At 50.2% G+C, this 144,179-nt stretch overlaps 1 long non-coding RNA gene across 1 annotated transcript; it reads right to left on the bottom strand.

The window, feature by feature from the left end:
* Positions 1-125,744: 125,744 nt before the first annotated feature.
* LOC147965221 (uncharacterized) lies at positions 125,745-128,600 on the bottom strand. The gene is made up of 3 exons (XR_015607389.1): positions 128,490-128,600; positions 128,069-128,397; positions 125,745-125,963 (listed from the first exon to the last, which is right to left on the bottom strand). It is a non-coding gene; the product is annotated as an uncharacterized LOC147965221 (long non-coding RNA).
* Positions 128,601-144,179: the final 15,579 nt, after the last annotated feature.

The raw sequence follows: 144,179 nt of genomic DNA, 5'->3' as shown, positions 1-144,179 counted from the left end.
CTCCGACCCTTTCCTTTTTTCTGGAGATGTGTTGTGAGTTTCCCTTCATGGTTGGGTTTTGCCTTTGTTTTGCTTTTTTCCATGTCATGCATTTCATATCACGTCATCATGTGCATCTCATTTGCATACGTGTTCGTCTCATGCATTTGAGCATTTTCCCCGTTGTCCATTTTGCATTCCGACACTCCTGCGTCCTACGGCGCCCCCTTTTGCCTCTTCTCGTGAGTGGGTGCTAAACGTTCTCAGAATGGACCGAGATTTGCCAAGCGGCCTTGATACACCACCGGTAGACCGCCTATCAAGTTTCGTGCCATTTGGTGTCCGTTTGATACTCCAACGGTTAACCGGGGAACTGTAAAGGCCTCGTGTGTGTTGCAGCCCAACAACCCTCCAAAACGGCCCAATAACCCTTCCAAACCCCCTCCATCCTCTCGGTCGTTCGATCACGATCGCGTGACCGAAAACCGCTCACCATTTAGATACTCCAAACTCCTCCTACCTATAAGTAGGTGCCCCCCTCCGGATTTTTCGTGCAGTACAAACCCTAGCGTCTTCCTCCTCGCGCCGCCGGACATGTCCAACCACGCCGGACATGTCCATCGGACACGTCCCTTCGGCCAATCCAAAGCCGCCACCTCAGCCTCCGCGGCCCCATGCCCAATCCCCCGCCGCCACATCAGCCCACCACTACCCTCTCTCTCCTCCGCGCCCGCCGCCGGCCTGCGGGGCCCGCGCGTCGCCCGCAGCCGCCCGAACCACCCGCGCCTCCCGCGCCGGTCACCCGTGCACCCCGCTGCCGACTCGAGCTCGCCGCCCCGCCTTGGCTCTGCCCCTCGCTGGCGCGCGTGCCGCGCCCCGCCGCCTCGTCCGGCGCCGCCCCTCGCCGGCCCCTGCTCCTCCAGCCCTGCGTGCCCAGATCCGGTCGTATCCGGAGGCCCCACGACCGGATCCGCCCTCGCCGCAACTCCGACGAACTCCTCATCCTCGTCTTCGGCGAGTTCGCCGACGTTGACCCCGCGTCGGGACCCCTCCATCCCGATCTGGCCTCGTCCCTCGATCCAAATGGCACGCCCGTCCCGCTCCGCTCTGTCCAGTAACCTCTTCATCCACTTTCCACGAGGTTGATTTTTTCCACCAAGTCCCCAGGATTCTCATCTCATATTGCCATGTTTTCCATGCCATAACTTCATGCATATAGCTTCGTTTTGCATGTATAATATATCAAAATGTTCATCATGATGTGCTCTTCATTTTGTTCCATTGTGCCATGCTTGTTTGAGTTCATCTTGATGCCTATATGACTGATGCAAGAGTGCTACAAAATGTTAGGTGCTGATTCTTAACAGTTTATGAGCATTTGTCATTTTTGCCACATTTATTGTGTGATGCATATGGACTTGAGATCTACATGTGTTTAGGGCTATGCCATGCCATCTTTACAGGGGTATATTCCATGTATTTTTGTGATCAATGTGGTGACTAGCACAAGCATAGAAAGTAGCTCTCGTGATATTGCTGATTTCAGAGACTTAGAATTTTACTAAGTCATTTCCCTGCTGTTATTTTTATGCCATGTATTCATGTTGCTACAGTGATATCCATGCCTTATTTGAGTATGTTCAGTAAGGATGTTTTGTACATATGGTTATGCTCTATCCATCCATGCCCCTATTTGCATTTACGGAGTACCCTAGCATGACTCAATATTGCTCTACGTTTGCTATAAAATGTTCCTAGCAGATTGTTTACGTGTTAATCAATTTTGCCAAGGTTGTTGTAGTTGATCCATGCATTCTATAAACTTGTTTTTGCCTTAGTTAGCTTCATGATCATGTCTTCTTGTTGGTAGTATGCTTGTCTTGTCATACAATGCCTTGTGTTGAGTGCACTGAGCTCACAAACATGTCTTCATAACTCTATTTTTGCCATGTCCAGTTTCCTGCAAAGTCTGAATCTGTTAACGAAACTTGCTATGTTTACATGGGCGCCATAATATCTTCTGATCCTTTTTGGGTTATGGTCAGTAAGGGACTTTTGTGCTATGCTTTGAGTATATTCATGCCATGCCTTTGTTTGTTATGTTCTATTCATGTAGCATGTTGTTTACTTGCTCTAAACATGTCTTCCTGATGTTAATTCCCGGCACGTTATTTTCACAAAGTCTGTGATGCTGATATCTTTTGCACTTTTGCCATGCTTGTTTGAATCTGCTCTTGTGTGATTTAGCCGTAGCTCAGTTTTCATCTTTTGTCAAGCATCGTGAGTATATCACTACCATGTGCTTTGTTGTTATGTTGGAGTGCCGTAGCTTAGTTTCTTGTTGCATTCTAGATGGCATCATGCTGCTAATCGCAGAATTGTGCCATTCTTGTTTTTCTTGCCATTTGGAAACCGTGCATCCGATTCCGGTGATCTTTATATCGATTTCGACCGAAATCAACTTATCTTTCTAGCGGAGTACTTGGTTTGCCAAGTTGAGGCCTGGTTCAATCTTTTCCTTCCGGAGCATGCATATGCATTGCATATCACATCTCGCATATCATGCCATGTTTTGCATCATGTTGCTTGCACTGTGGTTGATTGTTGTTTCCTTTGCTTGTGTTCTTGATTTGGGTAGAGCCGGGAGATGATTGCATGATCGAGGAATCTGTTGAGTGCACTTACAAGGATCAAGCTTACGTCAACTCAGAGAACTTTGCAGGCAAGATGACCATACCCTCGAAATCACTTCTACCTTTGCTTGCTAGTTGTTCGCTCTATTACTATGCCGCGATACCTACCACATGCTTATCATGCCTCCCATATTTCCATGCCAAGCCTCAAACTCACCTTTCCTAGCAAACCGTTGTTTGACTATGTTACCGCTTTGCTCAGCCCCTCTTATAGCGTTGCTAGTTGCAGGTGAAGATGTAGTTTGTTCCATGTTGGTACATGTTTCTGTTCGGATATCACAATATCTCTTATTTAATTAATGCATCTATATACTTGGTAAAGGGTGGAAGGCTCGGCCTTATGCCTGATGTTTTGTTCCACTCTTGCTGCCCTAGTTTCCGTCATACCGATGTTATGTTCCTTGATTTTGCGTTCCTTACGCGGTTGGGCTATAATGGGAACCCCTTGACAGTTCGCCTTGAATAATACTCCTCCAGCAAGGCCCAACCTTGGTTTTACCATTTTCCACCTAAGCCTTTTTCCCTTGACTTCTGCAGACTCAAGGGTCATCTTTATTTTAAACCCCCGGGCCAGTGCTCCTATGAGATTTGGTCCAAACCTGTCAGCAGCCGGTGGCCACCAGGGGAAACTCTAGTTTGGCCTACCAGAATCTTGGACAATCCGGTGTGCCCTGAGAATGAGATATGTGCAGCTCCTATCGGGATTTGTCGGCACATTCGGGCGGCTTTGCTGGTCTTGTTTTACCATTGTCGAAATGTCTTGTAATCAGGATTCTGAGTCTGATCGGGTCTTCCTGGGAGAAGGAATATCCTTCGTTGACCGTGAGAGCTTGTGATGGGCTCAGTTGGGACACCCCTGTAGGGTTTTGAACTTTCGAAACCCGTGCCCACGGTTATGGGAAGATGGGAATTTGTTAATGTCTGGTTGTAGAGAACTTGACACTTAACTTAATTAAAATGAATCAACCGCGTGTGTAGCCGTGATGGTCTCTTTCCGGCGGAGACCGGGAAGTGAACATGGTTCTTGTGTTATGCTTGAACGTAAGTAGATTCAAGATCACTTCTTGATCACTTCTAGTTCACGACCGTGCATTGCTTCTCTTCTCGCTCTCATTTGCGTAAGTTAGCCACCATATATGCTAGTGCTTGCTGCAGCTCCACCTCACTACCCTGTCCTACCTTTAAGCTTAAATAGTCTTGATCGCGAGGGTGTGAGATTGATGAGTCCTCATGACTCACAGATACTTCCAAACAGTTGTAGGTGCCGATGATACCAGTGCAAGTGACGCAACCCAGATCAGGTGGGAGATCGATGAAGATCGTGTTTGTTATGTTGTTTCGTTTCTAGTAGATCAGTAGTGGAGCCCATTCGGGGCGATCGGGGATCTAGAAATATGGGTGGTCTTTCTTTATTTTGGTTTTGTAGTCGGACCTTGATTGTATTCTGGATGATGTATGCTACATTTAAGTATTGTGTGAAGTGGTGATTGTAAGCCAACTCTTTATCCCTTCCTTATTCAGTACATGGGATGTGTAAAGATTACCCCTCTTGCGACATGCCTACTATGCGGTTATGCCTCTAAGTTGTGCTCCGACACGTGGGAGATGTAGCCGCATCATGGGTGTTACACAACCGTTCCGCGCCTTCCATAACCTGCATAGCCACAACACCAACGACTGTCAAAAGCTCAGAGCCATTCGAGAAGGATGTTTCGGTCGATGCCCTAAGCACAATGACCAGGGCTCCGGCCGAGGAGGAGGACGTGGTGGCGGACGCTGGGATGACCGTGGCCTGCGCCAGGAGTGGCGCGACCAGCCTCGTGAGGACCACTGGCAGGATCAGCCTTGCGAGGGCTCCTGAAGGGATCAGCCTCGTGAGGATCATCCTCAGGGCAATGCCGGTCTCCCTCCACTACTGCCACCACCAAGACGAGGGGTTGGTGCTTCTAGGAACCACGTGCTATTGCCTGCATCTTGGGCAGAGCTCAAGCCCCAGCCTCACAGTGTATCTTCAAGTAGTTTGCTCACGAGGTGAATGCAGTCCTCCCCAAGCTCGAGGCCACACGCCCGCTCAGGTGGTCCCAGTGAGCCATCACATTCAGCTCGGCAGATCAGCTCAAGTGCGCGACTACCGCCGGCTTCCTCCCGATGCTCTGTTCACCCATCATCAGTAACATGCAAGTCACCAAGACCCTCATCGACGGTGGCGCAGGGCTCAACATCCTGTCCGTCGAGACGTTCGACAACATTCAAGTGCCATATGATCAGCTTCAGCCCACCAAGCCTTTCTCTGGAGTGACCGACGGCTCCACCACACCGATCGGTCAGGTCCGCCTCCTGGTCACCTTCAGACAACGCAACAACTAGAGTACCGAGCTCATCGACTTTGACGTCGCCCACATTCGTCTACCGTACAATGCCATCCTCGGGTATCCGGCCCTGGCCAAGTTCATGGCTGTGACGCACCATGGCTACAACGTCCTCAAGATGCCAGGAAGCAGCGGGATCATCACAGTCCCCTTCGAAGAAAGAGATGCGGTGTGCTCCCTCGAGCGCGCCTTCCAAGCAGCGTCAATCGAAGACCCCGGCCACAATGCATCTCGGTACCCTCCGGGGGTCATCCCCAAGAAGAAGAAGCAACAACTCCATGCCGGACCTCAGGAGGGCGGCATCGCAAGTGACACCTCATCGGGATCAGCTCCCGCACCTGGGGCGTCTCCCTCTATCGCATAGGAAGGTGTGCCCAGTGCCCTCCTCGGGCAGGGCTCGGGGGCTCTCTTATGGAGGGCCTCAGACCTCGTCAACATCACGAGGGGGGCCCCCGGGCACCACTTGGAGGTGTGTTTCATGGCATGTCTCCCTCAGGAGGACACTGCGCAAGGAGCACCTGGCGCTCAGGAGTTCATCACCAAGGTATCTCAGGAGCTTCAGGAAGCAAGAGCAATACGTGGCGCCCGCCGCCCACCTGGCGCTGCTCCCCACCTAGGCGAGGGTGGTGAGCTGCGTGTCTGCATCGATATACCAGGGCTCAACCGAGCCACATCTCAGAAGCACTTCTGGCCTTCACGTGTTGGGCGCTGCGAAGGTCCACCTCATAGCTATGTTCGCATTCCGTTTGGCCTACCGAGCGTGGCTACTGCCTTCCAGCGCAACCGGTAGAGCGTCATGGCGGGTCAGGATGCCAGGCACCATGGAGTCCTGGCGGAGATGGAGACGACCCTCAAGGAACCGCCTGGACCCCCAAAGCCTCTTGAGGCTCAGGGCCCCGGTGGCTCGTGAGGAGCAACCCCTTCGCCCCGTACCTTTAGCTGTCTCGACACCCCTTCAACAATAGAACCAGGTGACATTTTCCAAGTTCGTTTAGCTGGGAGCGCCCCCAGGGCTGCATCATTCCAAAGCCGCGTTGGTCCGTACTTGTAGCATGTATCCCTTCCTTTTCATGTCTTTATCTTACCTCGCTGGGGGCGCCCCTCGGGCTACATTATCCCCAAGCCGCTCGGGCCAGACCCAGTGGTGCGTATCGTTTATGCATTTACCTGAGCTAGTTTGCCTTTGATGCTTAATCTATCTATAACTATCACCTGGTTGATTGTCTCCCATCGCGGGAGCTGCGCGCCAGTCATCTTTCTTTAGGACCCATCGCATGAGAGGGTTAGGCACGGAGTCTGTGCTCAGGCCCGTCCCTGCAGCGTCGATAAATCTAATGGACGAGCTCTGTCTGGCAGGACTGCCCCATTTATGTCACCTCCTGTGGCTGTTGGTGCTTGGCTTTCTCACGTGATAACCTCAGGAGATTCGTTCAGCGCAGGGTGTCTCTGACCACCTCGCAGGACCAAGACAACAAACAAGAATCAAGACCAAGCGTAACCCGCCTTGAGGTAGGGCCTCGTGAGTCCCGCGCTGGCTCACAAGTGCCTAGACACACCTCGTCTAGCCCAGCCGTGCAAGCCACGTGTCAAGGCAGGGCTATACACGCCCCGAGGGCTCTCCGCAGCAGGGAGCCCCCTCCCACGTACTGGAGGCGAATCGGGAATGACCACAGCGATCGGTGCCCTTCCTCGCGCTAACTTACAGGAACTCCCTGAAGGCTACAGCAGGCAGTACCGCAGACTCTCCCTCTTCTCTCATGTGATTTACTTGCGTGTTAAAAGGGGGGATCTTGAGCATCGCGACTCAGGAGCTCTTACTGGCTCTGCAGCCCTCACCCCCTGGCCCTGACCATGGCACGCGACCTGGCATACCAGCGGCAGCTGAGCTCGCTCGAGGGCCGGGACCTGAGGACGTAGAGCACCAAGAAGAACATGGAAAGGAGTGGGAGGCCCGCACAGGCCTAACCTAGCTACCTAGCAGCAGCCGACACCCAAGCCTGGTGTCTCGCGAGGGATCAACCCAGATTGCCAAGATAAGTTTCATGCTCAATCAACCGCTAGAGCGTAGAGTTCTCATTTGTGTAGCCCCGCTGCGGCGACGTAGTCTCCGTCTCCTACCTCTCGGCGGTCGCTTGCGCGCCAAAGGGGACCTCCTGAGCATCGCGTCTCAGGGGCTCTTACTGGACCTCGGGCCGCTCACCTCCTGGCTTTGACCACGGCACGCGACCTGGCATACCAGCGACGGTTGAAGCCTGCCTGGGGACCGGGACCTGTCAGCGTAGAGCACCATGCCATCACGAGGTTTGAAAGGGGAAACCAAGCCGGAATGGAGCACGCACATGCACAATTTCCTAATAAGGATAATGTCAACAAAGGAAACTACATACGCCTTACACGCCCCAGCGGGGTCCATTTCTTTATTCCTCGCAGGGAACAAAAGACAAGAACTTAGGGAGCCCTAACTATGCGTGCCCCTGTGGACGACACCATCATCAATTGTGGGCCACCATACGCCGGCGCCAACCTCATCCAGATCAGCGGCGGCCTGACGATGCAGCTCTGCTCCGGGCTCGGCGGGAGCTCGGGGGCACATAGCTATCGTCGCTTGTCTCTGGAGATTCCACGAGATCGGGAGAGTCGCTGGACCACCAGGAGTCGCCGCTGTCGCTGGAGGAGCTGCAGGCGATGCTTGCGGCAGGCCCAGCACCCGTCGCTGTGCCATCCGGGCGACCTCCTTCAGGGCAGCTCTCTAGGCGGTGTCCTTCCTCATCGAAAACCTTGAAGAATAGCATGGAGGCGTCGTCGTACTCGAAGTGGATCGTGAGGGCGCCCTCCGCGCGGCAGACTCGGGCAACCTCGCCCCATCCTCGGGTCATGAAAATCCTCCCGGAGGCAACGACTTCAATCTCCGCTCCAGTCGCCGGGGCGTCACACTCGGCATGCTGCAGCCAGAGCTCGAGAGATCCCCTTAGCGACATCTCTGAGGAGAAGAAGGAAGGGAAGCGGATCCAAGTGCTCGGGGGCATCGCTGCCCACAGCACAAACTCGCGTGAGGAGTCCGCGGCGTGGACCCCTGGGCGACGGCGTGCGCCTCCGCAGCACGGCGGCCAGCCCTGGCGCGGGTGGTGACGCTCGTTGCTCCTCTCTCCGGAACCATCGTCGCATGCATACAAGGGCAGCGGGTACCCAGGAGGTGGCCTTTCGTACCAAGGCCGTGACACCACCGGCCTCACTACCACCACGCGGCGATGAGACCTCCTCTTCTTCGGCGGGAGCAACTCAGGCTCATTGAGAGGAGCCTTGCTCTTCTCTGTGGCCGAGAACCTCCGAATCAGGGCCATTACTTCACCAGCAAGGAGTGGAGCGAGGAAGGAGAAGAAGCGGGAGAGGCAGAGGAGAGACTGGTGATGGGGCTCCAACCCCCACCTCCCATTTATAGCCAAAGGGAGTCTAACTGCCGGCCTCCACAATCTAAGGTAATAATGATGGATTTTCCTTGCATGCAGCAGGGACTTGACAAGTCGGGCAGTTGCTGAGGCACCATGGGGAAGCGGGGACGCCCACGTCCAATCAACCGCCATGCGTCGACCAAGGCCGCAGGCTATTGGGGCCCCGCGGCTGTAACGCCCCGAGACCGATGCTCCAGATGCCTTCCTTTATTTTAGTTGTTATTGTGTTTGTTGCCATGATCATGATGAGTGTCATTGTCATATTTTGCTTCTTGCTTCATGTGCATCATTGTTATTATTGCATTGTCGTTCTTATCGTGGATCATAATGCATAGGCATACTGTTGGCGGTTTTGGTTGTGTGCTTGAGTGTGTGATCAACCCCTGCTTTGTCTCTTTCTCAACTTCATCTTCTTCTACACCCACAACCTTGCTTGATCATCTTCTCCTCCTTCTTTGTTAATCCATTTAAATTGTGGTATTCTATTTCCTGCACCAATTTAATGTTCATTCTTTTCCTATAAATTCTCAACCATGCCTTCAACCTCTTTGCCAAAAATTCAGCTCCTTTGAACTTGTTTTGGTAGGGTTCAAAAATGGCTCAAGTTTGAATTTAATTCAAACTTGAATTATTTTTATATCCTTAAAAATGTCGAAACCAGTTTATTCAAATTGTGCATGTTTTTCAGGACTCCATTAATATCTTCATCCCTGCCAAATTCTGTATCTTCGCTTGCCTTTCTTTTCCTCTAAGATTTATGTCTGAAGAAAAAGGAAGGAAAAGAAATGTAGCAAGAGAGAGAGCCCAGCTCCAGCAGCAGTAGCCCATCTCCCCAGCGCACCTACAACAAGCCACCTCACTTACCCCTTAGAATCGAGCCCACCAGCACCGCTCCTATGTTCATCGTCTTCTCCCTGTACGGCAGGACATACAGAGCCTCTACGTCGGCAGTCCGGTCGATTTGATGGCCACAGCTGCTCCCTTCCTCCTATAAAATCCTGCCCCAACCCTAGGGTTTCCTCCTCGCTCTGTTTTCCCATCTTCTGCCTCCACCCGCCGCCGAGGTAAGCTCCCCACATCCCTGCCGTCGCCATCGCCATGTCCAGCTGAGCTGAGCTCGAGTCTGGCATAGCCAGCATTGCCCGGTCATCGTATTCCCCCGTGGCAAGTATCGTGACTCCCGAAATGTCTCCAAGCGGCTCCCCGAGACCCGATCATCTTCTTCCACGACGTCCCCTTCTTCCTCTTCTTCGTCTTCTTCACGTATCAGAGGAACACCAAGTTCAGCGAGCTCCTTCATCGCCTTCCGTCGTGTCACGACCGGTTTTCCGGGTATAATTTTCCAGAAAAAGACCGTCGTGCTCATCAGCCCCAGGATTACTGTTAGCTAATGAGGCTTCAACTTGATACAGAAATTCCAAGCAAAATACAAAATATGTAGTACAAGACCATTCTGGCCTGTGAGTACAACAAATGGTTCCTAGTGGTTGAGGGCGGAAGCGGTTTGAGGATCAACAGGGTCTATGGGACTCCATTTCCCAACAGGAACAGCTGACCAGGTTAACTCCTATATTCGCGAGGCTGCTACCACCGTTGCTTAGGTCCCGAGGCTGTCATCGCCACGCTCCTCTCCAAGCAAGCAATCTGGCCAAGACAATAGCCAGGGACAAGCCAGTGAGTACTTTGAATGTACTCGCAAGCATTAAGAACACAGGTATAATATAATTGATCAACATACACTGAAATATTCTATGATCACATCGTCAGTCATAAATAAAATCTTGATGCATGCAAGCAGGTTATTTATATGCAACCGGAATATGCAATGACAGAATAGAAATAAAATGCACCGATCGGATGTCTGAAGCGACATCTCGAAAGGATAGTAAAAGTGAGCATGCCTCAGTCGGGCGTCTTAGCGACACCACGTAAGGGGCTTATAAAGTAAATAAAATAACAAGCATGCCACAGTCGGGCGTCTGAGCGACGCCACATAAAGGGCTTATGAGAAAATGAGATAACAAACATGCCTCAGTCGGGTGTCTGAGCGACGCCACATAAAGGGCTTATGAGAAAATGGAATAACAAACATGCCACAGTCAGGCGTCTGAGCGACGCCACATAAAGGGCTTATGAGAAAATGGAATAACAAACATGCCACAGTCGGGCGTCTGAGCGACGCCACATAAAGGGCTTATGAGAAAATGGAATAACAAACATGCCACAGTCGGGCGTCTGAGCGACGCCACATAAAGGGCTTATGAGAAAATGGAATAACAAACATGCCACAGTCGGGCGTCTGAGCAACGCCACATAAAGGGCTTATGAGAAAATGGAATAACAAACATGCCACAGTCGGGCGTCTGAGCAACGCCACAAAGAGGGCTTATAATCATAGTGAATATCCAGGAGGTGGTACCGTCCCAGGGATATTCATTATTTCAAACAATGCAAACGGTTAGTCCATAATGATAACAATCATAACCATCATATATCACATGTCATCATCAATATTCGAGTTCAGTGGTTCCTCCTCCGAAGACCGACACTAAGACCGACACTTGACCCATCCCAGACTGTAATCCTTAACCATGGACATGGCTATTCGAATAGGTTTAATCTCTGCAGAGAGTGTACTCTTTACCCACGAGTAACGGATTCCTTTAGTCCCTCGGACTAATTCCGTCTATGGTCTTTTAATTGAAACACACCTGACTTGCACACACCAGCTTTTACTCGTGTCTGGAATCACCCATGACACCTGTTAAGCAAAACTCTAAGTGGGGAGGCTACAACCTCGCGTAGCATGGGATCAAATTTCTATCGCGCGCTCTAAGGGGTGCCCCCCTCTCGGTCCCAACCGGATACACCCATGCCCCCGGACCAGGTGGCATGCCTACCGGCTACAACCGGTATCTTCCACCATGTCCTCTCTGTACGGTGTGTGCCAAGACAAGGGTTAACAACTTACTGAACCATACCCCACCTACGGTAGGGACCAGTGGCAGTACGAAACAAGTATGGGGGTTACCGGAACAAGACTCGATCTATGGCCGACTCAGGAGGCTTATGAGTTCCGTGCATGACATGTATATCAAATATATTTCAACCGACGAAATCACCACCCATTATACCTTACTATGCCATACCGGACATAACCGTCCCGACGGGGACCGGCGACAAGATCACTCCTACCCAAGGTAGAGGCTTTCCCAGATTCCTTTCCGGCATGCATGCAAGGCACATGAGGATGCTTACCATCACAAGTATATTCATTTCCAACAGCGAGGAAATCACTAATATGCATTCATGCAAATGATCGCATCATCACATAAAATAACGAGTTCTCCGAAATAAGGTGGTGTCATAATCGTGTCAACCAACACATCAAAAATATTATGCCGGGGTTCAAGATGCTTGCCTTCAAGGTGTGGAGAGGTGGGGGTTCTCTCCAAAACTTTTGAAAGTTTTCTCCTCTCTCCAAAAATCATATTCAAAGTATTTTTGAATCAATATGCAGTTTCAAAAACAGTACCAAAAAGTTGTCTGAAATTTTTTGAAATAAATCTTAAAATAAACTAGACAAAATTTGAGGAAGGTAGGAAAAAGAATCAACTCATTTGGAGTTATAATTAAAAAGTTATAGCCAGTCAAAGATTTGGTCAAAATCTGTTTTGAATAAAATCAGAAAAAGAAAACGGTTCAAACGAGATTACGCTTTCGGGCAGAGAAAACATACTATGGGTTTTACGCCTCCACTTATCCAGCGTGGACCGCCCGGGGAGTCACTGACAGTGGGCCCGGGGGACCCACTGGTCAGGTTTGACCAGTCCACGCGCGCGCCGTTTCCTTCGACCGAACAGAGACGGAGCTCCGGCGATCGCCGCCGGCGAGCAGAGGCATCTCACGGGGGTCCAAGGACAGGGATGGATCCGCAAGGTCAAGGCGGTCCTTCCGGTGGTCTACTTGCCGGCAGGGACGGAGTGAGTCGTCGGCGGCGAGCTCCGCGGCGGCCGGTGGCTTCGGGAGTGTTGGGGGTTTGAACTCCGGTGGCTATCGATCGTGTTAGAGGTGCTGGACGGCTTCGCAAGGGTGAGAGGAGGAGGTTGGTGGCACTGGTTGGACTGGAGGGGCTCGGCTCGCGACGAATCGGCTGAAACATGGCGGCGGTCGAACCGGCCGGAGTCGGGGAAGACGACTTCCCTCCGACGATTGCGGGCTGAGGGGGTGCCATGGGGGTGGCCTGAGGTTGCCTGCGTGCTTGAATGAGCTCGGGGGCCTCCTTATATAGCGCGACGAGGTCGGTTTGTGGCGGCCGGATAAGAACGACGGCGGACCGCCTTCCTGTAGTGGCAGGGCGTCGTGGCGGCGACGAGCGCTAGGGGACACGCTTGCGGATGAGCACGCACTGTTCCAGGAGGCAGGTGGAAAGCGCTGGCGGCTTGGGCAGCGCTGGCTAGCGCAGGAGCGGTCGGGCGGCGGTGGCGGCTAGCGGCTGGCCTGCCGGAGACGTGGCGAGAGCTGCGGGGCTGGTGGGTGCAGGAGGGGACACTGCGTGCTGGCTGCGGTCGGTCACGGACCGGATTGGGTGCGGGGGTGGGACGCGGCGACTCGGGCGCACGTGCGTGCCAAACGCACGCTCTGGGCGCGCCCAGTGCACGCCCGGGACATGCCCGACGAAATGCCAGGGCAGCCTAGAGGGTTCCAAACCACAAGAGAGTTAGCAGAAAGGGGTTATAGGCTAGTGCAAATCCATGAGACATGCTGGATAGGTCAGGGGCTCAAGTTCACAATGTAAACTTGAAATCATGCCAAAACTGGCTATGCAACCAGGGTGTTTTACAAAATGCCAAAGGCACCTAGGAAGTTCTTGGAGTGGCCAAAATTTCCAGAGTGGGGTCTCTTTAGATGAATAAGAGGGTGGTGAGGTTACTTTGTGAAAAGCACAAACTTGCTAGTGCAAGTTTTGCAGAACTTCAAATCTGGACAGGATGTGAATGGCATTATTTCATGAACCAAAAATATGCCAATGGTTGCATTCTCCTGGACTTAGGGGTTTGGTAGGGCTGTCTACAAGTAGGAGAAGGCACAAGATTACTGGAGCAAAAATAAATAGGGTTGCAGTAGAAATCACAAGGCTGGACCAGAATGGAAAAGAGGTTGATTCACTCAAAATTTTCAAATAACATCACTGGGTTTTTGCATAAAGTTGAATCATATGCTACTACCAACATCCCATAATTTTGGTGGAGGCCAGAAGGAAATATTTAAATGGGTTGCAGTGCAAAATTGCACTCTAGACCAGAGAAGAAAAATTGATGCAGAGCTCAAAATATTACATGAATGAAAGATGTTTTTGCATAAAAGTGATTTAAAAACATCACATGACATCTCCAAATTTTGGTTGGAATTTTAAGTGAATTTATCAAATGGTTGTAGTTCAAATATGGCCATATAACCTTGGAAAGCCATTTTTCAAGAAAATACAAATTAAGCAAATTAATTATGTAATTAGTTCTACTAATAAAAGAAAAGTTTTTCTTGAGAGGTTAAACAAGTCCAATAACATATTTGAAAAGTTTTCACTTTGGGGAAAAACTCCATAAATCAAGGGAGAAAAAGGTTCAAAAATAAAAAGGGAGCCCAGAAAATAAAAGTTTTAATTTCCTGGCAAAAATTTTAATTAATAAAACAAGGTCAAAAATTTGGGGTGTCACACGTCGTCACCTCCGTTCGTCCCCGAGCACGATCGACTACACCATCCTACCTACCGTCAGCTCTTCACTCTCCTGGCCTTACCTAGCGCTCGTTTTCGTCCTCTTGGTCCTGATCCACACGAGCAGGAGTTCGATCTCCATGAGCCATGGTAGCAGTTTCATTAGGTTCTCTGCTCGGCCCCTTGCACAAGCACACCCTCGCATCGTTGCTCCACCACACGCGCCCGTAGCCCCTGCATGCATTTGCACCCGAACGCACACCCTGCCTGCTTGCTGATCGCTTGCTGTGCCATGCTCGTCCATGCATCGCTGTGCGCCGCAGCCGAGACGAGCTCCAGCTCGACGCTCGAGCTCCGGCCTCTTTCTTATGCCCCCCACATGCACGCGCACATCCTGTAGCTGCACTCCCCTCCTTTTTCCGCACCCCTGCCGCCGAACTCCAGCCTAAGCCGCGCTGCATCCGGCAGTTAAGGCTTGCCAGAGACCTGCTGTCACCATGCCTTCATGGTAGAGCAAGGCTACGCATTTGCTTTTCTCTTTAAGTAGTTGTACTCCTTTCTCAACACAATTACAGAAGCACCCTAGTAGTCAGTCACACAGGCACACTACCAGGAGATCCTGGGTTCGAGTCCCAGTCGCCCCCATTATTTTGCACCGTTTTCCTATTATTTTGCACACTCAGCGCACACTCGAGCCAAGTCCTCCTGGGCCGCTGTAGGTTGCTGCAATCCAGCCCGTGCATTTTTTTCCAGTCTGTGTATTTTAGCATTTTCCAGTTTCTTCTTATTTACAGAAATACCATCATTTTGAATTGTGAACAATTAAATAACCATGCATCGGAATTAATTAAACTTTATATGTAAAATGCTTAGAATTTTGTGTAGTTTCACAATATCCAACTTTTATCCATGTCTGAAATGTTTAAAATGCTGTTTGTTTAAATTCACTTAAATGGCATGCTAAAATGTTTTATTTCATAACAAAATAACCGTAGCTCCATTTTAAATAATCTTTATATGTAAATGGGGTAGAAAAATGCATAGATTAACATGGTAGCATTACATTGCATGTGTAATAACCCTAAAATTGTGTATAGGGAAAAACTGTACCAACCTTTAAATACGCACATGGGGATTTTTTGGAATTGTTGTTTGTTGTTCTGGCCGCATTTAAATTGCTTAGATAGTATAGTTTTCATATGCTTCACCTCTTTCCATGTTTAACGACATTTAATATTGTTGGGTACATAACCGAGAGAGAACTAAATAAGTCATGTGGTGTTTCGTCAATATGCAACTCATTGCATATTGAGCTCCACTTAACTTGTAGTATTGTTTGTTGCACTTTGCCGTATTGTCATGCCTCTTTAAACCGGACATGCATCATACTTGATTGTGCATCATGCCATGTTTATGCTTGTGTGTTTACCATGTTGTTTTCTCCTTTCCGGTGTTGCTTCTTCTTGTTAGTTCCGGTAACGTCGCGTTTGTGAGGATCTGGTCGACTACGTCCGTTTGTCTTCTTCATGGACTCGTTCTTCTTCCTTGTGGGATCTCAGGCAAGATGAACATACCCTTGAAATCACTTCTATCTTTGCTTGCTAGTTGTTCGCTCTATCGCTATGTCGCACTACCAACCACTTGTTATATCATGCCTCTCATATTGTCATGTCAAGCCTCTAACCCACCTTCCTATTAAACCGTTGTTTGGCTATGTTACCGCTTTTGCTCTGCCCCTCTTATAGCATTGCTAGTTGCTGGTGAAGATAAAGTTTGTTCCATGTTTGAAAATGGATATTGTTGGGATATCATTATTATATCTTATTTACTTTAATGCATCTATATACTTGGCAAAGGGTGGAAGGCTCGGCCTTATGCCTGGTGTTTTGTTCCACTCTTGCCACCCTAGTTTCTGTCATACTGGTGTTATGTTCCTTGATTTTGTGTTCCTAACGCGGTTAGGTTCTATGGGAACCCCTTGACAGTTTGCTTCGAATAAAACTCCTCCAGCAAGGCCCAACCTTGGTTTTACATTTGCCTAACAACCTAAGCCTTTTTCCCTTGGGTTTCCGGAGCCTGAGGGTCATCTTTATTTTAACCCCCCCGGGCCAGTGCTCCTCTGAGTGTTGGTCCAAACTGGGCGATGTCCGGCGCCCCCTGGGCAACCAGGGTCTATGCCAACCCGAAGTCCTGCCCATCCGGTGTGCCCTAGGAACGTGATATGTGCAGCTCCTATCGGGATTTGTCAGCATGTTCGGTTGGCTTTGCTGGACTTGTTTTACCATTGTCGAAATGTCTTGTAACCGGGATTCCGAGACTGGTCGGGTCTTCTAGGGAGAAGGAATATCCTTCGTTGACCATGAGAGCTTGTGATGGGCTAAGTTGGGACACCCATGCAGGGTATAAACTTTCGAGAGTCGTGCCCGCGGTTGTGTGGCAGATGGGAATTTGTTAATGTCCGGTTGTAGCGAACTTAACACTTGACTTAATTAAAATGCACCAACCACATGTGTAGCCATGATGGTCTCTTTTCGGCAGAGTCTGAGAAGTGAACACGGTTCTTGTGTTATGTTTGAACGTAAGTAGTTTCAGGATCACTTCTTGATCATTTCTAGCTTCTCGACCGTTGCGTTGCTTCTCTTCTCACTCCTATTTGCGTATGTTAGCCACCATATTTTCTTAGTGCTTGCTGCAGCACCACCTCATTACCCCTTTCCTACCCATAAGCATAGATAGTCTTGATCTCGCGAGTGTGAGATTGCTGAGTCCTCGTGGCTCATAGATACTTCAAAACATTTGCAGGTGCCAATGATACCAGTGCAGGTGACGCAACCGAGCTCAAGTGGGAGCTCGATGAAGATCTCCGTCGTTGTTTTGTGTTGTTTCCGGTTGATCAGTAGTGGAGCCCAGTTGGGACAATCGGGATCTAGCATTTGGGGTTGTCTTCTTTTAATTTGGTTCCGTAATCGGACCTTGATTGTATTCTAGATGATGTATGTTTAACTTTTTATTTGTGTGATGTGGCGATTGTAAGCCAACTCTTTATCCCTTTCTTATTCAGTACATGGGATTGTGTGAAGATTACCCCCCTTGCGACAAACCTACCATGCGCCTATGCCTCTAAGTCATGCCCCGACACATGGGAGATATAGTCGCATTGAGGCGTTAAGCAAAGGTTTCCCTATTGGTGCAACGAGACCAAGACCAGCAGGACGGCAAGATGGAGGTCACCGTGGAGCCCAAGACGGCGTCACCACTAGAGCCTTTTGTAGGCGGAGACTGCTTTTGCCAGGATAAGCTGTACTAGCTCTCCCCTTTCGAATTGGCCGTTGTTGGCTCCCTTCCCACTCAATATTTGCGGAGAGGACCAGGGCCTCTACAAATAGGACTGGCCACCACCATAGCTAGGGGAGGAGACAGATAGAGAGATCATGGGATCGATCAGAAGGACTGAGAGAGACCAGAGCTACCACAAGTCCACCAAGCACAAGAACACCTCTCCTCAGGAGGCTGTTCTTCCCCTTGTACTATTCATCCTCAGCCCAAGAGGCAATCCACCACCACCACACTGGAGTAGGGTATTACACCACAACAGTGGCCCGAACCAGTATAAATCTTGTGTCCTTTGTGTTGCGAGTTAATTGAGTTAGCCCGTAAGATCTTAGCAAAGCTAGGATGTGGATCGGTAGGGGGAGATCTTCACGCGCACCCTAGTGTTCAAACCTTGAGGGTTTTGTCGGAACCCGTGATCCGACAGTCGTGCCGAGACACCACGTGATGATCAAGTGTGATAAGCTCTACGTTCACATACAACAGGTGCAAGCCAGTTTTGCACAAGCAGAATGCTCAGTTTAAACTTGACGATCCTAGCATATCCAGATATGGCATCGGAACACCGAGACCGAAAGGTCGAGAATCATATAGTAGATATGATCAACATAGTGATGTTCACCATTGAAAACTACTCCATCTCACGTGATGATCGAACATGGTTTAGTTGATATGGATCACATGATCACTTAGATGATTAGAGGAATGTCTATCTAAGTGCGAGTTCTTAAGTACCGCTGGGTGACAAGCCTTCTGCAGAAGCTGCTGACGACGTTTAGACCGCCTGGCAAAGCAAAGCTGATGACTACTCGATTGTTCAGTGTGCCATGCTTTACAGCTTAGAACCGGGACTTCCATGATGTTTTCAACGTCATGGAGCATATGAGATGTTCCAGGAGTTGAAGTTAGTATTTCAAGCAAATGCCTGGATTGAGAGATATGAAGTCTCCAATAAGTTCTATAGCTGCAAAATGGAGGAAAATAGTTCTGTCAGTGAACATATACTCAGAATGTCTGGGTACCACAACCACTTGACTCAGCTGGGAGTTAATCTTCCTAATGATAGTGTCATTGACAGAGTTCTTCAATCACTGCCACCAAGCTACAAGAGCTTCTTGATGAACTATAATATGCAAGGGATGGATAAGACAATTCCCAAGATCTTCGCAATGCTAAAGGCCGCGGAGGTAGAAATCAAGAAGGAGCATCAAGTGTTGATGGTCAACAAGATCACCAGTTTCAAGAAGAAGGGCAAAGGAAGGAAGGGGAACTTCAGAAGAATAGCAAGCAAGTTGCTGCTCAAGTGAAGAAGCCCAAGTCTGGACCTAAGCCTGAGACTGAGTTCTTCTACTGCAAAGGGACTGGTCACTAGAAGCGGAACTGCCCCAAGTATTTGGCGGATAAGAAGGATGGCAAAGTGAAAGGTATATTTGATATACATGTTATTTATGTGTACCTTACTAATGCTCGCAGTAGAGCCTGGGTATTTGATACTGGTTCTATTGCTAATATTTGCAACTTGAAACAGGGGCTATGGATTAACGAAGATTGGCTAAGGACGAGGTGACGATGCGCGTGGGAAATGGTTCCAAAGTCGATGTGATCACCATCGACACACTACCTCTAAATCTACCATCGGGATTAGTTTTAGACCTAAATAATTGTTATTTGGTGCTAGCCTTAAGCATGAACATTATATCTGGATCTTGTTTGATGCGAGATGGTTATTCATTTAAATAAGAGAATAATGGTTGTTCTATTTATATGAGTAATATCTTTTATGGTCATGCACCCTTGATAAGTGGTCTATTTTTACTAAATCTTGATAGTAGTGATACACACATTCATAGTATTGAAGCCAAAAGATATAAGTTTAATAATGATAGTGCAGCTTATTTGTGGCACTGCTGTTTGGGTCATATTAGTGTAAAGCGCATGAAGAAACTCCATGCTGATGGACTTTTGGAATCACTTGATTATGAATCACTTGATGCTTGCGAACCATGTCTCATGGGCAAGATGACTAAGAATCCGTTCTCGGGAACAATGGAACGAGCAACAGACTTATTGGAAATAATACATACTGATGTATGCCGTCCGATGAGTGTTGATGCCCGTGGCGGGTATCATTATTTTCTGACCTTCACAGATGATTTGAGCAGATATGGGTATATCTACTTGATGAAACATAAGTCTAAAACATTTGAAAAGTTCAAAGAATTTCAGAGTGAAGTAGAAAATCATAGTAACAAGAAAATAAAGTTTCTACGATCTGATTGTGGAGGGGAATAGTTGAGTTACGAGTTTGGTCTTCCTTTGAAACAATGCGGAATAGTTTCGCAACTCACGCCACCTGGAACACCATAGCATAATGGTGTGTCCGAACATCGTAACCGCATTTTATTAGATATGGTGCGATCTATGATGTCTCTTACTGATTTACCGCTATCGTTTTGGGGTTATGCTTTAGAGACGGCTGGATTCACGTTAAATAGGGCACCATCAAAATCCGTTGAGCTGACACCTTATGAACTGCGGTTTGGCAAGAAACCCAAGTTGTCATTTCTTAAAGTTTGGGGCTATGATGCTTATGTGAAAAAGCTTCAACCTGATAAGCTCGAACACAAATCAGAGAAATGTGTCTTCATAGGATACCCAAAAGAGTCTATTGGGCACACCTTCTATCACAGATCCAATGCAAGATATTCATTGCTAAGAATGGATCCTTTCTAGAGAAGGAGTTTCTCTCTAAAGAAGTGAGTGGGAGGAAAGTAGAACTTGATGAGGTAATTGTACCTGCTCCCTTATTGGAAAGTAGTTCATCAGAGAAATCAGTTCCATTCATTCCTACACCAATTAGTGAGGAAGCTAATGATGATGGTCATCAAACTTCCGATCAAGTTACTACCGTACCTCGTAGGTTAACCAGAGTAAGATCCGCACCAGAGTGGTATGGTAATCCTATTCCGGAAGTCATGTTACTTGACCATGACGAACCTACGAACTATGAGAAAGCGATGATGAGCCCAGATTCCGCAAAATGGCTTGAGGCCATGAAATCTGAGATGGGATCCATGTATGTGAACAAAGTATGGACTTTGTTTGACTTGCCCAATGATCGGCAAGCCATAGAGAATAAATGGATCTTCAAGAAGAATACTGACGCTGACGGAAATGTTATTGTCTACAAAGCTCGACTTGTTGCGAAAGGTTTTCGACAAGTTCAAGGAGTTTACTATGATGAGACCTTCTCACCCGTAGCGATGCTTAAGTCCCTCCGAATCATGTTAGCAATTTCCGCATTTTATGATTATGAAATTTGGCAAAAGGATGTCAAAATTGCATTCCTTAATGGATATCTTAAAGAAGAGTTGTATATGATGCAACCAGAACGTTTTGTCGATCCAAAAGGTGCTAACAAGGTGTGTAAGCTCCAGTGATCCATTTCTGGACTGGTGCAAGCATCTCTGAGTTGGAATATACGCTTTGATAGTGTGATCAAAGCATATGGTTTTATACAGACTTTTAGAGAAGCCTGTATTTACAAGATAGTGAGCGGGAGCTCTGTAGCATTTCTGATATTATATGTGGATGACATATTGTTAATCGGAAATGATACTAAATTTTTGAATAGCATAAAAGGATACTTGAATAAGAATTTTTCAATGAAATACCTCGGTGAAGCTGCTTATATATTGGGCATCAAGATCTATAGAGATAGATCAAGACGCTTAATTGGACTTTCACAAAGCACATACCTTGATAATGTTTTGAAGAAGTTCAAAATGGGCCAAGCAAAGAAAGGTTTCTTGCATGTGTTACAAGGTGTGAAGTTGAGTCAGACTCAATGCCCGACCACTTCAGAAGATAGAGAGAAAATGAAAGTCATTCCCTATGCTTCAGCCATAGGTTCTATCATGTATGCAATGCTGTGTACCACACCTAATGTGTGCCTTGCTATTAGTTTAGCAGGGAGGTACCAACGTAATCCAGGAGTGCATCACTGGACAGCAGTCAAGAACATCCTGAAATACCTGAAAAGGACTAAGGATATGTTTCTCGTTTATGGAGGTGACAAAGAGCTCGTCGTAAATGGTTACATCGATGCAAGCTTTGACACTGATCCAGATGACTCTTAGTCACAAACCGGATACGTATTTTTATTGAATGGTGGAACTGTCAGTTGGTGCAGTTCCAAGCAGAGCGTCGTGGCGGGATCTACGTGCGAAGCGGAGTACATAGCTGCTTCCGAAGCAGCAAATGAAGGAGTCTGGATGAACGAGTTCATATCCGATCTAGGTGTCATACCTAGTGCATCGGGTCCAATAAAAATCTTTTGTGACAATACTGGTGCAATTGCCTTGGCAAAGGAATCCAGATTTCACAAGAGAACCAAGCAAATCAAGAGACACTTCAATTCCATCCGCGATCAAGTCAAGAAGGGAGACACATAGATTTGCAAGATACATACGGATCCGAATGTTGCAGACCCGTTGACTAAGCCTCTATCATGAGCAAAACATGATTAGCACCAAGACTCCATGGGTGTTAGAATCATTACTATGTAATCTCGATTATTGACTCTAGTGCAAGTGGGAGACTGAAGGAAATATTCCCTAGAGGCAATAATAACGTTGTTATTTATATTTCCTTATATCATGATAAATTTTTATTATTCATGCTAGAATTGTATTAACCGGAAACTTAGTACATGTGTGAATACATAGAAAAACAGATTGTCACTAGTATGCCTCTACTTGACTAGCTCGCTAATCAAAAGATGGTTAAGTTTCCTAACCATAGACATGATTTTTTATTTGATGAATGGGATCACATCATTAGAGAATGATGTGATTAACTTGACCCATCCATTGGCTTAGCACTATGATCGTTTAGTTTATTGCTATTGCTTTCTTCATGACTTATACATGTTCCTATGACTATGAGATTATGCAACTCCCAAATACTGGAGGAACACTTAGTGTGCTATCAAACATCACAACGTAACTGGGTGACTATAAAGATGCTCTACAGATGTGCCAATAGTGTTTGTTGAGTTGGCATAGATTGAGATTAGGATTTGTCACTCCGTGTATCAGAGAGGTATCTATAGGCCCTCTCGGTAATGCACATCACTATAAGCCTTGCAAGCAATGTGACTAATGAGTTAGTTGCAGGATGTTGCATTACGAAATGAGTAAAGAGACTTGTCGGTAACGAGATTGAACTAGGTATTGAGATACCGACGATCGAATCTCGGGCAAGTAACATACCGAGGACAAAGGGAACAACGTATGTTGTTATGTGGTTTGAACGATAAAGATCTTCGTAGAATATGTAGGAACCAATATGAGCATCCAGGTTCCGCTATTGGTTATTAACCAGAAGTGAGTCTCGGTCATGTCTACATAGTTCTGGAACCCGTAGGGTCCGCACGCTTAACGTTCGATGACGACCGGTATTATGAGTTTATGTGTTTTGATGTACCGAAGGTAGTTCAGAGTCCCGGATGTGATCATGGACATGGCGATGAGTCTCGAAATGGTCGAGACATAAAGATTGATATATTGGAAGGCTATGTTTTGACACCGGAATGGTTTCGGATAAGTTCGGGTAATTACCGGAGTGCCGGGGGGTTACTGGAACCGCCCGGGGAGTCAATGGGCCTTAATGGGCCATGGTGGGAGAGAGAAGGAGGCGGCCAAGTAGGGGGCACACCCCCCAAGCCCAATCCGAATTGGGGAGGGGGCCTACCCCCCTTTCCTTCTCTCCTTCTCCTTTTTCCTTCTTCTCCTACTCCAACTAGGGAAGGGGGGATGTCGGCGTCCTGGGAATGGCGGTCCTCAAACTTGCCTGCCTGTAGCCCATGGCGTGGCTCCACCAGCGGCCCTGTACGACCCATCTTCACCAGCAAACACTCAAGACCCTCGCGAGGGGCCAAGCCTCGCAAGGCAGACGATGCAAGACCTCCTCGGGGGAGGCCTCACCAGGCTGGCTCGCGAGGGGCGAAGAGATCAAGGCAAGGGACACCTCGGAAGGTTCCTGTGAAGCAAGCCACGACGACCAAGGCCAGGCGGGCACCAGGCGGGCGCCAGCAGGCGTAGTGTCCTTGTTTCCTCTTTGGTGCTAAAGGGGCAAGCACGGGCGAGGAGTCCTAAGGCAGCAGGCAAACGTTACCATATCGGTGCAATGAGACCAAGACTGGCAGGACGGCAGGACGGAGGTCACCGTGGAGCCCTGGACAGCGACATGACCAGATCCTTTGGCAGGCGAAGACCATCTTTTGTCAGGATAGCTTGTACTAGCTTTTCCCCTTCAAATTGGCCGTTGTGGGATCCCTTCCCGCCTAATATTTTGGAAGAGGACCCGGGTCTCTATATATAGCACTAGCCACCACCGTAGAAGGGGGATCCCATCTTGGATCGGATCCATTCCACCAAGGAAACCACACAAACTCGCCAAGCACTAGAGACCCTCTCCTCAGGAGGCTGTTCTTCCCTTGTAAATGTTCATCCTCAGCCCAAGAGGCAATCCACCATACCACACTAGAGTAGGGTATTACACCACCTCGGTGGCCCGAACCGGTATAAATCTTGTGTCCCTTTGTTCTGCGAGTTTGACGCGCTGAGCCTTGAGATAGTTTCGTGTGCACCCCATTGTTCGGACCTCAAGGGTTTTGCCGGAACCCGAAGTTTGACAGGGGAAACCTACTCCTACTAGGAGTAGGAATCCCCCTTGGGTCGTGCCATAGAGAGGGCTGGCCCTCCCCCCTCCATTCCTTTATATACGGGGGAGGGGGCACCCCATAGACACACAAGTTGACAGTTGTGTTAGCCGTGTGAGGTGCCCCCCTCCATAGATTTCCACCTTGGTCATATTGTTGTAGTGCTTAGGCGAAGCCCTACATCGGTAACTTCATAATCACCATCATTACGACGTCGTGCTGACGAAACTCTCCCTCGGCCTCAGCTGGATCAAGAGTACGAGGGAGGTCACCGAGCTGAACGTGTGCAGATCATGGAGGTGTCGTGCGTTCGGTACTTGATCGGTTGGATCGCGAAGACGTATGACTACATCAAGCATGTTACTTAATGCTTCCGCTTTCGATCTACGAGGGTGCGTGGACACACTCTCCCGTCTCGTTGCTATGCATCACCTAGATGGATCTTGCGTATGCGTAGTAAATTTTTTGACGTATTGCGTTCCCCAACAAGGCCCTAGCTCCGGGACAGCTCCTCCAGCTCGGCGGTTTCACCATAGGCGCCCGTGCAGCCTTTAAGCCAAAGGCAGCCCTCGAGATCGCTAAACATTGTCTTCGCGTCGGTCTTGAACACTCCGAAAAGATGGATCCAGCAGATGTCTCGTCCTTAAACGAGCTACTTGATCGCATCGCTGCCGTGGGAGTTGCAACGGAATACGATCGGATTGGGCTTAAACCCGATCAAACGGAAATCAGGTCCTCGCCGATCACCCATCTGGTAGCGGTCGTAGAGGAGCAAGCCGAAAATACTTCTCCCCCTAATTTAGGAACAGCCTGTGTTCGGTTTTCTGAGTCCTGCGAGCCGGATACCCATCTTTAGGAAGAGACCTCGTGTCCTCCGAACATAAAATCAGGCATTGAGCCCGAACACCGCCAGGACACTCCGGACCCTGGGTCGGTGACCTCAATAATTCTTCAAACTCCGGATGCAATAATGGTCAGGGTTCGGATTTTAACCCTCCCACCCTCCACAAGCAATGTTCCCCAAGCAATTCAGGTCCTCTCGACATATGCGACCTAATGTATGTACGATAGCAACCTAAGGAAACGGTCCACCACTTTTGGGCCAGATTCGTCCTTGTCAAAAACAAGATCAAGGATTGCTGCGACGGCGACGCGGTTTCAGTATTTTGCCGCAACTGTACGGACGAGGGAATCCTTAACGCCCTCAACCGCCGCCGCATACTGCACTTTGCAGATTTGGCACACATCATACAGAAGTACATCGCAATGGAAAGCACCTGGAAGGCCCAAACAGCTCGGTGGGAACCTCCTGCCTTCAAGCAGCCCACTGGTCGGACAAAAAGGATGCACCCTTACGGGGCACCTGATCATCATCCCATGGAAAAAAAATTCAAGCCCTTTACGGGACACAGAACCAACCCATAACCTTCGGGCATGTTGTGTACTCCGGCAGGTGGCTAAGAGCGGTGCGGCCATCCTCACCAGCATTACTCTAGAGGGGCACTCTTTGGAGGATGCCAATCTCAACGTTTTTACGATCTTCGAGACCTTTTCTTCCAACAACCGGCGAAAAACGGCATTACGTGACCTTGCCGAAGTCAACAAGGTAGCCGCAATAAATCCTTGGAACGACATGGCGATATCCTTCACCGCCGATGATGAGCCAAAGATCAGATCAGTCCGAGCACCAGCTACTTTGGTCTTAAACCCAATAGTAGATGGCTTTCGGCTCACCAAAGTGCTCATGGATGGTGGCAGCAGATTGAACCTCATCTACAAATATACGCTCCAGAAAATGCAGACGGACAAAAGTCGCATTGAGCAAAGCGGCACCACCTTTCGAGGCATGATCCCCAGTCGAGAAGCACGAAGCTCGGGGAAGATCAAACTCGAAGTCGTATTTGGCACGCCGGAGAACTATAGGTCCGAAGAGTTGCTCTTACACGTGGCACCTTTCCACAGTGGATATCACGCCCTATTAGGGAGAGAAGCATTCGTATGCTTTCAAGCCATACCCCATTATGGGTACATGAAGCTCAAAATGCCAGGGCCCAATGGAGTTATCACTATCACTAGTGATCCGGATATAGGACTCCGCGCTGAAAAGAAAACCGCATCCCTAGCCCTTGAGGCGCTATCCGAGGCCTTTGTGGCCGAGGAATTAACCACTCTACACTCTAAGTGGACAAGGACGATGTAATCCTCGACAAGAGGCCCAAATCCACTTCCTTTAAGCCAGCAGACGAAATAGTCAAATTTCAGGTACACCCAACGGATCCTAATTAAACAGCAGCCATTGGAGCACAGCTGGATCCAACGATGGACGCCGCTTTAAGAGCATTTCTCCGCGAAAATTGGGACATCCTTGCCTGGCATCCTTCAGATATGCCAGGAATGCCACACAGACTAGCCGAACACTGCCTCAATATAATAAAAGGGTTTAAACCAGTCAAGCAAACGCTGCGGCGATTTTCCGAACCCAAGCGACAAGCTATGGGTGAGGAGCTAGCCAAACTACTTGAAGTCGGGTTCATTAGAGAGATTAAACACCCGGACTGGCTAGCAAACCTGGTCATGGTGCCAAAGAAGGACAAATCCTGCTGCCTTTGTGTCGATTTCAAAGACCTCAACAAGGCCTGCTATCGGTGTCAAAACCGGCGGATCTCGGGTAGGGGGTCTCGAACTGTGCGTCTAAGGCAGATGGTAGCAGGAGGCAGGGGACACGATGTTTTACCCAGGTTCGGGCCCTCTTGATGGAGGTAAAACCCTACGTCCTGTTTGATTTATTCTTGACAATATGAGTAGTACAAGAGTTGATCTACCACGAGATCGAAGAGGCTAAACCCTAGAAGCTAGCCTATGGTATGATTGTATGTTGTCCTACGGACTAAAACCCTCCGGTTTATATAGACACCGGAGGGGGCTAGGGTTACACAAGGTCGGTTACAAAGGAGGAGATATACATATCTGTATTGCCTAGCTTGCCTTCCACGCCAAGTAGAGTCCCATCCGGACATGGGATGAAGTCTTCAATCTCGTATCTTCATAGTCCAACAGTCCGACCAAAGGATATAGTCCGGCTGTCTGGAGACCCCCTAATCCAGGACTCCCTCACCTGCCCTAAGGACCCCTTCCCACTGCCCCGCATAGACCAAATCATTGATGCAACTGCAGGACACGATTCATTGTGCTTCCTCGATGCATACTCCAACATTCATTACTCCGTATGGGCCTTTATCCTTCAACACTATGCCTTTCGGACTCAAAAAACGCCAGCGCCACCTACCAATGCATGATTCAAACATGCCTAGAAAAATAGATTGACAAGACGGTGGAGGTATATGTAGATGATGTAGTCATCAAAACTAAACATGTCGAATCATTGGGGGACGACTTGCGCCTCACACTCAACAACCTCCGAACATATGACATACGGCTCAATCCAGAAAAATGCGTTTTCGGCGTCCCAGGCGGAAAGCTGCTCGGGTTCATTGTTTCCAATAGAGTAATTGAAGCAAATCCAGCCAAACTCCGAGCCTTTTCACAACTGGAACACCAAGAGACCTAAAGCAGGTCCAAAAACTAGCTGGGTGCGAGGGAGCCTTGAGTCGCTTTATCTCCAGATTGGGAGAAAAGGCACTCCCGCTTTATGGCCTGCTCTGACGTGTCGATCATGTTGAGTGGATGGATGCAGCAACGACCTGGTTGGAAGAAATAAAAACTTTGTTAGCAAACAAGCCAATCCTGCCGCACCAAATGTCAGTGAACCTATGCTACTATACATATGAGCAACTCACCAGGTAGTGAGCGCTATGCTTGTTGTCCAACGAGAGGAAGAGGGATAGAAATTCTCACTCCAGAACTAGTATACTATGTATCGGTGGTCCTTACACCATGCAAGTCCCGATACCCGCACTATCAAAAGATAGCATAAGCGGTCTTCATGGCATCTCGAAAGCTGCAGCACTACTTTCAAGAGTGCTCGATCATGGTGGCCTCCGAAGTGCCACTCAACGACATCATAAATAACCGAGACGCCACCGGCCGCATTGCCAAATGGGCTATCGAGCTCTTACCATTTGAAATAACATACAAGCCGCGCCGAGCTATTAAATCTCAGGTGTTGCCTGACTTTGTCGCTGAATGGACAGAAACCGAACTCCCCAAAGAGTACAGTACATACTCCAATTGGGTGATGTACTTTGACGGCTCCAAAATGTTAGCCAGATTGGGGGCTGGTTGTGACGCCCCAAGACCGGAGCTTCAGGTGCCTTCCATGATTTTCAGGATTCGTCGTGTGATTTGTTTGGTTCTTTGCATTGATCATTGCATCATGTGCATTGCATCATGTCATCATGCAACCCATTTTAATACTCAACTAAATAAAATGCATAGATCTTTGATCTATTTAAATTGAGGGAACTCACATGGTGATTTCTCTATATAACATATCCTCTCAATATATTAGGGAGCTATAGTAAATATTCTAACACACTTGCAAAATATCCCAATGCCTTGCCATCTTAATTCTTGGTCTCCAACCTTTGCCCTAAATTCTTTCTTCACTTTCTGGAGTTCCACCAAAAAACCTCAACATTTTCGGACCCCCCCATCACCTACTTCCTATGCAAAACCATTTGAATTAAATTCAAATGAGTTCGATTCAACCTTCACCCATGTGTTCGTTTCCATTTTTCTTGGATCAGGCTCATTTTTGCGAGTCTGGGAAAATTTACTTCCTGACCAAACTCCACTGCTATCCCTCTCGGCATTTCTTCCAAGTTCGGGTTTTCTTTGAAATAGTTAAAAGAAAGAGAGTTTGTGGCAGAGGAGAGTCTAGCCTAGCTGGGCCTCTCATCGGCCCACCAAACCCCTTGAGGCCCATCCCTTTCTAACCCTAGCGAGTTTTTGCCCGATCCTCATCTCCTCTCGATCCCCTGGCATCTCCCTCGTCGCGCTCCAGCGCCGCCTCTCCCGCACGCACATCGAGCGCCGGAGGACCACGCTCGATCCCTCTCACCACCCACAGGAGCCACTGCACCTCCTCCTCCCTCTCGCTCCTCTGCACGACCCTTTCCCCTGCTCTCTTCCACCACCGCGACTGCCTTCGACCACCAGGAGGCCGCCATGTCACCAGGAGATCGTCGCATCGCCGGGGACGCCGAGCGCCACCTCGCAACACCGCCGGCAACAACGGGCCCCTCCACTCCGTCCAGCGACGCCCCGAACCTCGACCCCGCCACCACGTCCTCGCCCCTCGCCGGATCCTGCAGGCCGCCGCCCGGCTCCCTCGCGCCCCAGCCGGGCTCCTCTTCCTCCACGCCCGCCTCGCACCAGGAGCTCAATCTCGTGCCCCTCCATGCGCGCCCACGCCCGCCTCACGCCCGAGGTCCTCCTCCTTGCCACCGCTGCTCCGGCGAGCACCACCGAAACGCCGTTGCCCTGCCATCTCTCTTCCCTGCTCTCGTTATCTCTCTGCTTCACTAACCCGCAGCTGTCGATGCCGTCATTTCCCTCTTTAGACAGGAGTCCGTCCATGGCGCCGCCCTTTCCCTGCGCCCGAGCTGCTCCAGCCGCCGTCGGTTTATTCACTGCTGTTGTGTTTGTTTCTGTTGCTGCATCTCTGGCCATCCCCGTCGTCCACACGCGACCGCGCCCGTAGACTCCTGTGATGCCTGCTGCTGCCTCTGTTTTCCTCTGTCAAATGAATGAACACCTCCTCCGGAGACCGCCAAGACCGTCCAAGATTCGCCAAATACCGGTTCGAGTATGACTACCGCCGATGCCCCAAGGACACCAAGTGTACGACTACGCCCAGCGATGCGACAACTACCTCTACCGTCAACCCTCGAAGGCATCATGGACGTCAAGTTTCTCGCCATGTATCACTACCGTCGATGTGTACGACTACTATGTGAACATGTACACGACGACCTCAGGGACCGATGTTGCGCCAAGTACCACGATGGCTGGAGCCCTCGGACCCGTCAAGTCCGTCTATGAACGGTGAACAACTACCGTTGCCCCGAACACGTTGGATTCGTTAAGTACCTCTCCGAAAAAGAAACATGTACCTCTACCGTCGCAAGAATTGAGACCGACAAGTCCGAAGATGCAAGTACCACTCCGAACCATGTACGACGACCGTCACCGAACGCCCGTGTAACGCAAGCATCAAGTTCAACTACCGTTGCGTGAACCGCTACTTCCACGACGGTCGTGAACGACTACTTCCCTCGATGAACTCGATACGCTTCGAAAAACGGACGCTTCGACGGTATAACCACCGGAACGATGCCCGTGAACGAATGAATGCATGTTGTATGAGATGCACCCTTGTTCGCCTCGAGTCCGAACTGTCGGTGCACGTTGCCCCTCTTTTTCCTTGTCACCAACATGTGGGAACCCGGTATCCGGGAGCACCCCATCATCTTGCATGGCGCATTCACACCCACTTCCTTTTGCACCGGTATCCTTGTGAGTTACCGGATCGTCGGAATGTTGCCGTGGCATCATTTTCGGATTCGTTGCCGTGGCACCCCTTTCGTTTCTGCCACGATGACAAATGCCTCATATCTTATCATGTCAACATTTTCATAAAACTGCATAAAACTTGCACATGTCATTCGCATCATGATAATAACATTTAAATGTTTAAAATTGTTGTTGCACCAAGTTGATAAATGCATATGGGGATTTACCGGAATTGTCGTTTGTTATTTCCGGCTTCATTTAAACTTGCCTAATGTTTAGTTTACTTATGCTCCACCTCTTGCCATGCTTAACAACATTTAATATTGTTGGGTACATAAACGGGAGAGAACTAAATAAGCCATGTGGTGTTTCGTCTATATGCAACCCGTTGCATATTGAGCTCCACTTAATTTGTAGTTTTGTTTGTTGCACTTTGCCATGTCATGCATATTTAAACCGGACATGCATCATACTTGGTTGTGCATCATGCCATGTTATGTGATGGTTGTTTACTTTGATGCTTGCTTCTTTCCGGGTTGCTTCTCGCATTAGCTTCAGTTTCGTTCCAGAGTTGTGAGGATTCGTTCGACTATGTCCGCTTGTCTTCTTCGTGGACTCGTTCTTCTTCCTTGCGGGATCTCAGGCAAGATGACCATACCCTCGAAATCACTTCTATCTTTGATTTCTAGTTGCTCGCTCTTTTTCTATGCCACGATCCCTACCACTTGCTATATCATGCCTCCCATTATTGCCATGTCAGCCTCTAACCCACCTTTCCTAGCAAACCGTTGTTTGGCTATGTTACCGCTTTGCTCAGCCCCTCTTATAGCGTTGCTAGTTGCAGGTGAAGATGGAGTTTGTTCCTTGTAGGAACATGGATATTTGTTGGGATAACACAATATCTCTTATTTAATTAATGCATCTATATACTTGGTAAAGGGTGGAAGGATCGGCCTTATGTCTGGTGTTTTGTTCCAGTCTTGCCGCCCTAGTTTCCGTCATACCGGTGTTATGTTCCTTAATTTTGCGTTCCTTACGCGGTTGGGTTATAATGGGAACCCCTTGACAGTTCGTCTTGAATAAACTCCTCTAGCAAGGCCCAACCTTGGTTTTACCATTTGTCACCTAAGCCTTTTTCCCTTGGGTTCTGCAGAGTCAAGGGTCATCTTTACTTTAAACCCCCGGGCCAGTGCTCCTCTGAGTGTTGGTCCAAAACAGTGCCACTTGCAGCGCCACCTCGGGGAAACTTGACGGTTAGTTTTAGTTGTACGTAGTGTTCATCCGGTGTGCCATGAGAACGAGATATGTGTAGCTCCTATCGGTATTTGTCGGCACATCGGGCGGCTTTGCTGGTCTTGTTTTACCATTGTCGAAATGTCTTGTAACCGGGATTCCGAGTCTGATCGGGTCTTCCTGGGAGAAGGAATATCCTTCGTTGACTGTGAGAGCTTGTGATGGGCTAAGTTGGGACACCCCTGCAGGGTTTTGAACTTTTGAAAGTCGTGCCCGCGGGTATGGGAAGATGGGAATTTGTTAATGTCCGGTTGTAGAAAACTTGACAATTAACTTAATTAAAATGAATCAATTGCATGTGTAGCCGTGATGATTTCTTCTCGGCGGGGTCCGGGAAGTGAACACGGCTTTGGAGTTATGTTTGAACATAAGTAGTTTCAGGGTCACTTCTTGATCACTTCTAGTTCACGACCGTGCTTTGCTTATCTTCTCGCTCTCATTTGCGTAAGTTAGCCACCATATATGCTAGTGCTTGCTGCAGCTCCACCTCACTACCTTTTCCTACCCAAAATCTTAAATAGTCTTGATCACAAGGGTGTGAGATTGTTGAGTCCCCGTGACTCACAGATTACTGCCAAAACAGTTGCAGGTGCCGATGATACCAGTGCAGGTGACGCAACCCAGCTCAGATGGGAGCTCGAGGAAGATCTTGTTCATTGTGTTGTTTTGTTTTCCAGTTGATCAGTAGTGGAGCCCAGTTGGGGCGATCGGGGACCTAGCAGTAGTGGTTGTCGACCTTGATTGTTTTTTGGATGATGTAATGATATATTTATGTATTGTGTGAGGTGGCGATTGTAAGCCAACTCTGTATCCCTCTCTTATTCAGTACATGGGATGTGTAAAGATGACCCCTCTTGCTACATGCCTACTATGCGGTTATGCCTCTAAGTAGTGCTCCAACACGTGGGAGATATAGCCGCATCGTGGGTGTTACAAGTTGGTAATCAGAGCCATCCCCGACTTAGGAGCCCCCTGCTTGATCGAATCGCTGACGTTGTTGAGTCTAGAAATTTTTTTTGAGTCTTATAGGATTATATATATCGGAGAGCAGGATTCTTTTTACTCCCCAGTCCCTTCGTCGCTCTGGTGAGGCCTCCTGACGTAGAGTTTTGACTCTTCTCTCCTCAAATTTCACTAAAAAAATTTAGGATCACGCGGGTATCTTGGAATCGTTCCGATGGTTTTGTGATGAGAACATTGTTATTGGTGCCTCCTGACATTTAGGGGTTGTGGCAGTGTCCCGGGGAGTTGAGCTCCGAGGTGTTGTCATCGCAATTTTATCGTTGCAGTTCTGGAATACCTGAGTTCGCCGACATTGAAAATATCTTTTATGCAGTTGTTGGTGAGATAACCTCGACGCCACCCAGTACTGGGGCGGGAGTTCGGGAGTATTGCCATAACTCGTATAACGGATGCTTTTCGAAGGTTGAGGTAAATGATTTCCGAAGGTTTCTTGGTTATGTGTTGAAGTATGGATATAGCTGGATGTAGGATTTGTTAGTTTTGGGTGAGATATTATGCTTCCCCTGTATCCCCAACACCTGATTGCATAACCAGAAAGTTTGGGAGTTTATAAGTGGGAATTCAAGTATCACATAGGAATTCATTCCAACAGACACATGATACGATATGGGATCTATCATATGTTTGTTTCCGGCTTATTTTACAACCCAAACCTTTGTTTTGTTTTTCAGTTGTGGTATTAGAGTTGCTTCAATGTCAAGTGTTGATTCCATACCTTGCCTAAGCGGTATTCTCATATTTCTATGTGAATACTAATCCTTCATGATAATCAAGATTGTCATGTCAATTCTTTCCTACCGGTGTAATTCTCTTCAAGATGATCCTATCATTTGTCTCATCCGCAAGATCAACTCCAAGTCTTCTCAACGTTGTTTGTTTCATCCGTCCCAAGTTGCCTTTGTTTTTCCCGCCCTCCCACCCTTTTTCTTCAAGGACTTAGATTTCTTAATCAAGTATCCATCTTATTGATGTGAAGTCTCTCCATTCTTTTCTGTCAATGTCCTTATCCGGTGATTCTCATGAAGATTCTAATGGAGCTTCAAGTTTATCATTCTTCGTTCTCTTTTCTTCTCCGGTGGATTCAAGTCAAGATTTTTTGATCATATCCTTTCCTCGTTTCAAATGTTTTCTCACGTTGGTCCACCTCTTTATCATTCACTTCTCACTATTCATTTGTTTCGGGGTGCGAAGATAACTCAGAAGATTCGTTTCCATTCTCAATACGTTCAAGCTATTTCGAGATTGCTATCTCATTCAAGCCATTTAATTCAACCGGTGCAATCTCTCTTTTCAAGCAATCGTTCAACGGTGTATCTTTTGAGTGGGCCCTAACCCACATGTCTTTTCCCAGGATCTTACATGACTCTTCAAATTTTTTCTAGAGCTATCCTCAAATCCTTTCAGAATTGACGTAAGAATGAATTATCATCAGTCATTTGTATTTCTCCAAGATCTTTCAAATTCTTTTCATCATGGGTTCAACCTTTCTAATTTTCATTCCCGAGTGCCTCAACAAGTCTTGGTGGTGTTTCTCGTCGTCATTTTCAAATTTTTGAAGACCGAAGAGGAGTTCCTCTTAAATCCTTACCCGTTCTTCCAAAGATTCATGGTGCTAGCTTTATGCCATCCTCTCATCATTGTTTTCGATTGTGAGAATTCTTTTCACCCATCCGGAGTATTTCAGGTGTCTTTTTAGTTTGATTCTCTGGAGCCCATCATCTCAGAATTATTCATTCTCAGCGTGTAGCTATCGTTCTCCAAATCTTACCGGTACATCATTCAAGTTTTCTCTAATCAGCTTGGGATCTCTTCGTTCACTTGCATCTAAATTCTCTCAAGTTCGTTCATTTCATAATTCTTCCTGGTGTTCCTTTATCTTTTCTTCGGTCATTTTAATTCTTACGGTGGTTCTTCCAAGATTCTTCTTCCTTCATTTATCATATCAATTTATTCGTTATTTCAATTCTACCAGTAGTTCGTTGAAGACCTTCTCAAGTTTGCGCTATATCTCTCTTAATCCTTTCTACGAGAGTAAGTAGTATGCCAAATCCGTTGCTTGTCATCCATTTAAATTGGTGAAGGATACGCATAACATAATTCTTATTCTTGTTTCATCCAAGTGATCAATTCCTTCCTTCGGAGTTTGTTCATGATGAATAAATTCTTGATTTCTTTTGTTCATCTTTTCTTTTCCGGAGTTCCAAGTTTTTCCGCATTATCTCATTGCGAAGCTCCATCTTAATCATCGCAAGGATTCAACTTGTGTTTCCAATTCTCTTTCTTTTTATCATCCTTTTATTACCAGAGTTCTTCATGGAGGTTCTACATGATGGTTCACCAAGGATTTAATTCCTTCTCGAAGTTCTCATCAAGATTCTTTTCAGAGGAGCTCAAGTATTCTTCATCTTGCATTCCGAAGTGCTATTCTTTCTATCTTATCTTTTCAGGTGGTGTTATGCCATTCTTAACAATTTCCCTTCATGTTTCATGATTCGCAAGTTGTTAAGAATGAGATAATTAAACCCATAAATCTTTTCATTGAAATTATCTTGGGTTATACTTCACCTAAAACTTTTCCTAAGGATTGTTGCTAATTATGGTGCTTATAAATGATCCAAGTTCTTCATTTATCCTCCCGACGAAATAAGCTTCTCGTCTTCTTGTTGATATCAATCCAATCTTTTGTTTTCGTTAGTGGCTGAATTTCACCTCAATTTTGGGATGCTTTTCATAAGCCCACTATAAGCTTATTCATTTCGTTGTTGGTTTTTTCAACAATTATGTTATAACCTTCTTGGAAGGGTGCTCTCTAAGCTCATTTCTGGAAGAAGTTGGCATTTTTTCTACATTCTTTTATTCCAATGAGCTATCTTCTATTCTTTCTTCCAGAGGCATTGTGATGTTGCTATCTTCACTCATCATCTCGGGTTGTGAGGACCATGTTCTTATCCATTTTCAACCGGAGTGTCGTGTTCTTCATTCAAGCTCTCTCATCTTATCAAGTCTTGCATCTCTTCTTAATCGGAGTGATGTCTGAAATCTTTCTTACAGCCCGTGCCATTCTTTCAATAGTTCCGGAGGCAGTGTGTTGTTGATCTCTTCAAGTTTCCTCTCATCTTGTCAAGTGCATGTTCAATTCCTTTCATTTATGGTCGGAGTGCTGCCCAAATTATATCATTCTTATTCCTTCTCTACCTTGTTTTAACCGGAGTGTTGTCGTAATTGATCCTTATCGTTCCTTGTACATCTCGTCTCAACCGGAGTGTTGTCTGAATTTGTTCTTCCTCGTTCCTCTTTTTCTAACGGAGTGTTTTCAACTTTGTTCATCTATGTTGTATTCTTTCTTTCAATTCGTTCAACCTTGCAAGGTTTGTTGGTTTCACTCATTTGTCAAAGAAGCAACTTTGTCTTACCTCCCCTCTTCCGTTTCATCCCAGTACCATCCTAGATCTCGGGACGAGATCCTCTTGTAGTGGTGGAGTGTTGTGACGCCCCAAGACCGGAGCTTCAGGTGCCTTCCATGATTTCCGGGTTTCGTCGTGTGATTTGTTTGGTTCGTTGTATTCATCATTGCATCATGTGCATTGCATCATGTCATCATGCAACCAGTTTGAATACTCAACTAAATAAAATGCATAGATCTTTGATCTACTTAAATTGAGGGAACTCACATGGTGATTTCTCTATATAACATATCCCCTCAATATATTGGGGAGCTATAGTAAATATTCTAACACACTCGCAAAATATCCCAATTCCTTGCCATCTTAATTTTTGGTCTCCAACCTTTGCCCTAAATTCTTTCTTCACTTTCCGGAGTTCCACCAAAAAACCTCAACATTTTCGGACCCCCCCTATCACCTACTTCCTATGCAAAACCATTTGAACTAAATTCAAATGAGTTCGATTCAACCTTCACTCATGTGTTCGTTTCCATTTTTCTTGGATCAGGCTCATTTTTGCGAGTCTGAGAAAATTTACTTCCTGCCCAAACTCCACTGCCATCCCTCTCGGCATTTCTTCCAAGTTTTGGTTTTCTTTGAAATAGTTAAAAGAAAGAGAGTTTGTGGCAGAGGAGAGTCCAGCCCAGCTGGGCCTCTCATCGGCCCACCAAACCCCTTGAGGCCCATACCTTTCTAACCCTAGCGAGCTTTTGCCCGATCCTCATCTCCTCTCGATCCCCTGGCATCTCCCTCGTCTCACTCAAGCGCCCCCTCTCTCGCACGCACATCGAGCGCCAGGAGGACCGCGCTCGATCCCTCTCGCCACCCACAGGAGCCACTGCACCTCCTCCTCCCTCTCGCTCCTCTGCACGACCCTTTCCCCTACTCTCTTCCACCACCGCCACTGCCTTCGACCACCAGGAGGCCGCCGCGTCGCCAGGAGATCGCCGCATCGCCGGGGACACTGAGCGCCACCTCGCAACCCCGCCGGCGACCATGAGCCCCTCCACTCCTTCCATCGAGGCCCCAAACCTCGACCCCGCCACCACGTCCTCACCCCTCGCCGGATCTTGCAGGGTGCCGCCCGGCTCCCTCGCGCGCCTGCCGGGCTCCTCTTCCTCCACGCCCGCCTCGCACCAGGAGCTCAACCTCGTGCCCATCCACGCACACCCACGCCCGCTTCACGCCCGAGGTCCTCCTCCTCGCCACTGCTGCTCCAGCGACCACCACCCAAACGCCGTCGCCCTGCCATCTCTCTTCCCTGCTCTCACTATCTCTTTGCTTCTCTAACCCGCAGTTGTCGATGTCGTCATTTCCCTCTTTAGATAGGAGTCCGTCCATGGCGCCGCCCTTTCCCCGCGCCCGAGCTGCTCCAGCCGCCGTCGGTTTATTCACTACTGCTGTTTTGTTTCTGTTGCTGCATCTCTGGCCATCCCCGTCGTCTGTAGGCGACCGCTCCCATAGACTCCTGCGATGCCTGCTACTGCTGTTGTTTTCCTCTGTCAAATGAATGATCACCTCCTCTGAAGACCGCCAAGACTATCCAGGATTCACCAAATACCGGTTCGAGTACGACTACCGCCGATGCCCCGAGGACACCAAGTGTACGACTACGCCCGGCGATGCGACAACTACCTCTACCGTCAACCCTCCAAGGCATCATGGACGTCAAGTTCCTCGCCATGTACCACTACCGCAGATGTGTACGACTACTATGTGAACATCTACACGACGACCTCGGGGACCGATGTTGCGCCAAGTACCACGATGGCCGGAGCCCTCAGACCCGTCAAGTTCGTCTACGAATGGTGAACAACTACCGTTGCCCCGAACACGTTGGATTCGTTAAGTACCTCTCCGAAAACGAAACGTGTGCCACTACCATCGCAAGAATTGAGACCGACAAGTCCGAAGATGCAAGTACCACTCTGAACCATGTACGACGATCGTCGCCGAAGACCCGTGTAACGCAAGCGTCAAGTTCAACTACCATCACGTGAACCGCTACTTCCACGACGGCCATGAATGACTACTTCCCTCGACGAACTCGATACGCTTCGAAAAATGCATGCTTCAAAGGTATAACCGCCGGAACGATGCCCGTGAACAAATGAATGCATGTTGTATAGGATGCACCCTTGTTTGCATCGAGTCCGAACTGTCGGTGCATGTTGCCCCTCTTTTGCCTTGTCACCGACATGTGCGAACACGGTATCTGGGAGCACCCCATCATCTTGCATGGCGCACTCACAGCCACTTCCTTTTGCACCGGTATCCCTGTGAGCTACCGGATCATCGGAATATTACCGTGGCATCATTTTAGTATTCGTTGTCGTGGCCACCATTTCGTTTCTGGCACGATGACAAATGCCTCATATCTTATCATGTCAACATTTTCATAAAACTGCATAAAACTTGCACGTCATTCGCATCATGATAATAACATTTAAATGTATAAAATTGTTGTTGGACCAAATTGATAAATGCATATGGGGATTTACCGGAATTGTCATTTGTTATTTCCGTCCTCATTTAAACTTGCCTAAATGTTTAGTTTACTTATGCTCCACCTCTTGCCATGCTTAACAACATTTAATATTGTTGGGTACATAAATTGGAGAGAACTAAATAAGCCATGTGGTGTTTCGTCTATATGCAACCCGTTGCATATTGAGCTCCACTTAATTTGTAGTTTTGGTTGTTGGACTTTGCCATGTCATGCATATTTAAACCGGACATGCATCATACTTGGTTGTGCATCATGCCATGTTATGTGATGGTTGTTTACTTTGTTGCTTGCTTCTTTCCAGGTTGCTTCTCGCGTTAGCTTTCGTTCTGGAGTTGTGAGGATTCGTTCGACTACGTCCACTTGTCTTCTTCGTGGACTCGTTCTTCTTCCTTGCGGGATCTCATGCAAGATGACCATACCCTCGAAATCACTTCTATCTTTGCTTGCTAGTTGCTCGCTCTTTTGCTATGTCGTGATACCTACCACTTGCTATACCATGCCTCCCATTATTGCTATGTCAGCCTCTAACCCACCTTTCCTAGCAAACCGTTGTTTGGCTATGTTACCACTTTGCTCAGCCCCTCTTATAGCGTTGCTAGTGGTAGGTGAAGATGGAGTTTGTTGCGTGCTGGAACATGGATATTTGTTGGGATATCACAATATCTCTTATTTAATTAATGCACCTATATACTTGGTAAAAGGTGGAAGGCTCGGCCTTATACCTGGTGTTTTGTTCCACTCTTGCCGCCCTAGTTTCCGTCATACCGGTGTTATGTTCCTTGATTTTGCGTTCCTTACGCGGTTGGGTTATAATGGGAACCCCTTGACAGTTCGCCTTGAATAAAACTCCTCTAGCAAGGCCCAACCTTGGTTTTACCATTTGCCACCTAAGCCTTTTTCCCTTGAGTTCTGCAGACTCAAGGGTCATCTTTATTTTAAATGCCCGGGCCAGTGCTCCTCTGAGTGTTGGTCCAAAACAGAGCCACTTGCAGGGCCACCTCGGGGAAACTTGAGGGTTGGTTTTAGTTGTACGTAGGGTTCATCCGGCGTGCCATGTGAACGAGATATGTGCAGCTCCTATCAGGATTTGTCGGCACATCGGGCGGCTTTGCTGGTCTTGTTTTACCATTGTCGAAATGTCTTGTAACCGGGATTCCGAGTCTGATCGGGTCTTCCTGGGAGAAGGAATATCCTTCATTGACCGTGAGAGCTTGTGATGGGCTAAGTTGGGACACCCCTGCAGGGTTTTGAACTTTCGAAAGCCGTGCCCGCGGTTATGGGCAGATGGGAATTTGTTAATGTCCGGTTGTAGAAAACTTGACACTTAACTTAATTAAAATGAATCAACCGCGTGTGTAGCCATGATGGTCTCTTCTCGGCAAGGTCCGGGAAGTGAACATGGCTTTGGAGTTATGTTTGAACATAAGTAGTTTCAGGATCACTTCTTGATCACTTCTAGTTCATGACCGTGCTTTGCTTCACTTCTCGCTCTCATTTGCGTAAGTTAGCCACCATATATGCTAGTGCTTGCTGCAGCTCCACCTCACTACCTTTTCCTACCCATAAGCCTAAATAGTCTTGATCGCGAGGGTGTGAGATTGCTGAGTCCCCGTGACTCACAGATTACTTCCAAAACAGTTGCAGGTGCTGATGATACCAGTGCAGGTGACGCAACCCAGCTCAATTGGGAGCTTGAGGAAGATCTTGTTCATTGTGTTGTTTTGTTTTCCAGTTGATCAGTAGTGGAGCCCAGTTGGGGCGATCAGGGACCTAGCATTAGGGTTGTCTTTCTTTATTTGGTTTCGTAGTCGGACCTTGATTTTTTTCTGGATGATGTACTGCTATATTTATGTATTGTGTGAAGTGGCGATTGTAAGCCAACTCTATATCCCTCTCTTATTCAGTACATGGGATGTGTAAAGATTACCCCTCTTGTGACATACCTACTATGTGATTATGCCTCTAAGTCGTGCTCCGACACATGGGAGATATAGCCGCATCATGGGTGTTACATTAGTGCTATCCTAACATCCCCTACAGGGGGCACAGTCCGTTATGTATTACAAAGCATGTATACGGACTCCAATAACGTGGCCGAATATGAAGCACTACCGCATGGACTTCGTATGGCTGCTTTTATGGGCATACAATGCCTTGAGGTGCGTGGGGATTCGAAACTCGCAATGTTTCAAATAAACGGAGAATTTGAGGCAAAAGATCCAAAGATGGCAGCCTACCGCAATGCCGTACTCAAAATATGAGCTCGGTTTGAGGGGCTCGAGTTTCATCATGTGGCTCAAGACAGTAATCACGCAGCGGGCATCCTTGCTCGAATGGGTGCTAAACGCGACCCCGTCCCGCCTAACACCTTTTTGGAAAGGCTTTTCAAGCCATCGGTGGTATGACAGGACGAGAGCAGAAATACCAGTCCGGCGCCAATCACACCCTCGGAGGCCGAACACGATTCCGATATCATCGGCGGCTTGGGCACTGAACCAATGCCTTCCACCATGTAATCATGGCAGTTATTGCTCCATGGACCGAACCCTTCTTAGCCTGCCTTAATAGGAAGGAGCTCCCTAATGACCAGAACAAGGCCCGTCGCATAGTTCGACGCTCCAAAGCCTACAAAGTTCACGAAGGAGAAGTCTACAAGAAAAGCACTATTGGAGTTCTGCAAAGATGTATCTCCGAAGAGGAGGGGCGGCAGCTTTTGGCCGAAATACATGCTGGCCTTGGCGGCCATCACGCCGCAACTTGGGCCCTCGTAAGCAAGGCCTTCCGTATAGGCTTCTTCTGGCCCATGACCCGAGCAGATGCACAGGCCCTTGTACATTGCTGTGTCGGATGCCAGCTCTTTGCCAAACAAAGCCATATGCCGCCCACTTCCCTAAGAACTATCCCCATTACCCGGCCTTTTGCGGTCTAGGGGCTAGACACAGTCGGACCCCTTAAAGGGGAAGCCATTAGAAGAAATATTTACTAGTCATGATGGATAAATTCACTAAGTGGATAGAGGCCAAATTAGTAAAAACAGCTGAAGACGGACCGATGGTAGATTTTATATCCGGTGTCATACACCGTTATGGTGTCCAGCACAACATTATTACTGACAATGGATCTATCTTTATAGCCGATGAGGTAAAAAATTGGTGTGCTAACCTGGGCATCAAGCTCGATTACGCCTCCCTATATCACCCTCAAACAAACGGTCAAGTCAAACGGGCTAATTGCCTGATAATGAGCAGCTTAAAACTCACACTAGTGCGATCCCTAAAGGACTCGGATAAACACTGGGTCGAGGAACTCGATTTCGTACTCTGGGGGCTGTGGACCATGCCTAACCGCACGACCGGACACTAATTGGTCAGCACTAAAATGACAGATTATTGTCGTATTGCGACCATTTTAAAGCACTTCGAGACAGTTTTCCTTATTACGGACCACATCCTCTGGCACGTGAAATCATAATATGCCGACCCAAGGAAAGAAACCTTTAACAGAACTATTTTCCTTGGAAGATGTTTCTCACATACGTAATATGACATACATCCCGAACTCGAATTTTTTGTCTGTTTGAGAACAACGACTGGGTTGCCTGGTTTCTGGAAAGATACTTCCTTTTGTCTTAAGTATCCAGAAACACTCCAGCATTCTGGTCTGGTCGTTGAAGCCGAAAGCCTGCGATGACAAAATCATTTCACATGTTCGGATCTAACTAAAGGTTGATCATAAATTTACATTGATACATTAAATCAAAAACATATTCCTTCTCTATTCTGTCTATAAGCCTATCTAATCTACAGTCTTCCTGCGAATATTTCGCAGCGACCATTACTTGATCATAGACCAAATTTAAAGAGATTTCTTCCCATCTCGTCCCTGCGGTCCTACTCAGGCCATATAATTCGGGTCCAGTTTCGTGAAGCGTGTCTTCACCATGGCCCAGGATTCTCGTGCGCCTTCACGGCAGGAAGACATCTTCCATAGCTCGAACCGGCACCAGGCACCTTTGAACAGGTTTGCCAGGCCCTCCATACTTTCTGGAGGGGTATCAGATGGCCATAACGCCTTCACCATACTATTCATGGCTTTCCGGGACCGAGCATGCATGATGGACAACTCCTTTAGCAGGTCGCCTTGAAACCCGGACACTTCCTCCTTTGGTCGGCCAGTTAACAAACCTGCCGCAACAAATTCATGATATTCCACATTGTGGACTAAACATGAGTGCCTATGGTGGTTCTGAATAAGAGAGGAAGACATACCGAACATGCCGCCCTTCAGCTTTTCATTTTCCTTCTGAGCGGCTAATAGCTGAGCCTTCAAGCTCTTTATCTCTTCGGATTGTTTGTCCATTTCCTCCTCAAGTTTTTTCTCCCTAGACGCGCTCGTCACATTCTCTTTCAATTCCGCTAGTTTGGTGGTGACCGCATTCAGTTGTGTCTGGTTTGTGTTTAGCTCCTGGGCTAGCATAATGTTCTTTTCTTGTGGTATCTATAAAATTTATCGATCCTTAAATCGGTTTGCTTCACCGTTTCAAGTCTCGGGGGCTACTAGCATATGAACATGCAAAATTGCATCAAATTTTACCTGATATTCTTCGAGAACAGCTGAATGACTCCGGCAAGGCCGTCTCGAGCAGCTCGGATATATGCATATGTCAAACTCAGTGCGGAGAATTCTTGTTTGGACAAGGCTAGAGCACACATAGCTTCCTTTAATCAACGGTGATTCATCGCGCTCTCTGTGACGCCCTCGATTCAATCGTACACTAATCATACATGCAAATGTGTACGATCAAGATCTAGGACTCACGAGAAGATATCACAACACAACTCGAGACACAAATTAAAATAATACAAGCTTTATATTACAAGCCAGGGGCCTCGAGGGCTTGAATACACAAGAGTCAGCGGAAGCAACAATATCTGAGTACAGACATGAGTTAAACAAGTCTACCTTACGAAGGCTAGCACACAAGCAAAAATGATCAAAAAGGCAAGGCCTCCTACCTGGGAGCTTCCTAACTACTCCAGGTCGTCAGCGGCCGTCATGTAGTAGTAGGCACCATTGGGGTAGTAGTAGTCATCAGTGGTGTCGTATGACTCCTAGGATCCGTCATCTGGTCGCAACAATCGGGTATGGGGGAAAAAGAGGTAGCAAAGCAGCCATTAGTACTCATCCAAAGTACTCGCAAGACTTACATCAGATCTAAACTAAGTATGCATCTGTATTAGAGGAATGGGCTATATTTGTGGACTAAACTACAGAATGCCAGAAGAGAAGGGGAAAGCCTAGCCTATTGAAGACTAGCATCTTCAAGCAGCTCCAAGCATCTTGCAGCATTCAGAAGAGTATAGAATAGCAGTTTATATTTAGCAAACATGTTGTAACATTAGCGCCGAGAGATTACTTCCTCGACTCCCTGCGAGGAAACAATCCCGGAGCCATCATATTCATTACATGCCTCAGCATCCAGTATCCAGTTCTCGCTGTATCGATCGGGATACAACTCCGAGCGTCTGTTACCGTAGGATAGGCTATCGATAGATGTTTTCTTCGCTGCAGGGGTGCACCAACTTACCCAACATGGTCGATCAACTCCGGCCGGACACACCAACAGGTCATGACCGGCCTCGGCCAATCAACACACCGCGGTCCTACCTAGGCTCAATAGAGAGGCCAGAACGCCGGTCTACATCCTAAATGCAAAGGGGTCATGGGCCATCGCCCTTTGCAATCCTGCACATTACGTACGCGGTCGATGAGCAGACCTAGCCTCCCTTATACAAGGCGAGGCGTTCCAGTCCAACCCGGAACACGCTGCTCAATCGCTGACATCCGTTGAGCTTTCGGTTGATACATACGACGTAGAGTGCCCATACTTATTCCCACATGGTGGTTAGTGCGAAGAGGCCAGAGGCCTACTCGGATCAAATATCCAAACTGTTAGTGTCTTCATAGTGCGGTAACATCAATGATACACGATATGTGGTCCTTGTCAGATGTGGGGTTCCAGCAAACCCTTAAGGTTCGAACACTGGGGTGCGCTTGAAGTCTTTCCTTCCCACCAATCTACGCCCTAGCTCGCTAAGATCTCATGGACGAACTCGACGAACTCGCAACACAGAAAGACACAAGATTTATACTGGTTCGGGCCACCGTTGTGGTGTAATACCCTACTCCAGTGTGGTAGTGGTGGACTCCCTCAAGGGCTAATGATGAATAGTACAAGGGAAGAACAGCCTCCTGAGGCTGAGGTGTTCTTGAGCTCGGTGAGCTTGTGTGTGCGAGGATGGTCTGAATGATCCCTCCCTTACCAAGGTGGTGGCTAGTCCTATTTATATTGGCCCTGGTCCTCTTCCCAAATATCAAGCGGGAAGGGAGCCAACAATGGCGGGCTAATTCGAAGGGGGACAGCTAGTACAAGCTATCCTGACAAAAGTGGTCCTCGCCTGCCAAAGGCTCTGGTGGTGACGCCATCTTGGGCTCCACGATGACCTTTGTCTTGCCGTCCTCCTGGTCTTGGTCTCATTGCAACAATATAGCAACCTTTGCCTGATGCCTCGGCACTCTTCGCCTACGCAGGTCTCCTTAGCACCAAAGAGGAAACAAGGACGCTACCCGCGCTGGCGCCCGCCTGGTGCTGTGCGTCATGGCTCACGTCACGAGGGCCTCGTGAGGTTTGCCCCGCCTTGATATCTCCGCTCCTCGTGAGGTTGCCTGGCTGGGCTACTCCAGAGGAGGTCTTGCGTCGTCCGCCTCGCGAGGCTTGGACCCTCACGAGGGTCTTGGATTCATCGTTGGTGAAGATGGGCCGTACAGCCTGCTGGCTTAGCCACGCCACGGGCGGCAGGCAGGCAAGTCTGGGGACCCCCGTTCCAAGAACACCGACAGTAGCCCCCGGGCCCAAGGTGCACTCGGGCTTGGCTAAGTACGGAGCGCTGCGGGCCCCAAAAGCCTGCGGCCTCGATTGACACGTGGTGGATGATTGGATGTGGGCATCTCCGCTTCCCCACGTTGCCTCGACAACTGCTCGACTTGTCAGGTCCTTGCGACAGACAAGGAAAACCATCATTACCTGCGATCGCGGGAGACGTCGGTCGGCCTTCCCTTGCTATAAATGGGGAGGGGGCGGAACCCCCGTTGCCCATCTCTTACTTGCTTGCTTGCTCCTTCCTCCTTGCTCCATCACTTGCAGTGACACCGATGGCACCATGAAGGAAGTTCGCTGCCGCCGAGAAGGGGAAAACCCCTCGCGAGGGACCCAGCTCCCCGGTGCCCAAGCGCGGCCGCGGCCGCCCGCGCAAAGATGCCGCGACCCCCACCGTGGCCCATTGTCGAGACAGCGCCACGGCACGCGGAGTGGGCCATCCCAGCCATGGAGGTCCAGTTGATGAGGGGAGGCGTGCCATGGTGGCGTGGCCTCCTCGTCCGCGCTTCCACATGGCGGAGGTGTCGCCGAAGTTCGTCGTCTGGTAGGAGAACCCAGCCGGCAACTGCCTCCAACTCCCGCGCTTCTTCGCCGGCGAACTTCCGGCCTCTGGTCCAGGCGGACTCTGGCTGCAGGCAGATGGCTGCTGCAGCAAGGCCTCTTGGGTTGCGACCGAGACTTCCGCCGGGGGCAACATAGCTCTGCCCCGCAGCTGGCAGATATTCGCCCGCGCACGCGGCCTGGGAACGTGTTGCACCCTCCACTTCAGGTACGATGGTGGGTCGACCCTTTATGTGAGGGTGTTTGGGGAACATGGTCGCCGCGCCGGGTGATGCCCCGAGGCGAACGACGGTGAGGAGGTACGTGGCCTTGGGGACAGTCACGACGAGGATGAGGGCGAGCCTGCCCTCGTCGGCAATCGTGTCTCGTCCAGCTACGGCTGCTCTTCCTCCGGCTACAGCTCCAGAAGTGGCGGCTATGCCTAGCCGCCATGCCGCCTAACCCGTTTTGAAGGCAGTAGTGGGTCGTCTCGTCGCCACACCTCCGTGAAGCGTGAGAAAGGATCTGGCTAGGCTCGGGGTAGTGCTAGGTGCCTGTCCTCGCGGATCGCTGCAACGCTACTTTTGTTTTGCTCTTTTCCTGCATCAAGAATGAAACCAGCATGGGCCCAGGGGGCGTGTCTCGAACTATGGTTCCTTGGTTATATTAGTATGCATGTTGTTCTCGGGCTGTGTCGTTATTTCGCGCAAAGATAACTTAACCTGGTATACTCAGGACGTCCTCTTCGTCGCGAATCATTTATTTCCTCGCATTCATCTTGCCTTGATGGCCTGCATTCGCTCAAGAACTGCGAAAAACTCGTTTGGAAGTGCGTTAAAAGATTTGCCGTTCATCCTGGCCCGGACCTAGCGCTTTGTGTCGCGGTACCCTAGGGCATGGCCTAGGAGAGGTGCGCTAGCTTTTGGGCTCGAACGAGGGTGGCTCGCGAGAAGGCGGAAAGGAGAAAAAATGCTCGGCAGGGCTCCTGCCTAGCCCCCTCGTGAGGCATGCGAGAGAGAGAACATGAGAAAATTTGAGCCGGAAAAAATGCAGTGTGAGGCGAGGGAATCAAATCGGCAAGGAACGCCAAAGGCAAACTTTGATTGAGAAAAAGTGAGTCAAATACAGAAAGCAAATGAAAAGTTGCATCCGGCACCTAATCTAGTCTTCAAGTCTTCTCACCAGCGTGGAGCTAAGTGATGTCCACTAGGCGTGGGAGGGAGCCCCAGGGCCTGAGGCCGGCGCTCCTGAGACTCCGGGGCATGTACAGCCCCACTCATTATTACGTGAGAGTGTCACGGGCGGCAATTCTTCACAGGCACCGGGCCTTCTTCACAGGCTCTGGGCCTTTCTTCTCAGGCTCTGGTGTCACAGCCCTAGAAATCCTCTTGTAATTAGTGGCATTGCATCCATGCATCATTTTCAATCTCTATTAATTTTGAAATGGGGATGCTTAAACCCTATCACCAAATGAATTCAACTAGGGTCAAAATAAAATCTTTTCCAGGAACCCAAGATGCCCTTCACAAAATGTTCATCATTTCTGGTTTGGGCCAAAACCCCTGGCAAAAATGGTGCACCCTTTTCTAGGACATTCTGGATTTTTGAATTAAATCATAAGTATTTGAATTTGGACATTTAAATGCTATAAAATATTTTAAATGTCCAAATAATCTTGAAAGCATTTGAGGGCTGTTGTAAATATTTTCAAAAGTTCCCACAATTATTCTCAGGATTTTTACAAAATGAATTAGTATTTTTACTAATTCAAAACAGAGGAATAAAAAAAATAGAAAACAGAACAGAAAAGAGAGAGGAGAAAGGAACCTACCTAGCCCACTTACCTGTAGCCGGCCCAGCTAGACCAGCCCAGCCCACCAGGGGCACCGCTGTCTTCAACCTCTGCCAGTAGGCAGAGGCGAAGTAGCACGCGCGCACGCGAAGGCCTCCACCTCCTGCTTCGCGGTGGCAGCCTCCCCGACATCCTCGCGACGCCACGGAGACGCCCCGAGACCCCTCTCTCCTCTCCCTCACTCGCTGCTCTCCCTCCCCTCCCCTGGCTCTCTCCCTTGCACGCACCGAACGCAGCCGCCGCCGCTTGCTGTTCCCATGGCCACTGGCCCTCCCTCGACCATCCAACATGATCGAGAGCTCCGCCACACCGTCCCCGTCAACTCCACCGAGCCACGTGAGCTGGGAAGCACTGCAACGCCCTTGATGTCTGCGTCTTCTACCTTGGGCCACCGAGATCGCCGGCTCCAATTCGCGCCAACCGAGTCGTCCCCAGCCCCGCCGTCTGCACCCTTCACCTTGCCGTGAGCCCTGTTCCCTTTCCCCCTTCTTTCCTTGTCGTCCGCGTGTTGTAGTGCAGTACCCTGCGAGCTCCCGCGCCGCCATCCGCCATGGCCGGTAGGCCCATGCTCCTAAGCTCTTCCGCTCGCAGCCGAGCATAGCAACGCGTTCAGCGCGTCTCCAGGAGCTCAAAACACCCAACCGCTGCTCCTAACGTGCTCTGCGGCGTCGACTCGGTCGATGCCCGAACTCCGGCCGCCGCTCCGCCCGTCGCCGCCGCCGCTACACTACACCCCGGCACCTGCTGCTGCCTCCTTTAGATGCACCGCACCTCCAGCTCGCCGTAGCGGCAAACCGCGTCGCAAACGGCCGCCTGTAGCGCGAGCCCGAGCAACTCCGGCGAGCCTCTGCCGCGGGATATGGTCGCCGACGCTTAGTCCGGCGATGCTGACGTAGCATGATTAGTTAGGGTTAATGAAGTAGTTAGTAACACCCTGGGGCACAGACAGCCGGGCCCCACTGCCTAACTAACCGGCTAACTAAGTAAGATTAAGATTATTCTAATTACAGTGGGTCCAGGTGTCATCTTTGACTATGCTGATGTGGGCGTTGACCCGACCCCACCTGTCTGTGACCTAGGCAGCACTGGGTCACTGACGAGTGGGCCCCGCTGGTCAGGTTTGACCTGGACCGCGCCTGTTGACTGCTGACATCACAGTGACGTCATGCTGATGCAGTAATGCATTTTCTAGATTTATTTTTATTCAGGAAATTCCAGAAAATGCCCAAAACTTCTAAAAATCATAGAAATTAATCTATAGCTCCAAATGAAATAAATTATATATGAAAAATGATCAGAAAAATCCAAAGAATCTGAATATGTCATTTTCATGAATGTTTGAATAAGTTAACCTCACTGAATAGGACAAATGCTGATTAGGGCAATTTATGAAATAACATTTGGAGTTGGAATTTGATCTTGTTTGAGTTCCACTTCAATTAACTTGGCTAGATATTGCATTAGGTAAATTCAGTACCTTAACATGACATGTCATTCATGTGAATGTGCATTGCATTGATTGTGTTCCTTCTTTGCTAGTCGGTGATTGTCCCCTCTTGATAGACGTGCTTTCGACGATGAGTTCGATGACACCGATGAAGAGTTATAATATCTTCAGAAGTGCCAGGCAAGCAAAAACCCTTTGTTCATTCCGATACAATCCCACTCTCTCGCTCCTGCTCTCTTTTACTGCATTAGGACAACACCGATTCAACTGTTACATGCTGCGGTAGTTGAACCCCTTTCCTCTGCATGACCTGTCATTGCCACAGCAAATAGATGAAACCCACTAGCATGAGTAGGAATTGTTTGAGCCCTGATGTGCCTACTCATTCATGCTTGTTGTCATGCCTGCTACTGCTTAGAGTTGAGTCAGGTCTGATTCATCAGGGATGAGTTGAAATGGTGTTGAACATGTCCTACTGTGTGTGAGCTAAGTGTGTGAACACGATTTGGTAAAGGTAGCGGTGAGAGGCCATGTAGGAGTACATGGCGGGTTGTCTCATTGCAGCCGTCCTCAGGAACTGAGTCCTGTGTTTGTGATCCATGAAAAGTTACTACCACACATTGGGTTCCGGTAACTCGGCCCCTCTCGGCTTATTAATCAACTCGATCTCTGTCCAGGAGTTGCAACTAGTTTCTGGTGTTTGTAGGTAGTGTTAGTAGTCTACCAAGTGGCACCCGGTACAGGTGGGCTTGGGACAGACTAGGCACAGTGGCACGGTGTACCAAGTGGCACCCGGATGGTGGGCTTGGGAACCCTGCACACATCGTTTGGGGCCGTGAGTGACACCCCGGCCGGATCTCCTTGCGGATGGAACTCGAATAGGCGATAAACCTGGACTAGAGACTTGTTGGTTAGTCAGGTCATGGCTGACTCCCTCGCCCGACTTCTGCTTGAAGGTTGCCGAGGTACATGACGTGTATAGGGCGATAAGTGGCGAGAGCGTGTGTGAAGAAGTACACCCCTACAGGGTTATCATTATCTATTCGAATAGTCGGATTCCTCGGATATGGAAACTTGGCACTACAAGAAACCTGTTAATGCATGACGGATTTCCAGTGACAGTTTCAGAAATCGTCATGAACGGCCCAGTACAACCCCGCAAGCCCGCCAAAAGCCCACCTAAAGCCCTAAACGTTTCCTGTATATATAACCTAAACCTAACACACTACTGCCCCAATCTCCTTCCTCCTTCGTCCATCCGCCGCCGCCACATCTCTCCTCTCCTCGTCCCGGTCCTCTGCCTCCACCTCCCTGCCTCCAATCGATGATGGCGGCCCGAGATCCATGGCGATGGCGGCAGCAGTGGCCCGATGGAAGCGGTGGCTAACCCTAGCTGCTGCGGCACGCCTCTGCTGCTCACAACCAAGGACCAGGTCCATGGATCTGGGGCAGGGGCCTCCCTGCTCCATCTCCCAGGTCGTGAATCTGCCTCACCATCCGGAGATTCACAGCTGCAAGCGCCGGACGAGAAGAGGACGACAACCGTGACCTGCGGGAGGCCTGAGCTCGAGCTCGCCGGCGACGACAACGCACCGCACTGGGTCCCTCCCTACTTCTCCCCATCGATTCCTCTCTCCTTCATTCTTTCCTTCTTTCCCCCATTCCAATAGACTTTTTTTTGCTTTGATTTATATCAACAGGAGCTCCCTCCCCCTCTCCAGATCCATGCACGGCGACGACCAGGACCCCACGCTCAAGCCCCACGAGCTGGACGAGGTCGACAGCGAGGTCATCTGCCCCGCCCACCATGATTCCCCACAGAACAAGTAGGTCGACCCTCTCTCTCTATTTTCTTTTCTTTCCAAATGATTGCTGCAAAAAACGTGGACTGAACCTAATGCAAAAAACGTGGCCACTTTGTTTCTTGATACTCGCAGGTTACATCCATCGATACACTAGCACCGCTGGCTATTTTTTTTCTCTCACCGTGTGAGCACTAGCAGTGTAGTATTTGTGAGATCTGCTACTTAGTTAAGCAACTACTAGTTTAATAAGTAAATGTCCATGAGATGCTCCTGTTGGTTCCTTCGATTTTTGTTGTTTATGGAGGGAAAGTAATTCATTCGTCTCACTGAATCGATTGGCCAAGAGTAGATTGTTTGTTAACGAGGCCTGCTATTACACTGCTTTTCTGCTTCTCTGTTATATAATATGTGCAAACTTTCTATTTGTTATGTGGTGAAAATAGCCATCATATTGATTTCCACACAATCAAGTTGATGAAAATTATGCCACGTGAATTTTCATGCTATTGTACCAAGATGAGGGTGCTGCTTGTTGCCATGGAATGCTTAGTTTGATCCCATTTGTTATCAGCAAATAAATATATGTGTTGTATTTTTGTACGTTTTGTTATGAAAGACAAGTCCCTTTGGAACAAAAATACTACTTGGAGGGAAAACGGGAAGCCAAAATAGCTGAACGACTATGTATTCTTGGTTATTGGTAAAATCAAAATCTGGTACAACTCATGCTTGATTGTTACTGGGTTAATGCCAATCTGCTTATACAATCGATGATACTATTTTTTATATGTGTAACTAGAAGTAGCTGACATCCTTGTGCTTCATCCGCTTATATAATTGATGCACATACAAGTAGGCTCCTGATCTTTACTCAATTTAATATATATCACAATTTGATGATGAATTCCTTGTTTCCAGTACATGTCACCAAGTTCAGGATATTACATAGTAAATGCCTCCGTCTGACAAGATGTAAAAATAAACCTTTTCCCGCCCTTTACTCTGTTTTATTTGTTTATAATGGAAACTAGTGCAGAGTTAGATACGTATAGTGCTTGAAGATTTGCCCTCTTAAGTCCTCTTAAAATAGTTTGGCCATAGTTTGTATCTACACGTGCCTTGAGCATCCATATTTTGCCCAGCTGATATATCTTTGTTATTATCTAGATTTGTTCTCATGGTGGTTAACTTGGTTTTTTAATGCCATTGTTTGCTGGAGGCCATTGGTATATATTTTTTATGCAAGCGTATATATACACAGAAAGCGGAAGCTGCTTTTTCAGAACGGTTCCAAGAAAATTCGAAGTGATGTAATATTGATGTTTGTAAATCACAACGTCCACCACTGAGTGTCTCTGCACATTTGTAGGCCTTGATTTGATATAAAAACAATCCAATTTATCTTCTTGCTTATGTCCTGGATTTCACTATGACTTTCATTCTCTGATTTCTTGTTACACGGCATGCTGCCCCGTAGGTGTAGATGCTGAAACATTCCTACTGTAGGTGTTCCTTTCACATGTTTGCTGAGGTGTTTGATAAAAAATCTGGCCTTATGCAATTCCGTCAAAATAGCTTAGAAATTGCTACTCCATGGTGTACATGCAAGTCCCCTAAGATCCCATGTCATATTTAATTAATTGTGTTCATGAAGTATTATAGCTTGCATAAACTAAGGTGACTTTTTACTATTATGTATATGCGTGTTCAAGCTTGCGTACACTAATTAAGATCACAAGAAACATAGACATGCTTCTGATTTGCTCCGAAGATATTAAATATGAAATTGTTGGAGGGTATGTGGTAGGATTTTATAATTAAGTAGTGCCTTCTGTTTCATGGTGATACATTTTTGGTTCTCCTAGTCTGAGAATGCAATCTGTACAAGATGAACCAATGAAGAAAAGAAACTTCAGACTTCCGCTTGTACCTTAATAACCTTGCTTTGCTTCGATACACTTCTAGAGTGGCCATCAACTTTTGTTCCTATGTTCTGATTTGGATTGTACCTTGATAATTGTGAAGTAATTTTTAAGCCATGTATATAGACTAAATTTTTAGTTCTCGTGCAAGCTGTCATCTTGTATACATATATACTGGTTCATTTCATTACTGTTTCCTGTTATAAATAATAGTACTATGATGGTCAAGTCGGCAGCAAGTATTGTTACTATAAAGATTTAAGAATCTTGGAGATGTAATTCTTTTTTTATCTCTGCTGTAATTCTATTTTTTGTACTATCTATTCGTTTCTACAAATATCTAATATTCTTGTAAATATGCTAGGTAACGAGCTACTTGGTGTTGCCTATCACAATCAACCACGACATGATGGTTGCCACAAAGGGCTGAGGACAAGAACGTGAACAAGTCTCAATAGTTTATATGTTTTGTTGATGTAAAATGGATTGTACTGGTTCCTAACCTTGATGTGTGATATATTTTGTTAATCTATGTTGTAAGTTACCATTTCATAGAGGATTTTTGAGGATTTTATAAATTGCTATGTTGATACATACAGATGGTTGTATACTGGATGAACTGTGTACTGTTTGACACTCTGCAAATACTTCCTCTTGGGTCAAAACTAGAATTAGGATTTGTGTCATGCATTATGCCAAAAACATACTGGGTCAAAATTAAGCCGAAATAAATGGGCAAATGGGCTCGATTTAATTTACATAATCCATGACGATTTTTATGACGAAGAATAGTATCCACGTAGGCAACCATGTAGCAATTGAAAATCCTATGTGGCATCAGTCCATGACGGTCGGCTCCGTCACAATGGTTTGGGCCTGGGCGGGCTTGGGGCAGATCCGTGATGGTCAGGAATCATCAAGGAAGGTACAATGTCAAATTATGACGCGATATACATGATGGATTTCATATCCGTCATGTCTGGACACCCATGACAGTTTTTCACTTATGCGTGACAGATTGGATCCGTCATGTATTAACAGATTTCTTGTAGTGTGGACCCCTTGCATAGTTCATAGACAAGTGAAAGTGGATACTCTAAAATGCGCAAGATAAGCGTGAGTGCTATGGATGGCGTTCTCGTAGGAAGACGGGAGCGGATCCATAGTGGAGTATTGATATGGTGAATATGTGGACTCGTGTGCGCCACCTCAAAAGAGTTACTTGCAGTTGTAGTTCAGGTTAGCCACTGAGTCAAAGCTGGCTTGCTGCAGTCAAACTCCACCACCTCTTTGTTGATACCGATGCATATGTAGTTAGTTATGATGTATGTCTTTCTTGGTACAATTGTACTCACGTTTGCTTAATTTATGTTTTGCAGAGAGACTTCAATCTCGCTAGTAGTTCTACGTGGGCTTCGACGTTTAGCTTGTTACCTCAGCTACGATCTTGTACCCTTGGGAGGGTCTGGTAGATAGTCAGGCTCCTCAGCCTTCTTCATTTTTAGTTGTCTGTACTCAGGCAAGTTAAGCTTCCGCATGTGCTTTGACTTGTATGCTCTGAATGTTGGGTCATGAGACCCATGTTTGTAATATCTCGCTCCTCGGAGCCTAATGAATAAATACTTGAGTCGTAGAGTTATGTTGTGATGCCATGTTGTATTTACACATATCGAGCATATTGTGTGTATGATTGAAATGCTTGGTATGTGTGGGATCCGACAACCTAGTTGTTTATCCTTGGTAGCCTCTCTTATGGGGTAATATAGTCTTGTGCTTCCATGAGCCATAGTAGTCCGCTACATCCCAGCTCACCGGAGTCCTGCTAGCCCAGCACTACTGCTCCGGAACACTTGACTGGCCGGCATGTGATTCACTTCGTTCCTGTGTCTGTCCCTTCGGGGAAATGTCACGCGGTGACATCCGGAGTCCTGCCTAGCCTGCTACAGCCCGGGTTCCCGGAGTCCTGTTAGCCCAGTGCTATATCCCGGATTCACACGCTGCTAACCGACATGCTCGATGTGATTCATGTATGACTGTCCCCATGGGTTAGTGCCGCTTTGGGTTCGCGACTAGCCATGTCGGCCCGGGTTCTTTGTCATATGGATGCTAGCGACACTATCATATACATGAGCCAAAAGGCGCAAACGGTCCCGGGCCAGGTAAGGTGGCACCTGTGCGTGAGGCCGCAAAGTGATATGATGTGTTACATGCTAGATCGGTGTGACTTAGGATCGGGGTCCTGACAGCTTTGGTATCAGAGCCTGACTGCCTGTAGGATTACCAAGCCAAACTGGTCGAAGTTGAGTCTAGAAATGCTTTAGTTATATAAGGGAATTGATTGTGGAAGGGAGCGTAAGGCTCTTTTTACTTCTTATACCTCATGGCCTTCTGATCTGAGTCAACCTCTTCTCTTCTACGGGGATTAAGAACTAGGCCTTCTCATCTATCTATCAGGATGACGAGTTGCTATGATAGAGACTTATAGGATTGATGGATTAAGCCTCAGTTTAGTTCCTACTACTTCCGTGTGTTCATAGTTGGTCTCGGAACCTTGATATTGTGCTTCTGATTATTATGCCACCAATTTGCAGGATGTCTCAAAACTTTTTGAGCATTTACAGCCGTTATGCTGTCCGAGTCATCCCAGGTTTCTAAACAATCTGATGCATTTGCAAATCCTTTTCTCCTGTGTTCGATGTCTTTTGGGCCAGTCTAACCACACTATCCGGTGCGTTGAGGTAATTTTTTGCCTCGACATTTAAGTTGGAGTTATTATTACGACCCTAAGTGCCTCAGAAGATTACCTAGTAATCTAGCTATGTTTTGTGTTCCCCGTGTGATGATTCTGGCCACCATTCTCGAAAGCATCCCGTGATGCCATTTAGTTAGTAGGCATTCTATTCCTGGGTTTTGAACCCGAGACTCACCCTACTTGCTTCATGTTGATAGTGTTTGCTAGTTCCTTAGGACATTAGTAAACCTTGTGATAGACCTTGAGGTTTGTGGTACATCATTCTTCCAGTACCATGAACCAATATGGCAAAAGTTCTTGAACCAAAGATCACGACCAGGGCTCTTGATGAGTTCTCGATTCTCTATTGCGACTCTGCCAGTTCTACCCTTCTGCATGGGTTATTCGGAAGAATTATGTTGAACTCGTTCGACATGCTAATCTATGCATCTACAACTCAGCAAGATATATGTTCCTTTGAGTTGTCCCTCTTTAGCTGTTATCTGACCTTCGTCTGTCAATTGTTGATCAAGAGTAATTGTGCATCTGTGTTATCGATGTTTATTATTCTTGTGGTCCGTCAAGCCATCCTATTCTAGAATGACTAGGAGAAACAAACTCTAGAACCTCATCCATATCTAGGGTTGGGTCAAAACAATTGTATTCCGTAGATCAAAATGCCAATCCAGCTTTTGCTTTGCTCTACCTTGGAGTGTTACCATCTTTCTGTTAGGAGTGTCATGAGAATTGCACCACCTCTTATGAATTCTTGACGCAGTAATACTTCTTGCCATCATTGTTCATTCCTCGGTTCCGTGTTATTGTAACTGGAGTGCCGACAAGTGTACTGTGATGTGTGAAATCAATACTCCTAGAAACTCCGTTGCTTGGTAGTTAATGGACAATACTCTCATTCTTAGCGTGTTGGTTATTGAATCATCATCCTAAGATTGATCGTGCTACCTAGTCCATATTTCCAGTGCACTCTTCGTTCTTTGTGTTAGGATTGAATCCCTTGCTCTTATGATCATGTCGTCTTGCCTTGAGAAGCAGGATTGTTCCTGAGCTTAATAACATATCGGTGGTTCGTGATTTTCTGAATGTCTTCTCAGAAGTGTTACCAGGTTGTCACCTGACCGCTATGTTGAGTTCGTGATCAAGTTGGTTTTCTTATAAACCACCCTTCTCCAAGAACCTGTGTAGGATATCCCTGAGCTAGTTGGTTGAGCTAGAGAACAACTTGGAGAGTTGGAAGATGAAAGCTTGTCCCGCCTAGTTCATCTCCAAAGGGATATCCTTGTGTGTTGTGTGTGTGTTGAAGAAAGATGATATCTTCATCGATTGGTCCTCATGATCAGTTGTTGGATCTATCTGTCTTGTCAAAACTTTGACTTGAGTATGGGCTATCCTCAAGTCAAATCAGAACCAACGATGTTCGTAATGTTGTCTTACTCGTGGTCCATCCCTCGAGCATACACTATTACATCTTTTGGTCTGACCAATGCCATCCCCGTGTTCACATGATGGTGGAAGTCCGGTGATATGGAAATTCTGATGAGTTGCTATTGGGCCCATCAGCAGCATCTTGTCTCCCCCATGATTCGTGTTAAACATTAAGCTAGTGTTGGAAAGTTTGTGAACAATGCCTTCATGTTCCGTTCATGAAGCATATGTTTGGATGAAAGAAGTGACTTCCTCTCATTCATGTGCATTCGATGCAAGTTGCCGCCGTGAATTTGAGAGAGTTAGTTTTGCTTCGTTTGGAATCGTCCCAAGTCAGTCATGCATGTGCAAAGTATACTATGGTTTGGTAGATTAATTACCTCCACTCCATATGAATTCCGTAGCCCACCAAGCCACTGATTGACTTGTTCTAGGTAAAGAAGTCTAATTTAAGTGCACAAGACTTCGATATCATCGATGATGGTTCCCCACCTGAACTCGGTAGTATTTTATTATAAGACTACTATGTGGTCATGCTTGTTTGGGACAGCGTGTTCACATGTGTTTTTAGCAGAACCAACTCATGTTTTGGAGCATGCTACCGTAGTCTATTTCCCGAGAATCCTGCAACGTCATCTTGTCGACTTGTGTTGCAAACTTTCATTTTTTTGTCTGGACTTGATGAGTCTAGAATATCCTGACACCAACCAGATCTGAATCTCAGGCAGATATGATGGTTGGACCTTTTCCCAGGAATTATAATGTTGGTCTTTCTAAACCGGTAAGGTGGATGTCGTGGCCAACACACCCAGCTGGAAGACCTATCATTGTAGTATCTTGATTGAGGAAGTTGGCCACCTCCTCATAAGGATTTCGTAGGATTTACTCCAGTAGTTATTCCTTATGGATTCTTGTGCTCCCGAAGTCCGACCTTTTACTTGATGTTCTAGATACCAAACCATATCTATAAATGGTTTACGCTACCACATCAAGGAGAACATTAGAAGCAGAGTGCTAAATGTCTCTCGGTCGAACATCCAGATTTTGTGTCCTTGGCATCGCTAAGGTGAAATCTGAGGAAGTGTTGTCCTCCTTTGTATCTGCAATGACCATCACTATTCATCATGGCAGTAGGATGAGTTGCCAGGATCCTCGGCACGGATGTTGGTAGAACCTTGATGAATATGGAATTGCTCAAGTTCTTGAGAGCACGCACAAGCAAAATCATCCCTTGTGTTGTCTTCAACAAGGTAGTCCACATCATCCATCCTAGTCGGAGTATGCCATTCTTTAGAACTCCTTCAAATGATCGATTGTGATTGCCTTAGGATGGTATAAAGAGTTTCAATGATCTCTGAATCAAAAGTAATTCTTTTTGCCACTTAAGGGAAATGCTCTACGAGACACCTTTCCCTAAGGTGTCCCGTTATGGAATTATGGCAATTACTTCCTCGCTACTTTGAAACCATGCACCATCCTACTCCAGCGTGGAATTGTTGCCTACCAATTTGAACCCCTGTCATCTATTACCTCCCATATCTCTCGATGTGTGTTTTGTGTCTCAGCCCAAGAGATGTTTTAACATCTCACTCCATGAGTTGATCTTGAGTTGCTCGATCTTTGAGAAGATCGTTTCCTGTAGAGTTTCCTTCCGCCGTCATCGTGTTGGATTAAGAGCTCAGACGCAAATACGTCAAGATCAATTGGAGAAATGAATCAACATCTTTGAGGAGGGCAATCGGATCATGAAGATGGTGTTAGCTTTGTGTCCCCTCTGTCTTCTTACCTCACATCTTGAATCTCGGGGCGAGATTCTTGTTTAGTGGGGGTGAGTTGTCGCAGCCCTAGAAATCCTCTTGTAATTAGTGGCATTGCATCCATGCATCATTTTCAATCTCTATTAATTTTGAAATGGGGATGCTTAAACCCTAGCACCAAATGAATTCAACTAGGGTCAAAATAAAATCTTTTCCAAGAACCCAAAATGCCCTTCACAAAATGTTCATCATTTCTAGTTTGGGCCAAAACCCCTGGCAAAAATGGTGCACCCTTTTCTAGGACATTCTGGATTTTTGAATTAAATCATAAGTATTTGAATTTGGACATTTAAATGCTATAAAATATTTAAATGTCCAAATAATCTTGAAAGCATTTGAGGGCTGTTGTAAATATTTTCAAAAGTGCCCACAATTATTCTCAGGATCTTTACAAAATGAATTAGTATTTTTACTAATTCAAAACAGAGGAATAAAAAAATAGAAAACAGAACAGAAAAGAGAGAGGAGAAAGGAACCTACCTGGCCCACTTACCTGTAGCCGGCCCAGCTGGACCAGCCCAGCCCACCAGGGGCACCGCTGTCTTCAACCTCTGCCAGTAGGCAGAGGCGAAGTAGCACGCGCGCACGTGGAGGCCTCCACCTCCTGCTTCGCGGTGGCAGCCTCCCCGACATCCTCGCGACGCCACGGAGACGCCCCGAGACCCCTCTCTCCTCTCCCTCACTCGCTGCTCTCCCTCCCCTCCCCTGGCTCTCTCCCTCGCACGCACCGAACGCAGCCGCCGCCGCCGCTCGCTGTTGCCACGGCCACTGGCCCTCCCTCGCCCATCCAACGTGATCGAGAGCTCCGCCACGCCGTCCCCGTCAACTTCACCGAGCCACGTGAGCTGGGAAGCACCGCAACGCCCTCGACGTCGTCTTCTTCTCCCTCGGGCCACCGAGATCGCCGGTCCAATTCGCGCCAATCGAGTCGTCCCCAGCCCCGCCGTCTGCACCCTTCACCTCGCTGTGAGCCCTGGTCGCCCACCTCGACCGTCCAGGAGCTTATGTTGAGGCAGTGGTATCGCCGCAGCGCTTGATGGTACCTTGCTGCCCTCAACGCGGCTTCGCGATGGTGTTTCTCCCCCAGCACGAGATCCATCCCCCGCATGGCGTCCTGCTGTATTTCGTCGAACGCTAGGACCCATGTGGAGCGATGCTTTACCTCGTGAGGAAGGACTGCTTCAGCTCCGTAGACGAGGAAGAATGGAGTCTCGCCCGTTGGCTTGGTGGCGGTGGTTCAGATGGACCACAACACAGACTGGAGCTCGTCGTGCCAGCCCCTGCCGCAGGCCTCCAGCTTCTTCTGGAAGGTCCTGGTCTTGAGGCCCCTCAGAACCTCCGCGTTAGCGTGCTCGGCCTGACCGTTACTCCTGGGGTGGGCCACCGAAGCGTAGCAGATCTGCGTTCCAAGGTTAGCCCAGTAGGTTTTGAAGAGGTTGCTAGTAAACTGCGAACCGTTATCTGTGATGATGCGGTTGGGGACCCCGAAGCGGCTCACGAGGCCCTTGATGAACTTGACAGCATAGCGGCTGGAATGGTATGGACGGCTTCCACTTCCGCCCACTTGGTGAACTTGTCGATGGCAACGTAGAGATAGCGATAGCCCCCTGGAGCCCAGGGAAACGGGCCTAGGATGTCCAGCCCCTAGACCGCAAAAAGCTATGTGAGCGGGATGGTTTGGAGGCCCTGAGCAGGCTGATGGATTTGCTTGGTGTGGAATTGGCAAGCTTCACAGGACTTCACCAGCTCGGCCGCGTCGTTGAGTGCTGTAGGCCAATAGAACCCACTGCGGAACACCTTGCCGACGGGGGTCCGTGACGACGAGTGATGTCCGCAGTCACCGCCATGTATGTCAATCAGCAACTCCCTTCCTTGATCGCTGGAGATGCAGCGCAGCATGACATCGTTCGGTCATTTCCTGTATAACTCGTCGTCTTGGATACAGTATGTCGTGGCCTGCCGGGCCACGTGCTCCGCGTCCTCTTCCTTCTCCGGTAGCGTCCCATGCATCAGGTACTCCTTGAATTCCTTGATCCAGCACTCCTCCTGGGGCTCGAGCGCCAAGAGCAGCTGAGATCCTGAGGTCGGGCCACAGGATGGGGCTCCCGTGTTTGGGGGCTGTGGGAGTTCCTCCCGAGGCTGAGTCATGCTTGAAAGAGGTGGCAAAGCTGATGGCTTGAAGAGCCGCTCTACAAAGACGCCGGGCTCTTGCGGTTGCCGCTTGGATGCTCTCCTGGCAATGTCATCGGCTTCCTTGTTGGTGCCCTGGGGCACGTGCTATAGCTCCAGGCCTGAGAAATGCTTTTCCATCTTGCGCACCTCCATGAGGTAGGCCTCCATGTGCTCGTCCTTCGGCTCGTACACCTTGTTGGAAAAGTTGACGAGGAGCTGTGAGTCGCCTTTGACGGTGAGGCGCTTCACCCCTAGAGCCGCCGCAGCCCTTAGGCCAGCTATGAGGCCTTCATATTCTACGATGTTGTTGGAGACCTTCTCGCCATGCTGAAAATAGAGTTGCACAGCGTAGTAGAGCTTGTCCTGGGTGGGCGAGATGAGCACTACTCTAGCCCCCGCGGCCTGACGCGCGAAGGCGCCATCGAAATACATGACCCAGCCGTCTGGTGCCTTGCTTCCTGGGAAGGTGGACCGGTCTTCTCCTTCCTTAAGAGCCGGGCATCTGTCCATTCCGCCACAAAATCGGCGAGCGCGGCTCCCTTGATGACCCTAGTAGTGCTGAACTCCAACTGGAATGCTTGCAACTCGATGTTCCACTCAGCGACCCTTCCGGCTGAGTTAGGGCTCCTAAGCACCCTCTCCAATGGGTAGGTTGAGACGACCTTGATGGGGTGGCCCTGGAAGTAGTGCCGCAGCTTGCGCGAGGCCACCAAGAGTGCGAGTAGGAGCTTTTGCAGCATGGGATAGCGCGCCCTCGCGTCCCGTAGTACGGTGCTGACGAAGTACACCAGGTGCTCGACGAGGGCTGGCACGCTATCGAGGCTCGGGTCCCGTGGAGATTGTGGCACATCCCAAGGTGGTGGGTTTCCTGAGACCTGACCGTCCTCAGGAGCTTCTGCAACGTTGCCCTGTTGAGCTTGGTCTTCCGCCGCTGATGGCTTTGCCGCGCCTTCCTGACCCCGTGCTGCATCAGCTCTAGCTTGGCGCGGCACACCCTTGTCTTGGAGCTCCTCCCGAACTGCCATCAGCGCCGAGCTGGCGGAGTCTGAGGTGGCGGCAAGGTAGAGCACCAGAGGCTCGAGAGGCCGTGGTGCCACCATCACTAGGGGGCTGGTGAGGTATTTCTTGAGGTCTTGGAAGGCTCGGGCAGCCTCTGGGGTCCACTCGAACGGGCCCTTCTTCTTCATGAGCTTAAAGAAGGGTAAGGCGCGCTCGCCTAGCTTGGAGATGAAACGCCCTAACACGGTCACCCGCCCTGCTAGCTTTTGCATTTCCTTCAGGGTCTGCGGTGGGCTCATGTCTTCGATGGCCTTGATCTTCGCTGGGTTCGCCTCGATCCCTCTATGGGATACGAGGAACCCCAGCAACTTGCCAGAGGGGACGCCAAACACGCACTTCTCCGGGTTAAGCCTCAAGTTAACTTGGCGCAAGATCTCGAAGGTCTCCCCCAGGTCTTGAATCAATGTCCTCGCCTCGCGAGATTTGACCACTATGTCATCAACATAGGCCTCTGTGTTTCTGCCGAGCTGCCGCCGCAATGCGATTTGCATCAACCGTTGAAAGGTTGCGCTCGCATTGCGCAGCCCGAAGGGCATGCAGGTGTAGCATTACACCCCGCATGGTGTCAGGAAGGCTGTCTTCTCCACATCCTCCACCGCCATCTTGATTTTGTGGTATCCTTAGAATGCATCCAGGAAACATAGCAAGTCGCACTCGACGGTGGAGTCGACGATTTGGTCGATGCGTGGAAGCGGGAACGGATCCTGGGGGCACGCTTTGTTAAGGTTGGTGAAGTCGACGCACATCCCTTCCTTTCCGCCTTTCTTCGGTACTACGACGGGGTTCGCCAGCCATTCGGGGTATCGAACTTCTCGGATGGTACCTACCGCCTCCAGCTTGCGTGTCTCTTGGACGATGAAGGCCTGCTTCTCAGTGGACTGCCGTCTTGCTCGCTGCTTCATAGGGCGTACGTTGGGGCACACCCTTAGATGATGCTAGATTACCTCTCTCGGGACCCCTACCAGCTGATTGGGCTCCCACATGAATATCTCCTTGTTCGCGCACAAAAACCTCACCAAAGCTTCTTCTTGTCCCGGGTCAAGGCCGGTTCCTATGGTGAAGGTGGCTCTTGAATACCCGTCCTCGTCGACCGCCACCTGCTTGGTCTCCGCCTTATCTTGAGTGAATAGCTGCTTCTTCTTGGTGGGTGCGGTTTCCTTGGCCTCGGGTGTACCGACGCCGGCTGGCTGTGCTACTGCCACAGTCTTGAAGGCGAGCCTGAGCGCCGCCACGACATCCTTAGTGCCCCCCTTGATGGTGAGGAAGCCCTTGCTCCCTAGCATCTTCACAAGGTTGTAGGCCGGGTGAGTCGCTGTAACGCCCCGAGACCGATGTGCCAGGTGTCGTCCAGTTATTCGTTGTTGTTACCATGTCATTGCTTGCGTGTCATGCATTGCATATCATGTCATCATGTGCATTTCATTTGCATACGTGTTCGTCTCATGCATCCGAGCATTTTTTCCCGTTGTCCGTTTTGCAATCCGGCGCTTCGTTCTCCTCCGGTGGTCAATTCTACCTTTCTTTCGTGTGTGGGGATTAAACATTTCCGGATTGGACCGAGACTTGCCAAGCGGCCTTGGTTTACTACCGGTAGACCGCCTGTCAAGTTTCGTATCATTTGGACTTCATGTGTGTTGCAGCCCAACACCCCTCCAATTTGGCCCAAAACCCACCAAACTCTGCTCCATCATCTAGATCGTTCGATCACGATCGCGTGGCCAAAAACCGCACCTCATTTGGACTCTCCTAGCTCCCTCTACCTATAAATATGTGGCTCTCCCCTTTTTTTCGCGCAGTCCAACCCTAGATCCAACTCCCTCCGTGCCGCCGGACATGTCCGCCCGCCGGCGGACGCGTCCATCTCGCCGGCCACCTCACTCCAGCCAACCCCGCGCCGCCACGTCACCGCCTCCACCGCCTCAGCCAACCCCGCGCCACCACCTCACCGCCCTCTCTCTCCTCCCACCACAGGCCCGAGGAGACCCAGATCTGGCCCGCCCGGGCCCGGATCCCGCGCCGCCAATCGCATGCCTGCGCGAGCCCGACGCCGCTGCGCTCGCCGCCTGGAACCGCGCCGCCCCGCCGCAGACTGCTCCTCGCCGCGCCGCCCGTCTCCGCCGCCTGCGCCGCCGCCTCGCCCGCCGTGCACCGCCGCCTCGTTTGCCGCACCTGCCGCCACCGTTCACCGGCGTCAACGACCGCTGCCTCGCCGGCGTCGTCCTCCGGCGACGGGAGCCGCCCTCACCGGAGATCCCCTCAGTCCGGCCGGATCTGGGGAGTGGGATGAGATCCACCACTCCCCCAAACCAAACGCACCCGCGCCCGATCTGGATCTCGTCGTCCCAGATCCCTCCGTCCCGCGTTGACTTTCGCAGAGGTATAATTTCACTAAGTCCCGGAGATTGCAGATCCATGTTGCCCTGTTCGAGGCCTCGTAACTTTGCATCCGTAGCTCCGATTCATGCATATAGTATATCAAAATGTTCATCTCAGAGAGTACATCATTTCATTCCATTGCATCATTTTCATTTGAGCTCATCTTGATGCCCAAAATGCTGTTAGAAGAGGGCTACTTGAGTTAATTGTCAGATCTGCTAGTTCATCTTAGACTTTTGTCATTTTTGCCATGATTATTGTGTGCATGCTATGCCCGTGAGTTCTACATATGTTTTGTTAAGGGTTTTGTCATCTCTCTAGAGGTGAAACCCATGTATTTTTAGAATGTGTGTGGTGACTTGTGCAAGCTTGCAAAGTGGTGCACATGCTAATTCTGTTTTCAGGGACTTAGTGATTTCACTAAGTCCTGGGATTGTTTATCTCACGATGCCATATGTTCATGTTGTTTCCTAGTGATCCGTGCCTCTTTTGAGGATGATCAGTAAGGGAGTTTTGTTAATCTTGTAGTGCTATATCCATCCATGTCTTTGTTTGCAATAATGGAGCACCCTAGCTTGAGTCAGTCGAGCTCTACTTTTGCTTCGTTGTGAATCTGGGCAGATCGTCAACTTGTTTGCGATTTTGCCGATGTTATTGTAGTTGATCCGTGCATGCTATGCCATTGTTCTTGCCATTTATAGCTTGTATTTTGTGCCTTATTAAAGGATGTATGCTTGTCTTGCCATGACTTGCATCGTGGTGAGTGCATCGAGCTCGTAAACATGCCTTCGTGAGTCTGAAAACTGATTATGTTTTTGCTATGTTCGTGTGCTTGTTACTATATTTTGTGATCCCTTTTGGCTCAAGGTCACTAAGGGACTTTTGTTAAGATTGTTGAGTAGCTCCATGCCATGTTCTTCTTTATCTTAATCAGGTCCTGTAGCATGTTGTTTTGTTGCTCCGAAGAGGGCTATATGATCTGAAATTCCAGACAAGTGTTAATTTCACTAAGTCTGAGATCTGTTTTACCATTTGCGTTTTTGCCATGCTTGTTTGAACCTCCTAATGGATGAATTGACCATAGCTCAGTGCTAGGCTTTTGTTAAGCATCTTGTGTGCACCCCTGCCATGTATTTTTTTGTCTTGTTTGGTGGCTGTAGCATGTTCATGTCATTGCATTTAGATGCCTACTTGCTGTAAATCGCAGACCGGTGTCATTTTTGAATCACTTGCCATTTCCAAACCGTAACTCCGATTCCGGCGTTCTTTATATCGTTTTCAAGCGATTTCATCTCACCTTTCCAGTGGCACACTTGAATTTCCAAGTTGAGGCCAGGTTCTATCATCTCTTGTCAAATCATGCATATGCATCGCATACCGCATCCCGCATATCATATCATGTTCATGTGTTGGTTGTTTACTATGTTGTGTGCTTCTTTTCCGGTGTTGCTTCTTCGGGTTGGTTCCGATAACATCGCGTTGTGAGGATTCGTTCGACTACGTCCGTTTGTCTTCGTCATGGACGCGTTCTTCTTCCTTGCGGGATTTCAGGCAAGATGATCGTACCCTCGAAATCACTTCTATCTTTGCTTGCTTAGTTGCTCGCTCTTTTGCTATGCCTATGCTGCGATACCCACCCCTTGCTTATCATGCCTCCCATATTGTCGAACCAAGCCTCTAACCCACCTGGTCCTAGCAAATCGTTGATTGGCTATGTTACCGCTTCGCTCAGCCCCTCTTATAGCGTTGTTAGTTGCAGGTGAAGATTGAAGTTTGTTCCTTGTTGGAACATGGAGATGTTGTTCTTTTTTGGACCATGTTTACTTGTTGGGATATCACTATATATCTTATTTAATTAATGCATCTATATACTTGGTAAAGGGTGGAAGGCTCGGCCTTATGCCTGGTGTTTTGTTCCACTCTTGCCGCCCTAATTTCCATCATATCGGTGTTATGTTCCCGGATTTTGCGTCCCTTACGCGGTTGGGCTATTATGGGAACCCCTTGACAGTTCGCCTTAAGTAAAGCTCTTCCAGCAATGCCCAACATTGGTTTTACCATTCGCCACCTAGCCTTTTTCTTTCCCTTGGGTCGGCCAGCCCAAGGGTCATCACTATTTTACCCCCCCGGGCCAGTGCTCCTCTGAGTGTTGGTACAACTGAGCGATGTCCGAGGCTACCAGGGGAAACTCTGGGCTGGCTTACCCGATGTCTTGCTCATCCGGTGTGCCCTGAGAACGAGATATGTGCAGCTCCTATCGGGATTTGTCGGCACATCTGGGTGGTGTTGCTGGTTTAGTTTTACCCTGTCGAAATGTCTTGTTGTACCGGGATACCGAGTCTGATCAGAATGTCTCGGGTGGAGGTCTATTCCTTCGTTGACCGTGAGAGCTTGTGATGGGCTAAGTTGGGACACCCTGCAGGGATTTGAACTTTCGAAAGCCGTGCCCGCGGTTATGGGCAGATGGGAATTTGTTAACGTCCGGTTGTAGAAAACCTGAAGTTCGACCTTAATTAAAATGAATCAACCGCGTGTGTAACCGTGATGGTCTCTTTCCGGCGGGGTCCGGGAAGTGAACACGGTTGTTGGAGTTATGCTTGACGTAGGTTGTTTTAGGATCACTTCTTGATCATACTTTTATCGACCGTGCTTTGCCTTCTCTTCTCGCTCTCATTCACGTATGTTAGCCACCATATATGCTAGTCGCTTGCTGCAGCTCCACCTCATACCTTTTCCTTACCCATAAGCTTAAATAGTCTTGATCGCGAGGGTGCGAGATTGCTGAGTCCCCGTGGCTCACAGATACTTCAAAAAACCAGCTTGCAGGTGCCGATGAGACTGTGCAGTTGACGCAACCAAGCTCAGGAGGAGCTCGATGAAGATCTTGTCCTTTGTGGTGTTTCGTTCTAGTTGATCAGTAGTGGAGCCTAGTTGGGGTCGATCGGGGACCTTGTCGCATTTGGGGTTCTTCTTTTATTTTGGTTCCGTAGTCGGACCTTGATTTTATTTGGATGATGTAATGCTTTATTCATGTAATTGTGTGAAGTGGCGATTGTAAGCCAACTATGTAACTTCTTCCCCTATTTTATTACATGGGTTGTGTAAAGATTACCTCACTTGCGACATTGCTTTCAATGCGGTTATGCCTCTAAGTCATGCTTCGACACGTGGGAGATATAGCCGCATCGAGGGCGTTACAGTCGCCGCCATGAACTGAGCGAGAGCCGGGTACCTGAGGATGGCATTGTATGGGAGACCGATGGGGGCAATGTCTAAGTCCACCAGCTCAGTGCGATAGTTGTCTCGCGTGCCAAAGGTGACAGGGAGGCAGATCTGCCCAGAGGGTGGGCAGCTCCACCACCCACTCCTATGAAGGGCTTGCTGAGGCCGAGCCATTCGAGCGCCACATGAAGAAGGCTGAAGGCTTCTACGGAGAGCAAGTTGAGGCCGGCGCCGCCGTCGATGAGGGTCTTGGTGACGGCCACATTGCAGATGGTGGGTGTGCGGAGCATCGGGAGCATCCCGGAGCCGGTGGTGGAGCCGGGGTGGTCTTTCGAGCCGAAGGTGAGGTCGGCCTCCGGTGCAGCCCAACCCGTGGAGCCCCTGGGCGCTTGAAGGCTGCCCCAATCTGACGGAAGAAAGGTTTGACGTGGTGATCTGAAGGTGGTGCTTGGGAGCCACCCAGAAGTGACGCGAATGCGTGGTGCGCCAGCACCACGTAGCGCGCGGTGAAGAGGTTGCGGAGTTCCCCCCAGGATGCCACCTTGGATCCAGGGAGGTTGAGGAGCCAGGCTCCGGCCTCGAGGACGGCCTCCTCGTACGCCAGCAGGAACGGCGTCGGGTCTGACGCGTCGTCTTAACGCGGCGGCATCTCCGGCCTGAACTTGGCCGGCCACTGCACTCGCCGCAGAGCGGGGGCCAGGGCACGGTACCCAGACTCCCTGCTGCTGGTGTTGGCCACAGAGGTTGGTGGCAAGGCACCTGCCATGGGAGCGTAGTGCGGCGGTACGGGGCACTGGTTGCTGGAGAGAAGCCCCGGCGCCCCCCTACCTAGCGCGCCAAATGTCGGATGTGGGGTTCCGGCAAACCCTTAAGGTTTGAACACTGGGGTGCGCGCGAAGTCTTTCCTTCCCACCAATCTACGCCCTAGCTCGCTAAGATCTCGCGGACGAACTCGACGAACTCGCAACACAGAAAGACACAAGATTTATACTAGTTCGGGCCACCGTTGTGGTGTAATACCCTACTCCAGTGTGGTGGTGGTGGATTTCCTCTAGGGCTAATGATGAACTGTACAAGGGAAGAACGGCCTCCTGAGGCTGAGGTGTTCTTGAGCTCGGTGAGCTTGTGTGTGCAAGGATGGTCTGAATGATCCCTCCCTTACTAAGGTGGTTGCTAGTCCTATTTATATTAGCCCTGGTCCTCTTCCCAAATATCGAGCAGGAAGGGAGCCAACAATGGCGGGCTAATTCAAAGGGGGACAACTAGTACAAGCTATCTTTACAAAAGTGGTCTTCGCCTGCCAAAGGCTCTGGTAGTGACGCCCTCTTGGGCTCCATGATGACCTCCGTCTTGCCATCCTCCTACTCTTGGTCTCGTTTCACCAATATAGAAACCTTTGCCTGATGCCTCGGTACTCTTCGCCTACACTGGTCTCCTTAGCACCAAAGAGGAAACAAGGATGCTGCGCGCGCTGGCGCCCGCCTAGCGCCCGCCTAGTGCCGTGCGTCATGGCTCACATCACGAGGTCCTCGTGAGGTTTGCTCCGCCTTGATATCTCCGCTCCTCATGAGGTTGCCTGGCTAGGCTACTCCAGAGGAGGTCTTGCGTCGTCTGCCTCGCGAGGCTTGGACCCTCGCGAGGGTCTTGGATGCATCGTTGGTGAAGATGGGCTGTGCAGCCAGCTGGCTTAGCCAAGCCGCGGGCCGCAGGCAGACATGTCTGGGGACCCCCGTTCCTAGAACACCGACAGTCCCGTCGCCCCATCTCATGGACTTCGGAAAGGGCTTAGAATGCCCTGCCGCCCCGTGTGGAAAACTTGCGAGTATCCTCCAGATCAACCCGACTTCACATGACTAGCGGGTACCCCTCGGGGCCGACCCGATGTCATCATGGCTCTATGGTAAGTCAAAGTAACCGTGTGCCTGAAACAGCATGGGGGGAACCAGAAGAATCACCCTCGATGGATTTCCACTCGATGTAACCATCAAGGTGGACTTGGAGGAATCACCCTCGTTGGTCCACACTTGAGGGGTTGCACAACAGAGTCATTATCGGGAGTGGTCAAGGAGGAATCACCCTCGATGACCACGAACGAATAGCTACACTACAGGGTTAACATCAGAAGTGCTGATAAGGTATCACCCTGGGCACTCGATAGTAAATCCGCAGAGTCGTACAACTAAGGGGGTGATGTGCGATGTCGGGGCCTGGATGTCGATCACGTTGTTCGAGTCATCGAACATAAAGCAAGGGCAACTAGGACAAGGTGGGGTCACTGATGGATCTCTAATGTGACACCCACAATGCGGCTATATCTCCCATGTGTCGGGGCACGACTTAGAGGCATAGCCGCATGGTAGGTTTGTCGCAAGAGGGGTAATCTTCACACAATACCATGTACTGAATAAGAAAGGGATAAAGAGTTGTGTTACAATCGCCACTTCACACAATACAAGTTAAACATACATCATCCAGAATACAAACAAGGTCCGGCTACGGAACCAAAATAAAAGAAGACAACCCCAATTGCTAGATCCCCGATCGTCCCAACTGGGCTCCACTACTGATCAACCGGAAAAGACATAAAACATCGATCAAAATCTTCATCGAGCTCCCACTTGAGCTCGGTTGCATCACCTGCACTGGTGTCATCGGCAGCTGCAACTGTTTTGGAAGTATCTGTGAGTCACGGGGACTCAGCAATCTCACACCAGTGAGATCAAGACTATTTAAGCTTAAGGGTAGGAAACGGGTAGTGAGGTGGAGTTGCAGCAAGCACTAGCATATATGGTGGCTAACTTACGCAAAAGAGAGCAAGAAGAGAATCAAAGAATGGTCGAGAAGATAATAGTGATCAAGAAGTGATCCTGAAACTACTTACGTTCAAGCATAACACGAGACCGTGTTCTCTTCCCGGACTCCGTCGAAAAGAGACCATCATGGCTACAAACGCGGTTGATTCATTTTAATTAAGTTAAGTGTCAAGTTCTCTACAACCGGAATTAACAAATTCCCATCTACCACATAACCGCAGGCACAACTTTCGAAAGTTCAAAACCCTGCAGGGGTGTCCCAACTTAGCCCATCACAAGCTCTCACGGTCAATGAAGGATATTCCTTTTCGCAGGAAGACCCAATCAGTCTCGGAATCCTGGTTACAAGACATTTCGACAATGGTAAAACAAGACCAGCAAAGCCGCCTGAATGTGCCGACAAATCCCGATAGGAGCTGCACATATCTCGTTCTCAGGGCACACCGGATTGTCCAAACATCCGGTAGGCCAACCCAGAGTTGCCCCTGGTGGCCACCGGCGGCTGACGGGTTGGACCAACACTCTGAGGAGCACTGGCCCGGGGGTTTAAAATAAATATGACCGTTGAGTCTGCAGAACTCAAGGGAAAAAGGCTTAGGTGGCAAATAATAAAACCAAGGTTGGGCCTTGCTGGAGGATTTTTATTCAAAGCGAACTGTCAAGGGGTTCCCATAACACCCAACCGCGTAAGGAACGCAAAATCAAGGAACATAACACCGGTATGACGGAAACTAGGGCGGCAAGAGTGGAACGAAACACCAGGCATACGGCCAAGCCTTCCACCCTTTACCAAGTATATAGATAAATTAACTAAGTAAGAGATATTGTGATATCCCAACATATCCTTGTTCCAACATGGAACAAACTTCAGCTTCACCTGCAACTAGCAACGCTATAAGAGGGGCTGAGCAAAAGCGGTAACATAGCCAAACAACGTTTTGCTGGGAAATGTGGGTTAGAGGCTTGACATGGCAATATGGGAGGCATGATATAGCAAGTGGTAGGTATCGCAACATAGCAATAGAGCGAGCAACTAGCAAGCAAAGATAGAAGTGATTTCGAGGGTATGGTCATCTTGCCTGCAAAGTTCTCAGAGTTGACGAAAGCTTGACCCTCGTTAGCGTACTCAACAAGTTCCTCGATCATGTACTCGTCTCCCGGCTCTACCCAAAGCAAGAACACAAGCAAAGGACCAACAATCAATCACGGTGCAATGCACTAGCAACATGATGCAAGACATGGCATGACATGTGGGATGTGATATGCAATGCATATGCGTGCTTCGGAAGAGAAAGAATGAAAAAGTCATCAACTTGGCAAACCAAGTGTGCCGCTGGAAAGATGAGATGATTTCGGTCAAAATCGATATAAAGATCACCTGAAACGGAGGCACGGTTTGCAAATGGCAAGCAAAACAAGAATGGCACAATTCTGCGAAACAGCACGATGCCATCTAGAATGCAAGAAGAAACTAAGCTACTGCACTCCAACATAGCAACAAAGCACATGGCAGTGATCTACTCAATGTGCTTGACAAAAAATTAACACTAAGCTACGGCTAAATCACACCAGAGCAGGTCCAAACAAGCATGGCAAAAGTGTAAAAGATATCAGCTTCACAGACTTGGTGAAAATACTAACATGCCAGGATTAACATCAGGAAGCCATGTTTAGAGCAAGCAAATGACATGCTATAGGAACATATCATAGCAAAACAAGGCTTGGCATGAATCTACTAAATGCATAGAACAAAATTCCCTTACTGATCATGAGCCAAAAAGGCACAGAAGATATGATGGCACCCATGTAAACATAGCAAGTTTTATTAACAATTTCAGACTTGGCAGAAAAATAGAGCAAGGCATAAACAGAATTACGAAGGCTTCTTTGCGAGCTCAAAGCACTCATCACAAGGCATTCCATGACAAGATAAGCATACTAACGGCAAGAAGACATGTTCATGAAGCTAACGATGGCAAGAGCAAGGTCATAGCATGCATGGATCTCTAACAACAACCATGGCAAAATTGATTAACATGTAAACAATCTTCCAGGAACATTTTATAGCAAAAGTAGAGTAAGATTAAGACATGCTAGGACACTCAATAAATACAAACCGGGGCATGGATGGATAGAGCATAACCATATGTCCAAAACATCCTTACTGAAGGTACTCAAAACATCTTTGCGAGCTCAGAAGACTCATCACAAGGCATTGCATGACAAGATAAGCATACTAACGGAAAGAAGACATGTTCATGAAGATAATGATGGAAAGAGCAAGGTCATAGCATGCATGGATCGCTAACAACAACCATGGCAAAATTGATTAACATGTAAATAAATCTTCCAGGAACATTTTATAGCCAAAGTAGAGTAAGATTAAGACATGCTGGGACACTCAATAAATGCAGACCGGGGCATGGATGGATAGATCATAACCATATGTCCAAAACATCCTTACTGAAGGTACTCAAAACAAGCATGGATCTCACTGTAGCATCATGTTTACATGGCATAAAAATAACAGCAGGAAAATGACTTAGCAAAATCCAAAGTCCCTGAAAACAGCAATATCACGAAGGCTACTTTGCATGCTCGTTCTAGTTACCACATTGATCACAAAAATACATGGCAAGCACCTATATAAAGATGGCATGGCATATATCAAAACACATGTAGAGTTAATGCCCATATGAAGCACACATCAAAGGTGACAAAAATGACAAATCATCATACTCTGATCAGTAACAGCACCTAACAATTTATAGCACTCTTGCATCAATGATTTGGGCATCAACATGGACTCAAAAAAGCATGCCACACTGAAATGAAATGAAGAGCATCTCATGATTTTGATATATTATATGCATGAAATGGAGCTACGATCGTGGAGTTACGACATGATGAACAGGGGCATAAAATATATGGATTCAGGGACTTGGAGAAAAATTGGACCTCCGAAAGTCAACGGGGCGAGAACGTGCGGGACGAGGAGATCGGGGACATGGCGAGGCATTTGGATGCGGGGATGGGTGGACCTGGTCCCGATCCGGAGGTCGCCGGAGAAGCTCGCCGGAGACGGTGGGGAAGAAGGCCGGAGACAAGGAGCTCGCGACGTGGGGCGGCGGAGGCGGGGTCAGTCGCCGCTGTGATGGAGAGCGGCGGAGCGAGCGGCGCCGGCGATGTAAGGTGGAAGCGCGGGGCGGCGAAGGCGCAAGGCGGTGGCGGCAGCGCGGAGGACGGGCGGTGGCGCGAGGCGTGGCGCGGCGGGGCGGAGCGCTGGCGGAGCGGCGGTGCGACATGGTGGCGGGAGGCGCGTCACGGCGGAGCGGCGTGGTTGGGGCGGACGGCGTGCAGCGGCGTGGAGGCGGCGGCCGGAGCGGCGGACCGCGAGTAGGCGGCGCTCGGCCAAGGCCGACGGCGCTAGGGTGGATCGGGCGCCGACGAGGGGCGCGGCCCGGTTCAGCCCGGGGGCGGGCCGGCGATGGGCCCCTCGGGCACGGTGGCGGAGGAGAGAGAGAGGGCCAGTGGGGTGATGTGGCGCTCCACGATTGGTCGAGGTAGTGGTGGATATGTCCGGATGGCGGAGTGGACATGTACGGCGGCGCGAGGAGGAAGAAGACTAGGGTTTGAACCGCGAATTTGGAAGGGTTGCACATATTTGTAGGTAGAGAGAGTTTGGAGCGTCCAAATGAGGTGTAGTTCCCACCCACACAAGAAGGGCATGGAAGTGGTTTGGAAGGGTTATTGGGCTGTTTTGGAGGGGTGTTGGGCTGCAACACACAAGAGGCCTTCGCGGTTACCCAGTTAACCATTGGAGCATCAAACAGACTCCAAATGGCATGAAATTTGACAGGCGGTCTACCGATGATGTACCAAGGCCACTTGGCAAATCTCGGTCCATTCTGAGAACGCTTAACACTCGCTCACGAAAAGAGACAAGAGGGGTTTGCCGGGTGCATGAGGGAGTGTCGGATTGCAAAACAGACAACGGGGAAAAAGCTTGGATGCATGAGACGAACATGTATGCAAACGTGATCCACATGATGACATGATATGAAATGCATGACATGAACAAAAGCAAAACAAAGACAAAAACCCAACCACGAAGGGAATCTCACAACACCTCTCCGGAAAAAGGCAAGAGTCGGAGTTACAAATATGGAAAGTTGTATCCGGGGCGTTACATCTAACCAACCTATACTAAGCAGTTTAGAATAAGCATGTAAGGTATGCATGCAGGTAACAAAAACAGGCTATGCATCAGCATAGGATCATACAAAAAACAGTAGCAATTCTAATGCATCCATGAGAGGGAAAGAAATGGGCGATATCAGAATGCTCAAGGGGGGTTTGCTTGCCTGGAAGTTCTGCTGCCGGCCGTCAGAGACGTAGTCGGTCACAGGGGCAGCATTGGTCTCGAGGTCTACCGGAGAGAAGAGGGGGAAGAAACAGTAAATATAAGCAAATAGATGCAACACTAAGCATAACATGGTAATACGCGGTGTTAGGGGTGAACTAACGCATGGCTACATCATACCGGTGAAGGGGAAAACATCCGAGAATGTTTTCCCGGTTCCAGACCTATGTTAGACAGATGACCGGAGGGGGAATGTTCCATGTTCAGATATTTAGAGGCATCTGATAGGTATGTGGATGGCGTATTCGGGTTTGCCTCGTTTTCCTAAGCAACTTTCATGTAGAAAACATTTTCATCTGAGCTACAGTATATTATCTACGATTTTCTAAAGATTTAAACATTTTCTAGAATTATTTAAATTAACAAAAATTCATTATGACGTCAGCATTGCATGGGTATGATGTCAGCAGTCAACAGACTCACTGACCAGGGTGAAACCTCACCTGTGGGTCCAGTGGGACCCACATGTCATCCTCTGTTAGTCTAACAGTAATTTAAACTAAACTAACAGGCTAATTAGAGGGGTGGGCCCCTGGTGTCAGTGACTAACTAATTACTAATTAAATAACATATTTTAGTTAGTATATTTATTTATTTTTAAAACATTTTAAACAAGTGGGGCCCACACGTCAGTCTCACTAGGCAGCCTAGTCAGCAGTTGACTCGGTCAACCCAGTCAACTGAGCCATCATGGCCCACTGCTCAGTGACCCAGGGGCGGGGCCCACTGAGCCACATTGGTGTCGGTGCCGGAGAGAGCTCCGACGACCAAATCCACGGTGGCGCTTCGCTGGAACGCGTCGGAATCGCGCTAGGGGGCACCATTTGTTGCACGGTTAGGGTCTTTCGAACAGGCTCTTCATCCCGCGTCGGTTGGTGGCAGCAGAACGAGCAGGGGAGGTCGGCAGGGCCGCTGGCGTTGAGTCGTGGCGGCGATATGGCTCGGGTGTGCAACGGAGATGGTGAAGCATCGCGCTATAGAGCGAGTGGAAAGGCTGGGGAGGATCCCCATGGTGCGGCGAGTCCAACGGGCTTGAGCCTGTGACCAAATGGTCACCAGAGCCTCGCCGGCGGCGAGCTCCGTGGTGATGCGTTCGGGCGCTCATCGGGGACTGTGCTAAGAGGCATGGGAGGGGGGGGGCATGTGCGTTGTTCTCCTAGGAACCCCAGGAGCATGACGGTGTGGTCAGGCGAGCGTGTCAAAGGCCACAACGACGACAACGAGCTTGTCGGCGGCGATGCGTGCGGGTGCTAGCGGAGCGGTGGCTACGGGCGGCGAAATCGTATGGGGGAAGGTGGGGAAAGACGTGGTGGCTCACCGAGAGCTGTAGGTAGGTGGCAGTGTGCTCGGGGAGGCGCAGAGCGTCCGGAATTGACGGCAACAGACGGCAGCGATCCGAGGAAGGAGAAGAAGATGACGGCGGTGTAGTGGCTTCTCGGCTCATTCTGTTTGGTGTAGCCGACTTCGGGGAGGCGTTCGAGCACGCTGGTGTCGGTGTTCTGGGAATGGAGTCCCCAGACTTGCCTGCCTGCGGCCCAGGGCGTGGCTCATCCAAAGACCTCCTCAGGGGCAGCCTCACTAGGCTGGCTCGCGAGGAGAGGAGAGATCAAGGCGAGGGGCACCTCGCGAGGTTCGCATGACGTGAGCCATGACGACCAAGGCCAGGCAGGCGCCAGCGCGCGCAGAGTACCGGTTGCCTCTTTGGTGCTTAAGGGGCAGGAGTAGACAAGGAGTCCCGAGGCATCAAGCAAAGGTTTTCATATCGGTGCAACGAGACCAAGACCAGCAGGATGGCAGGACGGAGGTCATCATGGAGCCCACGACGGTGTCACCACCAGAGCCTTTGGCAGGCGAAGACCACCTTTTGTTAGGATAGCTTGTACTAGTTGTCCCCTTTCATATTGGCCATTGTGGGATCCCTTCCTGCCTAAACATTTGGGAAAAAGACCGGGCCCTCTATAGATAGGACTAGCCACCACCATAGGGAGAGAGGACGGATCATGGACGGATCATTGAGACCATCCTCAGCACACAAGCTCATCGAGCTATAGAACACCTCTCCTCGGGAAGTTGTTCATCCCTTGTACTATTCATCATCAGCCTGCAAGGCAATCCACCACACAACACTAGATTAGGGTATTACACCACATCGGTGGCCCAAACTAGTATAAACTCTTGTGTCCCTTGTTCCGTGGGTTGGGCGAGCTAGGCTTTGAGATCGTGGTGAGAGTGTGAGCTAGGGGGAGAGAGATCTTCGTGCGCACCCCAGCATTTGAACCTCAAGGGTTTTGCCGGAACCCGTAATCCAACATTTGGCTTGCTAGGTAGGGGTGCGCTGAAGCTTTTCTTCCATCGATCCACGCTCCGATGCTCCACCACGTCCATGGCGAATGCACGCCGAGCACCGAGCCTCCCTCGCCGCCCGTGTCGCTCAGACAACTCCTATCGGCGGGCCTCCCCATTATTCTCCATCACCCGCCGCCAACGTCGCCACCGGCCCGGCGGGAAACGAGCAGCAAGCATCATTGCTACACCCCTCTATGCGGCGGGGCGGCTACACTGCCACCCCGTCGCTGACTCCGTCTGGCTCATTGTCCCACGCTTGTATCGCGCCCACAGACGCGCAGGACGTGCTGCTCATGGCATGCGAGCTCCTGCGCTACCGCCCGGTCGATGACCTCTATGAGGACTGGCTGGACCGCATCACCGAGCTCATCAGTGCCGCTGGGGGATCCCCCGCTCCATCACTCTCGCTACCTCACCCTCCCCCAGCTGCGGGCGACGTAGCTAATGGAGCGCCTCCACCACTTCCGCACCAAGAAGGCATCCTGGCGCCAAGACGTGTGGCCCCTGCCAAGAAGGAAGCTGCCAAGAAGTTCCCCAACCGCCGTAAAATGCTCCTGCACTCCCGACGCCACCACGTCAAGACTGCATGCTGCCTGCGGCGGCGGTGCGTGGGCATCAAGATCAAGCTCCGCCCCCGCGACGGGCACCGGTGGCCACAGCAGGCTGCCGTGCCTTCACTCTAGAGCTACGTAGCGTAGTCTGGCCAGGCAAATTCAAGCCAGACCTGCCTCCGTGCTACGACGGCACCCCCGACCCTACAGAGTTCTTGCAGCTCTACGAGCTGAGCATCGAGGCGGCCAATAGCGACCAGAATGTCATGGCGAACTGGTTTCCCATGGCTCTCAAGTTTGGTGCTCTCTCATGGCTCCTGAACTTGCCCCCGGGGTCAATCTCCTCCTGGGGTGAGATGCGCGACCGCTTCGTCGGCAACTTCCAGGGTACTCGTGACCGCCCATCAGCCGTGGGTGACCTACGCTGCATCAAGAAGCAGCCAGGAGAGACCCTGCAGGCGTACATCCAGCGCTTCAACAGCGTTCGCCTCAAGATTCCCAAGGTAACGGACGAGGCCATCATTTCAGCGTTCTCTGATGGTGTCCGTGATGTCAAGATGAAGGAGGAGCTCGGCATCCACGAGGATCTATGCACGGCACTAGAGATGTTCAACATGGTGACCAAGTCCTCAAGAGTTGAGGAGGGGCACCTCTCCCTCCTCGAGCTCCCTACTGCCGACCCAGAATAGAAGAAAGCCAAGGCCATGGACGTGAAGCGCAAGGGAGTAGCCGTGCTCATGGCGGAGCCGGACACGAAGCACGGCCGGGACCACACCACTGACTGCCGAGAGATCAGGGCCATTCGAGATGGATGCTTCGGTCGGCACCCCGAGCACAATGACCTTGGCTATGGCCGAGGAGGACGACGAAGTAGAGGACGCTGGGACGACCGTGGCCCTTGTCAGGAGTGGCGCAACCGGCCTCGCGAGGACTATTGGTGTCAAAACTGGCGGATCTCGGGTAGGGGGTCCCTAACTGTGTGTCTAAGGCGGATGGTAACAGGAGGCAGGGACACAATGTTTACCCAGGTTCGGGCCCTCTCGATGGAGGTAATACCCTACGTCCTACTGGATTGATCTTGATGATATGAGTATTACAAGAGTTGATCTACCATGAGATCGTAGAGGCTAAACCCTAGAAGCTAGCATATGATTCTGATTGTCCTTGTCCTACGGACTAAACCCTCCAGTTTATATAGACACGGAGGCGGCTAGGGTTACACAGAGTCGGTTACAAGGGTGGAGATCTACATATCCGAACTTCCAAGCTTGCCTTCCACGCAAAGGAGAGTCCCACCCGGACACGGGACAAAGTCTTCAATCTTGTATCTTCATAGTCCAACAGTCTGGCCAAAGCATATAGTCCGGCTGTCCGAGGACCCCCTAATCCAGGACTTCCTCAGTAGCCCCTGAACCGGGCTTCAATGACGATGAGTCCAGCGCGCAGATTGTCTTCGGCATTGCAAGGTGGGTTCCTTCTCCAAATACTCCATAGAAGATTTTGAACACAATGATCATGTCCGGCTCTGCAAAAAAAAATTCCACATACCACCATAGAGAGTGTATTATTCCACAAATCTAATCGGCTGACAACTTTTCACAATGTGACATCACGCCATGGCCTGGTCATTACGAACCATTTTCCCTGCTTGCCATTGCACGTGTTGCAAGGCGGTTTTCTTGGCATGTCTTCTGGAAGTAGAGATCGTGTCCCCCTATCACAGGATTCTCATCAATACGGGTGTGGGTAACCCAACCACGCCATCAATTATGGCTCTTGGGGAATAAGCAAGTTTACCAAGCAAGTGGGGAGGCACATAGTTTCTTCCGCCCTTATAGAGGGACAAGGACTCCCCCTTTTCACCCACGCCTTCTTCTTCCTGATCCATTCCCCCTCGCCCGAGCCCCAGCGCCCGAGCGTTCGTCTTCCACGCCCATAATGGCCTTCCGAAAATGACCGGAACCGGAGCAGGAGGCAAGTGGATGGCCTCTACCGTCCAGGAGAAGCATATCAAAAAGCTTCGGGAGGCCGGTTATCTGGCCAAAAAATCGGCCACCGTCTCCTGACAGCGTGACAGATAGTTCCCACTCCGGAACCCCAAGAGAGGGTTGTATTCCTCCCCCATTTTTTCCGCGGGCTATGGTTTCCCCTCCACCCATTTGTTCGCGGCATCATGTATTACTATGGGATCGATTTTCATGATCTATCCCCTAATTCCTTCCTCAACCTCTCGACATTCATGGTCGTGTGCGAGTCTTTTCTCCGCATCTCGCCACACTTCGGCTTGTGGCTGAAGATTTTCAATGTGAACCCCAAGGTGGTGAGCGGCGAGCACCCCGAGTGCGGAGGCGCTATGGTGACCAAGATGCCCAACGTTACATGGACAACATGTGCTTTTAATGATTCCTTCAAAGAGTGGCAATAGCAGTGGTTTTACATCACTGAGCCGCACAGCACGGAGTGGGCCGCTGCTCCAGAGTTCCGATCCGGAGCCCCTCTGCGGCTTACGTCCTGGCCCAAGAAGGGCCTGAACTGGTCTTTGTCTGACGAACTGTCTATGCTCCAGACGAGAGTTAAAGATATGGAAGAGAAGAACATCGAACTTGTCAATGTAGTCCAGTTGATGTTAGTTCGCCGGATCCTGCCTTGTCAGCACCGGACTTGAAATCTATGGGAATTGGATCCGGCCAAGCACCAGACCCTGCGAAAGCTCTATGAATCTTTGCATGAAGACATCTGGAAGGTGCTTTTCAAGTCTGGCAAATCATGGCCGGACTCGGCCGAGGACCGCGGGAATCAACTGCCCCGCCCTGCAAGCTCGGTAAGTGTTTATGGTTTTATCCGCATAACCCAAGGGAAATGCTTAATGTGTTTTCCTCAACTCCCCTAGGGTTGGACGAAGAAGGCGGGGCGGATCCACTGTCCAGCCCCGTTGCCTGAAGAACCGGTCGGCCAATTTCCGACGAAGATGCTGGCCCCGGCGCCGAACAAGGTGCCGAAGAAGAAGACCGAGAAGGAGGCCAAAAAGACCTGGGGTGGCCTTCGTCGCTGCAGCACTTCGGGCACAATACCCGAAGGCTCCAACGTCCGTTCTGCCTCCGAGGACGACGAGGAGGAGGAAGACAAATTCCCGGTGGGGGCAAGAAAGAAGAGGGCGGCCTCCATACACTTGGAGGCCAAGTCGCCTAAAAGGGGAAAAGTTCCTCTTCCAGAAGAGTCCACTGTCGCCGCCGATAGCAGCCCTACGTGGGATCCCAGGGCCCAGCCCCTGGTGAACTCATGAGTGTAAAATCCGAAAACCTTTATGCGTCCAGACTCATCATGGCATAATTTTTTAACCTGAGCTATATTTTTTTGTAGTCTGGCGAGGTCCCGCACCGAACAATCCTCATCAGAGGATTTGCTGAGCTCAGATGCTATGGAGAGCGGGATGCCCCCGAAGGCCCCTTCCCACAAATATGTAATAATACCGAGGCTTTGTCCCAGAAGGATCCCGGACAAGGAGGGGGGAAGGGATCATGAAAGTGGCGCCTGGAGGTCAAACTTCGGGGGCCAGAGACATGGGGGTCGACGGCGGGAGCCATCTTGAATTCGGCTCCCAGCTGGACGCAATTCCAGAGACCAATACAGCTCCAGAATCAAGCAGGCGGCCTCCCTCGGCTAGAGGGGGTGTGCCTGTTCCACCGGCAATCTCTGTCCAACCAGAGGTGCCGGATGTTTTGTTGGCGGCGCTGAAGAGCGCCTCCATCGTCGATGAGCACCATGCCCTGATGGGTGCGGTGATTAAGGAGATTCAATCTGCTGAGAGTGGACTGAATGAAGCTTGTATCAGCCTTATAAAAGGCTTTGAGGTATGTTTTATGAGGTTTCGGAGAGTGTCATAGTATGGATAGCAGCCCCTGATACACTGTTCGGTGCAAGGAAGGACCGGACAGAGGATCGAGTTTATTTTCGTAGGAAGACTCACTTGATGACACCTATCTCTCTTCTTTTATAAGAAGGCGTCTGCGTAGGCTGCTGCCTCTCATGCCATGGAGGTTTCAGGACTGAATCAAAGTCTGGAGCGGGCAGAAGAAGAACTTGGCCGGTTGAAAAGGCAGTTGGAGGATAAACAAGGTATGCGCCAGCCTTGTTCGCGTTTAGTGCGAACAAATTCTCAGTATGATAAAATATCTTTCATTATTTGCGCCAGGGGCGATGACTGAAGTCGAGGTTCTGAGGAAGGCTGTTGCCGAGGCCGAGGAAAAGGCAGCTGTGGAGCAGGCTCTTTGCGAGAAGCACGAGGACAGGGTTATTGAAGCTTAGCAGGAGCTTCAAGAGTCCGTGAAGAAATGCGAGACCTTGGAGTAGAGTTTAACGGAGAAAGAATCCGAACTCGCCAGGGCTCATCAGGCCACGCGCGATGCCTAGGGGGAAACCCAAGGCGCCCTGCTAGAGATCCAAGAGGCGAGGATGATTGCGGCGGGTAAGGCTTTTTCCATGTAAAGCAAGTATAAGAGGAGAAAATGATGTTTCTAATTTTGAGTTTGGATTTCTCTAGGGGTATTTGCGGGATTGCCCCGCAACATATCGGATGCCGCCCGATTCTACCGGGCCTAAGAAGGGAACACTGCAGATAAGCTCTTCTGGTCGCAGTATCTGGCACCGAATTATACGATGCCTTTTGCCAACCAAGTGAAACAGCTGATCGAACTGCATAGGGCGGCCGAACTAGCCATGAAGGATTTAATTATCCAGCTATGGCCTGCCGAGCCGATTCCAGGCAGCTACTTCGGGCTCGTGAAGCGGCTTGTGAGTGCCTGCCCTCGACTTGATGTCATCAAGTGGTCGGTCTACATAGAGGGTGCGTGAATGGCCTTCATCCGTGCAAAGGTGCACTGGGGGAAGATGGATGCTGAAAAGCTGATGACCGAGGGACCGCCAGAGGGGAAGGAGCACCGCAAGCCCGAATTATATTATGAAAGTGTCCTAAAGGGATCCTACCTAGTGGCAGAGCAATGCACCAAGGACATTATATTTCCATGAATACAATCATGTTGTCCTTTGTAATATTGGACAAGGTCATTTATATTATTTATTGCCTGTTATATAAAAATTTATCCTCCTGCGCGGCCATTTTATATATTAATCATGAGAGTTGGCCAGTCGTCGGCTTCTGCCCCCACATAGGAAGTACGGGGGTGTTCGGGATAAACCTGATCACTCTTTATCCCAGTTTTGGGTCCTTCGAAGGAGGTGTTCAGCACAACGAACCAGGAAATCGGACTATAGGGCTTTATCACTCTCACTTAGCCATAGGAGCTTTAGAAAAGTAAGGTAGGCGCAGCCCCTGGTGTTCGGAAGACCGCGCGAGGGGCTATATAAGCGCCTGATCGGAAGAAAGACGATCCATCGCACGCTGCATTGGTTATGGATTATGCGGAAAAATCCTTAAAGATTTTACAACATCTTGAACAGCTAACCAGCTCTCGCCGCATCATGACAGTCAGTTTTCGGCTTTCTCTACTGAGGTGCTCGTCCGGAAGAACCGGGACACAATCGCAGTAGTTCTCCCAGTGCTACCTTAGCCGATATAGCAGAATGCAAGGTACCAAAACGTGGGAGCCGGGCAAACCCAACTATTGACCCAAGACATGATTTGGAGCTGATGCATATAATGCTATAAGTTCGGGGTGCCAAACTTCCATGAAGGTGTTCAGACTTGATTGCCGTATTATGGGTAAAATGAAGCCCCTGGAATATTTAAGGCATATCACGGTGTGCGGATGCCACTTGACAAAAGAGTTTCAACAAGAAATAACAGTAGATAAGTGTTGTATAAATCCACATGTTGTATTTGAGTAGTATGTCGATGCGTGTGAGTACATGTAATGTGATGGAAAAGAAATATGAATGTGGAACCTGCTTAGACCAAGGGGGAAGAAGCTGTGTGCGGATCCGGAGTATAGTCGCATAGTCATCGCGGGGAATATATAAGGATTCCCTTCTGCGTTCGGGCTGCTTCCATATCGCCAGTCCTGGTCAGCGCAAAGTTGAACCTGCAAACAAAATGTAAGAAATGCTTGTGCATCGCGGAGTGGTTGAGCCGCGGTATGTGGCCTGTCCTGGCCCTCGCCGGAGTGTTTAATTGAGCTCTGGATGAGCTGGGCTATCCTGCTGTGAAGTAGTTCGAAGTCCTTTGGTGGTGTCCGAGAATCGGGTCGTCGACTCGAGGTTCGGTTGGAAGGTGCCACTTGTAGCACCTGCTGTTAAGGCATCAGTATACTCCTCGGTGCCAAGGGAAAGTTCGGCCTTGCCATTAACCGTGATGATGCCGCATGGACCGGGCATCTTGAGCTTACGGTAGGCATAATGTGGCACCGCGTTGAATCGAGCAAACTCGGTTTGTCCGAGCAGTGCCTGATAATCACTGCGAAAGGGGACGATATCCGAGATTAACTCTTCGGCACGGTAATTTTCCAGTAATCCGAAGACTACCTCCAGGGCGATGGAGCCTGTACAGCTGGCCTCCACACCTGGTATAATACCTCTGAGGGTGGTTGTAGTGGGCTTGATCACCAAATTATTGATGCCCATCTTGCGTACTATGTCCTGGTAGAGCAGGTTTAGACTGCTACCTCCGTCCATAAGGACTCGTGTGAGGTGGAACCCATCAATTATTGGGTCGAGGACTAGTGCGGCTGGATTGCCCTGAGTGGTGTTAACCGGACGATCGGTGTGGTAGAAGGCGATCGTCCCCAGTTTATATTGTGGGACGACTGGTTCTGTTAAGTCGACATCCCTGAGGGTGTGCGTTCGGTCCGGGTTGGGAGTGTAGGTGTCGTTTACCACGTTCACCGTTTGGATTTGTCGTGGAAATTTCTTTTGCCCTCCTGTACTCGGCGAGCTGGGCTCCTCTTCTCCATCATCGCTTTGAGACCCCTTATCTTTGTTTTTGGCACCTGACCTGCCGGCTTGTTTGAAGACCCAGCATTCTCTGTTCGTATGATTGGCTGGTGTTCCTGGGGTGCCGTGAATTTGGCATGGGCGGTCGATTATGCGGTCCAGGCTGGACGGACCCGGATTGTCATTTTAGAGTGGCCGATTCTGCTAACTGGACTTAGAGCCCCTAAATCCGGCATTGACTGCCATATCTTCAGTGTTTTCACCCTTTTTGCGGCGCTTGTGTTTTTTGCGTCGGGGTTTGCCGTTGCTATCTCTGGCTTCTGATATGCCAGGGTTGCTTGCTGTGTTGTTGCTACGAGCCAACCAGCTATCTTCGCCCATGCAAAAGCGGGTCATGAGTGTCGTGAGGGATGCCATGGATTTTGGCTTTTCTTGGCCGAGATGTCGGGCGAGCCACTCGTCGCGGATATTATGCTTAAATGCCGCTAAGGCATCGGCATCCGGACAGTCGACAATTTGGTTCTTTTTAGTTAGTAACCGAGTCATCGGCATCTGCTAGTCACACATAAGTCATCGGCATCTGCTAGTCATCGGCATCTGCTAGTCGCACATAAGTGCCCTGGAAGTTGTCAAGGAATGCATCTTCCAAATTCTCCCAACTGCCAATGGAGTTTGCCGGCAGGCTATTGAGCCAATGTCGAGCATGCCCTTTAAGTTTTAATGGGAGGTACTTGATGGCATGTAGATCATCACCGCGGGCCATGTGGATATGGAGGAGGAAATCTTTGATCCATACCGGGAGGTCTGTTGTGCCATCATATGATTCTATATTCACGGGTTTAAAACCTTCTGGGAACTTGTGATCCATTACTTCATCAGTGAAGCATAGGGGGTGAGTGGCGCCTCTGTGCCGGGCTATATCAGGATGCAATTCATGTGAGTCTTGTCTGATGTATTCGGCCCGGCCGTATTTGCTTTTAGTATATCCGGTGTGACGGTCGTCGTCACGCGTTGGGGCGCGCCCTCGTGATCCGTAGATCGATCTTTTATGTCCCGATTTGTTTTCCAATACTTCTCGCAGGTCCTGAGTGTTACCCCGGGCCTTGGTATTTTTGTTTGACTAGCGATGGGGTGCGGTCCAGACTTCGGGCTGATATGGCACTTTGTCTCGGCCACGAGGTGGCCGGTCAGTCGCATCATACGCTGGTGGTGTAGGCTTTAATGCTTCCTCCTCAAGTTGGGTTAGCAACCTGCGCTTTGGGTAACTTTTGGTTGGGCGCTCGAGTCCGTATTCCTCGGCTGCCAGTACCTTGGTCCATCTATCCTGTAGCAAATCTTGGTCAGCTTGAAGTTGTAGTTGCTTTTTCTTCAGGCTTTTTGCTGTGGCTATAAGCCGGCGCTTGAAGCGCTCCTGTTCGAAGGGATCCTCAGGCATGATAAATTCTTCGTCGCCGAGGCTCACCTCGTCATCGGAGAGGGGCATGTAATTATCATCCTCTGATTCTCCGTCTACCGCCTGTTCCTTGGGGCTAGCTTGCCCATCCTCCCGCTCGAAGTCTGGCTGGAGGTGATTGTCTTTGTCTTTGGCACTGTCGGCAGCATTATTGTCTCTTGTTCCAGTATTGCTGCTTTTTCTATGGCGGGGCTTAGAGCGGCACCGATGATGCCGGTGCTTAAATTGCTTCTCAAAGGGAGTATCCTCCGTTGCCTTATTGCCATTGCTTTCTTTGGGGGTGTCCACCATGTATATATCGTATGATGAGGTGGCTGTCCAGCGCCCTGTGGGCGGCAGTTCCTATTCTTCTCCTGCATCGTTGTCCATACCGTCGATGTCTTCGGAGCCGAAATCAAGCTTGTCGGTTAAGTCGTCGATAGTGGCTATTAAGTGGGTGGTGGGTGGGGGACGAATTTCTTCGTCGTCTGCTTCCGATTCGAGCCGGACATAGTTCGGCCAAGGGTCTCCTGACAAGGAGAGAGAGCTCAATGAATTTAGCATGTCACCCAAGGGCGAGTGCTGACGGATATCCATGGAGGTAAACTCCATGGTCGGTGCCCAATCGGATTCGATAGGCACGGAAGCAGGCGGTTCGGAGCCTGTGGCCGGGGACGAATCCAAGGGTCCGGCAACACAGGTCTCATAGGGGGTGAAGTCAGTATTTGGCTCAATCGTCATGGAGTGTGCGGCCTCCGTGGCGGGGTCCATCCACCCGTCCTCGGACGGCACCTGACCTGGGCTTGAATCCGTCGAAGATCAATTCTCCACGGATGTCGGTGGTATAGTTCAAGCTTCCAAACCTAACCTGATGGCCAGGGGCGTAGCTCTCGATCTGCTCCAGATGGCCAAGCGAGTTGGCCCACAGTATGAAGCCACCGAATACGAAGATCTGTCCAGGGAGAAAAACCTCACCGTGGACCGCATCATTGCCGATGATCGAAGGAGCCATCAAGCCTTATGGTGACGACACAGTGGAACTCTCAATGAAAGCACCAATGTTGGTGTCAAAACCGGCGGATCTCGGGTAGGGGGTCCCGAACTGTGCGTCTAAGGCGGATGGTAATAGGAGGCAGGGGGGCACAATGTTTACCCAGGTTCAGGCCCTGTCGATGGAGGTAATACCCTACGTCCTGCTTGATTGATCTTGATGATATGATTATTACAAGAGTTGATCTACCACGAGATCGTAGAGGCTAAACCTAGAAGCTAGCCTATGATTCTGATTGTCCATGTCCTACGGACTAAACCCTTTGGTTTATATAAACACTGGAGGGGGCTAGGGTTACACAGAGTCGGTTACAAGGGTGGAGATATACATATCCGAACTGCCAAACTTGCCTTCCATGCAAAGGAGAGCCCCACCCGGACACGGGACGAAGTCTTCAATCTTGTATCTTCATAGTCCAACAGTCCGGTTGTCCGAGGACCCCCTAATCTAGGACTCCCTCAAGGAACACTGGCAGGAACAGCCTCGCGTGGGCGCCTAGAGGGACCAGCCTCGTGAGGACCGTCCTCAGGGCAATGCTGGCCTCCCTCTGCTGCTACCACCACCAAGGAGGAATGACGACCACCATCACGACGAGGGGCTAGGTGCTTCCAAGAGCCGTGCGCTATCTCCTGCATCTTAGCCAGTACTCAGGCCCCAGCTTCCTAGCGCATCTTCAAGAAGTTTGCTCGTGAGGTGAATGTGGACCTTCCCAGGCTCGAGGCCATGCGCCCACTCAGGTGGTCCAAGTGCGCCATCACATTCAGCTCGGCAAACCAGCTCAAGTGTGTGGTGACCACCGGCGTCCTTCTGATGCATTGTTCACCCTTCATCAGCAACGTCCAAGTCACCAAGACCCTCATCGACGGCGGCATAGGGCTCAATGTCCTGTCCGTCGAGACATTCGATTACCTCCAAGAGTCATACAATCAGCTATAGCCTACCAAGCCTTTCTCAGGAGTGACTGATGGCTCCACCACCCCGATAGGGCAGGTCCGCCTCCCTGTCACCTTCTGTCGGATTTTGGGTTCTGACAAAACCCTTAAGGTTCGAACTCTAGGGTGCGCACGAAGATCTTCCCTCTCCCTAGCTCACTCACTCACCACGATCTCAAAGCTCAGCTCGTCGAACTCGAAGAAAAGGGACACAAGAGTTTATACGGGTTTGGGCCACCAATGTGGTGTAATACCCTACTCCAATGTGGTGTGGTAGATTGCCTTGTAGGCTAAGGATTAACAAGTACAAGGGAAGAACTACCTCCTGAGGAGAGGTGTTCCTGAGCTCGATGGGCTTGTGTGGTTGAGGATGATCTGAATGATCCATTCCCCGATGAGCCTCTCTCCCTCCCTCTCTCTCTTTGCCGATCCGCCTGGCTATGGTGGTGGTTAGCCCTATTTATAGAGGCCTGGGTCCTCTCCCCAAATATTAGGCGGGAAGAGGTCCCACAACAGCCAATTCGAAGGGGGACATCGAGTACAAGCTATCCTGACAAGAGGTGGTCTTCGCCTGCCAAAGGCTCAGGTGGTGACGCCGTCGTGGGCTCCGCGATGACCTCCTTCCTGCCTTCCTGCTGGTCTTGGTCTTGTTGCACCGATATGGAAACCTTTGCCTGATGCCTCAGGACTCTTTGCCTACAACTGCTCCTTTAGCACCAAAGAGGCAACTGGTGCTCTGCGCCCGCTGGCGCCCGCCTAGCACCCGCCTCTCCTTGGTCGTCATGGCTCACGTCACGGGAACCTCACGAGGTGCCCTCACCTTGAACTCTCCACTCCTCGCGAGCTAGCCTAGTGAGGCTGCACCTGAGGAGGTCTTGTGTCGTCCGCCTCGCAAGGCTTGGCCCCTCGCGAGGATCTTGAGTGTTTGCTGATGAAGATGGGCCGTACCAGGCCGCTAGAGGAGCCACGCCGTGGGCCGCACGCAAGTCTGGGGACCCCCGTTTCTAGAGCGTCGATAGTAGCCCTGGGCCCAAGGTGCGCTCGAACTTGGCTTCGACACGAAGCCAAGGGGCAAGTGCAGAGCGTCGCGGGCCCCAACCGCCTGTGGCCTTGATTGACGCGTGGCGACTGATAGGACATGGGCGTCTCCGCTTCCCCATGCTGCCTTGGCAAATTCCCCACTTGATGAGTCCCTGGTGCATGCAGAAAAGCCATCATTACCTACGATCGTGGGGGTCGTCAGTTTGCCTTCTTCCGCTATAAATGGGGACGGGTGCGGAGCCCCCGTCATCCATCTGTTCCTCTGACCCACTTGCTTCTTCTTCCTTGCATCACTGCTTTGCTGTGTCATCCATGGCATCGATACGGAGGTTTTCCGCCACCGAGAAGGGAAAAGAACCTCGTGAAGAGCTTGGGCCTCTTTGGCCAAAGAAGAGGCTTGCGCGCCCTCGCGATGTCATCGTAAGGCCGGAGGTGTCAATGCCTTGGCACGAACGGCCTCCCCCTGGCTATCCGCTGCCCTTGTACGCCCAGGCAGCGGACTCCAGACGAGGAGGCAGGGACGGTCGCCCCTCGTGCCACGGCCGCAGTGCCCGTGCAGTGGTGTCACGTGTCGCCGCCCCTTGAACCCACACCGAGGGATCCTCGCGTGAACTCATGGTGTGGGCGGCGATGCCACCATGTACATGGATCCGGTTCCCGCCATTCTTCTCCAACGAAATGCCGCCGAGGGGTCCCCTCGAGCTATGGTTGTAGCACGCTGAGTGCGGTGCCCCGACGATGGGGGCGGAGCTTGAGGTCGTCTCCCGGGCCAAGATCTTCATGAGCTGTGGATGGGGTGAGGTCGCCCGGGTTTGCCGTGCGGATGGCGCCCTCGCCATCCACTTAGAATACGATGGTGCCTCCACAATGTTCTTCAAGGTATTTGACGAGGAAGGCCATTGCCTGGAGTGTTGCCCTGGAGGGGCTCATCAGGATGGCACAGCGGCAGGAGCCAGGCCTACCGCTGGCCTAACTAGCAGTTCATCCAGCAGTAGCGACGTCGCTTGGGAGTCCAGCGACTCTCCCGAGCCCTACGAGACTCCGGAGACGAGCGACGATAGCTACATCCCCCCGAGCTCTCGCCGTGCCCAGAGCGCGGCTGCGGCGTCTGACCGCCGCCGTTGTTGATCTGGATGGGGTTGGTGTTGGCCTCCCGTGGCCCACTGTTGATGATGGCGTCGGTGGCGTTGACACTTGTAGATACGGATGCTAGAAACCTTCTTCTTTTGTTCCCTGTGAGGAATCGAGACGAACCCCATGGGGCGTGGTAAAGGGTCTGTAATGCCCTTTGGTTAATATTGTCCTTATGAAGATGTACGACGGCATGTCCTGCTTTGGCTCAGTCCCCCCTTTCGAACCTCACGGTAGCTTGGTGCTCTATGCCGACATGTCCTGGTCCCCAGGCAAGCTGCAGCCCTCGCTGGTATGCTAGGTCGCGATGTCGTGGTCAAGGCCAGGAAGTGAGCTGCCCGAGGTCCAGTAAGAGCTCCTGAGGCGCGATGCTCAAGAGGTCCCCTTTAGTGCGCAAGAAGCTACCCAAGGATGGGAAAGGAAGGCGACGTCGCCGTAGCAAGGCTGCAAGAGATGGGAATCCTATGACACAGCGCTTGAAAGACCCAAGTGCGAAACTTATCTTAGTGGTCCAGAGTCGATTCCTTGTGCTGCACCAGGCTCGTGTGTCAACGGCCATAGTGTAGTTGGGTTAGGTCCGTGCCAGCTTTCCCTTCTTTACCACGCTCTTCCATGTGCTCTATGTCCTCGAGTCCCGGCCCTCGAGCGAGCTCAGCCGCCGTTCGCATGCCAGGTCGTGATGACGTGGTCAAGGCCAGGGGGTGAGGGCTGGAGAGCTAGTAGGAGCTCCTGAGGCGCGATGCTCAGGTGCCCCCCTTTAACGCGCAAGCAAATTTCATGGGAAAGGAAGGAGCCCACTGTACGACTCGCTGTTATCCTCGGGATATTCCTGCATGTTAGTCAAAGAGGGAGCCTAGCCCGTGATCGCGTTGGTTACCCAGCTGTCGATTGATCCACAGGAAGGTGGAGGCACCGGGGATCTAGCAAGGTGACATCGTGGAACAGGCCGCGAGCCAGAGCTCGATCTCTCAGGTTTATCAGTGTTGCAGGGACGGACCCGAGCACAAGCGCCGTGCCGATGTGTGGAGCTCTCGCCGCAGGGTAAACAGGAGATCGGTTAGTAACGCAGGATGCCGCGAGATGTAATAAAACGAGTGATAGCTGTAGGGAAACCTTGTAGGAAGATAATCTAGTTTAGGATGAATGTAAGGATGATTCATGCCACTGGGACACACCCGAGCAGCCTGGGGATGATGCAGCCCAAGGGGCGCCCCCAACAAAGTAGGCTAAGATGTAGAAAGATACATGTCGCAGGGGTAGACCCATATGACTTGGGGATAATGCAGCCCGAGGGGCGCCCCCAACTGAATGAACTGGAAAGAGTCACCTGATAATGCTGCCGGAGTGGTGTTCGGGTAGCTGATGATGCGTGCCGAAGAGTCGATCCTCACGAGCCGCCAAAACCCTGAGCCTCGGGAGGCTCTGGGGGCTCGGGTGGTTCCTTGAAGACCGTCGCCATTTCTGCTAGACTTCATGATACCTGGCCTCCTGAGCCACCAGGATGCTTCATAGATGACGCTGCTAGGTGTCAGCCGTGCTCGGCAAGCCAAATGGCATGCGAACATAGCTGTGAGGTGGACCCTCGCACTGGCCAGCGCGCGAAGGCCAGAAGCGCTCCTGATATGCGGCCCTGTTGAGCCCTGGAATGCGACGCGGGCGCGCAGCCCACCGTCCTTGCCAGGATGGGGAGCTGCGCTGGGTGGTGGGCGGCGGTCGCCACACATGGTCCTTGCTTCTTGAAGCTCCTGGGTGGCCTTGATGATGAACACCTGAGCACCGGGCGCTCCTTGCCTAGTGCCCTCTTGAGAGAGATGTGCAGCAAAGCACGCCTCCACGTGGTGCCCGAGCTCCTCCCTCGTGATGTTGGCTAGATCTGAGGCCCTCTGGAAGAGAGCCCCCGAGCACCTTCCTATGCGAGGGAGGGAGGTGCCCCAGGTGCGGGCGCTAATATTGAGGCGGCGTTGTTGGGGACGCTGCTCTCTTGGTGCCATGTACGGAGTAGTTGCTTCTTGTTCTTGGGGATGGCCATAGGAGGGTACAGGGTGCCCTTGCTGTCGAGGTCTTCGATTGCTGCGGCTTGGAAGGCACGCCCTAGGGAGCACACCGTATCTCTTTCTTCACAGGGGACCGTGATGATTCCGCCGCTTCCTGGCATCTTTAGGACGTTGTAGTCATGGTGGGTCACTGCCATGAACTTGGCCAATGCTGGACCCACTACGGTTAAAGTGACCCACCTGGCATCTAGCATTGGCCAAGTTTATGGCAGTGACCCACTATGGTTACAGTGTCCTCAAGATGCCAGGGAGTGGCGGGGTCATCACGGTCCCCTGCGAAGAAAGAGATGTGGTTTGCTCCCTTGAGCGCGCCTTCCAAGCCGCTGCGATCGAAGACCCCGACAACGAAGACACCCTGTACCCTCCTGAGGCCATCACCAAGAAGAAGAAGCAGCTAGTCCACCTAGGGCCTCAGGAGAGCGGTGTCTCCAGCGGCACCACCTCAGGGTTCGCGCCCGCAGCTGGGGCGCCTCCCTCCCTCGCATAGGAAGGCGCGCCCGACGCCCTCCTCGGGCAAGGCTCGGGGGATCTCTTTTGGAGGGCCTCAGACCTAGCTAGCATCATGAGGGAGGCGCTCAGGCACCATGTGGAAGCATGCTTCGCCGCATGTTTCCCTCAGGAGGGCACTTGGCGAGGAGAGCCCGGTGCTCAGGAGTTCATCTTCAAGGCGACCCAGGAGCTTCAAGAGGCAAGGGCCGTATGTGGCGACCGCTGCCCACCACCCGGCGTAGCTCCCCATCCTGGAGAGGACGGCGGGCTATGCGTTTGCATTGAAATTCCAGGGCTCAACAGGGCCGCATCTTAAGAGCGCTTCCGTCCTTCGCGCGTTGGTCAGTGTGAGGGTCCACCTCACAGCTATGTTCGCATGCCGTTTGGCTTGCCGAACGCGGCCGTCACCTTCCAGCGCCACCTACGGAGTATTCAGGCGGCTCAGGAGGCCAGGCATCACGTTGTCCTGTCGGAGATGGCGACGGTCATCAAGAAACCATCCGAGCCCCCAGAGCCTCCTGAGGCTCAGGGCCCTGGCGGCTCGTGAGGAACGACTCCTTCAGTGCGCACCTTCAGCTACTCCAACACCACTATGGCTACGGTATCAGGTGACTCTTTCCAGTTCATTCAGTTGGGGGTGCCCCTCGCGCAGCATTATCCCCAAGTCGCACGGGTCTGTCCCTGCGGCGTGTATCCTTTTGCATCTTTAGCTTACCCTACTGGGGGCGCCCCTCGGGCTGCATCATCCCCAGGCCGCTCGGGTCCGTCCCAGTGGCATGTATCAATCTTGCACCTATCTAAGCTAACCTGCCCCGTTGCTTGAGTCATTCTATGGTTATCACCTGCTTATCTGGTACTTCAATACCCCACCAGCGATCACCCTTGCCGCCACGGGAGCCGTGCGCCGGTTGTCTTTCCTTAGGATTCCTCGCATGAGTAGGCTTGGCACGGCGTTTGTGCTCTGGTCCGTCCCTGCAGCGTCGATAAACCCAACGACTGAGCTGTGTCTCGTGGGCCGGCCCCGTTCATGTCACCTCCTGGGGTCGTTGGTGTTAGGCCTTCTCATGGGATGGCCTCAGGAAATTTGTCCGGCACAGGGTGCCTAACCATCTCGCAGGACCACTGAAGCTATCAAGAACCAAGACCAGGCGCAACCCGCCTTGAGGTAGGGCCTCGTGAGTCCCGCGCTGGCTCACCAGTGCCCAGACACACCTCGTATAGCCCTGTCGTGCAAGTCACGTGTCAGGGTGGGGCTGTACACGCCCCAGGGCTCCACTTAGAGGGAGACCTCACCCATGCACCAGTGGAAGCACCATGTTCCGCGCTGGCAGTCGACATGGTCGAGGATCGGCTATGCCCGTGCAAGTGCGGAAGCACTACGCTCCGCGTTGGTGATAAACAACTAAGGGTAGCCCGATGGCCGTACCAACCTCAGGGAGCCAGCCGGCTCAGTGTCCATCCTCACCGTAACGCTTTCCCCTTGGGAGAGTCACGCGAGGGGGCTGGGCACGGGGTCTACGCTCAGGCCCTGCCTAGCGTACGCCGCCCTGCCAGGTCCATCAGACCTGGTCGTCGTGCACCACTCCTGAGCAGGACCTCAGCGAGGACATGTATGAAGGTCTGTTTGAGCGTCAAGGGGGACTCCTGAGCATCGCGACTTAGGAGCCTAACTGTCCACGTAGCCCCACACCCCTCTGTCCGTCCTGGTGATCCGGACGGCCCAACGGCGGCTGAGGTATGCGTGGGGTTGGGCCCTGCCGATGTAGAACACTAATGCCTACTTTAGGGGCTCCTTCCCGCAGGCCGTTTGCGCGTCAAGGGGGACTCCTGAGCATCGTGACTCAGGAGCCTAACTGGCCACATAGCCCCTCACCCCTTGGTCTGGTGATCCGTATGGCCCAACGGCGTCTGAGGTATGCATGGGGTCGGGCCCTGCCGACATAGAACATCAAACAAACGGGAAGGAAATCACGGAACCTAAGTAAATTATTACACATCATATTGTCCCCCAAATGTCAATCAGAGTTTTAACGCCTCCATGAGGCACATCTCATGTCACAGGAAAGCTCACAGGAAAGTAAAACGAGAAGGAGCGTCGTTCTTCACCAGCAAGCCTTTTCTTCAGCCTTTGGCACCGTCGTCAGGGAGCGCCTTCCCGCCGGCAGCATCACCGTTGGCCGTGTTGTTGGCCTCAGTCACAGGATCGGCGGGGCCATCGGTTGGAGGCGCAAGCTCGACGGCGAGGAACTTCTTCAATAGGGCTTCCACCTTGTTGGAAATATGCCCTAGAGGCAATAATAAAATGGTTATTATTATATTTCTTTGTTCATGATAATTGTCTATTGTTCATGCTATAATTGTGTTATCCGGAAATCGTAATACAAGTGTGAATACATAGACCACAACACATCCCTAGTGAGCCTCTAGTTCACTAGCTCGTTGATCAAAAGATAGTCATGGTTTCCTGACTATGGACATTGGATGTCATTGATAACGGGATCACATCATTAGTAGAATGGTATGATGGACAAGACCCAATCCTAAGCATAGCTCAAAGATCGTGTAGTTCGTTTGCTATAGGTTTTCCGAATGTCAAGTATCATTTCCTTAGACCATGAGATTGTGCAACTCGCGGATACCGTAGGAGTGCTTTGGGTGTGCCAAATGTCACAATGTAACTGGGTGACTATAAAGGTACACTACAGGTATCTCTGAAAGTGTCTGTTGGGTTGGCACGAATCGAGACTGGGATTTGTCACTCCGTATGACAGAGAGGTATCTTTGGGCCCACTCGGTAATGCATCATCATAATGAGCTCAATGTGACCAAGTGGTTGATCACGGGATCATGCATTACGGTACGAGTAAAGTGACTTGCTGGTAACGAGATTGAACGAGGTATTGGGATACCGACGATCGAGTCTTGGGCAAGTGACGCACCGATTGACAAAGGGAATTGTATACGGATTGATTGAATCCTCGACATCGTGGTTCATCTGATGAGATCATTGAGAAGCATGTGGGAGCCAACATGGGTATCCAGATCCCACCGTTGGTTATTGACTGGAGAGTCATCTCGGTCATGTCTGCGTGTCTCCCGAACCCGTAGGGTCTACACACTTAAGGTTCGATGACGCTAGGGTTGTTGAGATATTAGTATACGGTAACCCGAAAGTTTTTTGGAGTCCCAGATGAGATCCCGGGCGTCACGAGGAGTTCCGGAATGATCCGGAGGTGAAGATTTATATATAGGAAGTAAAGTTTCGGCCATCGGGAAAGTTTCGAGGGTAATCGGTATTGTACCGGGACCACCGGAAGGGTCCCGGGGGTCCACCGGGTGGGGACACCTATCCTGGAGGGCCCCATGGGCTAAAGTGGGAGGGGAACCAGCCCCTAGTGGGCTGGTGCGCCCCCCTTGGGCCTCCCCCTGCGCCTAGGGTTGGAAACCCTAGGGGTGGGGGCGCCCCACTTGGCTTGGGGGGCAAGCCACCCCCTTGGCCCCCCCCCCTTGGAGATTGGATCTCCTAGGGCTGGCGCCCCCCCTCCTAGGGACCCTATATATAGTGGGGGGAGGGAGGGCAGCCGCACCCTAGCCCCTGGCCTCTCCCTCTCCCTCCTGTGACACTCCTCCCTCTCCCTGTGCTTGGCGAAGCCCTGCCGAGATCACCGTTGCTTCCACCACCACGCTGTCGTGCTGCTGGATCTTCATCAACCTCTCCTTCCCCCTTGCTGGATCAAGTTGGAGGAGACGTCTTCCCAACCGTACGTGTGTTGAATGCGGAGGTGCCGTCCGTTCGGCGCTAGGTCATTGGTGATTTGGATCACGACGAGTACGACTCCATCAACCCCGTTCTCTTGAACACTTCCGCGCGCGATCTACAAGGGTATGTAGATGCACTCCCCTCTCCCTCGTTGCTAGACGACTCCATAGATTGATCTTGGTGATGCGTAGAAAATTTTAAAATTCTGCTACATTCCCCAACACACCTAGCCCTCCACGGCTGTGGCAGCAGCTGGGCAGCGCTCCTCCTCCACAGGCTCAAGCAGCTCGCCGAGGTCGGCATCGGGGTTGCGAAGATGCAGGTGGCTGAAGACGCGCATCAGGGCCGAAGAAGAAAGCACGTGGGCTTCCCCCTCCACCATGGGGCAGATCCCGTCGACGACACCCTCGAGCGCCACGACAAGATAAGGAAGCATCTGGGCGAGGCCTTCGTCGTCCGTCGCTAGCGGCTTCTCCTAGCCCTTCTCGTAGAGTGCCCGCAGCAGCTCGCGGGATCTCTCCTCAAGGGACTTGAAAGCCGCGCGATCCTCTGCCAGAACCTTCGCTTTGGCTTCCAGCTAGGCCTTCTCTGCCTCGACCTCCTGCACCAGCTTCTCCAAGCATCCACCCTTTACGGCCTGCGCCCTTGCCAGCTACTCCAATTCGGCGTCATGACCGGTGACGGCGTCTTCTCGGGCCTTCATCTTTTCCTCCTCCACCTTGCGACTACGAGCCTCGACCGTGCGCTCATTGCGCATGGTCTCTAGCTCGGCCTCCATCGACCAGCACTGCCCCTTGGCCGCTTCGGCATCCTTCAGCGCCAGCTCGCGGGCGGCCGTAGCTCGGTCGGCGGCCCACTTATCCTCTTCGGAAGCTGCCATGGCTTGGCCCAACACCGCCCTGACAGACGCATCGGAATGTAGCCAACCCGAGATCAGCTCTAGGAACCCCGCCACTAGGCGTCGGTCGGTACCTTGATGGTCGCCTAGAAGCCGTGCCAGTGCGGAAAGTGCCTCCTCTAAGGCGTCGGGCGAAACGGAAGGATCGCGAGCCAGTGGTTCGACCAGAGGAGGCTGCGCCGTGGCCAAGACCTATGAGGAGATGATGGCAGGAAGAGGAGCTGGGGGCTCCTGAACCTTGGCCACCTTGATGGGCGAGCTGGGGATGGGCGCCTCCGGAGCCGGCTTGGCTGAGGAGATCGACTTCTCCTGAGGATGGTCCACTGGGCCTCGCGAGGACGATCGAGTGGGAGAAGTGTGGATGCCTTCACTGCATTTTTGCACCGGAGGGGGGCGGCCAGGCCAGGCTGCTGGGCTCACGAGGATGTGGCTGCCTCCTCTCTGTTCTTCTTTGCCGACAGTGTCGGCCTGATAATGCAAGAGGAGAACCTCAGGAAGCAGTAATGGAAGCGGGAGAAAAAACAAAGTCAGGGCGAGGTGCTTACTGGTCCAAGGCGGCGTAGTCCCGTGGCCTCTTCAGGAGTGTGGAGCCCAAGGGCCTCGCGGTCTGGGGCGCCAGTACACAGGCTCGAAGAGCAGATGGAGAAGCAGCAGCCGGCCCAGTGGCAACACCAGACGGTGCCAAGGTAGGAGCGTCACCCCGGGAGACCAGTGCCTACCTGCTCTTCGTCGGAACCACAGTCGGCGACTTCTTTGAGGGGGTGACCTTGGACCATGTGGTGACCCCAGCAGGGGGCAGGACCTCCCTCACCGGGTGGTCGCCGGCGTCATCATCGTCAGGCAGGGCCCGGAGGAGATCGGCCTTGCACCGAGGGGAGGTCTCCCTGGTCCCCTCCGGGGTCGCCTCCGAGTGCTGCTCCTCCTCCCCGTCCGAGTCCCCGGAGGACACGATCACCAGAGCCGTCACCACCGGGGTCTCTGAGGGCTCCGGCGGCGCGAGCCCACGCCCATCAAAGAAAGGCATGGCGGTGGAAACCTTCACTCCATCAGGGCGGCGGTACAGAGTAATAAACGTGTCCGAAGGGTACCCCTGGTCGTCCCCGACCAAGGAGCGGAGAGCCGTGCCCAGTTCCTCGTCAGACAAGGCCTCTAGATGCAGGCAGAAGTCGTCATCCTTGTCCCCAAGCTTCCACAAGGGCCGCATTAGGGTTGTCAGGCTTCATATCCACAGTCATCTTCTCCAGCATACGCTCCGCCCGGGGGTCGGTGAGCTTCGCGTAGGAACACCTATCGTGAGACATGGGCATCCCCATCGGCAGCACTAGCCGGGGGTGGGAGCACTTGGCGTCCATCAGTACCCACTTGCTCCTGAAGCCTTCGGCCTTCTTCTCGGCTTTCAAGGCCGCATTGGTCTTGTTGGCCGCAATGAAGTTGGCGCACCCGAGCAATGGTCGTCCTTCATCCGGAGATAGAAGAAGTGGCGCAGCAGCGCCCCGGAAGGCATCACCCTTACGTATGCCTCACAGTAGAAGGCGAAGATCGATAGAAGAAGGACAGAGTTGGGATGAAGATGGAGGGCATGCAGCTTGTAATGGCTGAGGACAGAGTAGAAGAAATCAGGGAAGGGGGAAACCAACCCCGCGATAATGCTGCTCATGAAAAAGGGATAGAAGGTGCTGCACGGGGCCTCCGGCTTGGTGGATCCAACCCGGAGCGCGGTCTCCCTCTTCTTGTCGTTGCCCTCCGCCGTCATCAGGAACATGGCGGTGAGGTTCTTCTCCGAGATGCTAGGTGCTCTTATAGCTAGCTCATACCAGGAGGGCGGAAGGGTGGCCTTTGCCTTGCTGGGCGCCAACGAAGGCAGACTTGGAGGAGGATTGATGCAGATATGGAGGCTTGGGAGCGAGGAGCAGGAAAGGGTATCTGGAGCAAGACGAAGGCTAGCAATGAAGACACTACGGCACGCTCTAGCCTTTTGTCAGTCGAGCAGTTGTCGAGGCAGCATGGGGAAGCAGAGACGCCCACGTCCTGTCAGGACCCCGATCCTAAGTCACACCGATCTAGCATGTAACACATCATATCACTTTGCAGCCTCATGCACGGTATTCCCATGAGTGCCACCTTACCTGGCCCGAGACCGTTTGCGCCTTTTGGCTCACATATATGATAGTGTCGCCAACATCCATATGACAACGAACCCGGGCTGACATGACTAGTCGTAAACCCAAGGTGGCACTAACTTACAGGGACAGGCATACATGACCCAGCAACGAATATGTCGGTCATCAGCGAGTGAATCCGGGCTGTAGCTGCTAGGCTATCAGGACTCCGAAGAATCCGGGCTGTAGCAGGCTAACAGGACTCCGGAGACACCACGTGACATTTCCCCGAAGGGACAGACACAGGAATGAAGAAGGACACATGCCAGCCATCCTAAGTGTTCCAGAGGAGTAGCAAGCTACCATGTCTCACTGGAAGCACTAAGAGACATTTCCTGCTAAGAGGGGCTAGCAAGGATAAAGAACTAGGTTGTCGAGTCCCACACATACCAAGCATTTCAAATCATACACACAATATGCTCGATATGTGCAAATACGACATGGCATCACAACATAACTCTATGACTCAAAGTATTTATTCAATAGGCTCCGAGGAGCGAGATATTACAAACATGAGTCTCATGACCCAACATTCAGAGCATACAAGTCAAAGCACATGCGGAAGCTTAACATGTCTGAGTACAGACATCTACAAATGAAAAAGGCTGAGAAGCCTGACTATCTACCAGACCCTGCCGAAGGCACAAGATCGTAGCTGAGGTATCAAGCTAAACGTTGAAGTCCACATGGAACTACTAGCGAGACTGAAGTCTCTCTGCAAAAACATAAATTAAGCAAACGTGAGTACAAATGTACCCAGCAAGACTTACATCAGAACTAACTACATATGCATCAATATCAACAAAGGGATGGTGGGGTTTAACTGCAGCAAGCCAGCTTTGACTCAGTGGCTATCCTGAGCTACGACTTCAAGTAACTCTTTTGGGGTGGCGCACACGAGTCCACAAACTCACCATATCAATACACCACTATGGATCTGCTCCCGTCTCCCTATGAGAATGCCATCCATAGCACTCACGCTTATCTTGCACATTTTAAAGTATCCACTTTCACTTGTCTATGAACTGTACAGGTAACCAAGAGGTCCTTTACCATGGACACGGCTATTCGAATAGATCATTTATAACCCTGCAGGGGTGTACTTCTTCACACACGCTCTCGCCACTTACCACCATGTACACGTCGTGTATCTCGGCAAGCTTCAAGCGAAAGCCTGGCGAGGGAGTCGGCCATGACCTGACTAACCACACAAGTCTCTATTCTAGGTTTATTGCCTATTCCGGTTCCATCCGCGAGGAGATTCGGCCGGGGTTTCACTCACAGCCCCAAACGATGTGTACAGGGTTCCGCGACACCAAACGGGCGCCTGGCATACCCAGCCACGGTGTATCTACTGCATCATAGCCCACCCCTAGGGTCAGTGCTACGCATGGCCTCCAACACATATCCTACAAACACCAGAAACAAGTTTCCACTCCTGGATAGAGGGCAAGGGCAGTTAATAAGTCGAGAGGGTCCATTGGTTTCGGGCCCAATGCGTGGTAGTAGTTGTTCATGGATCACAAACACAGAACTCAGTTCCTAAGGACGGCTTCAATGGAACAACCCACCATGTACTCCTACATGGCCTCTCATCGATACCTTTACAAAATTGTGTTCACACAGTTAGCTCTCAATAGTAGGACATGCTCACACACCTCCAATTCATCCCCAATGAATTAGACCTGACTCAACTCTAAGCAGTAGCAGGCATGACAAACAAGCATGAATGAGTAGGCACATCAGGGCTCAAACAACTCCAACTCATGCTAGTGGGTTTCATCTATTTACTGTGGCAATGACAGGTCCTGCGGAGGAAAGGGGGTTCAACTACCGCTGCATGTAACAATTGAATCGTTGTTGTCCTAACGTAGTAAAAGAGAGCAGAAGCGAGAGAGTGGGATTGTATCGGGATGCACAAGGGTTTTTTGCTTTCCTGGCACTTCTGAAGATAGTATAGTTCTTCATCGGTGTCATGGAACTCATCATCGGAACATCGTCTACTGAGAGGGGACAACACCAGCAACAGAGAAGAAACATGATCAATGCAATGCAAAATATGATGCATGATCATGACATGGCAATATGAGTGTGCTGGGCTAATGCAACTACAACCAGATGGGTTTGAGCCAGTTTGAACCAAAGGTTCAACCCCAAACTCAAACTATGAATTTAAATAGTGCTTTATCATGTTTGATATAAAACAGCAGGGTTAAGTTGCTTTAACATGCATGAAACCAGTACAGATATATAGATTGGATTTTTTGATAATTTTTCATATATAAATTATTTAAAATCATCTTTGATTTATTTAAAATCCCAGAAAATATTTACTACGTCAGCATTACGTTAGTGTGATGTCAGCAAGTCAACAGGCCAATCCAGGTCAAACCTGACCAGTGGGGCCCACTAGTCATTGACTCAGGACAGGTTATTGTCATAGACAGGTGGGGTCGGGTCAACAGGTGACGTGGCCAGGTCAAACTGACATGTGGGGCATGTGTGGTTAGTTAAACCTAAACAGAAACTAAACAAGGTTAACTAAGGCATGGGGCCCGTGTGTAAGTGGGTCAGGGGGTAATTAAGCCATGTATTAAACCCTAACGATGGTGTCGCGTCATTACCACCGGCGTGTGAACGCTGGCCACCAAATCCGTGGCGGAGGGCATCAGGATTCCGTTACAGGGTCCGGTTTGGCGTGCGGGGAGCACCTATGGGGAGCTGGCAGAGTGGCGCATCCAGTGGTGGAGGCGGATGGTGCTGGGGTGGCCTGCAGAGGCACCGGCGACGAGCTTTGCGGTGGCCGGAGCTCGGGAGCACGTGGGGATGGCGTTGCGGTGGGTAAACGAGCGAGGCGGAGAGCTATCGGGGCGCAACACGTTGCGGGGAGCAGGTTGGGCACGCCAGGGTGACCGTTTGGTCACTTGAGTTGCGTCGTCGACGAGCTTAGGCGGCAGCGGCTATGGTCGACAGTGGGGCGACGTCTACGGCTCGAAATCGAAGGGGAGGAAGGAGGGGAAAAGATGCAGGTGCTCACAATGAGGACGATGAGCAGGTCAGTGGGCTCGTGGGAGGCTCGGAGCAGATGGCATGACCGTGGTGATCTCGGCTTCCCGAGGTTGAAGACGACGACGGGGAGAGCATTCGGGGGTGTCTGGTGTTGCCTGAGTCGTCGAGGAGGCGTAGACGACGGAGGCGGAGCTCGTGGGCACATCAGAGGGGGTGAGGGGGTGGCTCTGGGCACGGTGGCAGTGAACGGCAACGACGAACTCGCTCGGTGGAGCTCAACATAGAGGGATAGAGGAGGGGATGAGGACGAGGGAGTGAGCGAGAGAGAGGCGCAGGCGGGCGAGTGAGGTGTCGGAGGGGTCGGGGCGACCAGTTGGAACTCAGCCACGCGTCCAGCGGCTCAACGGCAAGCAGGTGACGGTGTGGCGAGCTCGGGCGCGCCGAAGCTCCCCTCTCTACCTGCCTGGCGAGAGGAAGCAGCTGACTGGCCATGGGCCAGCATAGTGCTAGGCCGCCAGGTGGGCCTGCCAGGTAAGTTAGCCAGGTAAGCCTATTTCCTTTTTATTTTCTGTTTTCTATTTCTTTCTGTAACTTTGTGTCTTTTCCAAAAATACTAAAACTAACTCAAAATCATGAAACTGCTCATGCCCACTATTTGGAATATTTCCAATAGTAGACATTTTAGTTTATGATTATTTGGACATTTAAAATATTTTATAGCATTTAAATGTCCAAATGCAAATAACATATGATTTAATCCAGTGACCTTATGATGTCCTAGAAAAGTGTGCACCATTTTTGTCATAGGTTCTAGACAAAGCAAAAGATGATGAACATTTTAGAAGGGCATTTCAGGTTCATTGAAAAAGATTTTTAGTAAATCCTAGTTGGATTAAGGGGTGCTGGGGGTTCTATCATCCCCATTTCAACTTTCTGAGGAAAGTAGACATGATGCAACACAAGATGCTAGCACTAGGCATTACCAGAACTAGGGATGTGACAACTCGCCCCCACTAAACAAGAATCTCGTCCCGAGATTCAAGCGTAGGGTAAGATGGAAGGGGAACGCATAACTAACACAACTTTCACGATCCAGGTTGTACTTCATAAGAACATTGATACGTCACCATCTTTGTGTCGATGTCTTGCTCTGAGAACTCCAACTAACATGACAATGAGAGGAAAGGAAAAACTGTAGAAGGATCGATCTTCTCGAAGATCAAACAACTCAGGATCAACTCATGGAGGGAGACATTGAAACATCTCTCAAGCTGAGACACGACAGATACATCCAGAGGGATGGAGTGTAACAAATGACGAAGGTTCACTAGGTATACAACAATTTCATGCTTAAGAAGGTGCTGAACGGTTTTCAATGTAGCAACGAGTTGAGTTGCCATGATACCATAACGAGACATCTTAAGGAAGATGACTCATAGAAATATTCCCTCAAGTGGCAAAAAGAATTACTTTGATTTAGAGATCATTGAAACTCTTTATACCAGCCTAAGGAAAATCACAACAATCATTTGGCGGAGTACGAAGGGATGGCGTACCCGGACTAGAATGGATGATGTGGACTACCTTGTTGAAGACAACGCAAATGATGTTTTTTGCTTATCATCGGAAATGGATGGGACCCATGGTCGGACCACTTTTGAAGGTGATCCTGACCAGAAATTACCGAGAAGGGTAGTCCATGGTTGAATGGCACAATGGCGGTGCAAGCTAGGAACAAAATGCTACTGCTGGGAATGATTCTAATAACTGGGAGAAACTCAACAGTAGAGAGTGATTCCACTGTTTGAAAGGTTATGGCATAATCGAAGAAACTGAGAGCAGATCCCAATTAATGCCGACGATAAATCCTAGTGCTTGCGCGTGCTGTCAAGAACTTGAGCATTTCCATATTCATCAAGGTTTTATGAATATCTGTGTCAAGGATCCTGGCAACACAACATACTACCATGATGAATTGTGATGGACGATGCAGATGCAAAGGGAGATAACACCTTCTCAGATTTCTCCTTAGCGAGGCCAAGGAAACAAAATATGATGATCGACCGAGAGACATTTAGCACTCTACTTCTAATGTTCTCCTTGATGTGCTAGCGTAACCCATTTATTGATATGGTTTGGTATCTAGAACATCAGGTACAAAGTCGGACTTCGGGAGCGCAAGAATCCATAAGGAATAAATATGGAAGTAAATCCTACGGAATCCTTATGGGAAGGTGGCCAATTTTTTCAATCAAGATACTACAATAATGGGTCTTTCGGCTGGGTGTGTTGGCCACAACATCCACTTTACCGGGTTATAGAGAGACCAATATTATAGTTCTTGGGAAACGTTCCAACCATCACACATGCCTGAGATTCAGATCTGATTGGTGTCAGGATAATCCAGACTCATTTAGTCTAGAGAGAAAAAAGAAAGTTTGCAACACAAATCGATGAGATGACGTTGCGAGATTCTCGGGAGATGAACTACGATAGCAAGCTCCAAAACATGAGTTGGTTCTGCTACACACCTATGAACACACTGTCCTAGACAAGCATGACCACATGTTAGTCTTATAATAAAACACTACCGAGTTCTGGTTGGGAACCATCATCATGGATAACGAAGTCCTTGCATAAGTCATATGATTAGCTCTTATGAAGGAACTTCTTCTCCTTGAACAAATCAGTTAGTGGCTTGGTGTGCCAGGGATACATATAGAATGAAGGTTGCAAGTCTCCAAACCACAGTATACTTCGCACATATGCATGACTGACTTGGGATGGATCTAGAGGAAGCAAAACAAACTTTATTGAATTCACGGCGGCAACTTGCATCAAATGCACATGAATTAGAGGAAGTCACTTCTTTCATCCAACATATCCTTCATGAATGGGACATGAAGAAAATTCTTACACAAGTTTTCAACACTAGCTTAATGTTCAACATGAATCATGGACAAAATGAAAATGTTGTTAATGGGCTCAACAACAATCCATCGAGGCTTCCCTATGATGGAATTCCACAATTATGTGAACTAGGTGATAGGATTGGTGAGACTAAAAGATATAATGGTGTATGCTCGAGGAATCAACCACGAGTGAGACAACATTATGAACATCATTGGTACTGATTTGATTTGGTGATAGCCCATACTCAAAACAAGTTTTGATAAGACAATAGGTCCAACAAATGATCACAGGGACCAATCGATGAAGATATCATCTTTCTTCAACTAACACACAACACAAGGATATCCCATTGAAACGAACTAAATTAGGTAAGCTTTTATCTTCCAAATCTCCAAGTTGTTGTTTATCTTAACCAACTAGCTCAGGGGTATCCAACACGGATTCTTGGAGAAGGGGTGGTTTACAAGAAACCAACTTGATCACGAACTCAACATAGCGGTCAGGTGACAACCTGATAACACTTCTGAGAAGATATTCGGAAAATCATGAACCACATATATGTTACTAAGCTCGAGAACAATCTTGCTTTTCAAGGCAAGATGATGTGATCAAAAGAGCAAAGGTTTGAAAAAATCCTAACTCATCGATCGAAGAGTGCACCAACAAAAATGGACCAGGTAGCACGATCAATCCTAGGATGGTGATTCAATAACCAACACGCTAAGGATGAGAATATTGTGCTTTAACTACCAAGCAACGTAGTTGCTAGGAGTATTGATTTCACACATCATGATTCACTTGTTGGTATTCCGGTTGCAGCAACATGGGAACCGAGGAATGAACAACGATGGCGAGAGGTATCACTGTATCAAGAATTCATAAGATGGTGTGCAATACCCATGACATTCTTGACATAAGACGGTAATACTTCAGGGTGGAACAGAATCAAAAGCTGGATTGGCATTTTGATCTGCGATACACAACTATTTTGACCCAACCCTGGATATGGATGAGGTAGTGGAGTTTGTTTCTCCTAGTCATTCTGAAATAGAATGGCTTGAAGGACCACAAGAATAATAAGCATCGATAACACGGATGCACAATTACTCCTGACTATCAATTGATAAATGATGGTCGGAATACAAATTAAAAGGGACAACTCAAGGGGACATATATCTTTCTGAGTTGTGGATGCATAGATTAATATGTCGAACCAAGTTCAACAGGTTTCTTCCAGATAACACATGCAGAAAGGTAGAACTGGAAGAATCACAATTATGACTGGAGAACTCGTCAAGATTACTCTGATTGTGACCTTTTGGTTCAAAGAACTTCTGCCTTAATGGTTCATGGTATTTGGAATAAGGAAATACCACAGACCTCGAGGACTGTCGCAAGGTTACTAATATCCTAAAGGAACTAGCAACACTATCAACATGAAGTAAGTAGGGTGAATCTCAGGTTCAAGAACCCAGGAATAGAATGCCTCTTAACTAAATGGCATCACGGGATGCTTTTGAGAATGACGGCCAGAATCATCACACTAGGAATATAAAGCATTGCGAGATTACTGGGTGGTTCTCTAGGATGCCTAGGGTCATAATACTAGCTCCAACATATATGTCAAGGCAATGGAGTACCTCAACAGACCGTTTAGTGCGCTCAATCTGGCCCAAAAGGACATCAGGAACTGGAAGGAAGGATTTGCAAATGCATCATATTCTTTAGAAACCTGGGATGACTTGGACAGCATAACGGTTGTAAATTCTCAAAAAGATTTGAGACATATTGCAAAATGGTGGCATAACCACTCAACATCACAATATCAATGTTTCGAGAGCAACTGTCAACACACGGAGGTAGTAAGAACTGAACTGAGGCTTGAATCCAACAATCCTATAAGTCTCTATCATAGTAACTCGTCATCCTGATAGATAGATGAGAAGACCTAGTTCTTAATCCCCGTAGAAAAGAAGAGGTTGACTCAGATCAGAAGGCATAAGGTAAAGGAGTAAAAAGAGCCTTACATTTCCTTCCACAATCAATTCCCTTATATAACTAAAGCATTTCTAGAGTCAACTTCGACCAGTTTGGCTTGGTAATCCTACAGGCAGTCAGGCTCTAATACCAAAGCTGTCAGGACCCCGATCCTAAGTCACACCGATCTAGCATGTAACACATTGTATCACTTTGTGGCCTCACGCATGGTATTCCCACTGGTGCCACCTTAGCTAGCCCGGGACCGTTTGTGCCGTTGGCTCACGTATATGATAGTGTCGCTAGCATCCATATGAGAAAGAAACCAGGTCGACAGGACTAGTCGTAAACCCGAAGTGTCACTAACTTATAGGGACAAGCATACAAGACCCAGCAACGAACGTGTCGGTCATCAGCGAATGAATCCGGGCTGTAGCAGGTGGGCTATCAGGACTCTAGAGAATCCGGGCTATAGCAGGCTAATAGGACTCCGGAGACACCGTGTGACATTTCCCCGAATGGACAGACACGGGAGCGAAGAAGGACACATGCCGGCCAGCCTAAGTATTCCAGAGCAGTAGCAAGCTACCATGGCTCGCTTGAACCACTAGGAGACATTTCCTGGTAAGAGGGTCCACCAAGGATAAACAACTAGGTTGTCGGATCCCACACATACCAAGAATTTCAAATCATACACACAATATGCTCGATTTTTGCAAATACAACATGGCTTCACAACATAACTCTATGACTCAAAGTATTTATTCAATAGGCTCCGAGGAGCGAGATATTACAAACATGGGTCTCATGACCCAACATTCAGAGCATACAAGTCAAAGCACATGCAGAAGCTTAACATGTCTGAGTACAGACATCTACAAATGAAAAATGCTGAGAAGCCTGACTATCTACCAGATCCTGCCGAGGGCACAAGATCATAGCTGAGGTATCAAGCTAAACGTTGAAGTCCACACGGAACTACTAGCGAGACTAAAATCTCTCTGCAAAAACATGAATTAAGCAAACATGAGTACAAATGTAACCAGCAAGACTTACATCAGAACTAACTACATATGCATCATTATCAACAAAGGGATGGTGGGGTTTAACTCCAGCAAGCCAGCTTTGACTCGGTGGCTATCCTAAGCTATGACTGCAAGTAACTCTTTTGCGGTGGTGCACACGAGTCCACAAACTCACCATATCAATACACCACTATGGATCCGCTCCCGTCTTCCTACGAGAATGCCATCCATAGCACTCACGCTTATCTTGCGCATTTTAAAGTATCCACTTTCACTTGTCTATGAACTATACAGGCAACCCAAAGGTCCTTTACCACAGACGCGGTATTCGAATAGATCATTTATAACCCTTCAGGGGTGTTGAGTGAGTCCTGGATTAGGGGGTGTTCGGGTAGCCGGACTATACCTTCAGCCGGACTCCTAGACTATGAAGATACAAGATTGAAGACTTCGTCTCGTGTCCGGATGGGACTTTCCTTGGCGTGGAAGGCAAGCTTGGCGATGCGGATATCCAAGATCTCCTACCATTGTAACCGACTCTATGTAACCCTAACCCTATCCGTTGTCTATATAAACCGGAGGGTTGTAGTCCGTAGGCAATCAACTCCATATACAACAATCATACCGTAGGCTAGCTTCTAGGGTTTAGCCTCCTTGATCTCGTGGTAGATCTACTCTTGTACTACCCATATCATCAATATTAATCAAGCAGGACGTAGGGTTTTACCTCCATCAAGAGGGCCCGAAACTGGGTAAAACATCGTGTTCCCTGCCTCCTGTTACCATCCGGCTTAGACGCATAGTTCAGGACCCCCTACCTGAGATCCGCCGATTTTGACACCGACATTGGTGCTTTCATTGAGAGTTCCTCTGTGTCGTCGCTTTAGGCCCGATGGCTCCTTTGATCATCAACAACGATACGGTCCAGGGTGAGACTTTTCTCCCCGGACAAATCTTCGTCTTCGGTGGCTTCGCTCTGCGGGCCAATTCGCTCGGCCACCTGGAGCAGATCGAAAGCTACGCCCCTGGCCATCAAGTAAGGTTTGGAAGCTTAAACTACACGGCCAACATCCGCGGAGACTTGATCTTCGACGGGCTCGAGCCACGGCCAAGCGCGCCACACTATCTCGAGGGGCATGATCTAGCTCTGCCCCCGGACAGTGTCCTGGAGGCCGCACACGCATCGGTTCCGACCCCTAACTCGGAGCCTATCACGCCAATCGAGGATGAGCGGTTGGGCGTCACCTCGGGGGCTTCGATCTCAAAGGCGATCGAGCCGAACGCTAGCCCCGCACTCTGCATGATCCGTGACTCTGAGGATCCGGACTCCTCCCCGGACTCCGAACCCCCCGCGCCCCTGCCAATTGAATCCGATTAGGCGCCGATAATGGAGTTCACCGCCGCAGACACCTTTCAGCATTCACCTTTTGGCAACATCCTGAATTCTCTTAAGTCTCTCTCTTTATTAGGAGAGCCCTGGCCGGACTACGGTCAGCGAGGGTGGGATATGGACGATGAGGAAATTCAAAGCCCACCCACCACCCACTTTGTAGCCACTGTCGACGATCTAACCGACATGCTTGACTTCAGCTACGAAGACATCGACGGCATGGACGATGATGTAGGAGACAAACAGGAACCAGCACCTGTAGGGCGCTGGAAGGCCACCTCGTCATATGACATATATATGGTGGATACTCCGAAAGATGGAGATGGCGATGGAACAGTGGGGGATGACGCCCCCAAGAAACAGCCAAAGCGCTAGCGTCAGCGGTGCCGCTCTAAATCCCGCCAAAGCAAAAACGGTGATTCCGGCACGGGAGACAATACTACCCCGGATAGCGCCGAAGAACACCCACCTCAGCAAGATTCGGCACAGGAAGATGGAGAAGCCAACCCTCATAAGAGAGCGGCAGACCGAGAGGTCGAGGATGATAACTATACGCCTCCCTCCGAAGACGAGGCAAGCCTCGATGATGACGAATTCGTCGTACCATCAGACCCCGTCGAACAAGAGCGTTTTAAACGCAGGCTTTTAGCCACGGCAAGCAGCCTCAAGAAAAAGCAGCAACAGCTTAGAGCTGCCCAATATTTGCTAGCTGACAGATGGACTGAAGTCTTTGCAGCCGAAGAGTATGAACTCGAACGCCCCTCCAAGAGTTACCCGAAGCGCAGGCCGCTACCCCGATCAGAGGAGGAAGCACCTACATCACCAGCGCATGACATGGCAGACCGGCCACCTCGCAGCCGCGACAGAGAGGCCTCTCGGCCCTCCACCCAGGCCATGCACCGACGCCGCTCAACTAAGGCACGGGAAAATGCGCCCAACCTATGAGACATACTGGAGGATAAGGCAAGACAAACAAGATCGATCTACGGATCGCGTAGGCGCCCTACAGCATGTGACAATGATCTTCACGCCGGATACAACAAATCCGGCCGGGCCGAAGACAACAGACATAGCTCTTCCAAGCTGCGTCGTGATATAGCCCAGTACAGAGGCGCCGCACACCCGCTATGCTTCACGAATGAAGTAATGGATCATAAAATCCCAGAGGGTTTCAAACCCGTAAACATCGAATCATACGATGGCACAACAGATCTGGCGGTATGGATCAAGGATTATCTCCTTCACATCCACATGGCACGCGGCGATGATCTACACGCCATCAAATACCTCCCGCTCAAACTTAAAGGACCGGCCCGGCATTGGCTTAACAGCTTGCCAACAGACTCAATCGGTTCCTAGGAGGACCTGGAAGCCGCATTCCTCGACAACTTCCAAGGCACTTACGTGCGACCGCCGGATGCCGACGACTTAAGCCACATAATTCAGCAGCCAGGGGAATCGGCTAGACAATTCTGGACACGGTTCCTAACAAAGAAAAAACAGATAGTTGACTCTCCAGACGCAGAGGCCCTAGCAGCCTTCAAGCATAACATCCGCGACGAGTGGCTTGCCCGGCACCTGGGACAGGAAAAGCCGAAATCCATGGCAGCCCTCATGACACTCATGACCCGCTTTTCACGGGAGAAGACAGCTGGCTAGCTCGCAGTAACAACTTATCAAAGAACCCTGGTAATTCGGATACCAAGGAAAAAAGTGGCAGGACACGTTGGAATAAGAAAAAACGCCGCGTTAACAGCGACAACAATGAACACACGGCAGTCAATGCCGGATTCAAAGGCTATAAATCCGGTCAGCGGAAAAAGCCATTCAAAAAGAATACTCAGGGCCCGTCCAGTTTGGACCGAATACTCGATCGCTTGTGCCAGATACATGGCACCCCCGAAAGGCCAGCCAATCACACTAACAGGGATTGTTGGGTGTTCAAGCAGGCAGGCAAGTTAAGGGCCGAAAACAGAGACAAGAGGCTGCACAGCGACGACGAGGAGCCCAAGCCGCCGAACAACAATGGACAGAAGGGCTTTCCCCCACAAGTGCGGACGGTGAACATGATATACGCAACCCACATTCCCAAGCGGGAGCGGACGCGTGCGCTACGGGACGTATACGCGATAGAGCCAGTCGCCCCAAAGTTCAACCCATGGTCCTCCTGCCCGATCACTTTTGATCAAAGGGACCATCCCACTAGCATCCGTCATGGCGGCTTTTGCCGCATTGGTTCTCGACCCAATCATCGACGGATATCATCTCACAAGAGTCCTCATGGACGGCGGCAGTAGCATGAACCTGCTTTATCAAGATACAGTGCGGAAAATGGGCATAGATCCCTCAAGGATTAAGCCCACAAGAACGACCTTTAAAGGCGTTATACCAGGTGTAGAAGCCAACTGTACAGGCTCAGTAACACTTGATGTGGTCTTCGGATCCCCGGACAATTTCCGAAGCGAAGAGTTAATCTTCGATATAGTCCCGTTTCGCAGTGGCTATCATGCCCTGCTCGGACGAACCACATTCGCAAAGTTCAATGCGGTGCCGCACTACGCATATCTCAAGTTCAAGATGCCAGGCCCTCGAGGAGTAATTACGGTCAACGGAAACACCGAACGCTCCCTCCGTACGGAGGAGCATACGGCGGCTCTCGCAGCGGAGGTACAAAGTAGCCTTCTCAGGCAATTCTCCAGTCCGGCCATTAAAAAGCCAGACACTGCCAAGCGTGCCCGGAGTAACCCACAGCAGGACCACCTGGCACACTCTGAGCAAGCATAGCAATGCGGCCCCAACCCCAGCTTTCGCGACATAGCGAAACCAGTACCTCGCGTACATAACTATGCCCTTGAAATACCATGGGCGTAGGGGAAGGGGCACAATAACGGCACGCCCAAAATATGACTTAAAACGTACTAGGGGCTGCCGGATTCTTTTTTTAATTTTTTCTCACTTTCAGGACTCCATACTTCGGACGACCTGTTCGGCAATTCGACTGCCGCACAAACGATGCAAGATCCAGGGAGGCAGACAAGCCATGCCGCATTATGGAACTCCCAGGTGGTCTCTGTTACGAGCGGTATACCTGTTTTAAATACAATTCCGCGGCCTGTCCCTGGTCAGGACATACTGAATAGTCCAATATCTTTTGCTTACCGCACTATTTATATCGTTCGGCTTTGATAAATAGCCTCTCTATAAAACAATGCTTAGCTTCTTGTCTATTTTTTGCATTATCTTCTTTTCACATTTATGTTTATTAAATGACATGATTGCACCCGTACACCATGGTACAACAAACACACCAGGGGCTTCAGTACCCTCATAATGGTGTGAGAAGTCCGTACACTTTCACAAGTGCGGCACCCCGAACTTATAGCACTATATGCATCGGCTCCGAATCATGATTTGGGTCAATAGTTGGGTTTGCCCGGCTCCTATGTTTTGGTGCCTTACGTTCCGCTCTATCGGCTAAGGTAGCACTACGAGAACCACTGCGATTGTGCCCCGGTTCAGCTGGGTTAAGCACCTCAGTGGAGAAAGCTAAAACTGACTGTCATGATGTGGCGAGAGACCAGTCGCTGTTCGAGAGGTTTTTCGAGTCCCTAAAGACTTATGCCGCTTTGAGCGAGGAGCTGGCTTTGTCCGGCCAAGGCGTGGATAGCGCCCCGAACTCGGTCTTCCGAACTAGGGGCTTCGCTGAAATTTAAAATTATAGAGTTCTATGGCTAAGTGAGAGTGTTCAAGCATTATAGTCTGATTTCCTGGTTCGTTGTGCTGAGCGCCTCCCTCGAAGGACCCAACTATGGGAAAAAGAGCGCTCAGGTTTATCCCGAACACCCCAGCACTAGTGGCATGGGGGCAGAAGCCAACGACTGGCCATCTCTCAATTTTTTGATAAACGGCCGCACAGAAAGTAATATTTTAAATTCAATAAGCATTGCTTAGCGCATATGAACAAGTTTTCAGCGCACAGGATAAACACGAGCAGTTCATTCAAAAATCACATCCTTGTAGTAGTTCTCGGGCTTGCGATGCTCCTTCCCCGGCGGAGGACCGTCCTTCACAAGCTTCTCACCATCCAGCTTACCCCAGTGCACCTTTGCACGGGCAAGGGCCCGACGGGCACCTTTGATGCAGACGGAGCGCTTGATGACCTCGAGCCTCGGACAGGCCTCCACCAGCCGCCGCACTAGCCCGAAATAGCTCCCAGGCAGGGCCTCTCCGGACCACAACCGAACTATGAAGCCCTTCATGGCCTGTTCGGACGCCTTGTGGAGCTCGACCAGCTGTTTCAGCTGGTCGCTCAAGGGCACAGGGTGTCCGGCCTCAGAATACTGAGACCAGAACACCTTCTCCGTTGAGCTGCCCTCTTCAGCTCGGTAGAATGCGGCGGCATCGGATACGCTGCGGGGAAGATCTGTGAATGCCCCTGGAGAGCTCCGGATTCGGGTAAGTAACAAGTAGTTTACTTTTATATTTCTGCTTTGCATAAAGAATGCCTTACCCGCTGCTATCTTCTTCATCTCCTCCAACTCTTGGAGGGCCTTTTGGGCTTCGACCTTGGCAGACTTGGCAGTCTCAAGGGCCGTCGCGAGCTCGGATGCTTGCGCCTTTGACTCAAGCTCCAAACTCTCATGTGTTTTCATAAGAGCCTGAAGCTCTTGCTGCACCTCGCCGACCTGAACCCCAAGTCTGTCTCGCTCGGTGCACTCCGTGGCCGTTTTCTTTTCGGCCTCAGACAGCGCCTGCTTAAGGGTCGCCACTTCAGTCGTGGCCCCTACAATAAGCAGTACAATCCTGTTATCTTTTTTGCAATCACGCCTTTCTATAGGCACCTTTTTTGTAAGGTATTTCTTACCTTCTTTCTCCTCGAGCCGCCGCTTGGCAAGGCCGAGCTCTTGCTCGGTCTGCTCGAGGTCCTGCTTCAGGACACCCACCTCTGCAGTTAGTGCGGCGGTGGATAGCAGCGAAGCCTACATACGCATATTGACACTTTTTTTGTTAGACTCCTGCGAAATTTAACAGATCCTCTATTCGGCTTTTCTTTCCGAATGCCAAACAGAGCATCAGGGGCTACTGTCTATGCGGTAATATTTTTACATATTTTCACTTACCTCGAAGCCTGTTAGAAGGCTAGCGCAAGCTTCAGTCAGTCCTCTCTTGGCGGACTGAACCTTCTGGATCACCGTACTCATAATAGTACGGTGCCCCTCGTCGATGGAAGCGCCATCAAGCACCTCCAGCAGATTGTCCGGCACCTCCGGTTGGACGGAGGCCGCCGGCTCAGAAGGCTTGCTCCTCTTGGAAGGAGTTCGCCTACCGCGGTCCGGAACTGTGGAAGATTCCGGTGCGGTGTCCGGCACAAAGCCGGACTTGGAGCCCTGGGGGGCCTTATCCCCTTCACTCCTGGGGTCCGGGAGGTTGCCTTGCGGCTCCTTCGGGACCACCTCCTCTTACCCCGGAGCTTGTCGCGATGCCACTTCGGCGTCATCTGCAGTGTGGGGGGAGATAGCGGGCGGAACTGAGTTCACGTCCGATGAGTCCAGGGAGCTGCCCGACGATTCGTTGAATTCGGCTTGGGGCGGGCTGCATAATTACGTTCGACATTAGGGAAAGCTATGCAACAAAGGAACATCATGAGTTACTCTGATGTCCGAACTTACGATTTCGCCGGACGCTTGGCCCTCTTTGGCCACTCCTCTTGGCCCTCTTCGGCGTTGGGGGAATAGTCCGGCGGAGGGGTCTTCCTTTTCCTAGACCCCTCGGCCTCCCCCGTTGGGGCGGCCTTCCTCTTCTCTCCTCCCTCCGCTGGGGGGAGAGTTTTCTTCTTCCTCCTCCTTGTTTTCACGGGAAGAGGGCGTCTTGGACTCGTCGGATGACGAGTCCGACACCACCACGTTGCGGGCACTCTTTCGAGTCCCCGTGGTCTTCTTCTTCTTGGCCTTCTTCTCCGGCACCACATAAGGCGCCGGAACCAGCAGCTTCGCTAGTAGAGCTGGGGCTGGGTCTTCGGGCAGCGGAGCCGGACAGTTAATCGGTCCGGATATCGCCCGCAAAGCCTGTCAAAGGTAAGGGAGTTTAGATCCCACATAGAGTCAAACTATGAAGAAAGCTTAACATCCTGTAAAAGGTGAAGATAGCTTACCTCGCTAGCGTGACGCTGCGAGCTGTATCCGCGGTCCTCGGAAGCGGTTGCGGGAGCCTCGGCGCCCTTGAATAGCACCTTCCAGGCATCTTCGTACGTCGTGTCGAAGAGCCTGCTAAGGGTTTGGTGCTGCGCCGAGTCGAACTCCCACAGATTAAAATCCCGTTGTTGGCACGGGAGGATCCGGTGGACGAGCATAACCTGGATTACATTAACAAGCCAAATTGGCTTGTTCACCAGGGACTGGATGCATGTTTGCAATCCGGTCACCTCTTTTTCGTCACCCCACGACAGGCCCGTCTCTTTCCAGGACATAAGCCGCGTGGGGGGTCCGGATCGGAACTCGGGGGGTGCGGTCCATTTCGGATCGCGTGGCTCGGTGATGTAAAACCACCTGGATTGCCACCCCTTTAGGGTCTCCACAAAAGAGCCCTCGAACCATAGGACGTTGGCCATCTTGCCCGCCATGGCACCTCCGCACTCCCCCTGGCTGCCGCGCACCACCTTGGGCTTGACGTTGAAGGTCTTGAGCCAGAGGCCGAAATGAGGGCGGACACGGAGGAAAGCCTCGCACACGACGATAAACTTGGAGGAGGAACCCGCCTTGCAATGCCAAAGACAATTTGCGCGCCGGACTCGTCGTCATTGAAGCCTGGTTCAGGGGCTACTGAGGGAGTCCTGGATTAGGGGGTGTTCGGGTAGCCGGACTATACCTTCAGCCGGACTCCTGGACTATGAAGATACAAGATTGAATACTTCGTCCCGTGTCCGGATGGGACTTTCCTTGGCGTGGAAGGCAAGCTTGGCGATGCGGATATTCAAGATCTCCTACCATTGTAACCGACTCTATGTAACCCTAACCCTATCCGGTGTCTATATAAACCGAAGGGTTGTAGTCCGTAGGCAATCAACTCCATATACAACAATCATACCGTAGGCTAGCTTCTAGGGTTTAGCCTCCTTGATCTCGTGGTAGATCTACTCTTGTACTACCCATATCATCAATATTAATCAAGCAGGACGTAGGGTTTTACCTCCATCAAGAGGGCCCGAACCTGGGTAAAACATCATGTTCCCTGCCTCCTGTTACCATCCGGCTTAGACGCACAGTTCGGGACCCCCTACCCGAGATCCGCCGGTTTTGACACCGACAGGTGTACTTCTTCACACATGCTCTCACCACTTACCACCATGTACACGTCATGTATCTTGGCAACCTTCAAGTGGAAGTCTGGCGAGGGAGTCGGCCACGACCAGACTAACCACACAAGTCTCTAGTCCAGGTTTATTTCCTATTCGGGTTCCATCTGCGAGGAGATCCGCCAGGGTTTCGCTCACAGCCCCAAACGATGTGTACAGGGTTCCGTGACACCAAACGGGCGCCCCGCATACCCGGCCATGGTGTAACTATCGCATCATAGCCCACCCCTAGGGTCAGCGCTACGCATGGCCTGCAACACATATCCTACAAACACTAGAAAGAAGTTGCAACTCCTGGGCAGAGGGCAAGGGAAGTTAATAAGTCGAGAGGGTCCATTGGTTTCGGGCCCAATGCGTGGTAGTAGTTGTTCATGGATCACAAACACGGAACTCAATTCCTAAGGACGGTTTCAATGAAACAACCCACCATGCACTCCTACATGGCCTCTCATCGATACCTTTACTAAATCGTGTTCACACACTTAGCTCTCAACAGTAGGACATGTTCACACACCTCCAATTCATCCCCAATGAATCAGACCTGACTCAACTCTAAGCAGTAGAAGGCATGACAAACAAGCATGAATGAGTAGGCACATCAAGGCTCAAACAACACCTACTCATGCTAGTGGGTTTCATCTATTTACTGTGGCAATGACAGGTCCTGCAGAGGAAAGGGGGTTCAACTAATGCAGCATGTACCAATTGAATCGTTGTTGTCCTAATGTAGTAAACAAGAGCAGAAGCGATAGAGTGGGCTTGTATCGGAATGAACAAGGGGGTTTTGCTTTCCTGGCACTTATGTAGATAGTATAGTTCTTCATCGGTGTCATTGAACTCGTTGGAACGTCGTCTACTGAGAGGGGACAACACCGGCAATAATGAAGAAACACTACCAATGGAATGCACAATATGATGCATGATCATGACATGGCAATATGAGTGTGTTGGGCTAATGCAACTACAACTAGATGGGTTTGAGCCATTTTGAACCAAAGGTTCAACCCCAAACTCAAACTATGAATTTAAATAGTGATTTATCATGTTTGATATAAACAGCAGGGTTAAGTTGATTTAACATGCATGAAACCAGTACAGATGGATAGATTGGATTTTTCTAATAATTTTTCATATATAAATTATTTCATTCTGAGTTATGGTTGAATTACTATGAATTTTTGAAGTTTTGGATATTTTCTGAAATAAATAAATCATCTCTGATTTATTTAAAATCCCAGAAAATATTTACTGCATCAACATTAAGTCAGTGTGATGTTAGAAAGTCAACAGGTCGGTCCAGGTCAAACCTAAACAGTGGGGCCCACTAGTCATTGACTCAGGACAGGTTAGTGTCACAGACAGGTGGGGTCGGGTCAACAGGTGACGTGGCCAGGTCAAACTGACCTGTGGGGCCCGTGTGGTTAGTTAAACCTAAACAGAAACTAAACCAGGTTAACTAAGGCATGGGGCCCATCTGTCAGTGGGTTAGGGGGTAATGAAGCCAGGTATTAAATCCTAACGACGGTGCCACGTCATTACCACCGGCGTGTGAACGCTGGCGACCAAATCCGTGGCGGAGGGCATCAGGATTCCGCTATAGGGTCCGGTTTGGCGCGCGGGGAGCATCTACGGGGAGGTGGTGCAGTGGCGCATCCAGTGGTGGAGGTGGATGGAGCTGGGGTGGCCTGCAGAGGCACTCGCGACGAGCTTTGCGCTGACCGGAGCTCGGGAGCGCGCGGGGATGGTGTTGCGGTGAGTAAACGAGCGAGCTGAAGAGCTATCGGGGCGCTACGCGTTGCGGGGAGCAGGTTGGGCACGCCAGGGTGACCGTTTGGTCACCGGAGGTGCGTCGTCGACGAGCTCGGGCTGTAGCGGCTACGGTCGGCAGTGGGTCGGCGTCTACGGCTCAAAATCGAATGGGAGAAAGGAGGGGAAAGATGCAGGTGCTCAAGGTGAGGATGATGCGCAGGTCAGTGGGCTCAGGGGAGGCTCGAAGCAGATGGCACGACCGTGGCGATCTCGGCTTCCCGAGGTTGAAGACGATGACAGGGAGAGCGTTCGGGGGCGTCCAGCATTGCGTGAGTCATCGAGAGGCATAGACGACGGAGGCGGAGCTCGTGGGCACGTCAGAGGGGTGAGGGGGTTGCTCTGGGCACGGTGGCAGTGAACGGCGGCGACGAACTCACTAGGTGGAGCTCAACAGAGAGGGATAGAGGAGGGGATGAGGACGAGGGAATGAGCGATAGAGAGAGAGGCGTAAGGGGGGCAAGTCAGGTGTTGGAGGGGTCGTGGTGATGAGTTGGAACTCACCCATGCGTCCAGCGGCTCGGCGGCAAGCAAGTGACAGCGTGGCGAGCTCAGCCGTGCCGGCGCTCACCTCTCTGCCTGCCTGACGAGAGGAAGCAGATGACTGGCCATGGGCCAGCACAGTGCTGGGCCGCCAGGTGGGCCTGCCAGGTAAGTTGGCCAGGTAAGCCTCTTTCCTTTTTATTTTCTGTTTTCTATTTCTTTCTGTAACTTTGTGGCTTTTCTAAAAAATACTAAAACTAACTCAAAATCATGAAACTGCTCACGCCCACTGTTTGGAATATTTCCAACAGTAAACATTGTAGTTTATGATTATTTGGACATTTAAAATATTTTATAGCATTTAAATGTCCAAATGCAAATAACATATGATTTAATCCAGTGACCTTATGGTGTCCTAGAAAAGTGTGCACCATTTTTGTCATAGGTTCTAGACCAAGGCAAAGATGATGAACATTTCAGAAGGGCATTTTAGGTTCATTCAAAAAGATTTTAGTAAATCCTAGTTGGATTAAGGGGGTGCTGGGGGTTCTGTCATCCCAATTTCAACTTTCTGGGAAAAGTAGACATGATGCAACACCAGATGGTAGCACTAGGCATTACCAGAACTAGGGATGTGACACGTCCCATCAATCAAGGCCGCAGGTGGTTCGGGTCCACGGTGCTCCGCTCTTGCCCCTTGGCTCCGCCTCGAAGCCAATTCCGAGCATGCCTTGGGCCCAGGGGCTACTGTCGGCATTCTGGGAATGAGGGATCCCCATACTTCCATGCGTGAGGCCCAGGGTGTTGCTCATCCAACGACCTGGTACGTCCCATCTTCATTAGCAAACGCTCAAGACCCTCGCGAGGGTCCAAGCCCCGCGAGGTGGAAGACACAAGACCTCCTCAGGGGCAGCCTCACTAGGCTGGCTCGTGAGGAGAGGAGAGATCAAGGCGAGCAGCACCTCGTGAGGTTCGCATGACATGAGCCATGACGACAAAGGCCAGGCGGGCGCCTGCACGCGCAGAGTACCGGTTGCCTCTTTGGTGCTAAAGGGGTGGGCGCAGACGAGGAGCCACGAGGCATCAGGCAAAGGTTTACTTATCGGTGCAATGAGACCAAGACCAGCATGACGGCGGGACGAAGGTCATCACAGAGCCCACAACAGCGTCACCACCAGAGCCTTTGGCAGGCGAAGACCACCTTTTGGCAGGATAGCTTGTACTAGCTGTTGCCCCCCTTCAAATTGGCCGTTGTGGGATCCCTTCCCGGCTAAACATTTGGGAAGAGGACCGGGGCCTCTATAAATAGGACTAGCCACCACCATAGGGAGAGAGGACGGATCTTGGACGACTCATTGAGACCATCCTCAGCACACATGCTCATCGAGCTTGAGAACACCTCTCCTCAAGAGGTTTTTCATCCCTTCTACTATTCTTCATCAGCCTGCAAGCCAATCCACCACACCACACTGGAGTAGTGTATTACACCACATTGGTGGCCCGAACCAGTATAAACTCTAGTGTCCCTTGTTCTGTGGGTTGGGCGAGCTAGCCTTTGAGATCATGGTGAGAGTGTGAGATAGGGGGAGAGAGATCTTCGTGCGCACCCCAGAGTTCGAACCTCAAGGTTTTTGCCGGAACCCGTAATCCGATAGTTGGCGAGGCGAATGGGAGGCGGTGGCCGCAAAATCAATGCGGCGACGGCGGCAAGCCTGCTCCGAGGAGCTCGGCAGAGGGGAAGAAACAGCAAGGGAGTGGGAGAGCGAGGGGGGATCTGGTGGGGAGAGGAAGAGGCGGAGCGGGCGAGGAGAAGGACTCGACGCGTCCGGGGGCGGCGACCTTATCGTCTCAGTGATGGTGACGGCGAGGTGGTCAGGCTGCGGCTGATACGTCTCCAATGTATCTATAATTTTTGATTGTTCCATGCTATATTATATTCCGTTTTGGACATTGTTGGGCTTTATTATAAACTTTTATATTATTTTTGGGACTAACCTATTAACCGGAGGCCCAGCCCAGAATTGTTGTTTTTGCCTATTTTAGGGTTTCACAGAAAAAGAATATCAAACGAAGTCCAAACGGAATGAAACCTTCGGGAACGCGATTTTCGGAACGAACATGATCCAGAGGACTTGGACCCTATGTCAAGACATCAACCAGGAGGCCACGAGGTAGGGGGGTGCGCCTACCCCCCTGGGCACGCCCACCACCCTCGTGGGCCCCTTGTTGCTCCACCGACGTACTCCTTCCTCCTATATATACCTACGCACCCCCAAACTACCAGATACGGAGCCAAAACCCTAATTCCACCGCCGTAACTTTCTGTATCCACGAGATCCCATCTTGGGGCCTGTTCTGGAGCTCCGCCGCAGGGGGGATCGATCACGGAGGGCTTCCTACATCAACACCATAGCCCTTCCGATGAAGTGTGAGTAGTTTAGCTCAGACCTACGGGTCCATAGTTATTAGCTAGATGGCTTATTCTCTCTTTTTGGATCTCAATACAAAGTTCTCCCCCTCTCTTGTGGAGATCTATTCGATGTAATCTTCTTTTGCGGTGTGTTTGTTGAGACCGATGAATTGTGGGTTTATGATCAAGTTTATCTATGAACAATATTTGAATCTTCTCTGAATTCTTTTATGTATGATTGGTTATCTTTGCAAGTCTCTTCGAATTAACAGTTTGGTTTGGCCTACTAGATTGATCTTTCTTGCAATGGGAGAAGTGCCCCCGGGTCTATCTTCCATCATATTAACCTTCCAATACTTAGTTATTTTTATTTCCTTTTATTTTACTTTGCATCTTTATCATAAAAATACCAAAAATACTACCTTATCATATCTATCAGATCTCACTCTCGTAAGTGACCGTGTAGGGATTGACAACCCCTTATCGCGTTGGTTGCGAGTATTTATTTGTTTGTGTAGGTACGTGGGACTCGTGCGTGGCCTCCTACTGGATTGATACCTTGGTTCTCAAAAACTGAGGGAAATACTTATGATACTTTGCTGCACCACCCTTTCCTCTTCAAGGGAAAACCAACGCAAGTGCTCAAGAGGTAGCAAGAAGGATTTCTGGCGCCGTTGCCTGGGAGGTCTACGCAAAAGTCAACATACCAAGTACCCATCACAACCCTTATCTCCTGCATTACATTATTTTCCATTTGCCTCTCGTTTTCCTCTCCCCCACTTCACCCTTGCCGTTTTATTCGCCCTCTCTCTCTCTCTCTATCCTCCCTCTCTTTCTCTATTTGCCTCTTTTTGCCCATTCCTCGTTTACTTGTGTGTTGGATTGCTTGCTTGTCGTTATGGCTAGTCCCCTATCTTCCCCTTTGTCTCCCGAGTTTGAGGTTCTTCACTTCAAACAAAGACAAGGAGAAAAATTAAAATATGCTTGGTTTAGAATGATGGGGTTTTATCGTAATAGCACCCTAGAGGTGAATTTTAGAATTCTGCTTCGCAACTTTTATGTTGGATTAAATCTATCTCATAGACAACTCTTGGATTGCCTTGCCAAAGGCAATTTTATTGAAATTGATCCCAGTATTGCACATGAAATTATAGAGGGTATAGTGGGAACACTACCCCAACAAAATGGGCATCGTCATAACCAAGAAGAAACGCAAATTTTCGAGAAAATTTGTGAATTAACCTAGATCTTACAAAAATCTCTTCAACCTCTTAAGAGTGTTAGCGGGAATCTCCACCGCATGAATATGTTGATTACCCTTTGCAATAAGCAATTGGATTCTTTAGATCTAAAAATTTCCTAATATGAGGTTAAACGTAAGGAACCTCCCGGATTCGAGCATAACTCCGCAAAAAAATAAAAACCCAAGATGATATCACCTAGATCTATCATTGCTTTTTCTGCCCTAGCTAGGGGCGTTAAACGATAGCACTTGTTGGGAGGCAAGCCAATTTTATTTTTATTCCTTGATTTTTGCTCCTGTTTAGTAATAAATAATTTATCTAGCCTCTATTTTGGTTGTGTTTTTTGTGTTTAATTAGTGTTTGTGCCAAGTAGAACCGTTGGGAAGACTTGGGGAAAGTCTTGTTAATCTTGCTGCAAAAAACAGAAACTTTAGGGCTCACGAGAACTGCTTCCATTTTTATTTCTAAAGTGCTATTTAGTTAATTCCTTTTGCATATGATTAATAGATAAATTCCTCACGTACAGAAATTTATTTTAGAATTTTTGGGGTTCCAGATCTTGCGTTAGCTACAGATTACTACAGACTGTTCTGTTTTTGACAGATTCTGTTTTTCGTGTGTTGTTTGCTTATTTTGATGAATCTATGGCTAGTAAAATAGTTTATAAACCATAGAGAAGTTGTAATACAGTAGGTTTAACACCAATATAAATAAAGAATGAGTTCATTACAGTACCTTGAAGTGGTGTTTTGTTTTCTTTCGCTAACGGAGCTCACGAGATTTTCTACTTTAAGTTTTGTGTTGTGAAGTTTTCAAGTTTTGGGTAAAGATTTGATGGGTTATGGAACAAGGAGTGGCAAGAGCCTAAGCTTGGGGATGCCCATGGCACCCCCAAGATAACCTAAGGACACCTAAAAGCCAAAGCTTGGGGATGCCCCGGAAGGCATCCCCTCTTTCGTCTACTTCTATCGGTAACTTTACTTGGAGCTATATTTTTATTTACCACATGATATGTGTTTTGCTTGGAGCGTCTTGTATTATTTGAGTCTTTATTTGTTAGTTTTACACAATCATCCTTTCTGCACACACCTTTTTGAGAGAGACACGCATGATTCAGAAATTATTAGAATACTCTAAGTGCTTCACTTATATCTTTTGAGTTATATAGTTTTTGCTCTAGTGCTTCACTTATATCTTTTAGAGCACGTCGGTGGATTTGTTTTATAGAAACCATTTGTAACGCCCCGGACACACCTGCCGGTGGTCGTTACTCCTGGCGGGATCTAGAATGGCCCCACAGATCAATACTAGTCTTTTCTACGCACTTTCTCCTCACTCATGCGCACCCGGGAGCAACTTCCAGGTCGGTCACCCATCCTGACACTACTCCAAGCTAAGCATGCTTAACTTCGTAGTTCTGTCCGAATGGGCTCCCAGAAAAGAAGGAATTCCTTATTGATATGAGTAGTCTATCATCCCTAATAAGCCAGGCCATCACATACACCCCCACTCAGAGTAACCGATGTCCCCGTCGGGCCACAGGAACGTTCCCTCTTGGCACATACGTCTATGCTTCCAGTCCAGTACATGTGCCATGCCGTGTGCCACGACGGGTCACAAACGTCATGAACAACATGACCACGCACCTGTCCGCAACCATCCGTGTAACCGCGAGGGTCGCCTCTGATACCAACTTGTAACACCCACGATGCGGCTATATCTCCCACGTGTCGAAGCACGACTTAGAGGCATAACCGCATTGTAGGCATGTCGCAAGAGGGGTAATCTTTACACATCCCATGTACTGAATAAGAAAGGGATAAAGAGTTGGCTTACAATCGCCACTTCACACAATACATGAATATAGCATTACATTATCCAGATACAATCAAGGTCCGACTACGGAACCAAATAAAGAAAGACCACCCCTAATGCAAAAGATCCCCGATCGCCCCGACTGGGCTCCACTACTGATCAACTGGAAACGAAACAACACAATGAACACGATCTTCATCGAGCTCCTCCTTGAGCTCAGTTGCGTCACCTGCACGGGTATCATCGGCACCTGCAATTTTTTGAAGTAATCTGTGATTCACGGGGACTCAGCAATCTCACACCCTCGCGATCAATACCATTTAAGCTTATGGGTAGGAAAGGGGTAGTGAGGTGGAGCTGCAGCACTAAGCATATATGGTGGCTAACTTACGCAAATAAGAGCGAGAAGAGAAGCAATGCAACGGTCGTGAACTAGAAGTGATCAAGAAGTGATCCTGAATGTACTTACGTTCAAGCATAACACCAAAACCGTGTTCACTTCCCGGACTCCGCCGGAAAGAGACCATCACGGCTAGACACGTGGTTGATTCATTTTAATTAAGTTAAGTGTCAGGTTGTCTACAACCGGATATTAACAAATTCCCATCTGCCCATAACCACGGGCACGGCTTTCGAAAGTTCAAAACCCTGGAGGGGTGTCCCAACTTAGCCCATCACAAGCTCTCACGGTCAATGAAGGATATTCCTTCTCCCAGGAAGACCCGATTAGACTCGGAATCCCGGTTACAAGACATTTCGACAATGGTAAAACAAGACCAGCAAAGCCACCCGAATGTGCCGACAAATCCCGATAGGAGCTGCACATATCTCGTTCTCAGGGCACACCAGATGAGCAAGACGTCGGGTTGGCATAGACCCTGGTTGCCCAGGGGGCGCCGGACATCGCTCAGGTTGGACCAACACTTAGAGAAGCACTGGCCCGGGGGGGGGGGTTAAAATAAAGATGACCCTCGGGTTAATTACTCCCAAGGGAAAAGTATAGGTTGTTAGGCAAATGTAAGACCAAGGTTGGGCCTTGCTGGAGGAGTTTTATTCAAAGCGAACTGTCAAGGGGTTCCCATAACACCCAACCGCGTAAGGAACGCAAAATCAAGGAACATAACACCGGTATGACGGAAACTAGGGCGGCAAGAGTGGAACAAAATACCAGGCATAAGGCCGAGCATTCCACCCTTTACGAAGTATATAGGTGCATTAATTAAAATAAGAGATATTGTGATATCCCAACAAATATCCATGTTCCAACATGGAACAAACTCCATCTTCACCTGCAACTAGCAACGCTATAAGAGGGGCTGAGCAAAGCGGTAACATAGCCAAACAACAGTTTGCTAGGACAAGGTGGGTTAGAGGCTTGACATGGCAATATGGGAGGCATGATATAGCAAGTGGTAGGTATCGCGGCATAGCAATAGAGCGAGAAACTAGCAAGCAAAGATAGAAGTGATTTCGAGGGTATGATCATCTTGCCTGAGATCCCGCAAGGAAGAAGGACGAGTTCGTGAAGAAGACAAACGGACGTAGTCGAACGGATCCTCACAAACGCGACGTTATCGGAACTAACCCGAAGAAGCAACAATGGAAAGAAGCAAACAACATAGTAAAACAACAACCACATAAACATGGCATGATGCACAACCAAGTATGATGCATGACCGGTTTAATGATACATGGCATGGCAAAGTGCACAAACAATCCTACAAATTAAGTGGAGCTCAATATGCAATGAGTTGCATGTTGACGGAACACCACATTCAAGTTATTTAGTTCGATCTCATTTATGTACCCAACAATATTAAATGTTGTTTAACATGACAAGGGGTGAAGCATATGAAAACTACCTATCTAGGCAAGTTTAAATGAGGCCGGAACAACAAACAACAAGTCCGGAAACTCCTCATGTGCATATTTTAGGTTTGGTACTGTTCTGCCCTAAACACAATTTTAGAGTTGTTAAACATGCAAAGAAAGTACACCATGTTAAAGCAGGCATTTTTCTACCCCATTTACATATAAACTTTATTAAATTTGGAGCTACGGTTAATTAGTTATGAAATAAAACATTTTAAACATAGATGAAAGTTGGATATTATGAAACTAGACAAAATTCTAAGCAGATTTCATATATAATTTGTTTTAATATGATGCACCATTTGTGAGTTGTTAAATGAATGATCTAGAGGGAATTTTCTACAAAACTATTTTACTGGACTAATTAGCAAATTCCCAGGTGCTGGAAAAAACATACACGGGCTGAAACTGGGTGAGCGTAGGATAATATTCAGTGCCGAGGGTGTCACATAAGCAAACAGGGATGGGCTGGCTTGTGCTCACCTCGTGGGCCTTGGGCCAGCGGATCTGGTGGGCTAAGGCTGCAGCAGGGCACGGGCGACTGGGCCTTGGCACTGAGCGAGGTCAAACCGAGGCCCACCAGGGCGATGGGGCGGCCTGGACATGCTGGTCTGCAGTGGATATGGGCCACGAGCAAGGCAGCGGTCAACGCCGGCGTGTGGTGTTGCCGTGGTGGTCCGGTGATGTCGCAGGACGGTGGGGAAGGTCGGAGATGGTGGCGGGGCGAAGGGGCAACCGGATCCGGGGGCGGCCGGCCCGTTTCCAGCAATGATGAGGCTGGCCGGCGAGGTGCGGCACTCCGGCGGCGGTGCCTGTCCATGGGTAGAGAGAGGTGAGAGATTCGGGTGAGGGAGGAAGAGAGAAAGGAGAAGAAGCAGTAGGGGAGTACGGCGCAGCGCCCGACCTGTAGGACGCCGGCGTCGAGGCGGTGAGGTCCGGCGATGCCGCGGTGGCCGGCGGTTGAAGGTGTGACGCGGAGGAGCTCGGGATCGAGGGGCTCCTCCCTCGATCCAGATCACGAATGGGAACACTCGAGTGGCGGTGGAGGCTCGGACCTAGATGGGCTCGGGCCGGCCTCAGATGGGCCCTGAGGGCCGCGGCGAAGTGGGCGCGAAGAGGACAAGTGGCAGGGTGTGGTTGGCTGCATGTGGTGACGCTGCTGACGTGGCGGCGGCGCTGGGTGGTGCTGGCAGCGACAAGTGGCAGAGAGGGCTTCGGCCGATGGGGAAAAGGATGAGAAAGGTGGGAAGAGGCTGGCGGCGCATGGATTTCGAGGAAGGAGTTGTCTGCTGCCAAAAATGGAAGGGGGGCTTCCTTTTATAGCTAGGGCTAGGATTTGAGGGGTTAGGAGGGGTTTTCGGACCGTGCGATCACCATCGGACGGCTCCAGACGCGAGAAGGGGTAGGTGGGCTGCTGGTGGGGATAGTGGGTTGTGTAGAGAGGGGGTGGTCTACAACGAACGAGGAGGAATGCAACCCGACGGCTGTTTCCGGATACCGAAAACGTCCAACGATAGACCGGCTATACTGCCGCTATAGTTATCCGTTGGGGTGTCTAACGAACTCCGAATGCGATGAAACTTGGCAGGCGGCCTACTGACAACATAACAACACCACATGCCAACTTTCAACCCATTCCAAGAACATTTTCCGGCCACTTATAAAATACTATTACGGACATGACGCGGGCGCGTGCAAGTGTGTCTGGGCTCAGAATGGAAAACGGACGAAACTGGGGGAACCCGGACGGATGCAAGTTTTGAAAACATGATGATGCAATGCACATGATGACATGAGAAGATGCAACACGCAAGCGAAATACACGGCAACACAACGAATAACTGGGAGACACCTGGCACATCGGTCTCGGGGCATCACACCATTGTTCTCTCATGCTTCACTTAGATTATTTTGAGAGTCCTACAAAACAGCATGGTAATTTGCTTTAATTATTTGAGGCATTCAAGATTAAATAAATAAAATTTTCTTATGAGTGTGTTGAATACTATGAGAAGTTTGAAACTTGATAATTGTTTTGAGATATGGAGATGGTGATATTATAGTCGTGCTAGTTGAGTAGTTGTGGATTTGAGAAATGCTTGTGTTGAAGTTTGTGATTCCCGTAGCATGCACGTATGGTGAACTATTATGTTAAGAAGTCGGAGCATGATGTATTTATTGATTGTCCTCCTTATGAGTGGCAGTCGGGGACGAGCGATGGTCTTTTCCTACCAATCTATCCCCATAGGAGCATGCGCGTAGTACTTTGCTTCGATAACTAGATTTTTTCAATAAGTATGTGAGTTCTTTATGAATAATGTTGAGTCCATGGATTATACGCACTCTCACCCTTCCACCATTGCTAGCCTCTCTAATACCGCGCACCTTTCGCCGGTATCATACACCCACCATATACCTTCCTCAAAACAGCCACCATACCTTCCTATCATGGCATTTCCATAGCCAATCCGAGATATATTGCCATGCAACTTTCCACCATTCCGGTTATCATGACACGCTCCATCATTGTCATATTGCTTTGCTTGATCATGTAGTTGACATTTTAGTTGTGGCAAAGCCACCGTTCATAATTCTTTCATATAAGTCACTCATGCATCATTGCTATCCCGGTACACCGCCGGAGGCATTCATATAGAGTCATACTTTGTTCTAAGTATCGAGTAGTAATCATTGAGTTGTAAATAAATAGAAGTGTGATGATCATCATTCATAGAGTATTGTCCCCCCCCCCAAAAAAAAGGAGAAAGGCCAAAGAAAAAAAGGGAGGCCCAAAAAAGGGGGCAATACTACTATCCTTTTTTTCCACACTTGTCCTTCAAAGTAGCACCATGATCTTCATAATAGAGAGTCTCCTATGTTATCACTTTCATATACTAGTGGGAATTTTTCATTATAGAACTTGGCTTGTATATTCCAATGATGGGCTTCCTGAAAATGCCCTAGATCTTCGTGAGCAAGCAAGTTGGATGCACACCCACTTAGTTTCTTTTTGTTGAGCTTTCATATATTTATAGCTCTAGTGCATCCGTTGCATGGCAATCCCTACTCACTCACATTGATCTCTATTAATGGGTACCTCCATAGCCCGTTGATACGCCTAGTTGATGTGAGACTATCTTCTCCCTTTTTGTCTTCTCCACAACCACCATTCTATTCCACCTATAGTGCTATGTACATGGCTCACGCTCTGTTTTTATCATTTACCTACTCGAGGACGAGCAGGAATTAAGCTTGGGGATGCCTGATACGTCTCCAATGTATCTATAATTTTTTATTGTTCCATGCTATATTATATTATGTTTTGGACATTATTGGGCTTTATTATACACTTCTATATTATTTTTGGGACTTACCTATTAACCGGAGGCCCAGCCCAAAATTGCTATTTTTTCCTATTTCAGGGTTTCGCAGAAAAAGAACATCAAACGGAGTACAAACAGAATGAAACCTTCGGGAACGTGATTTTCGGAACGAACATGATCCAGAGGACTTGGACCCTACGTCAAGACATCAACCAGAAGGCCACGAGGTAGGGGGCGCGCCTACCCCCCCCCCCCCCGGGCGCGCCCTCCACCCTCGTGGGCCCCCTGTTGCTCCACCGACGTACTCCTTCCTCCTATATATTCCTACGTACCCCAAACTACCAGATACGGAGCCAAAACCCTAATTCTACTGCCGTAACTTTCTGTATCCACGAGATCCCATCTGGGGGCCTGTTCCGGAGCTCCGCCGGAGGGGGCATCGATCACGGAGGGCTTCTACATCAACACCATAGCCCTTCCGATGAACTGTGAGTAGTTTACCTCAGCACTACGGGTCCATAGTTATTAGCTAGATGGCTTCTTCTCTCTTTTTGGATCTCAATACAAAGTTCTCCCCCTCTCTTGTGGAGATCTATGCGATGTAATCTTATTTTGCGGTGTGTTTGTTGAGACCGATGAATTGTGGGTTTATGATCAAGGTTATCTATGAACAATATTTGAATCTTCTCTGAATTCTTTTGTGTATGATTGGTTATCTTTGCAAGTCTCTTTGAATTATCAGTTTGTTTTGGCCTACTAGATTGATCTTTCTTGCAATGGGAGAAGTGCTTAGCTTTGGGTTCAATCTTGCAGTGTCCTTTCCCAGTGACAATAGGGGCAGCAATGTCGGGGTATGGGGTCCCGGCAAACCCTTAAGGTTCGAACACTAGGGTGCGCGTGAAGTCTTTCCCTCCAACCGATCTACGCTCTAGCTTACTAGGGTCTCGCGGACGAACTCAACGAACTCAGAACAAAAAAGGACACAAGGTTTATACTAGTTCGGGCCACCGTTGTGGTGTAATACCCTACTCCAGTGTGGTGGTGGTGGATTGCCTCTTGGGCTGATGATAGACAGTACAAGGGAAGAACTGCCTCCTATGGTTAAGGTGTTCTTGTGCATATGAACTTGTGTGTCTCACCCCTTCTCTCTACTCCGATCCCCTGTCCCAGTGTGGTGGCTAGTCCTATTTATAGAGGCCCTAGTCCTCTTCCCAAATATTGAGCGGGAAGGGAGCCAACAATGGCGGGCTAATTTGAAGGGGAACAGCTAGTACAAGCTATCCTGACAAAAGTAGTCTTCGCCTGCACAAAGTTCTGGTGGTGACGCTGTTCTGGGCTCAACGGTGACCTCCGTCTTGCAGTCCTTCGTCTTGGTATTCTTGCACCGAAATGGCAACCTTTGCCTAATGCCTCGGTACTCTGCGGTTGCGCTTGCCCCCTTTGCACCAAAGAGGAAACAAGGACGCTGTGCGCGTTGGCGCCCGCCTGGCGCCCTCCTGGTGTTGCTCATCATGCCTCAGGTCACGAGGGCCTCGTGAGGTTCGCCTCACCTTGATATCTCCGCTCCTTGTGAGCCTGCTTAGCTAGGACACTCCAGAGGAGGTCTTGCGTCGTCCGCCTCGCGAGGCTGGGCCCCTCGCGAGGGTCTTGGGCGCTTTGTTTGTGGAGATGGGCCGTACGGCCTGCTGGCTCAGCCACGCCGCGGGCCACAGGCAGGCAAGTCTGGGGACCCCCGTTCCCAGAACGCCGACAGTAGCCCCCGGGACCAAGGTGCGCTCGGGCTTGGCTTCGTGGCGAAGCCCAGGGTCAAGCTTGAAGCGTCGCGGACCCCAAAAGCCTGCAGCCTCGGTTGACGCGTGGCGATTGATTAGACGTGGGCGTCTCCGCTTCCCCACGCTGCTTCGGCGACTGCACGACTTGACAAGTCCCTGCGACATGCAAGGAAAACCATCATTACCTGTGATCATGGGAGACGCCGGTTGGCCTTCTCTTGCTATAAATGGGGAGGGGGCGGAGCCCCCGTTGCCCATCTCTTCCTTGCTTGCTTCCTCCTTCTCGCTCCATTGCTTGCTCCAATCATCAGAAGATTTTCCACCGAGGAGAAGGGGAAAGCCCCCCGGGATGCCCTGGAGTTGCTCCCTCCGAAGAAGAGGTGGATCCATCACCGCGATGAGGCGGCGTTGCAGGTGGTGGGGAGGCCTTTGTGCGAGCAGCCTCCGCCGGGGTACCCACTACCCTTGTACGCCCAAGCCGCAGGCTCGGGAGGACGAAGTGGCGAGCAGCGTCACCCACACCGCCCCTAGGGTCGCCGCGCCTCTGCGACGCGGGGCGTCCATGCAGCGGACTCCTCGCGCGAGCTGGTGCTGTGGACGCCGACGTCTCCAAACTCCTGGATCTGCTTCCCACGGTTCTTCTCCCGCATGATGCCGCCGAGGGGGCCTCTCGAGCTCTGGCTGCAGCATGCCGATTGTGGCCCTTCGGCGATTAGAGTGAAGATCAAAGCGGTCCCCGTTGGCAAAATCTTCATGACTCGTGGCTGGGGCGAGATTACACGGATCTGACGCGCGAGGGGTGCCCTCGCGATCCACTTCGAGTACGACGGCGCCTCCACACTTCTCTTCAAGGTCTTCGACGCCGAGGGCCGCCGCCTGGAGTGCTGCTCTGGAGAAGAACGTGAGGCTGTTGCACGCTCTGCCTGCGACTACTCCAGCAGCAGCAGCCCTTGGGAGTCTAGCAGTTCTCCTGAGCTCTATGAGACTCCGGAGACGAGCGACGACAGCTACGTCCTCGCGAGCTCTCGCCGTGCCCAAGGCAAGGTTGCAGCGTCCGGCCGCCGCCGCCGCCGCTGATCTGGATGGGGTTGGCGCTGGCCTCCCGTGGCCCACTGTTGATGATGGCATCCGCCAGGGGAGGATGTAGATAGGATCTCCCTTAGCATCAGCTTTTGTTTCCTGCGAAGAATCATAAATCACCCCGTGGGGGCATGTAAGGATCTGCAATGCCTTTGTACCTATTTTCCTTGTTATGAAAATTTGATGAATGTGCGCCCCGTTAAGGCTCGGCCTCCCCTTTCTTTCCTCGCGATATCTTGTTCCTCTACGCTGACGGGTCCCGGTCCCAAGGCAGCTATAGTCGTCGCTGGTATGCCAGGTCACGATGCCACGGTCAAGGCCAGGACGTGCGCAGCCCGAGGTCTAGTAAGAGCCCCTGAGGCGCGATGCTCAGGAGGTCCCCCTTAGCGCCCAAGCGGCCATGGCAAGGGAAGAAAGGAAGATGACTTGGCCACAACAGGGTTGCGGCATGGTGTGAGCGACTATTAGGCCCAAATATTTTGTTGATCTGAGGATGAGACTCATCTTGATGAATTCGCGGTGATTCCTGATGTTGCGCTAGGGCTGCACCCCAACTTATGCGACATAGCGAGGCCGGGCCGTGCGAGTTTTCCTTCTCCCGAGCTCCTCTTAATGCTCTACGTCCTCAGGTCCCGGCCCTCGAGCGAGCTCAGCCACCACTGGTATGCCAGGTCGCAATGCCATGGTCAAGGCCAGGGGATGAGGGCTGGAGAGCCAATAAGAGCTCCTGAGTCGCGATGCTCAGGAGCCCCCCTTTTAACGCGCAAGCGAGTCGTGCGAGAGGAAAGGAGACTCGCGGTACCGCCTGCTATCCTTCCCACAGGGTTCCTGTGAACAGGCATAAGGAGAAACACGATTTGTCATTACTCCCGCCTACCTGCCGCTGGTGGGTCCGGATGGAGTGAAGGCACTGAGGGCCTGGTGAGGTGACGTGCACGGCGCGTGCCGTGAGCCAGAGCTCGACCACTCAGATTTGTCGGTCATGGCAGGGATGGACCCATGCACCAGCACCGTGCCTGTGTAGGGGCCCCGAGGGGGGTGATGATCGAGAAGGTGATGGCAGTTGGCAGGTTAAGCATGAAGAGAAGATTGAATGAGATAAATGCAGGAAGGTACATGCCACTGGGTCTGGCCCGAGCGGCGTGGGGATGATGCAGCCCGAGGGGCACCCCCAGCAAGGTAAGCTAAAAGACATAAGTAAAAGGGGTACATGCCACAGGGACGGACCCACACAGCCTGGGAATAGTGCAGCCCGAGGGGCGCTCCCAGCTTAAATGAACTTGGAAGATGTCACCTGGGTCTGTAGTCGAAGTAGAGCTGGTGCAGCTGAAGCCACGCGTCGAAGAAATGACTCCTCATGAGCCACCGGGACCCTGAGCCTCGGGGGTCTCTGGGAGCTCGGGAGGTTCCTTGAAGGCCGTTGACATCTCCTCCCGAACGGCATGGAACCTGGCCTCCTAAGCCGCCTGGACTTGACGCACATGGCGCTGATGGGCCGATGCCACGCTCGGCAAGCCGAATGGTTGCGAACGAAGCTGTGTGGTGGGCCCTCACAGCGGCCCGCGTGTGATGGCCAGAAGCGTTCCTGATGCGGCCCTGTTAAGCCCTGGGATGTCGATGCAGGCGCGTAGCTCAGCACCCTCGCCTGGATGGTGAGCCACACTCTGTGAGCGGCTGTCGCCACGCATAGCTCTTGCGTCTTGTAGCTCTTGGGTGGTCTTGGTGATGAACTCCTGGGTGGTGGGCATTCCTTGCCCCATGCTCTCCTGAGGAACACGTGCCGTGAAGCATGCTTCCAAGTGGTGCCCAAGCGCCTCCCTCGTGAGATTGGCAAGGTCTGAGGCCCTCCAGAAGAGAGCCCCAGAGCCTTGCCTGAGGAGGGCACCGGGCGCGCTTTCCTATGCGGTGGAGGAGGGCACCCCTGGAGCGGGCGCCGATCCTGACGAGGCTCCTGATGCGACGCCATCTTCTTGGGGTCCTGCACGGCACGGTAGCTTCTTCTTGTGGATGGTCTCCGGAGGGCCTTCACTTCTGCTGTCAGGGTTGTCGATTGCCGCAGCTTGGAAGGCACGCTCAAGGGAGCACACCGCATCCCTTTCTTCACATGGGACCGTGATGATCCCCCCGCTTCCTGGCATCTTGAGAAAGTTGTAGCCGTGGTGGGTGACTGCCATGAACTTGGCCAGGGCTGGATACCCGAGGATGGCATTGTATGGCAGGCGGATGTGCGCAACGTCGAAGTTGATGAGCTCGGTGCGGTAATTCTTGTGCTCCCCGAAGGTGACAGGCAGGCAGACCTGCCCTATCCCGAGAAAGGCTTGGTTGGTTGGAGCTGCTCATAGGGCACTTGGAGGCTGTCCAATGTGTCAGCGGATAGAACATTGAGCCATGCGCCACCGTCGATGAGAGTCTTGGTGACTTGCACGTTGCTGATGACTGGGGAGCACGGCATATGGAGTGTGCCAGCGGTGGCTGCGCACTTGAGCTGGTCAGCCGAGCTGAAGGTGATGGCGCATTGGGACCACCGGAGCGGGCGCGTGGCCTCGAGCTTGGGGAGCGCCGCATTCACCTCGCGAGCGAACTGTTTGAAGATGCGCTCAGAGGATGGGGCCTGAGCGCCGCCCAAGATGCAAGCGATTGCGCGCGGCTCCTAGAAGCCCCCAGCCCCCTCGTCCTGGTGGTGGTCGTCGTTCCTCCTTGGAGGCGGCAATGGGGGAAGACCAGCGTTGCCCTGGGGGCGATCCTCGCGAGGCGGGTCCCTCCAGGCACCCTCACAAGGTTGGTCCTGCGAGTGGTCCTCACAAGGCCGGTCTCGCCACTCCTGGCGCGGGCCACGGTCGTCCCAGGGTCCGCCTATGCGTCCTCCTCCGCGGCCATAGCCCCGGTCATTGCGCTCGGGTCGTCGGCCGAAGCGTCCTTCCCGAATGGCTCTGAGCTCTTGACAGTCGCTGGTGTTGTGGGTGTTCAGGTTGTGGAAGGCGCAGAGTGGGCGGCCGTTCTTGGATGACTCGGGCTGATCTCTACCTCGCCTGGTGTCTGGCTCTGCTGCGAGCACTACTGCCTCCTTGCGCTTCACGTCCTTGGCCTTGGCCTTCTTTTCCTCCACTCCAACAGACGGCGGCTCGAGGAGAGAGAGGCGCCCCTCCTCAGCTCTTGCGCACCTGGTCGCCAGGTTGAACAGCTCCTGAGATGTGCAAAGCTCCTCATGGATTGCCAGCTCTTCCTTCATCTTGACATCACAGACGCCGTCAGAAAACGCGGAGATGATGGCCTCGTCCGAGACCTTGGGAATCTTGAGGCAGGTGCTGTTGAAGCGCTGGCTGTACTTCTGGAGGGTCTCTCCTGGCTGTTGCTTGATGCGGTGTAGGTCGCCCGCGACCGGTGGGTGGTCACGAGTACCCTGGAAGTTGGCGATGAAGCGGTCGCGCATCTCGTCCCACGAGGAGATCGAGCCGTGCTGTAGGTTTAGGAGCCAAGAACGGGCCCCATCCTTGAGAGCAATGGGAAACCAGTTCGCCATGACTTTTTCGTCACCGTTGGCCGCTTCGATGCTCAACTCATAGAGCTGCAGCAACTCTGCGAGGTCGGCTGTGTCGTCATACCGAGGAGGCAGATCTGGCTTGAACTTGCCTGGCCAGGCAACGCTGCGCAGCTCAGGGGTGAAGGTGCGGCAGCCTATCGTGGTAGCCGGGGCCCGCTTCGGGGGTGGAGCTTGGTCTTGGCGAGGTTCGCACTGCGCCACTGCAGGCAGCGTGTGGTCTTGACGAGGAGGCGCGTGGAGCGCTTGTGCAGCTCCTTTCTTCACGCGCGGGCGCCGGGCGCGGCGGATCGCGCCGCGGAGGCGCGCGCCTTGGCGCCAAGGCACCGTCTTAGGGTCGAGGTGGTGGAGGCGCGCCATGAGCCCCGTTGCCCGCGGCCTGCTGAGGGGCAGGCACAGAGTGGGACAGCACCAGAGAGCCCCCCGCGGCGCGGACAAGCTCGGTGACACGGTCGAGCCACTCCTCATAGACATTGTCGACGGGGCGGTAACGCATGAGCTCGTTCGCCGCGATGAGCGCGGCCCACGCCTCCAGGGGAGTGCGGTGCGCGTGGGACGAAGAGCCAGCAGGAGTGAGTGATGGAGTAGCGGTGCGGCCGTCCTGCTGCACCGAAGGATGTTGCGAGGATGCCTGCTACTCGTTTCCCACCGGGCCGGTGGCAGCGTTGGCGGCAGGGGATGGAGATCGACGAGGTGGCCCACCGACGGGAGCCGTCTGAGCGACGCGGGCGGCGAGGGCGGCCCGATGCTCAGCTCAAGCGCGGCGAGTGTTCGACATGGAGACGACGGATCGACTGAGCAACGAGCTGATGGAACGGAAGTTACGGCGCACCCCTACCTGGCACGCCAAATGTGAGGGTATGGGGTCCCGGCAAACCCTTAAGGTACGAACACTAGGGTGCGCGTGAAGTCTTTCCCTCCAACCGATCTACGCTCTAGCTTGCTAGGGTCTCGCAGACGAACTCGACGAACTCACAACACAAAAGGACACAAGGTTTATACTGGTTTGGGCCACCGTTGTGGTGTAATACCCTACTCTAGTGTGGTGGTGGTGGATTGCCTCTTCGGCTGATGATGGACGGTACAAGGGAAGAACTGCCTCCTAAGGTTGAGGTGTTCTTGTGCGTATGAACTTGTGTGTCTCCCCCCTTCTCTCTACGCCGATCCCTTGTCCCAATGTGGTGGCTAGTCCTATTTATAGAGGCCCTGGTCCTCTTCCCAAATATCGAGCGGGAAGGGAGCCAACAATGGCGGGCTAATTTGAAGGGGGCAGCTAGTACAAGCTATCCTGACAAAAGTAGTCTTCGCCTGCACAAAGTTCTGGTGGTGACGCTGTTTTGGGCTCCACTCTGACCTCTGTCTTGCAGTCCTTGGTCTTGTTCTTGTTGCACCGAAATGGCAACTTTGCCTGATGCCTCGGTACTCCGCGGCTGCGCTTGCCCCTTTTGCACCAAAGAGGAAAGAAGGACGATGTGCGCGCTGGCGCCCGCCTGGTGTTGATCGTCATGGCTCAAGTCACGAGGGCCTCATGAGGTTCGCCTCGCCTTGATATCTCCGCTCCTCGTGAGCCTGCCTAGCTAGGCCACTCCAGAGGAGGTATTGCGTCGTCCGCCTCGCGAGGCTTGGCCCCTCGCGAGGGTCTTGGGCGCTTTGTGGGTGGAGATGGGTCGTACGGCCTGCTGGCTCATCCACTCCGCGGGCCGCAGGCAGGCAAGTCTGGGGACCCCCGTTCCCAGAACGCTGACAAGCAAGGCACGTATTATAGTGTTGCCATCGAGGATAACAAGATGGGGTTTATTTCATATTGCATGAGTTTATCCCTCTACATCATGTCATCTTGCTTAAAGTGTTACTCTGTTCTCTTGAACTTAATACTCTAGATGCATGCTGGATAGCGGTCGAGGTGTGGAGTAATAGTAGTAGATGCAGGCAGGAGTCGGTCTAATTGTCTCGGACGTGATGCCTATATACATGATCATACCTAGATATTCTCAAAACTATGCTCAATTCTATCAATTGCTCGATAGTAATTCATTTACCCACCGTAATACTTATGCTCTTGAGAGAAGCCACTAGTGAAACCTATGGCCCCCTGGTCTATCTTCCATCATATTAATCTTCCAATACTTAGGTATTTCCTTTGCCGTTTATTTTACTTTGCATCTTTATCATAAAAATACCAAAAATATTATCTTATCATATCTATCAGATCTCACTCTCTTAAGTGACTGTGTAGGGATTGACAACCCCTTATCGCGTTGGTTGCGAGGATTTATTTGTTTGTGTAGGTACGAGGGACTCGTGCGTGGCCTCCTACTAGATTGATACCTTGGTTCTCAAAAACTGAGGGAAATACTTAGGCTACTTTGCTGCACCACCATTTTCTCTTCAAGGGAAAACCAACGCAAGTTCACAAGAGGTAGCAAGAAGGATTTTTGGCACCGTTGCTGGGGAGGTCGACGCAAAAGTCAACATACCAAGTACCCATCACAACCCTTATCTCCCGCATTACATTATTTGCCATTTGCCTCTCGTTTTCCTCTCCCCCACTCACTACAAGAAATATGTCAACTTGTGACCACCACTATTGGTCACTGAATGGTCACAAATTTCCATTTGTGACCTTTTTGTGACCAAAAACATAAGGTCAAAAGCTGGCCGTCGTAAACTGACTATAGCGACCTTTCTTTTGGAATGGTCATAGACGTTTATGACCAAAATACGTCTACTGTGGCGTTTTGGTCACTAGCAACCTCCCCAGGCCACGTAGGCATCCAGCATGGCAATCTGACGTGGCACAAGATTCAGCCCGGTCCAATTCGGTTTTCTACATGGGCCTAGCACAACAATTCAGCCTATTTGTGTTTTTTTTGTCTGTCAATTTTTGGTTGGGTTCATGGGCCAAGCCCAATATTGCAGCCTTTTTATTTCCAGGGCGTGATCCTTTTTTAGACCATTTATTTTTTGGGTCGCATCTATTTCTCAATTGGGCCTCAGCCTTTTTACAGTCCATTTCCTTAATTTTTAGTTTTTTCCCTATGAATATTATTTGGAAAATGCCCATTTTAGATGCCAAATACTATTAGGTCCCACTTGTCAGGTTCTAATTAAAGACAAACCAGGTTTCAATTTCCACACAATTATTTCAGTCAGAACAGCAAAGAAATGAAAATTTTCAAACCACATGCCAATTTTGGCTAAGAGCACAATCTTTACATAATTCATTTCACCATTACATGTGATACTATCGCAACATATAACTACTACTACAACTATACTCCTGACTTCACTTTCAGGCTGGAGCTTCTTAAATGAGAGGAAACACCATTTCTGGATGTGTTCGTACAAACTGAACGAAGGCATCTAACAATAAACCAAAAGAGTTAGAAACAAAATAAAAAAATATAGAAAGCAGCTACGGACTAAATCATGAAGCATCTCTACATGTAACATGTAACAGTAATTACCACCACCACAACCAAGCTCACAACAGCAAGTCCACAGAAAAAAAACTCTGTAAAGCAGTAAAGCCCAGCTCTTACTGTTTAGCAGGCTGCACCTCTTTCCTTCTCTGCCGCAGCAGAAAGAAGCAGCCACACAAGCAGCAGTAGCTCAGCAAGCTTCCAGGAACAACACAAGGGAGCAGCAGCTGCAGTTCCTCCTCTGTTCAGCAGCACCAACAGCAGCAGCTCCCCACCGCAGCCTGACTCGCACGCAGCCCAAATCCACCGCCGCCTTCTTCCTCCTCTTCTTCACGCCGCAGCCGCCTGCACCCTCCTCGGCCGCCCCCTGCGCAGCTATATCCACCCCAGGGACACGAAGCAGGACAAGAGGAAGCAACTCCCTCCCTGCCGCGTCGCAGCTCCTCGAGCCCAGCGGCACCGCCGCTGCCACGTGCACACAGCCTAAAATGAAGCATATAAAACATCAAACGAAGAAATAAATGGTAAGCAGTATAAAAATCAAGGTAGCACTAGTATATTTTAACTGAGCTTGCAACCATCAATATAGTTTGCTTATAAGAAAACATACGATCTGATGCTTATGTGCTACTAGATTACTACAGACAAATTGCAAACTATGCACTCAATTTGATACTTGCTTAACAGTTTTAATGTAAACCAACAGTTAAACCTGAAAAGATGCAGAGCTGAAATCTAACTGATGACTGTAGCAAGAGTGCTCCCAGCACAATATCACAATTCTGCATTTCTAACTTGTACTTGCAACATTTAATGCTAGTAAGAACATATGGAGGCAGATATAGTTCCAGGAGATAGTACTTTAGCCATTGAAAAAACAAGCAGTTTACTGAGATAGGGCAGTGGTAGAAATACAATCAAAGTTACTCAATCATAAGGCATGTGAGCAGGACATGATGAATATGGCATGAAACACCAGCAATGCAATACTGCAACCAAATTATCATAGTTCAATATCTTTGCTCAATGGGAATTAATTAAGGAAGGGTTCAGCATGCCAATGCATTTTGGTGTGGATATTCTAGACTTTGATGCTGCTAGGTTCATTTGTCAAATGAATACATCAGGAACAAAGTGCGAGCAATAGCAATAGAAATGCATGTGTACCTCATGCAGGAGTGGAGGTTGGCGTAGGCGAGGGCATCGTCGGGGTGGCCGGAGGCGGCGAGGCGGCGCTTGATGGACGAAATGTGTTGACATATACTTAGCTCTGTGTTGAATTCGACCGGCCAATCCCAGCTCTTAAACCGGCTTGCAGATCGACGAACACTTGGCCAATCTACACAATAATACAGAGACAAAACAATCAACTTGCTGCACACAAGAGGAAGAGGGGATTTCTTTAGAAGAGAAACAGAACTAGACATAGAGCCACATCCCACATTAATAGATTTTTTGCAGCAGTTGTAACATAGAACAAGGACAAATGTTGTATGGACATGAACGACGGGATAAGTGACTACTGGTGAGAAAACTGAAGTTTGCAAGTTCCCTACTAGTCTCCCGACGCGGGTACTGGTTCATCAAACAGCATGGATCACAAATTTCTTGAAATAAACATGCTAGAACAAGTAGTTGTTGGTCCAGTGAATCCTGGAGAGCTTATTTCTCATGAACAGATACTTGCTAGAACAAATCACAAACAGACAGTGTGCAGGCAGGGTACACAGAGACCAGGAGAAGCAGGGCGTGGGCGGCCGCAGTTTCACAAACACCATACAAGCAAACTCCATTACACAATATGCAGTACATAAGAAGTAATCATCATATTTTCACAAAAACAACATACAATGCAGACATATATACTCACACAAGAAGATCACTGCCTGCAGTTTTATTTAGATGACATACACTGCAAAAATCTTAAGAGAAAAATACTGCACCGAGCAATTTACTTCATGATTAAGTGACATGCTTGTCCAGCGCATGGCAAATGGACTGAAACAACAACAACAATTATGAGGATCAAAACACCACCTAGATAGATTCTCGTTGTTGATCAAAACTATCAAGCAGTGCACGACCAAACAATCTACACATTCACTAATCAATCAAGATTACTATCCTATGACCGAAGAAGCAAATGCCATACTAGGAAATGATTAAACACATAGTATTAGTAGCATGTCCAAAATCCCAATTTTGACATGCGCTAAAACGGCAATTTGAATCAGATTTGGTTGTCTCATATATAACATGCAGATCAACAATACACAACATACCACATTTACCACTAACTAACCAAGCTAATTAAGGTAGCCACGGTCATCTAGAAATTAGTTTAACACAGATTCATAGCGCTGATATCAAAAGGTTGCATCAACTAAGGAGCACATATTGACATATAGATGAACTAAGCGACTGATAGGAGCAATGCAACCGAAATCAAAAGGTTCCAGATCATGTACGATGGTTCTATATTTCTATCAATAGATGAGCAATGCAAAAGAAGCAGTAGGTTCACCAAACATTCTGGATAAACATGGACATCAAGCAAACTATGTACGATAGATAGAAGAAGCTAATTAAGACAGTTCCTGCAATTTGAATCCATCATTTTTCCCACAGATAAGATAAGATGCAGATCAACATTGCACTAGTACATTGATTAGCCTTGATAGATGGGGCTAAGATAGATATCCACGGCCGTCCAGGAATCAATTAAGCACAAATAGAAGAGAATGGTAGGAGATATATCTGACCAAACTGAACTGAAAGTCTGAAACCACAAGTCTGCATGATGATACAGTACAGTAAAATAAAAAGACTGATAAGGAGAGCAAAAGGACCCCCTTGGATTGAATCGCTTGGTCAACAGCCTCGCATGGAATCTCGATCGATGAGATGAAGTCATCAATCAGAATCGGATGATGGATAGGGTCCCTCCCGCATTCAAGCCAAGGAATTGGATTCATCAGTCAGATCAGATCCATGGAATCATCCTTTTCATGTTGACAGTCAGAAAAGAAGAGAAAGGTTTGGAGTTTGGACAGAGACGGACCTCGGAGATGTAGATGTGGTCGTCGCAGTAGTCGATGAGGCTGGCGAGCTTCTTGGGGTCGAGGAAGCGGGAGAGGACTGTGACGGCGACGTCGATGTGCTTCTTGGGGTCGAGGATGAATCACCTCTGTTTGGTCGTGCCACCGGTGTGCCGCCACCGACCGACACGTGATCGAGGACAGGATCCGCTCGTTCAGGGCCGGCATCTTGGTCTTGGGGGCGGCGGCCGTGCCGCTGCCGTTGTTGGATGGCTCCTTGGTGGAGGCGGCGACCGCGACTTCTTGTGAGGGAGCCATGGATGAGTGGTGGGAGGGAGTGGGAAGGGGATCGAGGGAGAGGCAGATGCATCTCGCTGCGCGCACCGGATCTCGCCGGACAAGGGTCTTCGATTCCCGCCTG

Source organism: Triticum urartu, chromosome 6A (assembly GCF_056163025.1).
Source record: "Triticum urartu cultivar PI428250 chromosome 6A, HENAU_Tu73, whole genome shotgun sequence".
In the NCBI taxonomy this organism is placed as follows: domain Eukaryota; kingdom Viridiplantae; phylum Streptophyta; class Magnoliopsida; order Poales; family Poaceae; genus Triticum; species Triticum urartu.
The sequence above is the reverse complement of the archived record's forward strand: the minus strand, read 5'-3'. Positions and strand labels throughout refer to the sequence as shown.